This window comes from Oncorhynchus mykiss, chromosome 13 (assembly GCF_013265735.2).
Source record: "Oncorhynchus mykiss isolate Arlee chromosome 13, USDA_OmykA_1.1, whole genome shotgun sequence".
NCBI classification, from domain to species: Eukaryota; Metazoa; Chordata; class Actinopteri; order Salmoniformes; family Salmonidae; genus Oncorhynchus; species Oncorhynchus mykiss.
The window spans coordinates 60,903,997-61,048,175 of NC_048577.1; the positions used below are offsets into that span (position 1 = coordinate 60,903,997).

General features: G+C 44.3%; 2 protein-coding genes across 4 annotated transcripts; one reads left to right on the top strand and one right to left on the bottom strand.

The window, feature by feature from the left end:
- Nucleotides 1-21,446: 21,446 nt before the first annotated feature.
- LOC110514624 (ubiquitin carboxyl-terminal hydrolase 22-like) lies at nucleotides 21,447-99,349 on the top strand. Of its 2 annotated transcripts, XM_036941792.1 has the most exons (14): nucleotides 21,447-21,916; nucleotides 23,111-23,143; nucleotides 63,321-63,453; nucleotides 66,983-67,096; nucleotides 70,287-70,388; nucleotides 73,125-73,291; nucleotides 75,939-76,098; nucleotides 76,919-77,024; nucleotides 82,010-82,168; nucleotides 85,289-85,415; nucleotides 86,696-86,787; nucleotides 89,404-89,466; nucleotides 94,631-94,780; nucleotides 96,129-99,349. In XM_036941792.1, exons 1-14 carry the CDS (start codon nucleotides 21,797-21,799, stop codon nucleotides 96,169-96,171), a joined length of 1,569 nt encoding a protein of 522 aa, XP_036797687.1. In that variant the 5' UTR covers nucleotides 21,447-21,796; the 3' UTR covers nucleotides 96,172-99,349. The 2 variants fall into 2 exon arrangements, with proteins under 2 accessions (XP_036797687.1, XP_036797688.1); XM_036941793.1 differs by lacking the exon at nucleotides 23,111-23,143.
- A 3,480-nt stretch (nucleotides 99,350-102,829) lies between these two features.
- LOC110538808 (somatostatin receptor type 2-like) lies at nucleotides 102,830-122,255 on the bottom strand. Of its 2 annotated transcripts, none has more exons than XM_036941795.1 (3): nucleotides 121,604-122,255; nucleotides 110,435-111,206; nucleotides 102,830-106,384 (listed from the first exon to the last, which is right to left on the bottom strand). In XM_036941795.1, exons 2-3 carry the CDS (start codon nucleotides 111,143-111,145, stop codon nucleotides 105,974-105,976), a joined length of 1,122 nt encoding a protein of 373 aa, XP_036797690.1. In that variant the 5' UTR covers nucleotides 111,146-111,206; nucleotides 121,604-122,255; the 3' UTR covers nucleotides 102,830-105,973. The 2 variants fall into 2 exon arrangements, with proteins under 2 accessions (XP_036797690.1, XP_036797689.1); XM_036941794.1 differs by lacking the exon at nucleotides 121,604-122,255 and adding an exon at nucleotides 121,237-121,594.
- Nucleotides 122,256-144,179: the final 21,924 nt, after the last annotated feature.

The window sequence follows — 144,179 nt, forward strand, 5'->3', positions numbered from 1 at the left end:
GTATCCACATACTGTCCATAATGTCTATACATCCAATATATATTAATTCTCCGGACCTTTATCGTTCTATTATTTTAATTTTTTCTTTAACTTTTTAGATTTGTGTGAATTGTTGCGCATCATTCGGTATTACTGCACTGTTGGAGCTAGGAACACAAGCATTTCGCTACACCCGCAATAACATCTGCTAAATATGTGTATGTGTATGTGTATTAGCTCTCCTCTCTTTTCTCTGCCCTCCCTCTCTTCTCTCCTCTTGTGTTTCATCCTCTCCTTTCTTCCTCTAGTTTTATCCTCTCTTCTGGTCTCTCCTCACATCTAATTTCTTCTCCTAGAAAATGACTCACCTTGCCTAGCTCACTCTTGTGCGTCAGACTGAAACTTGGTGCATTTTGCATGCAGATGGTATAATCCCCTCTGTGTTAGTTTATAGGGTGGGGGGTGGAAACACACACACACACACATGTACACATACACACACAGGGCTGTGTTTGGGTCCAGATTGTCTGCATATTCAGTTGGGTGTATGACAGCAGTGCTGGCAGGCACCAGAAATAGAATTCCTATGGGGCCTTCACAACCCCAAACTACATCAGTATCATGTCACAGTGGTCCTTGTAGGGACTTGGACCTGCCGGATCCACCATATGGTGACTGAGGTACTACGAGTCCAATAGAATAGTGCAATATATCCACCCAAACATGAGTGGATTATGTGCTGTCAAGGCAGAATTTAAAAAGTGAAGTGATGGTGTGACAGACGGAGTCAGGCGCCATAAGGGCCAGCCATGCCAGATCTCAGTTATGGACATTGTGCTGAATATATCACTATCTATCCAGAGAAGGCATTGCAGAGGAGGAACATGTCAGATTTGCATTGTTGACTTCATTTCTGGCTCTGACCAGCTATTCCCCTGGCTGTGACCGTGATGACCCCTCATCCGTTCAGACCAACAAGGCTTCTTCCAGTGAAACCATGCGAACTGCTTCAACAACTCCCTGATCCATGATCCCTTCACTCAACTTTCTGAACTCTTTTGTTGTTAAATGTGCTGTTGTATACTTCAATTCAGCATTTAAAATACAACTAAACTGAACTTATTGGTTGCTAATATTGCACCGTAATCTGTCAACATTCTTTTTTCTCATTCTTTTTTCCAAAAACATCTATAGCCATCTGTGCCATGCGAAGACACACTATATGGACACACACTGGTTGAATCAATGTTGTTTCCACGTCATTTCAATATAATTATGATGAACCAACGTTGAATAGACGTTGAATTGACATCTGTGCCCAGTGGGTAACCATGTAGTGGTAAAAAATAGATGATTGCCATTATAGCTGATTGCCGTTATAGCTGATTGCCGTTATATCTGATTGCCGTTATAGCTGATTGCCGTTATAGATGATTGCCGTTATAGATGATTGCCGTTATAGATGATTGCCGTTATAGCTGATTGCCGTTATAGATGATTGCCGTTATAGATGATTGCCGTTATAGCTGATTGCCGTTATAGATGATTGCCGTTATAGATGATTGCCGTTATAGATGATTGCCGTTATAGATGATTTCCATTATAGATGATTGCCGTTATAGATGATTGCCGTTATAGATGATTGCCATTATAGATGATTGCCGTTATAGCTGATTGCCGTTATAGCTGATTGCCGTTATAGATGATTGCCATTATAGCTGATTGCCGTTATAGATGATTGCCGTTATAGATGATTACCATTATAGATGATTGCCGTTATAGCTGATTGCCGTTATAGCTGATTACCGTTATAGCTGATTGCCGTTATAGATGATTGCCGTTATAGATGATTGCCGTTATAGATGATTGCCGTTATAGCTGATTGCCGTTATAGATGATTGCCGTTATAGATGATTGCCGTTATAGCTGATTGCCGTTATAGATGATTGCCGTTATAGATGATTGCCATTATAGCTGATTGCCGTTATAGCTGATTGCCGTTATAGATGATTGCCGTTATAGATGATTGCCGTTATAGATGATTTCCATTATAGATGATTGCCGTTATAGCTGATTACCGTTATAGCTGATTGCCGTTATAGATGATTGCCGTTATAGATGATTGCCGTTATAGATGATTGCCGTTATAGATGATTGCCATTATAGATGATTGCCGTTATAGCTGATTGCCGTTATAGCTGATTGCCGTTATAGATGATTGCCGTTATAGATGATTGCCATTATAGCTGATTGCCGTTATAGCTGATTGCCGTTATAGCTGATTGCCGTTCGCAATGAATAAAGTAATGCTACCTATATTTTCTATGCATTTTTTTCACGATAGGTGGGTTAACACTAGCGCAGAATATATCAGTGTGTGTTAACGTTGTGTATGTGTGTTTACCCTCCACCCTTGACTAACCCTCAACTTCACTGTCTTTTGATTCTATATCAATCCCTCCCATAAGAGAAATGTTCATCAGGTTTCATTTACAAACCCTCATTTCATCGTCATTTATAAAGCCTTCTTTGAATCTGTTTCAATTGTATCATTGTATTTTCTGTCCTAGTATCTTTGACGTGTCATTCAGAGAAAAGAGCTGATATATATCATTCAGAGAAAGCCTGTTCTCTGTTAGGATGAGCTTATTTGCTCCGGCATGAGAGGTTGAGCTTATTTGCTCTGGCATGAGAGGTTATGTTTCTGTCTTAATAGAATCAATCTGCATCTCTACGGCGCTACATTTCGATGTAGTGGCAGGTAGCCTAGTGGTTAAGAGTGTTGGGCCAGTAAACGAAAGGTTGCTGGTTAGAATGTCCAAGCCAACTAGGTGAAAAATCTGTCGATGTGCCCTTGAGCAAGACAATTAATCCTAATTGCTCCTGGAAGTCGCTCTGGATAAGAGCATCTGCTAAATGCCTAATATGTATGTAGCTAACATAGCGAGGCTCATAACGAGCTAACAACCAGAACATTAGTATTGAAGACATTCTTTCCTGCTGTGGATAATGTATTGTTCCACCAGAGGCTGTTTCGTGGAACACCATATAATAGATTCCTCAGCAAAGATGTCACATTTCCTTTTTGCTTCACAGTTTATGAAGTTACAGAATTGTATTCTTAGTGAGTAAATTGAGTTAGTCATGGCTGCCATGTTTTGTAATAATGTGATATTGATACATTAATACACATTTGGCTTATTGGGGTTTTCTACTCTCTGCCTTTGTAAAAACCAGACATTTGCCATATTTAACACCCATCCCATTCGGCACAGACGTCAGTTCAACGTCTAGTTGACCCATTTTTGTCCAGTGGGATGCTTCTGTTTGGTTCAGGACCAAGACAGAGATCAGGCCAGAGGGTGGGGGGGTCCTCTCTCCCCTACCGCCCACCCCCACCTACATGCAGATCCTCCAGGTTCCTTCCCAAACACCCATTCCCACGCCCTGCATGTGCCTCCACACCCCCAGGCTCTGAGCCTTGTGTCTGGGACTGAACTCCTGAGCTCCCCTCAGACCCCTGGCCCTCCAGACAGCTGCCTGTCTGAATAAGGGAGGATGGAGGACAGGAAAGGAACCGCAGCCAGCTGCTATTTGCTGGGGCTTATGGTCAAGTTGGCCCTGTTCAGAGAAAGGGGTGTCTTGAAGTGTGCCATGCCATAGCCTGGTGGGCTAAAATGTTGGGGGGGAAATGTGTGTCCTCGCAGTGTTTCACATTCAGAAAATACTGATTTCTATAAATGTATAGAGTAGCATAGAAGGTACAAGGAATAGTTTATGTCATCATTCTCTTTGTATAAGATAATTATTTATCTTTATGTAAGCCTGAAGCTGCCCATACTGTGACGAATGGCTTCCATGGTAGTCTGAGTGGACAAAGGGCAGGGTCATGCTAATGGGAGTTTAGCTATAAGGATCGGACCCTTTTTTTCAATTTCACCTAAAATGACATACCCAAATCCAACTGCCTGTAGCTCAGGACCTGAAGCAAGGATATTCATATTCTTGATACCATTTGAAAGGAAAAACTTTGAAATTTGTGAAATTAAAATTTTGTTTTATTTATTTATTTATTTATTTCACCTTTATTTAACCAGGTAGGCTAGTTGAGAACAAGTTCTCATTTACAACTGCGACCTGGCCAAGATAAAGCATAGCAGTGTGAACAGACAACAACACAGAGTTACACATGGAGTAAACAATAAACAAGTCAATAACACAGTAGAAAGAAAAAAATAGTCTATATACATTGTGTGCAAAAGGCATGAGGAGGTAGGCGGAAAATTACAATTTTGCAGATCACTGGAGTGATAAATGATCAGATGGTCATGTGCAGGTAGAGATACTGGTGTGCAAAAGAGCAGAAAAGTAAATAAATATAAACAGTATGGGGATGAGGTAGGTAAATTGGGTGGGCTATTTACCGATGGACTATGTACAGCTGCAGCGATCGGTTAGATTAATGTAGCACATGTAACACATTAGATCTGGTAAAGATAATACAAAGAAAAAACATGCGCTTTTTTTGTACCATCTTTGAAATGCAAGAGAAAGGCCATAATGTATTAATCCAGCTCAGTCGCAATTTAGATTTTGGCCACTAGATGGCAGCAGTGCATGTGCAAAGTTTTAGACTGATCCAATGTACCATTGCATTTCTTTTAAAAATGTTGTATCAAGACTGTTCAAATTTGCCTAATTGGTTTATTAATAACTTTAAGTTCATAAATGTGCACTCTCCTCAAACAATAGCAATGTTTTCTTTCACTGTAATAGCTACTGTAAATTGGACAGTGCAGTTAGATTAACAATAATTTAAGCTTTCTGCGAATATCAGATATGTCTATGTCCTGAGAAATATTCTTGTTACTTACAACCTCATGCTAATCACATTAGCCTATGTAAGTTGGGATGGAAGAGAGGGAGGAGGGATGAACCTAATGGCTGAGAGAATGGAGGGATGAATCTGATGGCTGAGTGAATGGAGGGATGAACCTGATGGCTGAGAGAATGGAGGGATGAACCTGATGAGTGAGAGAATGGAGAGATGAACCTGATTGTTGAGAGAATTGAGGAATGAACCTGATGAGTGAGAGAATGGAGGAATGAACCTGATGGCTGAGAGAATGGAGGGATGAACCTGATGCCTGAGAGAATGGAGGGATGAATCTGATGCCTGAGAGAATGAAGGGATGAAGGTTGAGAGGAGGGATGAACCTGATGGCTGAGAGAATGGAGGGATGAACCTGATGGCTGAGAGAATGGAGGAATGGAGAGAGGGGGAGGGATGTACCTGATGGCTGAGAGAATGGAGGGATGAACCTGATGGCTGAGAGAATGGAGGAATGGAAGAGGGGGAGGAGGATGTACCTGATGGCTGAGAGAATGGAGGGATGAACCTGATGGCTGAGAGAATGGAGGGATGAGGATGAGAGGAAGGATGAACCTGATGGCTGAGAGAATGGAGGGATGAACCTGATGAGTGAGAGAATGGAGGGATGAACCTGATGTTGAGAGAATTGAGGGATGAACCTGATGAGTGAGAGAATGGAGGGATGAACCTGATTGTTGAGAGAATTGAGGGATGAACCTGATGAGTGAGAGAATGGAGGGATGAACCTGATGGCTGAGAGAATAGAGGGATGAACCTGATGGCTGGGAGAATGGAGGGATGAATCTGATGCTGAGAGAATGGAGGGATGGAGGTTGAGAGGAGGGATGAACCTGATGGCTGAGAGAATGGAGGGATGAATCTGATGGCTGGAGAATGGAGGGATGAATCTGATGCTGAGAGAATGGAGGGATGGAGGTTGAGAGGAGGGATGAACCTGATGGCTGAGAGAATGGAGGGATGGAGGTGAGAGGAGGGATGAACCTGATGGCTGAGAGAATAGAGGGATGAACCTGATGGCTGGGAGAATGGAGGGATGGACGGTGGTGAGAGTAAAATCCCTTAAACCATTTCTGATTCACACAAAAATATTAAAAACGTCAAATTGTGGCTTAACTTAAGTTGTAATAATATATCAACAGTTACCTGTAAATGACTGCAGTGTTTATGGTTCAGCAATACAAAGGCCTCGCAGCTACCTCAGACTCTGATATCTGTAAACAGAGAAAAACTCAAGCCTCACAGTACTTCAGCTTCTATCCAAACAGATTCTGCTGAAATCGGTCTGACTCTGACGTCACAATGTGACACACTTCGAAGAATACACCTCTAGTCAGATCGCCCAAGGTTGGAAGCTACCCTACTACTACACTCACGTTAGGAAACAAAGCTGGCCAACACAGCTGGTTAGTAAAGTGGCCTTCTCTATAGGCTGCCTGGCCTGCCTTCTACAGCGGGTCCAGAATGGACAAAATAGATTCACTGTTGATTTCATTTTAAGCAAATGTGTGCTGGACAACACACACCCATGATTATTTTCTCCATTCACAGTCTACCAGCTAGGAAGTTTCTCCAGCAAACTTAATGCACACAGCTGAAGAAGCACACAGCTGTAGAAAAAAGGCTTTCCTTGTAGCTGTGAGTCCATTACTAACAAGCTGTGTTGGCCAGATTCCTTTCCAAACGTGAGTGTTGCAGTAGGGTACTTTCCAGACTTGGCTGGACACTCTGAATTTAGAGGCATATTGTATTGTAGCTGCAGTACTGGGCAGCTTGGGTTTTTCTCTGTTTTCACAGATGTCAGAGCCTGAGGTAGAGGCTATGTAGTTATTGAAAACAATGGTCAAGAGGATAAGTGTGTGCGCGCACACGCCTGCTTATAGAGTGAAGTAAGAGAAAACAAACATACCATCTGTCATAAAGCATGGAATGTGAGATCCAAGTGCTCTTATTTAACAGAAGGAGTCAAAAGTCACGACAAGTCTAAGCTGATTGTTCGTACAGTTGCTTCATCATTTGATTTGCAATATTAACTACAAATTGGACACTATTTGTCTGTGTCCTAGAAAAACATTGATGTCGATTTAGATTTGTAGTTTTTTTTTTACATGGTATCATTGATGTAATGGTAACAAGGAAATCCAGTCCTGTTGAATTGAACTGCCTGGATCTGTTACAGAGGACTGGAGTTATTTCACCATCAACTTCCTCTGTTGACTGAAAATCTAGTTTTAGTAGAGAAGACAGCTGACAGTCGAAGAGGAAGGAAATATACTTTTTACAAAGAAGAACAACAATCGATTGTTAGAAAGTGCATACTTCCAACCTCATGGTTACAGAACCAAGGTTGCCACATCTGCATTCACTGTATACAAACATCCTACGGCCTAACAGGAGAATATCAGAACTATGGAGAACCCAGACTCATCCCAGAGGCCACTGACCCAGTGGTTTCCATCTCATGTCACTAAACAACATTCCCAATGGACATCCCCATCACTAGTATTCTGGGAATAGTGATCCATGGGAGGTTTTGGTGACCTTGCTTTCCTCCGCCCCAAGCCAGACCTGGGTTCAAATACTATTTGAAATAATTTCAAATACTTTATCTGGGCTTAATTGAGCTTGTCTGGCACAATGGAACCAATAGAATAATCTCAAAACTGCAAACCCCACTCATCTGGCACTCCAGACAGACAAGAGCAAACGCTAAAAGTATTTGAACAATTTCAAATAGTATTTAAACCGAGGTTTGGTTCTTTCCAGTGTCTCTGAGCCCCTCTGCTACACTCCCTAAGTGGGTTGACTCTCTCTGGCTCCCGCCTCCCCGATGACGTACTTGTGCAGCTTGGGCTGACATTTGATGCGTCATCACTGTGGGTCTCATGCTGTTCCCCGGGTAGGACTATATAATTGTCCAGCTATCTGGGTTGGATCTCATTTTAGCACGGTTCATTTAAAGTAAAGGAATCTCACCTTTTCTACACAGGGTGGGTAGGCCTATGTGATTGAAGCTGATGCTGATTGAAGATCTGAAATCTCTTCCGGCTAAGTAACCTTTCCTATTGGCGAATTTACAAGATACGCACAAGGACTCCCAGCTCTGCTTTGCACAGCCAAAGGGCGACAGCTATTCCCCAACGTCGAGGGTTTTTTCCGCTTTACAAAACCTTGAACAACTTGTACACAGAAATATAAGTCACTATCCTCTGTGAGAAAAAAAGATTTCCCTTGGAATAGAACTTTGATCAAACTAATTTGACAGGGCCCCCACGGGTATTGTCCACTCTCTGAGTGCGTGCACCCTTTATAAACATCGGTAGACACGGTAAACATTCATTCTGTCATCCCTCATCGAATCAACAACACAATCTGAGTCACGGGCCTTGTGGTTGGTCACCTGACGAAGTCCCTTACGGAGGAAAATGGATTATGTTTGTTGTTCATGGAGTCTTATCCCCTGTGCAGCCCCCATATACACATGGCCCTCCTGGAGCAGTCTGTCTGCCCTGCATCCTCACCATCAGTCTGACTCATCTCCTCCTGCCTCCACACACCGGCCCACAAAATCACAACTAGGCATGGTTATGCACCAAACAGAAGGAAACAGACTGAAACAGTGAGGGACTTGTCCAATAAGAAACACACATTTTTATTTTAAGCTGCAAAACATTAAAAAAAAAAAAAAAAATCTGTTGACACCCTGACACAAGCCAGGACAGGTCCATGTGAATGTAATATTTGAGTTGAGCAGGGCTTTGATTGGGTAATCTGCTATTTCAGAGGGCACCATTCTAGAGTTGCTGTAATTCAGCCTTTTATGAAAGGTGTGACTACTACACTATCCAGATGGTACTGTGGCCTCTAAGTTGACTTACTTAGGCCTACTTACCACCCACAAGGTGTTGTGTCACCTATCATCTGAATCATTGTACTCAGCCTACTAAAATGACAACACACAAGCTGCACATATTTCCTGTGGGTAAAACAATGGATGTCTCTTTGTAAAGGGTGTTAGAATGTCAGGGAAAGATCTCTACAAATAAAATGGATCATTATCATGTTATTACATATAATGAACAACATACGATGGATCAACAAAATATTTTGGGGTATTTTGTGGCATGAAATGAATGTTTCCTACAAAATAACAAGGCTCCGTAGACCTGGGCTTTAGCTTGGAAAAGTGCCGCTTTGAAGTGTGCCAATCTCCTATCAATCCAGGTACCACCCTGCCTGTGATATAGCTTCAACCTATCAGAGAAACTAGTTAACATATAAAATCAGGGTGACTGCTCAATGCTCTTTGCCTCTTTGCACAAAGCCATGATGGCGCAGACTCGAGACCACAGCAAAGGTTTAAAATTAGTCTGTCTGATTGATCTGCCGCTAGTTCCTGGGTATTTTGTCTATCCCCACCATGGCTATGGCTTTCCAAGGCTATGGTGGTGCCATTCAGTTCTCTCAAGCACTCTCCACTGTTGCTTAACATGATTGACATTGTGAATAGAGTATATACTTGGCATTGCCTGAAATCCCCATTCTATTCCCTCCATTTCCTCTATTTCGTAGAACCACTCTAAGTACACATATAACATCCTGTTATGCACGTGGACTTCCTGCTTCAAGAGCTAACCCCAGGGAAGAGAATAATGTCAATGTTAAAATACAGCAGATTAAATGTGGTTATGAACGGGTTGTACGCTCACTTGAATGATATGCTCAGTGATAGACCTGGCTTCAAAATGTATCTGTGCTTGACTGAGCTTGCCTGGTGTAATGGAACTAATCAGAAGAGTGGCAAAATTGTTAATCCCGTCCATTTTTGGGGCTCCCAAGTGGTGTATTGGTCTAAGGCACTGCATCTCAGTGCTAGAAGCGTCACTACTGACCCTGGTTTGATTCCAGACTGTATCACAACCAGACGTGATTGGGAGTCCCATAGGGTGGCGCACAATTGGCCCAGCATCGTCCGGGTTAGGGTTTGGCCAGGGTAGACCGTCATTGTAAATAAGAATTTGTTCTTAATTGACTTGCCTTGTTAAATAAAGGTTAAATACATGTTTTTTAAATAAAATAAAATCACTCCAGACGGTTTAGGGCAAACACTCAAACAAACACACTGCTCAATGACAATGCTAGACTTTCCAGTCAATCCATTTGTAGATTTGGGGTAGTATTACCAAAGACATAATACCTCAGCCATCTGTATTTTATCATGGGTAAACCTGTTGTTGGTTACAAGCTGCTCTGTGTTGCTATTACTGCATCACTGCTAGTGTTATTGTTGTGAGGATGAGAGGCAGGCTGAGGGAACCAACAATGTTCTAGTCACTGACTGTTCAGATTAATCAATTAGGCCCCAGACGATGGGAGAAAAGGAAGGCTGTTCATAGGATAAGCAGGTTGTTTCTGTGGATGTGCCAATTGTGCTTGTGTGTGTATGTGTGCGCGTGTATGTGTGTGGCGTGTGAAAATGTTCCAGGACAGATGACAGGTATGTACTAATGGGTTCTCAGGGTTCTGACTGCTCTCTTTCATCTTTATAAACAAACCATACAAACACAGGTCACGAGGATTTGTGATTCCCCCTCCCTCCATGACTGTCTATTCTTCTCACCACCAAGATGAGCCGACAGCTCCTAGGCAACTTTGCAGTACTTGTGCAAAGAGTTTCTAGTATTATTACCTACAGCGAAAATAACTTTAGGACATTGGATTGGCAGTCATTCAACAGAAATTTGACCAGAAATTTGACTTCCCTGAACTGGATGCTTTGTTTGGACTCCCCCATTTAAAAACATTGACACCGGAAAAGAGGGAGGAGAGGTGGGGCTCTAGTTATGCTCAGGCAGCAAGCAAATCATCCACCACTTCTGAGTATATTACTCGCTGAGGTTCAGTCCCTGGACAATAAAGTTGATGAGCTCAGGTCGAGGATCTCCTTTCAAAGATACATAAGGGAGTGTAAATTACTCTGTTTTACGGAATCAGGGCTCTCTCTGGATATATTGTCCAGAGGGGTTCTCCACTCATCACGCGGACAGGACAGGAAAAAAATAACTTTCTGCAAAAAACAGACGTGGAGGGGTAAGTCTGAGTTGGAAGGATATGCCTGTGGTGGAGGGTATGTCTGTGGTGGAGGGGTATGCCTGTGGTGGAGGGGTATGTGGTGGAGGGATGTCTGTGGTGGAGGGGGATGTCTGTGGTGGAGGGGTATGCCTGTGGTGGAGGGGTATGTGGTGGAGGGATGTCTGTGGTGGAGGGGGATGTCTGTGGTGGAGGGGGATGTCTGCGGTGGAGGGGTATGTCTGCGGTGGAGGGGTATGTCTGTGGTGGAGGGGTATGTCTGTGGTGGAGGGGTATGTCTGTGGTGGAGGGGTATGTCTGTGGTGGAGGGGTATGTCTGCGGTGGAGGGGTATGTCTGTGGTGGAGGGGTATGTCTGTGGTGGAGGGGTATGTCTGTGGTGGAGGGGTATGTCTGTGGTGGAGGGGTATGTCTGAGGTGGAGGGATATGTCTGAGGTGGAGGGATATGTCTGAGGTGGAGGGATATGTCTGAGGTAACTCTAATGAACTTATCCTCTGCAGCAGAGGTAACTCTGGGTCTTAATTTCCTGTGGTGGTCCTCATGAGAGACAGTTCCATCATAGCACTTGATGTTTTTTTTTTGCAACTTCACCTGAAGAAACTTTCAAAGTTCTTGACCTTTTCCGCATTGACTGACCTTCACGTCTTAAAGTAATGATGGACTGTCATTTGCTTATTTGAGATATTCTTGCCTTTTTACCAAATAGGGCTATCTTCTGTATACCACTTCATTTGTTTAACACTTTTTTTGGTTACCACATGATTCCATATGTTATATTATAGTTTTGATGTCTTCACTATTATTCTACAATGAACTGTACATGCCCCCGAACAGATGGTGGTGGAGGTAGGCAACAACAACTCCGCCACGCTGATCCTCAACACGGCGGCCTCAAAAGGTGCATGCTCAGCCCCCTCCTGTACTCCTTGCTCACCTGTGACTGTCCTGGTACGGCAACTGCACCACCCACAACCGCAGGACTTTCCAAAAGATAGTGCGGTCAGCATAATGCATCATCGGGGGCACACTGCCTGCCCTGCAGGACATCTACAGCACCCGGTGTCACAGGAAGGCCAAGAAGATCATCAGGGATCTCGGCCTGTTCAGCCCGCTACCATCTAGAAGGTGACGACAGTACAGGTGCATCAAAGCTGGGACCAAGAGACTGATAAACAGCTTCCATCTCCAGGCCATCAGACTGTTAAATAGTCATCCTTAGCTGGGCCTCCGCCCAGTCCCCCGCCCTGAACATTAGATACTGTCACTAGACGGCTACCACCTGTACTCTACCATGCACCTTAGAGGACTGCTGCCCTGTGTACTAAGCCATTGAACGCTGGTCATTTTAATGTTTACACACCTTTTTTATCCACTTTATATGTATATACTGTATTCTAATCATGGTTCATCCTACATAACTACTGCTGGACATACGTTTCATTCACATACTGTCTATACACACCATTCACATACTGTCCATACTGTCTATACACACACCATTCACATACTGTCTATACCGTCTATACACACACCATTCACATACTGTCTATACTGTCTAAACACACTATTCACATACTGTCTAAACACACTATTCACATACTGTCTATACACACCATTCACATACTGTCTATACACACCATTCACATACTGTCTATACCGTCTATACACACCATTCACATACTGTCTATACTGTCTATACACACCATTCACATACTGTCCATACTGTCTATACACACACCATTCACATACTGTCTATACCGTCTATACACACCATTCACATACTGTCTATACTGTCTAAACACACTATTCACATACTGTCTAAACACACTATTCACATACTGTCTATACACACCATTCACATACTGTCTATACACACCATTCACATACTGTCTATACACACCATTCACATACTGTCTATACACACCATTCACATACTGTCTATACACACCATTCACATACTGTCTATACACACCATTCACATACTGTCTACACACACACCATTCACATACTGTCTAGTACCGTCTATACACACCATTCACATACTGTCTATACTGTCTATACACACCATTCACATACTGTCCATACTGTCTATACACACCATTCACATACTGTCTATACTGTCTATAAACACCATTCACATACTGCCCATACTGTCTATACACACCATTCACATACTGTCCACTGTCTATACACACCATTCACATACTGTCCATACCGTCTATACACACCATTCACATACTGCCCATACTGTCTATACACACCATTCACATACTGTCCATACTGTCTATACACACCATTCACATACTGTCTATACTGTCTATACACACCATTCACATACTGCCCATACTGTCTATACACACCATTCACATACTGTCCACTGTCTATACACACCATTCACATACTGTCCATACTGTCTATACACACCATTCACATACTGCCCATACTGTCTATACACACCATTCACATACTGTCCATACTGTCTATACACACCATTCACATACTGTCCATACTGTCTATACACACCATTCACATACTGTCTATACACACCATTCACATACTGTCTATACACACCATTCACATACTGTCTACACACACCATTCACATACTGTCTATACCGTCTGTACACACCATTCACATACTGTCTATACACACCATTCACATACTATCAATACTGTCCTATACACACCATTCACATACTGTCTATACTGTCTATACACACCATTCACATACTGTCCATACTGTCTATATGTGTATTTCAATTATGTATTCTCAACATGGCTCATTCTAATATTTCTACTACTGTACATTGCATTTTAGTTACACTGTTTATACACACTGTATATTTATTTAAATACTGGGTTATTGATATATCTCACTCTAATGTATTTACTGCTGTACATATCATTGTGGGTATATATTGTGTAAATTCAACGGGTGTATACGTATAGATTGCATTTGGATTACTGTTACAGTGCTATCTGTTAATTGGATAGGTTCTGAAATGTCCTGATTTCTTGTTGTTTTTATATATTCATATTTGTGTACTAGTTTGACATTTAACTACATTGTTAGAAGCTAGCAATAAAGCATTTCGCTGCACATACTATAACATCTGCACAAGCTATAACGGTGCACGTGACCAATCAACATTGATTTGTTTGGTTTTGACCAATGCTGCTCAGCTGAATCTTACTCACTACAGATATTAGTCCCCGTACACACTCAGGTTGAACAACTGATGTACATACAACTCATTTGACACAATGGTTGTGATACAACTGATATTGTTGAGATAGGATAGCTTGTCTGCACTAAGATGTTTACACAACCATTGTGAAGTCTCTCTACAAGGCTTGTGTTGTACATTCAGTTGTGGATCCTGAGTGTGTGTAGGACCTATAGACAGAAAACTACAACTTACTCCTACTCACAAAAACTGAGGAAAGCTCAAATTTACTCCTACTCACAAAACTGAGGAAAGCTCCAATTTAAGGAAAGTTGAATCTTACTCACTACAGATAGGAAAGTTGAATCTTACTCACTACAGATAGGAAAGTTGAATCTTACTCACTACAGATAGGAAAGTTGAATCTTACTCAGTACAGATAGGAAAGTTGAATCTTACTCACTACAGATAGGAAAAGTTGAATCTTACTCACTACAGATAGGAAAGTTGAATCTTACTCACTACAGATAGGAAAGTTGAATCTTACTCACTACAGATAGGAAAGCTAGCCTGAGTGCCCATCTGTTTGTGCCAACATGCCAAGTCGTTTTCCCCTCATCATGCCAAACAATGACTGCATTGGAGTTGGCAAGAGCACAAACAGATCTGGCACCAGGCTACAGAAAAGCTTGAGCTAAATCGGTCTCACTAAACAGAGGAAAGTCTACACTGTTCCCCCACAGCATCACATCAAAAGCAAACAGATGACAATCAGAGAACAGCACAGAGTGAGCTCAGATGGACCCACAGAGAGAGGGAGAGAGGAGAGGGAGAGAGAGGCAATTAAGATGTTTAATAACAACATATTCCGTTATAGAAGACAGAACATCCAGATCTCATGATGACGAAGGAAAAGACTCAGCTCATAACATTATCAAATTTTGCAAACCTTGTACAAACCTAGTACATGGTACATTCACTCTCTCCTGTCTTCATTCAATGTGATGGAACGATCACGTGGATAGAACCCACCCCAGGAAGCAAATGTTAGACAACTTATACACTCAGTCTGAGCTGTATTATTTGTGAATGATAATGAATGACGAAGCAAAGCAGGAATCATTTTTGTATTGTATTTAACTAGGCAAGTCAGTTAAGAACAAATTCTTATTTACAATAACGGCCTACCCCTAACCCAAACCCAAACGACACTGGACCAATTGTGCGCTCTGGTCTAAAGTAGTGCACTGTATAGGGAAACAGGGCCCCATAGGGCTCTGGTCTAAAGTAGTGCACTGTATAGGGAACAGGGCCCCATAGGGCTCTGGTCTAAAGTAGTGCACTGTATAGGGATTAGGGTGCCATTTAGGAAATGTTGGGCATGCGTATATCCAACGTATTATAGAGTGACATCAAGATAAGACAGAAATAGACATAAAGCATTTCAACTTGTAGTTGAATTATACAGAACAAAGACATTCAGAAGAATTTATTGTAAAAGTTTATCTTAGACTTAGGACTTTGTCCAGAGATTGTGGCCACTCTGAGGTTTACCTATTTAACTAATGTATAAAGTCATTCATTCAGATCATTTAAGTCTGGATTGACATTTACAATTAACGTTTGACTTGAACAGTTGTATCGCTGTTTTACACAACATCTCTGGTTTTGTTTGTCAATGACTAAAGTGAAAAAAGTGATGATAACAGGAAGAGGGGAAGACGTGAGTGGTGACGGGCGGCAGGTAGCCTAGTGGTTAAGTGTTGGACCAGCAACCTAAAAGTTGAGGATAAACAGGAAGAGGGGAAGACGTGAGTGGTGACGGGCGGCAGGTAGCCTAGTGGTTAAGTGTTGGACCAGCAACCTAAAAGTTGAGGATAAACAGGAAGAGGGGAAGACGTGAGTGGTGACGGGCGGCAGGTAGCCTAGTGGTTAAGTGTTGGACCAGCAACCTAAAAGTTGAGGATAAACAGGAAGAGGGGAAGACGTGAGTGGTGACGGGCAGCAGGTAGCCTAGTGGTTAAGTGTTGGACCAGCAACCTAAAAGTTGAGGATAAACAGGAAGAGGGGAAGACGTGAGTGGTGACGGGCGGCAGGTAGCCTAGTGGTTAAGTGTTAGACCAGCAACCTAAAAGTTGAGGATAAACAGGAAGAGGGGAAGACGTGAGTGGTGACGGGCGGCAGGTAGCCTAGTGGTTAAGTGTTGGACCAGCAACCTAAAAGTTGAGGATAAACAGGAAGAGGGGAAGACGTGAGTGGTGACGGGCGGCAGGTAGCCTAGTGGTTAAGTGTTGGACCAGCAACCTAAAAGTTGAGGATAAACAGGAAGAGGGGAAGACGTGAGTGGTGACGGGCGGCAGGTAGCCTAGTGGTTAAGTTTTTACCAGCAACCTAAAAGTTGAGGATAAACAGGAAGAGGGGAAGACGTGAGTGGTGACGGGCAGCAGGTAGCCTAGTGGTTAAGTGTTGGACCAGCAACCTAAAAGTTGAGGATAAACAGGAAGAGGGGAAGACGTGAGTGGTGACGGGCGGCAGGTAGCCTAGTGGTTAAGTGTTGGACCAGCAACCTAAAAGTTGAGGATAAACAGGAAGAGGGGAAGACGTGAGTGGTGACGGGCGGCAGGTAGCCTAGTGGTTAAGTGTTGGACCAGCAACCTAAAAGTTGAGGATAAACAGGAAGAGGGGAAGACGTGAGTGGTGACGGGCGGCAGGTAGCCTAGTGGTTAAGTGTTGGACCAGCAACCTAAAAGTTGCTGGTTTGAGTCCCCGAGCCGACTAGTTGAAACATCTGTTGATGTGCCCTTGAGCAAGGCACTTAACCCTAATTGCTTCTGTAAGTAGCTCTGGATAAGAGCATCTGCTAAACGATGTAAAAAACTAGACAAATGTGTGTTGATGTACAGTAAGTCTTTAGTAGGTGGATTTAATCCATGCCTGGTATACAGGGCATCTGTATATTGACCTCTGTATACAGGGCATCTGTATATTGACCTCTGTATACAGGGCAGAGGGAATCTGGAACAGATCTTTGTGTTAACTACTGCAGTAACACTAAAACGTTTCCTGTATCATTATGTAATACTGCTAATGGAAATACAGCCACTCAATGGCAGAACAAAACCCTACTGCTGGCCTAGTTAATTAGTATACACCATAGACATGCCTAGTGGAGCAGCTGATGTAAACCACTTAATCCAACCGATTCATCAGAAATAAGAGGAGATTAATTAGGGGGAAATGGCAGGTGTGTAAAGAGAGAAAAATGTTTACTCCATAGCGGCTGCTTTCTTTTGACAACTGCAATTCAACCAAACTTGGATCAGGTAATCATTCACCAACACAAAGCTATCTCTGACATTAAGTAGCAATATAAACAAAGCCATTTCAGATATCATGTCTTTAAATTGCTTGATTAAAAACATTCAGTAGGACTAATTTACTAAGTAAAGCGTTGTTTTCCGTCCGTTATTATTAATGCCCTGTCCACAGTGGCCATCTTTAAGAACGGTAGCCATTGAAGCGTAATCAGAAACTAAAAGTTCTGGACAAGGGTCTATTAACTGTAACCTAATGACTTACTGAAAGGCGTTGTTTTCACAGATCGGAAGTAGTATCCACAGTTCAGCAATCTTACTGTATGCTGTTGTGCAGCAACTCACTGCCTTCCTGAAGACAAACAATGTATACGAAATGCTTCAGTCTGGTTTTAGACCCCATCAGAGCACTGAGACTGCACTTGTGAAGGTGGTAAATGACCTTTTCATGGCGTCAGACTGAGGCTCTGCATCTGTCCTCATGCTCCTAGACCTTAGTGCTGCTTTTGATACCATCGATCACCACATTCTTTTGGAGAGATTGGAAACTCAAATTGGTCTACATGGACAAGTTCTGGCCTGGTTTAGATCTTATCTGTCGGAAAGATATCAGTTTGTCTCTGTGAATGATTTCTCCTCTGACAAATCAACAGTAAATTTCGGTCTTCCTTAATTAAGGTTACATTTTAGGACCACTATTGTTCTCACTATATATTTTACCTCTTGGGGATGTCATTAGAAAACATAATGTTAACTTTCACTGCTATGTGGATGCCACACAGCTGTACATTTCAATGAAACATGGTGAAGCTCCAAAATTGCCCTCCCTAGAAGCCTGTGTTTCAGACATAAGGAAGTGAATGGCTGCAAACTTTCTACTTTTAAACTCGGACAAAACAGAGATGCTTGTTCTAGGTCCTAAGAAATAAAGAGATCTTCTGTTGAATCTGACAATTAATCTTGATGGTTGTACAGTCGTCTCAAATAAAACTGTGAAGGACCTCTGCGTTACTGTGGACCCTGATCTCTCTTTTGACGAACATATCAAGACTATTTCAAAGACAGCTTTTTTTCCATCTATGTAACATTGCAAAAATCAGAAACTTTTTGTCCAAAATGATGCAGAAAAATGTATCCATGCTTTTGTTACTTCAAGGTTAGACTACTGCAATGCTCTACTTTCCAGCTACCCGGATAAAGCACTAAATAAACTTCAGTTAGTGCTAAATACGGCTGCTAGAATCCTGACTAGAACCCAAACATTTTATCATATTACTCCAGTGCTAGCCTCCCTACACTGGCTTCCTGTTAGCAAGGGCTGATTTCAAGGTTTTACTGCTAACCTACAAAGCATTACATGGGCTTGCTCCTACCTATCTTTCCGTTTTGGTCCTGCCGTACATACCTACGGTCACAAGACGCAGGCCTCCACTTGAGTGGGTTGATTCGCTGACATGGTCTTCCTGTCTGGGTTGGCGCCCCCCCTTGGGTTGTGCCGCAACGGAGATCTTTGTGGGCTATACTCGGCCTTGTCTCAGGATGGTAAGTTGGAGGTTGAAGTGGTGTGGGGACTGTGCTTTGGAAAAGTGGGTCGGGTTATATCCTGCCTGTTTGGCCCTGTCCAGGGGTGTCATCGGATGGGGCCACAGTGTCTCCTGACTCCTCCTGTCTCAGCCTCCAGTATTTATGCTGCAGTAGTTTATGTGTCTGGGGGTTAGGGTCAGTCTGTTATATCTGGAGTATTTATCCTGTCTTATCCGGTGTCCTGTGTGAATTTAAGTATGCTCTCTCTTTCTTTCTTTCTCTCTCTCTGAGGACCTGATCCCTAGGACGATGCCTCAGGACTACCTGGCATGATGACTCCTTGCTGTCCCCTGTCCACCTGGCAGTGCTGCTGCTCCTGTTTCAACTGTTCTGCCTGCGGCTATGGAACCCTGACCTGTTCACCGGACGTGCTATCTGTCCCAGACCTGCTGTTTTCAACTCTCTAGAGACAGCAGGAGTGGTAGAGATACTCTCAAGGATTGACTATGAAAAGCCAACTTACATTTACTCCTGAGGTGCTGGCTTGTTGCACCCTCGACAACTACTATGATTACTATTATTTGACCATGGTGGTCATTTATGAACATTTGAACATCTTGGCCATGTTCTGTTATAATCTCCACCCGGCACAGCCAGAAGAGGACTGGCCACCCCTCATAGCCTGGTTCCTCTCTAGGTTTCTTCCTAGGTTTTTGCCTTTCTAGGGAGTTTTTCCTAGCCACCGTGCTTCTACACCTGCATTGCTTGCTGTTTGGGGTTTTAGGCTGGGTTTCTGTACAGCACTTTGATATATCAGCTGATGTAAGAAGGGCTATATAAATAAATTTGATTTGACCACATTGCTCAAACAAACCTAGTGGACAGATTTCTTCATCCATGGCCTTCATTGTAAAGCAATGCCTCACTCTTGTGGCATCTGAGCACAAATGCACCATCACGATGAACCCAAAGCCTTTGCAGTCAAGTCTGTTATATTATCTCACTGTTTAGACAAGTAAATAAGGTAGATGTTTATGGTTACAATTTTGTTTATTTATTTATTTTACTCCCTTTTCTCCCCAATTTTGTGATATCCAATTGGTAGTTACATTCTTGTCTCGTCGCTGTAACTCCCGTGCGGACTCGGGAGAAGCGAAGGTCGAGAGCCATGCGTCCTCCGAAACACGATCCCCCGGCTTCATAGCTCCTGGCTCGATGCCCACTCTAGCCCATATATATATATATAAAACATAGGATTATTACATATTTGACTGCACTGGGCATATTTCAGCAAATTGTTGGAAAATATGACAGCTCTTTTTTTCTGTCTCAGTAAATTTCTAAAATTAGGTAATGTAAATGAATATGTGAACTATAATAGCCTAATAAGTTGTAAAATATTAATGACAATTGATCATCAATCGTTATTTAGCCTGTAAATAATTTGTATTCCCCCAAAAGAGTTTAGACATCCCTCTATTAAAGAAGGCCAATATTCAGATTGAAGAACCACTTGGGTGTTTCCATTACGTGGATCATAGCACGTACAACGGGTTTTCGTTCGAACACCAGTGTGAACAGCTTACCTCAACCGTCCTGAACAAGTGACCTGCTTTGCAACACACGTGACCGCCGTCCCATGACAATGTTCCAAGGGGTTGAGCCATCCTGAATGCACCTTTTTGATGGCTCCATCCGCGACCTTCCACGTAACTTTGGAGTGAGTTTAAACTACGTTCTTATTAACGCTTGTTACTCTTAGGTGTACTACTTTTCATGGTTTCATTAAATAATGTTGGTGTTTTGAATTGTCTTATTTTAACAGTGTAGGCTTCCTTTAGTGTTTCAGCAAATTCTATTTCTTTAATTTTCATTGAATGAGGGGAGGGCATCGCACTGCGACAGCACAGGCAGACAGGTGAGGGCGGTACTTCGTGCTGTCAATTAAATGACAACTCTGACACAACCAGAAAGTGACATAGATGTCAATGTGCAATATAATTTCTAACCAGTAGATGTCAGCATTTTATAGATAATGCAGTAAGTGGCAGCCTCTGTTCACAGATTCTGAAATAGATTTGCACACAAAATAATCCAACTGGTGCAGAATAAGTGCATTATTGTCTGGCCATGTGATTCAGTACATAATAAAAATGAATTGATATTATACATTTTCATCGTATGAGGGCCTCTAACTAGTACAGAGGCAGCCGGGCGACCGCTGTAGTCCAGTTGAAAGGGCAGTACTTGGTTTTGTCAATTAAATAAAACTATTTTTTATTTTTTTTACAATTTGACAAAACCAATAAGCGACCCAGGTTTGATTTAATCTCAGCCTATTGGTTATTTTAGACCAGTGAGTCCGCCTACTTTATGAAAGGACATATTTTTTCACCAATCAGAATCCTATTCTTACTGCAAAGGGGCGTGACTTTAACGGGAAACAACGCACCAGCGCACTCTTCAGCCAACATGAAGTCACCTCTCTCTGTATCCGCTAATCATGTTTCGCTTTGGGCGGGCTCGACGCGCAACATACCATTAGAAAAACACATCCTGAGTGGAAGTGTTTGACATGAGGATAAAGGCAACTGTCAGTCTGAGACGTCAATAGATTCACGAAGACGGATAACTGTACAAAAATGTCAACAAAGGACGTATTTGTCAGATGCCGAATCTGATTTTGGGTATTGTCGCGGCTGTCCATTTCCAAACGGAAACCACAGCTAGCTTCTGTACTGGACAGCAAGCACCCGCTAGCTAGTTAGCTTATTCTCGATTCCAGGACACGTCTCTTCATTTAAAATACAAAACTGAATGTTGTTTCAGTCATGAGTCCAGCCGGGTGCTCACATGTGAACGCTTATAAGGTGGACAATTGGAGGCAAAACCTACGAGTCATATATCAATGCTTTGTTTGGAGCGGGAGTGCTGAAGCCAGGAGACGAAAGGTAAAACAGGAATGCCATTGAGAAACTGAAGCACAAACGGCATATAACTACGCACAGACAGAAGGGCTAACGTTATGCATAAACGCCCCACACAGTTTCAAGCACACACATGTACACCCACGTAACGTTACACTGTTTGAGTGTGGTGGTTTAATGCAGACACATTGCGCCAGCTAACACACCACAGCTCGTTCGTTGTGACTGGAAACGCAGGTAGCATAAAGTTACCCCATCATCATGCTACCTGGGAATATTCAAGGCGCATCAATCTCATCATAGAGACTACATTGCATCAATCAGTCATTAGATCATGTCTGACACAGCAGAACTAACGTTATCCTACAATAGCTAGCTAACACCAGTCTAGACTTGATCATCACTGCCAGTTAAATTAGCTTGATACGGTGTGCTACTGCAGGGAAATAAACGCCAACAATGAATGATAACGCGAGAAACTCACTCTCCTCCTGAGCAAAACGAATCGTGTTTAGATAACTAGTATATAGCTAGCGTAGGTTGTGCGCTAGTTGACATCTAGCCTGGTGTTGCTGGTTGGTTAGCTAACGTTACCAAGAATCTAGCTCATCAGCAAATACAATTTTATTGGAGGGTATCAACTGAGCTTTTACTGTAGCTTGCTATTGAATCCCTTTCTTAAAATGATGCAATATATTTGCATGCCAACGTGACTGTCCTTACGTTACATCATTTATTTATGTGAATGTGGTTGGCTGTTTTGACCAGATCCACCTATTGTCACTAGCAACACCACAGTTGTGCATTGTTCAGTGAAGCATGCTCCCTCCCACTCCTCATTCAGGCCAGCAAAGCGCAAGCCCCGCACACTGAACCATTTCGTTCGACCATCTGCTCTCACCCCCCCCTCCCAAATTACTTGCCGTATAACTTATAAATTAGGTTCTTGGCATTTCAATTCAGTCAGTGTCTCAAAATATCCCGACCCTATAGGTTACTGATAGCAATGATCCCCCCCCCCCCCCCCCCCATTTTAGCAAATATTAGTCTAGCTAGCCTAAATTGTCAACCTTTTGTTTTTGCTTTTCGGTCCTGTTTGTTGTTAGTGTCCTGTACTGAATGAATGGTTTGATTGCTTTTGACTACAACCTGTGTGTTTGTTTTCCACTGGCAGTCACAACACACATTACATGTTTTATTTCGTTGTTGTTGAACTAGGTGCTTCAGAATGATGTGAGATGGACAGCATTGGTGAGTCGACAAACTTCTCCTTCCTCCTTGCACTAACATTAGTAGAGTAGGTACTGTAAACCAAATGCTGGCTTGCTTTCTCCCCTTTTTACTTTCTCACACACGTCCTTCATACTCGTGCTATGGCCATTCATTACCCAGGACTGAGTTAGGAAAACCCTGCTGCAGATGGATAGTAGTGGAGGCTGGTGGGAAGAGCTATAGGATGGGCTCATTGTCATGGCTGGAATGGTACCAAACACATGGTAACATGTTTGACTCTGTTCAATTGATTCCATTCCAGCAAACACAATGAGCCCGTCCTCCTAAAGCTCCCCCACCAGCCTCCTCTGACCGAAATGCTATCATCTATCTGGATGGTTGATAGCCTAGCGCATTGTCCTGCAACAATTGATGTGTTTCTAACTGCTAAAGCTTTAGCTCAACTACTATATTTGATGAGACACGATGAGTACTGTACGATGACAGACACAGGTCTGTCTCTAGAACAAACAGCTGTCGCCAGAGGGTCGATGACCCTTTGTTTGTACAGCGCTACAGCAGTTCACTAGAACTTGATGGTTGTTAACACACTCCGTTCAGGCTCTCCCTCCCTCTCCCTCTTCCGTCCAGGCTCTCCCTCCCTTCCCTCTTCCGTCCAGGCTCTCCCTCCCCTCCCTCTTCCGTCCAGGCTCTCCCTCCCCTCCCTCTTCCGTCCAGGCTCTCTCTCCCTCCCCTCCCTCTTCCGTCCAGGCTCTCTCTCCCTCCCCTCCCTCTTCCGTCCAGGCTCTCTCTCCCTCCCCTCCCTCTTCCGTCCAGGCTCTCTCTCCCTCCCCTCCCTCTTCCGTCCAGGCTCTCTCTCCCTCCCTTCCCTCTTCCGTCCAGGCTCTCTCTCCCTCCCCTCCCTCTTCCGTCCAGGCTCTCTCTCCCTCCCCTCCCTCTTCCGTCCAGGCTCTCCCTCCCCTCCCTCTTCCGTCCAGGCTCTCCCTCCCCTCCCTCTTCCGTCCAGGCTCTCCCTCCCCTCCCTCTTCCGTCCAGGCTCTCCCTCCCCTCCCTCTTCCGTCCAGGCTCTCTCTCCCCTCCCTCTTCCGTCCAGGCTCTCCCTCCCCTCCCTCTTCCGTCCAGGCTCTCCCTCCCCTCCCTCTTCCGTCCAGGCTCTCCCTCCCCTCCCTCTTCCGTCCAGGCTCTCCCTCCCCTCCCTCTTCCGTCCAGGCTCTCCCTCCCCTCCCTCTTCCGTCCAGGCTCTCCCTCCCCTCCCTCTTCCGTCCAGGCTCTCCCTCCCCTCCCTCTTCCGTCCAGGCTCTCCCTCCCCTCCCTCTTCCGTCCAGGCTCTCCCTCCCCTCCCTCTTCCGTCCAGGCTCTCCCTCCCCTCCCTCTTCCGTCCAGGCTCTCCCTCCCCTCCCTCTTCCGTCCAGGCTCTCCCTCCCCTCCCTCTTCCGTCCAGGCTCTCCCTCCCCTCCCTCTTCCGTCCAGGCTCTCTCTCCCCTCCCTCTTCCGTCCAGGCTCTCTCTCTCTCTCTCTCTCTCCCCCCCTCTCTCTCTTGTCCAGGCTCTCCCTCCCTCCCTCCCTCCCTCCCTCTCTTGTCCATGCTCTCCCTCCCTCCCTCCCTCCCTCCCTCCCTCCAGGCTCTCCCTCCCTCCATGCTCTCCCTCCCTCCCTCCTCTCCTGTATAGTAGTACATCATCATGATGAACTTTTCTTTTTGCCCCTCAGTCTCAGAGCCCTCTCTTTTCAAATTAATTAACCGAGCACATCCTCTGAAGCCTCACTGTGTGCACACTGCTCACAGCTACGATCGACACTCCCAGAGGTAACCACCAGTAACCACAACTCTGCAGCTAGCTCCCTAAAGCCCCAGGAGGAGCATGTTGAAATGGGATTGCTGCGCCTGGGCCGGCTGGGTGTTTAGGGCCCCACTTGGTCCCAGATGCAGCATATTTGAATCTCTGTGTGTGTTTCATCCCCAAGAGCTCTGCTAAGTCAAAGCTCTCTCTATTCAAGGCAGGTAATCAGCATCATTAGATGTTTAAATGGAGACTATGGACGTTTAGCTTATTTCTTTACCAGGGTCCTGTTCACTAGGGAATGTTACAAAATGTTTTGTAACGGGAAAATGAAAAAGCTTTTCTTATTGGACAAGTTCTGATAGTACTTCTTTGTTTCACTCCGTTTTGTGCCTATTGAACACCACAGGAGGTTGGTGGCACCTTCATTGGGGAGGACAGGCTCATTGTAATGACTGGAGCAGAATAGGTGGAATGGTATCTAATACTTCAAACCGTTTTTGATGTGTTTGATGCCATTCCATTGGCTCCGTTCCAGCCATTATTATGAGCCGTCCTCCACTCAACCCTGATAGGTAGTTGTGGACTTTTTTATGTTGTCTCGATGTCCTTATTATTGAGCCCCAGTGAGGGTCTGCTGGCTTCTCTGTGGGTATGAAAGAGGCTATTAGCTTTTGGCACTCACTCCCAGTCGCTACTGAGTTTGCCCAGAGCATCAATCAGGTCAACTCAGTTATTGTGTTTTTGTGTGCAGACAGTTACAGGAATTCACATTCATTATCGGAATGAAGTCGCCTTTCTCCGCAGTCTTGGGTTCAAATACGATTTGAAATCTTTCAAATACTTTGAGCGTTTGCGCTAGCCTGCCTAGAGTGCCAAATAGACTGGGTTTAACTTGTTGGGACAATTCTATTGGTACGTTAAGCCAGGCAAGCTCAATCAAGCAGAGAGTCTTTTGAAATGATTTCTATCAAATAGTATTTGAACCCAGGTTTGTGGAGTACACTGTTCCCCATTTGTCAGCACTGCTTTTCCCCAACCAAACACTAGTGACTGTTTCTGTTTCATCATCATGATTCGTGGAACTATGTAGCCGCCTGTTGTGCAAACAGGACAAAGCAACAAAGGTAGGCAAATGTGTCGGTGACCTGAGGGTGTAAAGGTCCCTCACCTTCAGAGCTGGAACCTGAATGTGGGCGCTGGGTTTAAGGTCAAATCCACCACCTTTTTTACTCTTACCTCTGTCTGTAAAGGCTGAATATCTTCAAGGCAAAGTTATATTTAATGAAGTCATTCACAGGAACTTCCTTTTACCATATGGCTCGGCATACGTCATATTTTCCAGCTTTTTCGGCCTGGATAGTTGCCCAGTTATGTTCTTTCTTCTTTGTACTTTGTTGTGGATCCCTCAAGTCTCTCTCTCACTCGTAGCCCAGCCCCAATCTCTTTGGTCTGTGTCCAGGTCTGTCAGCAGTAATGTTGCCTCCAGTATACAGGGAGGATATTTCCTGACCAGGTTGTAGGACAAAGAGACCACTATAACTTCCCTCATACTGTGGGTCTTTAATGTGTAGGTAACATGCCACTCAGTCTAATGAGTAATAGGGTGGCTGTTATAACAGTGAGAAGGTCACTGACATTGTGTCCCTGGTCTTGGTATTGTGAATAGATACCTCCTGCCTTGAAACTCACATCAGCAGATGAGAAATCACACAATTGTAAACCATCTCAGTACCTACACAAACATCCATTGCTCTCCGTCTATCTGTGTAGAAGTTGAAGATGCAGTAGGCTACACTACAGTATTGCAGGAGACGACCCTCAGTCTGTGCAACTGAAAAATATAGCTACATTAACGAATAGTAACCTCCAGTGAGAGTACTCTTATAAGCACCTCCTGCCTTAGTTCCCACCATATTTTATTTTTAAAGCACCTCCACAGTCACATCTATCTTCATCATTTATTTAATTTCTACCTCCCCAGTTCTATGGGCTGTCTCTTGTCCAAAATGGCTGTCTGTTTGGGATGGCTAGAGTTGGAGGGAATGGGAGCAGGCCTAGTTACCAGACCTAGTCAATGGCTGTCTGTTTGGGATGGCTAGAGTTGGAGGGAATGGGAGCAGGCCTAGTTACCAGGCCTAGTTACCAGGCCTAGTCAATGGCTGTCATCTGTTTCTCAGTGGAAGCTCTCCATCCAAGAGCATGAAGGTAAAGTAGCGCTGCTCGTTGTGGGATCCAGAAGCTCTGCTGTTAAAGGGTTTCCTCCACTGTGTGGATCCAGCAGCCGTAACGTTATGAGGCTGTTCATTCCTAGAACATTTCATCAATGTTTTACACTAATGGTTTTACCAGTAATGTGGTTATCGGCAGATGGTTTGTCCTGTCACTCACTGTCCAGGCAGTCAGTCGGTGCCCTCAGCCTCTCTGCTCTGTTCACCCAGCTTCTAACAGCCTGCTGAGCACGACACCCCCCCGAGGCGACAGCCTGAGGGCTGGTGGATTCTAAGCCATCTTCACTGCACACAGTCATGGGCATATGAATTGTGTAGCCTATTTCTGCCGTTTTGCTGCCCCCGTAGGAACCGTGAAGCGTAGGCTACTTCCCTTGAAAAAAAGCTGTGCAGTGAACATTATTTTTCTAGCCTGAGATATTAGCCGGGCTGGCTGACAACATCACGAAAATGATGCACGCGCATCGATGGGTCTGAAGGCCGTGTGACGTTACGATTCTGAACGGTCACATGGCAACGATGACAAAAAGCTGCAATGTGGGGATTCATCGGTGACTCGTTTTCTCTTGTTCTTGTTACCATGTCTTGTTTTGACTGTCACGTCTATGCTAATATGGCAAAATTTGCTAGCTAGCTAACAGCAATTGTGCCACAATGTATTTATGTTTTCGATAAACATTGGAGACTAAATATAGTTTACACGTTGTCAACAATCTATGCCAAAGCATGTGTTCTAGTGGCCATCATCAGGGTTGGTCCCGGTCGCTCCCTGGATGGAAGTGGTGTTGGAGGGCCAGTAGGAGGCATGCTTTCCCCTGGTCTAACAATAAAATGTATATTCCGATGCCCCAGGGTAGTGATTGGGGACATTGCCCTGTGTAGGTAGCTGTCTGTCGGATGGGACATTAAACGGGTGTCCTGACTCTGTGGTCACTAAAGATCCCATGGCACTTATTGTAAGAGTAGTGGTGTCAACCCCCGTGTCCTGTCTAAATTCACAATCTGGCCTTCATACCATCATGTCCACCTAATCATCCCCAGATTCCAATTGGCTCATTCACCCCTAACCCCTCCCCTGTAACTATTCCCCAGGTCATTGCTGTAAATGAGAACGTGTTCTCAGTGAATTTACCTGGTAAAATAACGGGGGGAAAAAACAAGAGTTATTCAGATAGCGGTATATTATATAGTGCCAATGTGTGTTATCTGATCAACCCGCCATAGCTTACAGCTATAGTTCTACAATCTCCACTGTCCACACTCCACCATGACAAACGATAGCCCTAACAACAGGTGAAGGCTACTACTTATCTCCCCTATCTGTCTCGTGCAGCAGTTGTAGCTCGGGGGTTTGTGTCTGTCTGGGATTAGGACTGGGACAAGCCTTTTTTTTCCTGTTAAACAGCTGTCTAACACCTGTTTCAAGGTACATCTGGCTTGCCTGCTGAGCCCGACTGGCTGCTTAACACACACACACACACACACACACACACACACACACACACACACACACACACACACACACACAGGCTGGGATTACTGATGCAGAATGACTGGGAGATGGATGGAGGCAGTGAAGGCAGGAGAAACGAATCTCCAGCTGCTCAGGTTAGGCTTGGGAAGTACACCGGGGTATTTTGGGCGGCAGGGTAGCCTAGCGGTTAGAGGCAGGGTAGCCTAGCGGTTAGAGGCAGGGTAGCCTAGCGGTTAGAGGCAGGGTAGCCTAGCGGTTAGAGGCAGGGTAGCCTAGCGGTTAGAGGCAGGGTAGCCTAGCGGTTAGAGGCAGGGTAGCCTAGCGGTTAGAGGCAGGGTAGCCTAGCGGTTAGCGCGTTGGACAAGTAACCGGAAGGTGGCTAGATCGAATCCCCGAGCTGACAAGGTAAAAATCTGTTCTGCCTCTGAAGCCACTTTTCCTAGGCCGTCATTGAAAATAAGAATTTGTTCTTAACTGACGTGGCTAGTTAAAGGTTAAATAAATAAATAAAATATTCGGAAATAGCTCAGGATGCTTTTTCATTACTGTCAATATTGTTAACTATTTCATTTGAAGTTTATTTATTACATTTGAATATTTAATACTTTTTTAAGAATCTATGTTTCTGCAGTCAATTCGTTAGGAGATAAAGATGGCCTTCTTCATTTTACCGGTCACATTATTTTTCATTATGAAGTTTGTGTGTCTGTCTGTTTTGTGTCAACGTTAGCATAGGCAGGTGAAAGGAGAACCATCACTGAGGAAAGGAATCCGCTGTCTCTACCTCTGCACCAGAAACTTGTTTTCCTCCTTATGGTTGGCCTCGACCGTGTTGACGCTAACACATAGTGGCCGTGTTTGCTGCTTGCAGAGATGCTTAGCAGCACCAGGACATTGGGGGACGTTGTCATTCAGAGCAGGAAAGGGAACATATGTGCGCTCTTGAGTGATAGTGGCTTTGTATTCACTTGGTCTCTGTCTGTCTCTGTCTCTGTCTCTCTCGTCTGTCTGTCTCTCTTTCTCTGTCTGTCCCTGTCTGTCTCTTTCTCTGTGAGATCGGTCATCCTCAAGCTACCGCCAGCTAAAATCAATTCCCCCTCAATACATGACTGAATCTTTCACATAACCTCTGTCACCTGCCCTGCATACAGGCTCAACAGCTATGTCCCAAATGGCACCCTATGCCCTATGTTGTGCACTGTTTTTCCAGGGATAATATGGCTCTGGTTAAACATTAGCACACTATGTAGTGTATATGGTGAAGGAAACACCACCAGTATAGGCTATAGTTAGATTTGTATGAATGGTGTCGTAAAAATAAAATCACCTCTTTTCAGGTGAATGTAAAACTTTTTAAATGAATAGATTTGGTGGACAGTTTAAGTATTTTGACCCCCACAGTTCATTGGAAGTGGAAGTGTAAACTGTATAAAGCTGTACAAGTATCTTGGTGGCATAGAGAAAATGTTGCTGTTGTAAAGCAACTTTTCTGCAATTGTACACACTTTACCCTTGAGCTTAGAGAAAATGTCCTGCAGTTATATGCATGTTGCCATGGCTATTGTTGCTCTGCTCAAACATTATAACAAAATTAATGGGCATCTGCCCTCGATTCTCCCTGACTTTCTAGCTTTTATTTGATTGTTTGTTCTCAAATATGGTGTTATTTAAAAAAGAAATATATATATATATATATGCTGAACAAAAATATAAACGTAACATGTAAAGTGTTGGACCCATGTTTCATGAGCTGAAATAAAAGATCCCAGAAATGTTCCATACAGTGGTTGCTCAACTAAAAGTTTGGAGGTTATGCTGCGGGACTTTGAGGTAATTTGTGGTTTAGTACGGTACCCTGCGTCACTGCTCCAGACCTGCGCAAGAGGGAGTTAGAGCACTGATTATGCTTACTGGAAAATACTCTTTCAAAATTAATGGAAGAGGCAATGATATTTTTATTTTCTCTGTTTGGGTATTGGTTAGACTACAATTAGGCTGTGTTAATGTTAGAATTATTTTGTTCTTAATGCAGTACTGTAGCCTACTCCCGACCAGTCACGTTGTACAGCGCCAATATGGGCTATTAGCAGGACAATAGATAATTTGTGCAAGGCAGTTGATCAGCATTAAAAACTTTGGATGCGGCTTCCCGAGTGGCACTGCATCGCTATGCAAACTGCATTGCTACAGATGCTGGTTCAATACCCATGCCGGCCGTGACTGGGAGACCCATGAGGCGACAGTGGGCTTTTGGTTTCTCTCCCTCTAAAAACATAAATAAATAATTCTATATAACAAACTGGCTTTATTTATTTATTAGTAAGAATGTCTCACCCCGTGTTCAAGAATAGCCTACACGCGTGTGGTCAACTATTTCAGCACCGTTTCGCATTGTTCTGAGACAAGCATGGGGACTGGTCTGGATAAATCAATGAGATTTTTTATATTCACTGGGTATTGGTTAGACTACAATTGGGGTGTGGAAATGTTATGCTCTTAGTACTGTAGCCTACTCCTGACCGTCAGGTTGTACAGTGTCATATTTTCCTAACGGAAACCCTGAGTTTTTTTGGGAATAGAAACACCATAATATTAATCAAATTAATTCTGCAAAATGTAATTTAAATAAATCTTGTGTAAGAACATATACTATGTTCTTAAACAAGAAGGTTTCAAATTCTCTAGTACAGCCAATATTGAAGACTATCAAATGCTTCTCAAAAAGGCCCTCTGGTGGTCAAACTAGCACTAATTAACATTAATGGCAAGAATGGCTGACAATTATATAACGTGCCATAGAAAATCTGCGGCAGCACACAAGGGTGTGTGCAGTATGACGCAACTTTTACAGGAAGAACCACTGTACACACACACACACTGCTTATTTCTCTCAAACTTGGTGTACAAATTTGTTTACAACCCTGTTAGTGAGTATTTCTCCTTTGCCAAGATACTCCATCCACCTGACAGGTGTGGCATATCAAGAAGCTGATTAACTTCTTATGGCTGCAATCCCTTAACGGGAGCGATATGTCAACAGCCAGTCAAAGTGTAGGGTGCCATTTTCAAAACATCAAAAATCTAAATTAACATTCCTCAAACATACATGAATTTCATACCATTGTAAAGCTATTCTTGTTGTTAACCTCACCCGTGTCCGATTTCAAATATGCTTTACAGCAAAAGCACCACAAACGATTGTTAGGTCACCACATATAGCCACAGAAACACAGCCATTTTTCCCCCCCAGCCAAAGAGAGGAGTTTCAATAAGCTGAAATATAGATAAAATTTATCACTAACCTTTGATGATCTTCATCAGATGACACTAATAGGACTTCATGTTACACAATACATGTATGTTTTGTTTAAGGTTCATATAAAATATGAGTTTACATTGGTGCGTTACATTCACTAGTTCCAAAAACATCCAGTGATTTTGCATAGCCACATCATTCAACAGAAATACTCATCATAAATGTAGTTATACAAGTTATACACAGATTTATAGATATACCTCTCCTTAATGCAACCGCTGTGTCTGATTTAAAAAAAACTTTACGGAATAAGCCAGCCATGCAAGAATCAGAAACATTTGTCACAATAGCCGCCATATTGACGTCAACATAAACAAGAAATTACATGATCAATATTCCCTTTGATGATCTACATCAGAAAGCACTCCAGGAATCCCAGGTCCACAATAAATGTTTGTTTTGTTCGAAAATGTCCGTTATTTATGTCCAAATAACTTATTTTGTTAGTGCGTTTGACATACATATCCAAACGCTCATTCTGGTCAGCGTTACATCGGACAAAAACTTCAAAAAGTTATATACAGGTCGAAGAAACATTTCAAACTATGTACAGAATCAATCATTAGGATGTTTTTAACATATACCTTCAATAAAGTTCCAACCGGACTATTCCTTCTTGTCTTCATGAGCCATGGAACGCAAGTGACTACCATGAGGAATAAGCATGATCAGAAAATGGCTGACTGATTCTGCGATCATTCACTCCCACAACACCATAGAAGTCTAATTTCTATTGATGGTTGACATCTAGTGGAACCCCTAGGCAGTGCAACATCATTCATATCTCAAGTGGATTTCATTGGGGACTCTGGTGAATACATACAAAGCTCAGATTTCTCTTGCCATATGCTTGCCATATGAGTTCTGTTATACTCACAGACATCATTCAAACAGTTTTAGAAACTTTAGAGTGTTTTCTATCCAATACCAATAATAATATACATATATTAGCAACTGAGACTGAGGAGTAGGCCGTTTACTTTGGGCAACTTATTCATCCAAGCTTCTCAATACTGCCACCCAGCCATAAGAAGTTAAACAGCATGATCATTACACAGGTGCTGGGGGCAATAAAAGGCTACTCTAAAATGTGCAGTTTTGTCACGCCACAAATGTCTCAAGTTATGAGGTAGTGTGTAATTGTCATGCTGACTGCAGCAATGTCCACCAGAGCTGTTGCCAGAGAATTTAATGTTCATTTCACTACCATAAGCAGCATCCAATGTTTTCGAGAATTTGGCAGTACGTCCAACCAGCCTCACAACCGCAGACCACGTGTAACCACACTAGCCCAGGACCTCCACATCTGTCTTTTTCATCTGTGGGATCATCTGAGACCAGCCACCCGGACATCTGATGAAACTGTTTGCACAACAGAATAATTCTGCACAAACTGTCAGAAACCATCACAGTGAAGCTCATCTGTGTGCTCCTCGTCATCACCAGGGTCTTGACCTGACAGCAGTTCGGTGTCGTAACCGACTTTAGTGGGCAAATGTTCACCTTCGATGGCCACTGGGGAAGTGTGCACTTCATGAATGAATCCTGGTTTCAACTGTACCAGGCAAATGGCGTCGTGTTGGCGAGCTGTTGGCTGATGCCAACGTTGTGACCAGAGTGCCCCATGGTGGTGGTGGGGTTATGGTATGGGAAGGCATAAAGCACTGGACAACAAACACAATTGCATTTTATCAATGGCAATTTGAATGCACAGAGATACCGTGACGAGATTCTGAGGCCCCTTGTCCTGCCATTCATCTGCCGCCATCACCTCATGTTTCAGCATGATAATGCACAGCCCCATGTTGCAAGGATCTGTACAGAATTCCTAGAAGCAGAAAATGTCCCAGATCTTCCATGGCCTTCATACTCACCAGACATGTCACCGATTGAGAATGTTTGAGATGCTCTGGATCGAAAGGTACGACGGCGTGTTCCAGTTCCCGCCAATATCCAGCAACTTGGCACACCTATTAAAGAGGAGTGGGACAACATTCCACAGGTCACCCTTCATGAGGCAAATGGTGGTCACACCAGATACTGACATGTTTTCTGATCCATGCCCTTACCTTTTTTTGAAGGTATGTGACCAACTGATGCATATCTGCATTCCCAGTTATGTGAAACCCATAGATTAGTGCTTAATTCTTTTATTTCAATTGAGATTTCCTTATGAACTGAAACTCAGTAAAATCTTTGGAAATTGTTGCACTTACAGTGTAGTTCATTTTTTTGTTGTTGCATGCTCTACCTGTTTTTTTCCCCATTCCCCAAATTACCACTACAGATAAAAACCCTGTAATTATCTCCATATTAAAGGAATAGTTTGAGATTTTGGCAATGAAGCCATTTATCTGTTTCCCCAGAGGCGGATGAACAGGAACGGCTATGGATACTGTGATCACTAGTGTCCTCTTAGTAAACAGACACTGTACCACTGTTCCCAGTCTGTTAGATCCCAGTGTCATCATATGGAGCCTCAGAAAGAATCAGGCACACTATATGGCTCGTGGACAGAACATTTTAAAGCCAGTTAACTTCTTGTGGATCAGTGGGATGCTAGCATCCCATTTCGACAACTTCCGGTGAAATTGCAGAGCGCCAAATTCAAATTAATTCATTATTAATTTGCCCTCGCCTGCCATTTCAGTTCTGTTATATTCACAGACATTAATTTAACAGTTTTAGAAACTTTAGAGTGCTTTCTATCCAAATCTAATAATTATATGCATATCCTAGCTTCTGGGCCTGAGTAGCAGGCAGTTTACTTTGGGCACGCTTTTCATCTGGACGTCAAAATACCGCCCTCTATCCCAAAGAAGTTAAGCTATGCATAAAATACTGGCCATTAGGGGAAGAAGAGCGGGAATTAACAAAAAGACGGAGCACTTCCGTCCTTGGTTTTGATAATGAGAGCTAAATGACAAGGGCCTAGCGGTTAGAGCACTGGGCCAGTAACCGAAAGGTTGCTGGTTCGAATACCCGACCCAACAAGGTGAAACATAGATTTGCACTTGAGCAAGGCACTTAACCCTAATTTACTCCAGGGGTTTTGACCTACTATGGCCTACACTGTAAAATAACACTTCACTGTACCTATCCGGTGTATGTGACGATATATATATATTTTTTATAATTCTACCTGGTCGATCTCTGTTTCTATCCATTCTTTCTCTGATTCTTCTGTGTCCTCTCTCGCACTCTTCTCTCTTTAGGCCTATTTCTCTCTCTACATCCCCATCTCTCTCTTGCTTATCCCCATCTCTCTCGCCCCGTCCCCATCTCTCTCGCCCCGTCCCCATCTCTCTTGCTTATCCCCATCTCTCCCATCTCTTCCATCTCTCCCATCTCTCCCATCTCTCCCCGTCTCTCCCCATCTCTCCCATCTCTCCCATCTCTCTCGCCCCGTCCCCATCTCTCCCATCTCTCCCATCTCTCCCATCTCTCTCTCCCCGTCTTTCCCATCTCTCCCATCTCTCCCCGTCTCTCCTTTCTTTCTTTAGCCGGGGCGTTTGATTGGCAATTCTGTCAGTTAGTGGCCCGGTTTGGATTGGCCCATGCCATGGTGCCTTCTGGCAGAATTATACTGTGGTTGGATGGCTTTGTACCGTACTAACCCTAATGTATTTCCTTGTATTACTAAATTGTTAAAAGCTCTTCCACTTTTAGTTGGCTAAAGAAGGAACTAGGTGCTCTCCAGTTTTTCTAGTTTCTTCTGTCTTCTGTAGTTCCTTACTCTTTCTGTTCACTCTTTGGGACTGTGTTTTTGGTTTTTAGTGTGTATACGCATCTGTGTGCCACAGTGTGTGTCTACATGCATGTTTGTTTGCGTATATATGCCACAGCCCAAAGTGTGTGTTTTGCGTGTGTGCATCAGACTGTTAAGTAATGTTTTCTCTCTTAATTAATTGAAGGTTGTTTTCCAGAAGATTGCTGCATCTAACTGCATCAGTCTGGAAGTAATTCTACCACTTAAACAGTTACTGGTAAAGTAAATGAAGAGAGTGAAGGAGGAAACCTGTCAACTAGCATATTGTGGAAGCCTGCCCCTGCTTTCAGAGGTTGGCTGTCTGGCTCTTTGCTGTTCCTCACCCACCTATGGAAGGATTTATAATTGATAGTTTATGAATGGCTAATGAAGGTCAGGAGGAGGCTGAGATGGGACTGAATATTCATGAAGGTCGTGGATAGGGCTGGCACGATACTTAGGTGCTGATGCTATATGTATTGCGATTCTCACAATTGTCACGATTCTATATTTATTGATTTGATGTTCCGAACATATTGCTCACTATGTCTGCTGCAAAGAGATGAGGCATGAGAAAATGAGTTCTGATCAGTCAGGGAAATAATAGCTCTGAAAACATGTTGGTTTACCATTTAAAAAGAAGATGGAGAACAAGCTATAGGATGAAATACAGTGCAGTTTTGGCGCCAGTCTAGTGCTAGCTAACGCTACCAAGCAATTCATTTTTTTAACCTCTCTGGTACAAGTGGGAAGCTAGCGTCCCACCTTGACAACAGCCAGTGAAATTGCAAGGCGCCAAATTCAAAACAACAGAAATCCCATAATTAAAATTCCTCAAACATACAAGTATTATCCACCATTTTAAAGAAACTTCTTGTAAATCCAACCACAGTGTCCGATTTCAAGTTACTGCGAAAGCACACCATGCGATTATGTTAAGTCAGCACCTCGTCACAGAAAACCATACAGCCATTTTTCCAGCCAAAGAGAGGAGTCACAAAACGCAGAAATAGAGAGAAAATTAATCACTAACCTTTGATGGCACTTATTGGACTTCATGTTACACAATACATGTATGTTTTATTCGATAAAGTTCATATTTATATCCAAAAATCTCAGTTTACATTGACGCGTTATGTTCAGAAATGCATTGTCTCAAACAAACATCCGGTGAAAGTGCAGAGAGCCACATCAAGTTACAGAAATAGTCATCATAAACATTGATAAACGATACAAGTGTTAAACATACGAATAAAGAAACTTCTCCTTAATGCAACCGCTGTGTCAGATTTCAAAAAGGCTTTACGGCGAAAGCACACTTTGCGATTGTTAGGTCTGCACCTAGCCACAGAAACTCATACAGCCATTTTCCAGCCAAGGAGAGTGTCACAAAAGTTAGAAATATAATTAAAATTAATCACTTACATTTGATGATCTTCATCTGGTGGCACTCCCAAGTCTCCATGTTAGACAATAAATGTTCATTTTGTTCGATAATGTCCCTCTTTATGACCAAATACCTCCTTTTTGTTCACGCGTTTTGTTCAGTAATCCGAATGCTGAAGGCGCGTGCACTAAGTCCAAACGAAAAGTTTTTAAAAAGTACAATAAAAGTTAGTAGAAACATGCCAAACAAAGTTTAAAATCAATCTGGTTGTTTTTGTCATAAATAATCAATATTTAAACCGGACAAAAGCTTCGTCAATAGGAAAGGGGAAACAAAGGCGCGTTCCCGATCAGGCGCATGGCTGATGAATGGAAATTTCCACTGGCCACTGATTGAAAGTGCTGTATCTCCCTCCATTTTTCAGAGTAAAAGCCTGAACCAATGCCTAAAGACTGGCCACATGTAGAGGAAGCCACAGAGCTCGTGAACTGGGTCCTAAGTCTTTGTATGATGAATAGGCTTTCAATGGAAAAACAGCCTTTCAAAATAATAGTACTTCCTGGTTGGATTTTCCTCGGGTTTTCGCCTGCCATATCAGTTCTGTTATACTCACAGACATTATTTTAACAGTTTTGGAAACTTTAGAGTGTTTTCTATCCAAATCTACTATTATATGCACATCCCATGTTCTGGGCCTGAGTAGCAGGCAGTTTAATTTTGGGAGTTTAATTTTGGCACGCTTTTCATCCAAAATTCCGAATGCTGCCCCCTACCCTAGTGAAGTTAAAGTACATATCAATACTTCGTCAAAGTATCTGTATGATATTGTCTAAAATACATATCACAATAGTAACTTTATTGATTTGTGATATTTCCCCATCACTGGTCATGATTATTTATGTTCCCATGTATCTTGATCTAAATAGAGTGTGAAAACAAGGCCCATTTCAATGATATTTATCAGGGGGGTCATGTTCATTGGACACCAAACGGAAGAAAACAGGCAAGGCGGGACTACCTGGACGAGACCAATAAGAAATGCATATTTTTGTTTCCTTTTGCAAAATGTTATTGAATGTTTTACGTTGTGTGCCGTAATGAACATGGCCCTGTTACAACGACTTAGCTATCAGCAGATAGGCCAGATACGCCTAGAAACAGTGCAACACTGAAACATTTCCACTTTAGGGAATCTTCCTGAAATGTTAACCCACAGCCAATAACCTGAGATGAGTGGAAATGACAGACGGCATGATGAAAGACAAGAAAGGGGGCATAATGACAGTGTTTCAGTCTCTGCAGCTTTCAAGAAGTCAGTGGTTCCTTTGATTTTAGGAGAAAGGGTTGCGACGACGAGCGAAAGGCAGCAGAGCCCGACTAACTGTTTTTGATTGAATAAATGATCAGAGGAACAGTTTCCCCCCTCACCCACCCCATACTTGTCTTGCTCTTTTATGAAAAATAAAGTAAGAGAGGGAGAGAGAAAGCAGTTGTGGCCTGTGGAGAACAGGATGAAGGACTGAGTGAATGTATTTCTGTCAAGATGACACATTAATTTCCTCTCGTCTCCCATACTTTCTTCTCTTATTTGTTCCCTCTCTTCCACTCAGATCCCTCCGTCTATGATGGGTCCCCACCACATCTCATTCACTCTTCTTCCACACCACCCCGCCCAAACGGAGTCCAGGCAGATTATCTGTGTGGGTTGTTGTGAACTGACAGGCTTAGTTTCTGGCCGCTACCCAAGCCTTCCCTCCCTCTCTCTCCCCTCACACCATACCTCCCAGACCCAGCCACCCTCCCCTCCTAGGCAAAGAGCTGTCTGATGGGGCATAGCTTTCTGTCAGCATGTCTGCGGCTGGCTGGCTGGCTGGCTAAGGCCATCCATCTTCACACAGATCAAGATCCCCTCCCACAGGCCCCTCTAACCATCCTCACCCAGCCTGTCTTCCAGGCTTGTCTTTAGCCTGTTCTAGATATGTACTGTCCTGTAGCCTGACATTCTGCTGCTTCTAGCTGTATCGTGCTGTCCTGTCAGATTTGTGTGCAGGACTACACCTTGCTCTGTAAATGTACTCTGTGTGAGTGTGCGTTTCTCTATCGCCTCTGGGCTGGTGTATCACCTCAGTGCTTTATAGGCGAGGGCATCACTGGTCAAGTGGATAAGACACTGCACACACACACTAGACCCAGCCAGCACCTGGTTGTAACCCAAAATGCCAGTCTCCTGTCCCGTGAACCTTGTCCGTGCATCTTTCAAGAGGTACCAGGCTCCCTTTTGTTGATGCTCTACTGAAGCTACGTTTAAACTGTCCAATTAAACAGACTAGTTCCCCTGCCCATCCCTTTCCCTCTCACTTCGTCTGTCTGTGTCTGTCTGACTTGGAGTAGTGTGTGTCGAGGCATCCGTCTTTGCTTCTCTGTCTGGCCCATGTTCTCTCTTCTCTCTCTCTCGCTCTCTCTGCTGACCAGAGGCAGAGTCTTGAATCTGCCCACCATATCACAAAGCATCCTGGGATATTACCCAGCCAATCAGCTGGCTCTGAGCCAGCCAGTGCCTCCATCTGGCTAATGACCTGTCAATCACTGGGCGGGGACAGGCCCAAAACTCTCCCATCCATCACTTTTACTGTGGACACTTACTCCCCATTGTTCCATCACACGACACGTAGGCAGGCAACCTTTTAGTTCCTGGATTCATGAACTTTATTGCTTTAAAAGCAATTTGGTGTCATCATATGTCACTCTTCTGATCTACTGAGCTACGGATGGTGGATTATTTTACATGTCCTCAGAGACCTCATCTGGGCTTCAGGCCTTCTGATTGGTGCCTTGGGGATTCTACCGAGGAGGTTCTGTTCTCTGATTGGCTTGGTGGTTCTAATCCGAGGGACCACTCTCACACTCTGCTGGGCATCTGTTGGCTCAGAGGCATGACAGATGACCATGCAGTCCTTCCTTTGTTCGTCTAGGCAGGGCCATTCACCATCTGTAGTACACACACGCACACACAGGATTAATGTGCCCTCTGTGTTAGCTGGTAAAGAGTCGGGAATAGGCAGGGGAAAGCCCATCAAAGCAGACCAGAGCCCAAACCTACATTTATCCTGTGTGTGTGTGAGAGAGGAGAAAAACCCTCCAGTGCTCTGTGTACACGCCGAGAGAAACACGGCTGCACTAATAACAACCATCAACCATGACTAGAGACCGAGAGAGGCTAGATAGTGCAGGGGCAGTAGTAGACAGACAGTATGTATAGGTGTGTGTATTATGGAGAGGCTAGTTAGCTAGACCATGATAGACCTAATCTGTGTGTTAGCTTGTTAGGCCTATGCGTGTGGAGGGATGCAGTGCATGATCTAGGCCTATTCTAGTGAGTTTCTGTGCTCTTCTGTGTGTGAGTGAGAGAGAGGTACACCATGCCTGTACACCAGTAGTATGTGTGTCTGGGTAATGATCATGATGGTGTTGGCTGCCTCTCGGAAGCTTTGCCCTCTGATCTATGATCTGGGCTCTACACCACTGATCTGGTTCATAGAGAGCACAACATGATGTCTATCCTCCACAGCTCTCTAAGGCAGAGTTACACCAGTGTGTGAAGCATGGCAATAAAACATAAATAACGAAGGACTGGGTAGTGTCTCTAGCAACCAAACGATGAGAGAGTATACATTTGATTATACCGGTAAATGTGTGCTATCATATTGTTTTATTTGGCAACTGTGGTAAATGTGTGCTATCATATTGTTTTCTTTGGCAGCTGGTATATGTGTGCTATCATATTGTTTTCTTTGGCAACTGGTATATGTGTGCTATCATATTGTTTTATTTGGCAACTGGTATATGTGTGCTATCATATTGTTTTATTTGGCAACTGGTAAATGTGTGCTATCATATTGTTTTATTTGGCAACTGTGGTAAATGTGTGCTATCATATTGTTTTCTTTGGGAACTGGTATATGTGTGCTATCATATTGTTTTCTTTGGCAACTGTGGTATAAGCAGGATAACGGCCTCCGTTCTGTACATTACCTTGGAAAAAAATGTACTCCGCAAAGGTACTTTGCTCCGCATGGCTGCCCTGCGTCGTCCCTTATTTTCAAGGTAATGTACAGAATGTCAGTGTTTATCCCTTACCTAACTCTTTTTTTTATATAAACAATCTACACAAAATCCTCTGTCAAAGTGGAAATGTATTTTTGTTTTTAATTTTAAGAATCATACAAATTAAACCAATAAAATGTAGTGGCATCAGTATTCAGCTCCCTGAGTCCATGCATGTTAGATTCAACTTTAGTGTTTCGCTTTAAACCCCTGGGCTGTGCAATATTTGACTATTATTTTCATAATTCTTCAAGCTCTGTCAAGATGTTAGGGATCATGGGTAGACGGCAATGTTCAAGTCTTGCTATAGTATTTCAAGCAGATTGAAGTCAACTGTAAATTGGCCACTCCGGAACATTCACTGTCTTCTTGGTAATCAACTCCAGTGTATATGTGACCTTGTGTTTTAGGTTATTGCCCTGCTGAAAGGTGAATTCCTCTACCAGTGTCTGGTGTAAAGCAGACTGAGGCAGGTTTCCCTCTAGGATTTTGCTTGTGTTTATCCCTATCCCATTTCTTTTTATCCTGAAAAACGTCCCAGTATTTGTCGATGTCAAGCATACCTACAGTTGAAGTCGGAAGTTTACCTATACCTTAGCCAACTACATTTAAACTCAGTTTTTCACAATTCCTGACATTTAATCCTGGTAAAAATTCCCTGTTTTAGGTCAGTTAGGATCGCCACTTTATTTTAAGAATGTGAAATGTCAGAATAAAAGTAGAGAAATATTTATTGCAGCTTTTATTTCTTTCATCACATTCCCAGTGGGTCAGAAGTTTACATTCACTCAAATAGTATTTGTTGGCATTGCCTTTAAATTGTTTAACTTGGGTCAAACGTTTCAGGTAGCCTTCCACAAGCTTCCCACAATAAGTTGGGTGAATTTTGGCCCATTCCTCCTGACAGCTGATGTAACTCAGTCAGGTTTGTAGGCCTCCTTGCTCGCACACACTTTTTCAGTTCTGCCCACACATTTTCTATGGAATTGAGGTCAGGGCTTTGTGATGGCCACTCCAATACCTTGACTTTGTTGTCCTTAACCTGTTGCGACGAGCAATCCCGTATCCGGGAGCGTAATTATAGCCTCAAGCTCATTACCATAATGACTAACTATTCATGAAAATCGCAAATGAAATTTAAAAAATATATTGGCTCACAAGCTTAGCCTTTTGTTAACAACACTGTCATCTCAGATTTTCAACCATAGCTACACAAGCATTTGTGTAAGAGTATTGATAGCTAGCATAGCATTAAGCCTAGCATTCAGCAGGCAACATTTTCACAAAAATAAGAAAAGCATTCAAATAAAATAATTTACCTTTGAAGAACTTCGGATGTTTTCAATGAGGAGACTCTCAGTTAGATAGCAAATGTTCAGTTTTTCCTGAAATATTTTTTGTGCAGGAGAAATCGGTCCGTTTGGGGCGTCACGTTTGGCTACCAAAAAAAAAACGAAAATTCAGTTATCCAAACGCCAAACTTTTTTCCAAATGAACTCCATAATATCGACTGAAACATGGCAAACGTTGTTTAGAACCAATCCTCAAGGTGTTTTTCACACATATCTCTTCAATGATGCACACTTCCAGGAACGATACTTCGCTGTCTGTATCGCATGGGGTTTTTCCAAAAAGATTACTTGTGTTCATCACGTTTGGCTAAGAAAAACCCCTGAAAATTCAGTCATTACAACGCAAACTTTTTTCCAAATTAACTCCAAAATATCGACAGAAACATGGCAAACGTTGTTTAGAATCAATCCTCAAGGTGTTTTTCACATATCTATTCGATGATAAATCACTCGTGGCAGTTTTGTTTCTCTGTTCAAAATGGAAAAATGCACGCACCTGGAGATTACGCAATAGTTTCGACGGAGGACACCGAGCGGACACCTGGTAAATGTAGTCTCTTATGGTCAATTTTCCAATGATATGCCTACAAATACGTCACAATGCTGCAAACACCTTGGGGAAACGACAGAAAGTGTAGGCTCATTCCTTGCGCATTCACAGCCATATAAGGAGACATTGGAACACAGCGCATTCGAAATCTGGCTCACTTCCTGTATGAAATTTCATCTTGGTTTCGCCTGTAGCATTAGTTCTGTGGCACTCACAGACAATATCTTTGCAGTTTTGGAAACGTCAGAGTGTTTTCTTTCCAAAGCTTTCTTTCCAAAGCAATATCTTGTTTAAAACGGGAACGTTTTTCATCCAAAAATGAAATACTGCCCCCAGAGGTTCAAGAGGTTAAGCCATTTTGCCACAACTTTGGAAGTATGCTTGGGGTCATTGTCCATTTGGAAGACCCATTTGCGACCAAGCTTTAACTTCCTGACTGATGTCTTGAGATGTTGCGTCAATATATCCACATAATTTTCCTTCCTCATGAAGCCATCTATTTTGAGAAGTGCACCAGTCCCTCCTGCAGCAAAGCACCCCCACAACATGATGCTGCCACCCCCGTGCCTCACGGTTGGGATGGTGTTCTTAGGCTTGCAAGCCTCCCCCTTTTTCCTCCAAACATAACAATGGTCATTATGGCCAAAACGTTCTATTTTTGTTTCATAGACCAGAAGACATTTTTCCAAAAAGTACAATCTTTGTCCCCATGTGCAGTTGCAAACCATATTTTGGCTTTTTTCTGGCGGTTTTGGAGCAGTGGCTTCTTCCTTGCTGAGCGGCCTTTCAGGTTATGTCGATATAGGACTCGTTTTACTGTGGATATAGATACTTTTCCACCTGTTTCCTCCAGCATCTTCACAAAGTCCTTTGCCGTTGTTCTGTGATTGATTTACACTTTTCGCACCAAAGTACGTTCATCTCTAGGAGAACGAACGCGTCTCCTTCCTGAGCGGTATGACGGCTGCGTGGTCCCATGGTGTTTATACTTGCGTACTATTGTTTGTACAGATGAACGTGGTAACTTCAGGTGTTTGGAAATTGCTCCCAAGGATGAACCAGACTTGTGGAGGTCTACAAATGTTTTTTCTGATGTCTCTCTTTTGATTTTCCCATGATGTCAAGCAAAGAGGCACTGAGTTTGAAGGTAGTACTTGAAATACATCCACAGGTACACGTCCAATTGACTCAAATTATGTCAATTATCCTATCAGAAGCTTCTAAAGCCATGACATCATTTTCTGGAGTTTTCCAAGCTGTTGAAAGGCACAGTCAACTTAGTGCATGTACACTTCTGACTCACTGGAATTGTGATTAAGTGATTTAATCTGTCTGTAAACAATTGTTGGACAAATTACTTATGTCATGCACAAAGTAGATGTCCTAACCGACTTGCCACAACTATAGTTTGTTAACAAGACATTTGTGGAGTGTTTGAAAATCGAGTTTTAGTGACTCAAACTTAAGTGTATGTAAAACCTGACTTAAACTGTATACCACGATGCAGCCACCCCCATGCTTGACAATAAGGAGGCAGATCATCTCCTCAGTGATGTCTTGTTGGCTTTGCATTTAGCCCAAAAATTATATTCATTTGCCATGTTTTTTGCAGTATTGCATACAGTATGCATGTTTTGTTATTATTTAGTACATTTGTGTTCTTTTCACGGTGATTTAGGTCATTATTGTGTTGATCCATCCTCAGTTTTCTCCCATCACAGCCATTGAACGCTGTTTTAAAATCCTCAATGGCTTCACTTATTTTTATTTTACCAAGTCAGTTAAGAACAACAGATTTTTACCTTGTCAGCTCGGGGATTTGATCTTGCAACCTTCCGGTTACTAGTCCAACGCTCTAACCGCTAGGCTACCTGCCGGTGGTAACATCCCTGAGCGGTTTCATTCCTGTCCTGCAGCTCAGTTCAGAAGGACAAGTGTATCTTTGAGATGTCTGGGTGTTTTAATACATAATGTAGGGCATCATTCTTAACTAGACCAGGGATGGGACCCTTGTGTAGGAACTCAGTCAAGACCTCCACTTACTGTTCAGAGTTAGAATAGAATCATACACAAGGTGACCTTTCTGAATGTGGCTCTGCATCAGTTTTCCTCTTGATAAGTCGGTCACTGTCAGCTGAGTTTTTCACACTTTGACATAAGAGTATTGTGTGTGTTGTTGTTGACAAAACATGACAAATCTATTTTAGTCCCACTTTGTAACACAATACAATGTGAAGAAATACAAGGGGTCTGAATACTGAATATACACCCTTCATCACACACACACATGTACACACATGCATACACACATCACGTCTGAACAGCAGCATAACATCACCAAACACCATTTGATCATGGTAGCATCAAAGCAGCTTGTCTCCATGCTCAGCTCAGCTCTGTGATGCTGCTGCTGCTAAGAGAGAACACGCTGCATCGCGTGGGTACTCGCACCATTCTGTTTCATGTCTCTCCTGCTTCCACAGGGTGAGGTTGGCTGGAAGGTGTGTCTACATGGGGCCTGTTAAAGGTGTGTGGCAGGTTCAGACAGCAGAGGAACTGGACGGTAGTAGGGGTGTAGTACAGTGTAATGGTAGAGATGGTTAGTCTATGCCACACGTCTTCGGCGATGCTTCTCTGTCTCGTGCTGCTCAGTGAGCCTGGGGCCGACAGGCTAGGCGTTAGTCAGTCAAGGGGAAAGTAGAGCGAGGGAGGGGAGACGTCACCTGACACAGCCCTGGCTTGAACCCTCAGGGGGTCAGTCAGAACAGCACTGGAGCATCAGCATCCACCCCCTCTTCCTCCTCAACCTCACCACTATTAAATATAGAAACCGAGAGGAGAGGACAAGAGAGTAAATGTCTGTAAGGCTGTGCGTGTCAGGGAGTCTATTTATGATGGTGTGTGTGTACGTGCACGCCCGTGTGTGTGTCCATCTCCGGCAGAGCGGCTTATTGCATGTGAAACAGTGTGTGGTGAGTCACTGCTCTCATGGTCTGCTTCTACCCCCCTGTTCACTAGCTGTGGGCCCTGCTGCTCTCCCACAGTCTCTCCCCTTGCCCCGCCTGTCTCCCCTTGCCCCGCCTGTCTCCCCTTGCCCCGCCTGTCTCCCCTTGCCCCGCCTGTCTCCCCTTGCCCCGCCTGTCTCCCCTTGCCCCGCCTGTCTCCCCTTTCCCCACCTGTCTCTCTCACCCTTGCCCTGCCTATCTCTCTCACCCTTGCCCCGCCTATCTCTCTCACCCTTGCCCTGCCTGTCTCCCCTTGCCCCGCCTGTCTCTCTCACCCTTGCCCCGCCTATCTCTCACCCTTGCCCCGCCTGTCTCCCCTTGCCCCGCCTGTCTCCCCTTGCCCCGCCTGTCTCCCCTTGCCCCGCCTGTCTCCCCTTGCCCCGCCTGTCTCTCTCACCCTTGCCCCGCCTATCTCTCTCACCCTTGCCCCGCCTGTCTCCCCTTGCCCCGCCTGTCTCCCCTTGCCCCGCCTGTCTCCCCTTTCCCCACCTGTCTCTCTCACCCTTGCCCCGCCTGTCTCTCTCACCCTTGCCCCGCCTGTCTCGCCCCAACAAACAGTCTCCCTTCCTTTGCCTCGCCTGTCCCCCCCACTACCAACAGTCTCTCTTCCTTTGCCTCGCCTCTCTCCCCCTGCCCCGCCTGTCTCCCCCTCTCCCAACAGTCTCTCTTCCTTTGCCCCGCCTGTCTCCCCCTCTCCCAACAGTCTCTCTCCCCCTGCCCCGCCTGTCTCCCCCTGCCCCGCCTGTCTCCCCCTGCCCCGCCTGTCTCCCCCTGCCTCGCCTGTCTCCCCACTCCCAACAGTTTCTCTTCCTTTGCCGATCTAATAGGACATTAAAAGCCTCAGGAAGTTGAAGGGAGGGTTACTGCTGACACTGAGGAATAGTACAGGGTCTGGCTGGCAGGCTGCATGGGAACGAGTGTGTGTGGGGGGGTAGGAATGGATTTTTACCCAGGGAAGAGGGCCTTAGGGTTGGGGTGCAGGGGGGTGCGGTTGCAACGTTGAGTGGTAGCTGTTTTGACTGGAGCTCTGGTGCAATGCAGAAAGTTAGGAGGGGTGCAGGAAGGCATCAACAGCAGCATCTCTCTTGAAGAGCTGAGGGGGAGGGTCTGGAGCAGAGAGCTAATGATAATGAGGTGTAGGAGGGACTGTCTTTAGAGCACTAGCCTGCCTTGTCTGTCTAATTATGATCACAATCACACTTCCTGCATCCTTCCTCTCTCTCTTTCTCCTTTCTTTTTCTCTCATCTTTCTGCTTCTTTCTCGCTCTCTCGTTCATATAAGCCTACATCTAACGTCTGCCTTTCAGCCTCATTCTACTCTCCATCTCTTGCTCTGAACCCTGTTCCTGGAGAGTTACAGTCCAGTAGGTTAACTCCAACCCTGTTCCTGGAGAGTTACAGTCCAGTAAATTTTAACATCCGAATCCAACATGGCGTCGTGTTGGATTCATTGTCCTGTCGTGTGAAAAAATATTTTCTAAAGTATTTCTATTTACTTCGGATCTGGAATCCCTCAACTGAAGCTAGCCAGCTAACTACCTACCAGCTATCAGTCAGCAAATCATTGCTAGCGGTCATCAGCTAATCTTTAGCTTGGAAATCTCTCGCCAGTTCGAACAACGTGATTCAAACCAGAGCATAACGGACCTATTTCTAAATCTAAATGCATGCTATTCAACCGATCACTGTCCACACCTGCTCGCCCGTCCAGCATCACTACTCTGGACGGCTCTGACTTAGAATACGTGGACAACTACAAATAGCTGGGTTAGACTGTAAACTCTCCTTCCAGACTCACATTAAGCATCTCCAATCCAAAATTAAATCTAGAATCGGCTTCCTATATCGCACAAAGCATCTTTCACTCATGCTGCCAAACATACCCTCGTAAAACGGACCATCCTGCCGATCCTCGACTTCGGCGATGTCATCTTTAAAATAGCCTCCAACACTCTACTCAACAAACTGGATGCAGTCTATCACTGCCATCTGTTTTGTCACCAAAGCCCCATACACTACCCACCATTGCGACCTGTACGCTCTCGTTGGTTGGCCCTCGCTTCATACTCGTCGCCAAACCCACTGGCTTCAGGTTATCTACAAGTCTCTGCTAGGTAAAGCCCCGCCTTATCTCAGCTCACTGGTCACCATAGCAGCACCCACTCTTAGCATGCACTCCAGCAGGTATATCTCACCCCCAAAGCCAATTCCTCCTTTGGTCGTCTTTCCTTCCAGTTCTCTGCTGCCAATGACTGCAACGAACTGCAAAATCTCTGAAGCTGGAGACTCACATCTCCCTCACTAGCTTTAAGCACCAGCTGTCAGAGCAGCTCACAGATCACTGCACCTGTACATAGCCCATCTGTAAACAGCCCATCTATCTACCTTCCTCATCCCCATACTGTATTTATTTATTTATCTTGCTCCTTTGCACCCCAGTATCTCTACTTGCACATTCATCTTCTGCACATCTACCATTCCAGTGTTTAATTGCTATATTGTAATTACTTCGCCACCATGGCCCATTTATTGCCTTAACTCCCTTATCTTACCTCATTTGCACTCACTGTATATAGACTTTTTGTTTTCTTTTGTTCTACTGTATTATTGACTGTTTTGTTTATTCCATGTGTAACTCTGTGTTGTTGAATGTGTCAAATTGCTATGCTTTATCGTGGCCAGGTCGCAGTTGTAAATGAGAACTTGTTCTCAACTAGCATACCTGGTTAAATAAAGGTGTTCTCAACTAGCCTACCTGGTTAAATAAAGGTGTTCTCAACTGGCCTACCTGGTTAAATAAAGGTGTTCTCAACTGGCCTACCTGGTTAAATAAAGGTGAAATAAAAATACTTTAAAAAACTCCAACCCTGTTCCTGGAGAGTTACAGTCCTGTAGGTTTTAACTCCAACCCTGTTCCTGGAGAGTTACAGTCCAGTAGGTTTTAACTCCAACCCTGTTCCTGGAGAGTTACAGTCCAGTAGGTTTTAACTCCAACCCTGTTCCTGGAGAGTTACAGTCCAGTAGGTTTTAACTCCAGCCCTGTTCCTGGAGAGTTACAGTCCAGTAGGTTTTAACTCCAACCCTGTTCCTGTAGAGTTACAGTCCAGTAGGTTTTCACTGAAATTCTAATCTAGCACACCTGATTCAAATAATTAGCTGGTTGATAAACTGAATCAAGTTGGATGTATAACCTACAGGGTTGTAGCTCTCCAGGAACAAGGTTGGAGTTAACCTACAGGAGGATAGCTCTCCAGGAACATGGTTGGAGTTGACCTACAGGAGGATAGGTCTCCAGGAACATGGTTGGAGTTGACCTACAGGAGGATAGCTCTCCAGGAACATGGTTGGAGTTGACCTACAGGAGGATAGGTCTCCAGGAACATGGTTGGCGTTAAAACCTACAGGAGGATAGCTCTCCAGATACAGGGTTGGCATTAACCTACAGGAGGATAGCTCTCCAGGAACATGGTTGGAGTTGACCTACAGGAGGATAGCTCTCCAGGAACATGGTTGGCGTTAAAACCTACAGGAGGATAGCTCTCCAGATACAGGGTTGGCATTAACCTACAGGAGGATAGCTCTCCAGATACAGGGTTGGCGTTAACCTACAGGAGGATAGCTCTCCAGGAACATGGTTGGAGTTGACCTACAGGAGGATAGCTCTCCAGGAACATGGTTGGCGTTAACCTACAGGAGGATAGCTCTCCGGGAACAGGGTTGGCGTTAACCTACAGGAGGGTAGCTCTCCGGGAACATGGTTGGAGTTGACCTACAGGAGGATAGCTCTCCAGGAACATGGTTGGAGTTGACCTACAGGAGGATAGCTCTCCAGGAACATGGTTGGCGTTAAAACCTACAGGAGGATAGGTCTCCGGGAACAGGGTTGGCGTTAACCTACAGGAGGATAGCTCTCCGGGAACAGGGTTGGCGTTAACCTACAGGAGGGTAGCTCTCCGGGAACATGGTTGGAGTTGACCTACAGGAGGATAGCTCTCCAGGAACATGGTTGGAGTTGACCTACAGGAGGATAGCTCTCCAGGAACATGGTTGGAGTTGACCTACAGGAGGATAGCTCTCCAGGAACATGGTTGGAGTTGACCTACAGGAGGATAGCTCTCCAGGAACATGGTTGGAGTTGACCTACAGGAGGATAGGTCTCCAGGAACATGGTTGGAGTTGACCTACAGGAGGATAGCTCTCCAGGAACATGGTTGGAGTTGACCTACAGGAGGATAGCTCTCCAGGAACATGGTTGGAGTTGACCTACAGGAGGATAGCTCTCCAGGAACATGGTTGGAGTTGACCTACAGGAGGATAGGTCTCCAGGAACATGGTTGGAGTTGACCTACAGGAGGATAGCTCTCCAGGAACATGGTTGGCGTTAAAACCTACAGGAGGATAGCTCTCCAGGAACATGGTTGGAGTTGACCTACAGGAGGATAGCTCTCCGGGAACAGGGTTGGCGTTAACCTACAGGAGGGTAGCTCTCCGGGAACATGGTTGGAGTTGACCTACAGGAGGATAGCTCTCCAGGAACATGGTTGGCGTTAAAACCTACAGGAGGATAGCTCTCCGGGAACAGGGTTGGCATTAACCTACAGGAGGATAGGTCTCCAGATACAGGGTTGGCATTAACCTACAGGAGGATAGGTCTCCAGGAACATGGATGGCGTTAAAACCTACAGGAGGATAGCTCTCCAGGAACATGGTTGGAGTTGACCTACAGGAGGATAGCTCTCCGGGAACAGGGTTGGCGTTAACCTACAGGAGGGTAGCTCTCCGGGAACATGGTTGGAGTTGACCTACAGGAGGATAGCTCTCCAGGAACATGGTTGGCGTTAAAACCTACAGGAGGATAGCTCTCCGGGAACAGGGTTGGCATTAACCTACAGGAGGATAGGTCTCCAGATACAGGGTTGGCATTAACCTACAGGAGGATAGGTCTCCAGGAACATGGTTGGCGTTAACCTACAGGAGGATAGCTCTCCGGGAACATGGTTGGCGTTAACCTACAGGAGGATAGCTCTCCGGGAACATGGTTGGCGTTAACCTACAGGAGGATAGCTCTCCGGGAACAGGGTTGGCGTTAACCATACATTAGGGTAGCTCTCCAGGAACAAGGTTGGAGGGCCCTGACTAGCCTGTCTGTGTTATCAGGCTCCAGTCTGAATGTGATTCTCCTTCGCCTGTCACTAATAGACCCCGCCCCCCTCCAATTGATCCCATTATCCCAGTGTGATAAGCCCCGCCCACTCCAGACTGAATGAAAACAGAGCTTAGTGTATGTGGCCCTGAATGTCCAGTTTACTGCACCATCATCAATCCTCCCCGGGCTCCTAAGGCCGTGCAACAACATAGATGTGTGTGTGTCCTATTTCAGTGATATGATGATATAACTGCAATCTTATATCACCACTGTGGCAGTCATAACTGTGTAGGTGGACAATAGCCTCGTCTTCTCTCACAGTGTATCTGGTCCTTCTATGATGAATGTTTAGTGGCTGCAGCCTGCCGGCAGCATTACTCTGGGCTCTGTGGAGATGACATGGTAGGAAAATCAGACATTTCCCTGACACTCCCCCTGCTGGCCAGAACTGCACGCTGCAGCTCTTTCACCATGGTTAGGAGAGGGAACACAAGGAATCAGTCACTGTGAGAAACAGACTCATGACTCAGAGACAGGCCACAATGTAATGTCAATGCATTTACTGCCTTTCTATCTGTCTGCCAATGTGGCATTGAGGAGGCAGCTTGTTTCCCCTGCTAGAACGTAGTCATTTAGCGGTCTAGCTATGGCTCCCCACCTCACACAAATTGGAGCCGTTGTTGGTTTTGCTTGAATGTTGTTTGCATCACTGGATGTTGCTTCACAATGCTTTGCTCCCTCACAAGTAAGAACATATATCTTTGGGAAACACTGACTCCAGTGACAGGCAGATCACTGGGTGCCAGGGCTGGAGTTAAAACCTACTGGACTGTAACTCTCCAGGAACAGGGTTGGAGTTAAAACCTACTGGACTGTAACTCTACAGGAACAGGGCTGGAGTTAAAACCTACTGGACTGTAACTCTCCAGGAACAGGGCTGGAGTTAAAACCTACTGGACTGTAACTCTCCAGGAACAGGGCTGGAGTTAAAACCTACTGGACTGTAACTCTCCAGGAACAGGGCTGGAGTTAAAACCTACTGGACTGTAACTCTCCAGGAACAGGGCTGGAGTTAAAACCTACTGGACTGTAACTCTCCAGGAACAGGGCTGGAGTTAAAACCTACTGGACTGTAACTCTCCAGGAACAGGGCTGGAGTTAAAACCTACTGGACTGTAACTCTCCAGGAACAGGGCTGGAGTTAAAACCTACGGGACTGTAACTCTCCAGGAACAGGGTTGGAGATAAAACCTACAGCACTGTAACTCTCCAGGAACAGGATTGGAGTTAAAACCTACTGGACTGTAACTCTCCAGGAACAGGATTGGAGTTAAAACCTACTGGACTGTAACTCTCCAGGAACAGGGTTGGAGTTAAAACCTACTGGACTGTAACTCTCCAGGAACAGGATTGGAGTTAAAACCTACAGGACTGTAACTCTCCAGGAACAGGGTTGGAGTTAACCTACTGGACTGTAACTCTCCAGGAACAGGGTTGGAGTTAAAATCTACTGGACTGTAACTCTCCAGGAACAGGGCTGGAGTTAAAACCTACGGGACTGTAACTCTCCAGGAACAGGGTTGGAGTTAAAACCTACTGGACTGTAACTCTCCAGGAACAGGGTTGGAGTTAAAACCTACTGGACTGTAACTCTCCAGGAACAGGGCTGGAGTTAAAACCTACTGGACTGTAACTCTCCAGGAACAGGGTTGGAGTTAAAACCTACTGGACTGTAACTCTCCAGGAACAGGGATGGAGTTAAAACCTACTGGACTGTAACTCTCCAGGAACAGGGCTGGAGTTAAAACCTACTGGACTGTAACTCTCCAGGAACAGGGCTGGAGTTAAAACCTACTGGACTGTAACTCTACAGGAACAGGGTTGGAGTTAAAACCTACTGGACTGTAACTATCCAGGAACAGGGTTGGAGTTAAAACCTACTGGACTGTAACTCTCCAGGAACAGGGTTGGAGTCTGTGTTTCATAGTGATATAATGTGGAGGAAGTGAAACTGAGAACGACTGGATCTTTTATGACCCCTTTACAATGGTTCTCCATGCTGTCGTAATGGTGTCGGGTTGTTTTATTGTGTTGCTGTTCGTCAGGTGACTGTAGCCTACCTTTTGTGTGGTGTTCTTTGCTCTTGGCCTAATACCTTGGTGTGTGTGTGTGTGTGTGTCAGTGAGCGTCATGTCAGTGGTTACTGTGTTCTTACTATCTCTTACTCACATTTCTAGAAACATGGTTGAAATGGACACTAAACTGCAGATAGTCTTTAATGTTTCTCCTGCTCTATTCCACCTTTCTTTCCTCCCCCTCTCCCTCCCTCTGCCCAGCAGGTGACGTAGTGACGCCTGTTTCCTGATGGCTTTTATTAGAGCTCTTTTTCTCACCTCTCCTTTCTGTCGCTCTGTCTTTGACTCTCTCCTCTCTCCCCCTCATCTCGCCTCTGTCCATCTTTCCTCTCTCTCCCACTCTCTCTGCTGTCTCTCATTTCTCCATCCCTCTCTCCATCTCTCCCACTCTCTCTGCTGTCTCTCTCTCATTTCTCCATCCCTCCTTTCTCTCCATCCCTCATTTCTCTCCATCTCTCCTTTCTCTCCATCTCTCCTTTCTCTCCATCCCTCCTTTCTCTCCATCCCCCCTTTCTCTCCATCCCCCCTTTCTCTCCATCTCTCCTTTCTCTCCATCTCTCCTTTCTCTCCATCCCTCCTTTCTCTCCATCTCTCCTTTCTCTCCATCCCTCCTTTCTCTCCATCCCTCTCCTGTATTCATCACTACAACACAGTACAGAGCTCCTCCATATGGTTGTTTTGTCAGTCCCATCAGCTTCAGGCAGGGCTATAGGACTGTCTTCAGTCAGAGCAGCAGCAGGGCTATAGGACTGTCTTCAGTCAGAGCAGCATCAGGGCTATAGGACTGTCTTTGGTCATCAGGGCAATGGGACTGTCTTCAGTCAGAGCAGCATCAGGGCTATGGGACTGTCTTTGGTCATCAGTGCAGCATCAGGACTATGGGACTGTCTTCGGTCATCAGTGCAGCATCAGGGCTATGGGACTGTCTTCGGTCATCAGAGCAGCATCAGGGCTATGGGACTGTCTTCGGTCATCAGAGCAGCATCAGGGCTATGGGACTGTCTTCGGTCATCAGAGCAGCATCAGGGCTATAGGACTGTTTTCAGTCAGAGCAGCAGCAGGGCTATAGGACTGTCTTCAGTCAGAGCAGCATCAGGGCTATAGGACTGTCTTCAGTCAGAGCAGCATCAGGGCTATAGGACTGTCTTCAGTCAGAGCAGCATCAGGGCTATAGGACTGTCTTCAGTCATAGCAGCATCAGGGCTATGGGACTGTCTTCAGTCAGAGCAGCATCAGGGCTATGGGACTGTCTTTGGTCATCAGGGCAATGGGACTGTCTTCAGTCAGAGCAGCATCAGGGCTATGGGACTGTCTTTGGTCATCAGTGCAGCATCAGGGCTATGGGACTGTCTTCGGTCATCAGAGCAGCATCAGGGCTATGGGACTGTCTTCGGTCATCAGAGGAGCATCAGGGCTATGGGACTGTCTTCGGTCATCAGAGCAGCATCAGGGCTATAGGACTGTCTTCGGTCATCAGAGGAGCATCAGGGCTATGGGACTGTCTTCGGTCATCAGAGCAGCATCAGGGCTATGGGACTGTCTTCGGTCATCAGAGCAGCATCAGGGCTATGGGACTGTCTTTGGTCATCAGTGCAGCATCAGGGCTATGGGACTGTCTTCGGTCATCAGAGCAGCATCAGGGCTATGGGACTGTCTTTGGTCATCAGTGCAGCATCAGGGCTATGGGACTGTCTTCGGTCATCAGAGCAGAATCAGGGCTATGGGACTGTCTTTGGTCATCAGTGCAGCATCAGGGCTATGGGACTGTCTTCGGTCATCAGAGCAGCATCAGGGCTATGGGACTGTCTTCGGTCATCAGAGCAGCATCAGGGCTATGGGACTGTCTTCGGTCATCAGAGCAGCATCAGGGCTATGGGACTGTCTTTGGTCATCAGAGCAGCATCAGGGCTATGGGACTGTCTTCGGTCATCAGAGCAGCATCAGGGCTATGGGACTGTCTTCGGTCATCAGAGCAGAATCAGGGCTATGGGACTGTCTTCGGTCATCAGAGCAGAATCAGGGCTATGGGACTGTCTTCGGTCATCAGAGCAGAATCAGGGCTATGGGACTGTCTTCGGTCATCAGAGCAGAATCAGGGCTATGGGACTGTCTTCAGTCATCAGAGCAGAATCAGGGCTATGGGACTGTCTTCGGTCATCAGAGCAGAATCAGGGCTATGGGACTGTCTTCGGTCATCAGAGCAGAATCAGGGCTATGGGACTGTCTTCGGTCATCAGAGCAGAATCAGGGCTATGGGACTGTCTTCGGTCATCAGAGCAGTATCAGGGCTATGGGACTGTGTTCGGTCATCAGAGCAGAATAAGGGCTATGGGACTGTATTTGGTCATCAGAGCAGCATCAGGGCTATGGGACTGTCTTCAGTCAGAGCAGAATCAGGGCTATGGGACTGTCTTCAGTCAGAGCAGCATCAGGGCTATGGGACTGTCTTCAGTCATCAGGGCAGAATCAGGGCTATGGGACTGTCTTCGGTCATCAGAGCAGCATCAGGGATGTGTCTCGTATGTCTGGCTCCTCTCTCTGTCCTTCCTCAGTTGATGCCTTTCTCTCCCCTTTTCTCTTTCCCTCCCATGTTTTCTCTCTGCTGCTAGAGAAAACTCTAGAATATTTATTCGTACATCTCTACTCTAACACGTCTCCGTCTCTCTCTCCGTCTCCGTCGGTCTCTCTCTCCTCTCTCTCTCCTTTCTCCCTCTCTCCCTGTCTCTCTCTCCGTCTCTCTCTCCGTCTCCGTTGGTCTCTCTCTCCTCTCTCTCTCCTTTCTCCCTCTCTCGCTCTCCCTGTCTCTCCCTGTCTCTCTCTCCGTCTCCCTCTCCGTCTCCGTCGGTCTCTCTCTCCTCTCTCTCTCCGTCTCTCTCTCCCTGTCTCTCTCTCTCTCTCTCTCTCTCCGCCTCTCTCTCCTTTCTCCTCTCTCTCTCTCTCTCTCTCTCTCTCTCTCTCCGCCTCTCTCTTTGTCTCTGTCTGTGTCGCTCGCTAGCTCTCACTCACTCACACATTCACTTACACACACACAACGCCCCCTCACTTCACCACGTCCCCCTCCTCTCCCTGTGGCCTCAGGCCCTGCAGAGCTCAGTGTGGCAGGTCCACTAAAGACCAGGCATTCTAATGGTTCTATAAATCCCTCTCTCTGAGGCACTGCGTCACACTCACACACTCCAGCTGCTGTCAGTGTGTCAAAGATGCTTTCTCTCACCATGCATGAATCCAATCAGGAGCATGGAGCATGGTGTGCTGTGTGGACAAGCAGAATGTCTGCTTTTATATATCTGACCACATGGGGTTTCTCAAAAGGCCCAACCATCACTACTCTGTCTGCCTTCATCTTAGGGCTGTTACGGTGACTGTATTACCGTCATGACCACAGTCAAATTACACATAAACGTTTAGTTATGGTAACTAGGCTTTTCCAAAGCTTCTCTCTGATGAGTAGTAGCCTACCAAACTTGCTATCTGCCAGTCGCTAGTGGCCTGGTACCTAGCGTTCTGTTGTCCCTCTAATCACTCTGACATAAATGTAATCCAGAATCAAATCAAACACATCAAATCAAACATGAGCTCATGAGAACCCATGAGCTCATGTTGCACAACGTTTCTATAGGCTGTTCAAATGACGTGAGAACAGAGTTTTGATGGCCTGTTAAAAAGAGGATCCATTCAGCTTTCTATAGGCTGTTCAAATGACGTGAGAACAGAGTTTTGATGGCCTGTTAAAAAGAGGATCCATTCAGCTTTCTATAGGCTGTTCAAATGACGTGAGAACAGAGTTTTGATGGCCTGTTAAAAAGAGGATCCATTCAGCTTTCTATAGGCTGTTCAAATGACGTGAGAACAGAGTTTTGATGGCCTGTTAAAAAGAGGATCCATTCAGCTTTCTATAGGCTGTTCAAATGACGTGAGAACAGAGTTTTGATGGCCTGTTAAAAAGAGGATCCATTCAGCTTTCTATAGGCTGTTCAAATGACGTGAGAACAGAGTTTTGATGGCCTGTTAAAAAGAGGATCCATTCAGCTTTCTATAGGCTGTTCAAATGACGTGAGAACAGAGTTTTGATGGCCTGTTAAAAAGAGGATCCATTCAGCTTTCTATAGGCTGTTCAAATGACGTGAGAACAGAGTTTTGATGGCCTGTTAAAAAGAGGATCCATTCAGCTTTCTATAGGCTGTTCAAATGACGTGAGAACAGAGTTTTGATGGCCTGTTAAAAAGAGGATCCATTCAGCTTTCTATAGGCTGTTCAAATGACGTGAGAACAGAGTTTTGATGGCCTGTTAAAAAGAGGATCCATTCAGCTTTCTATAGGCTGTTCAAATGACGTGAGAACAGAGTTTTGATGGCCTGTTAAAAAGAGGATCCATTCAGCTTTCTATAGGCTGTTCAAATGACGTGAGAACAGAGTTTTGATGGCCTGTTAAAAAGAGGATCCATTCAGCTTTCTATAGGCTGTTCAAATGACGTGAGAACAGAGTTTTGATGGCCTGTTAAAAAGAGGATCCATTCAGCTTTCTATAGGCTGTTCAAATGACGTGAGAACAGAGTTTTGATGGCCTGTTAAAAAGAGGATCCATTCAGCTTTCTATAGGCTGTTCAAATGACGTGAGAACAGAGTTTTGATGGCCTGTTAAAAAGAGGATCCATTCAGCTTTCTATAGGCTGTTCAAATGACGTGAGAACAGAGTTTTGATGGCCTGTTAAAAAGAGGATCCATTCAGCTTTCTATAGGCTGTTCAAATGACGTGAGAACAGAGTTTTGATGGCCTGTTAAAAAGAGGATCCATTCAGCTTTCTATAGGCTGTTCAAATGACGTGAGAACAGAGTTTTGATGGCCTGTTAAAAAGAGGATCCATTCAGCTTTCTATAGGCTGTTCAAATGACGTGAGAACAGAGTTTTGATGGCCTGTTAAAAAGAGGATCCATTCAGCTTTCTATAGGCTGTTCAAATGACGTGAGAACAGAGTTTTGATGGCCTGTTAAAAAGAGGATCCATTCAGCTTTCTATAGGCTGTTCAAATGACGTGAGAACAGAGTTTTGATGGCCTGTTAAAAAGAGGATCCATTCAGCTTTCTATAGGCTGTTCAAATGACGTGAGAACAGAGTTTTGATGGCCTGTTAAAAAGAGGATCCATTCAGCTTTCTATAGGCTGTTCAAATGACGTGAGAACAGAGTTTTGATGGCCTGTTAAAAAGAGGATCCATTCAGCTTTCTATAGGCTGTTCAAATGACGTGAGAACAGAGTTTTGATGGCCTGTTAAAAAGAGGATCCATTCAGCTTTCTATAGGCTGTTCAAATGACGTGAGAACAGAGTTTTGATGGCCTGTTAAAAAGAGGATCCATTCAGCTTTCTATAGGCTGTTCAAATGACGTGAGAACAGAGTTTTGATGGCCTGTTAAAAAGAGGATCCATTCAGCTTTCTATAGGCTGTTCAAATGACGTGAGAACAGAGTTTTGATGGCCTGTTAAAAAGAGGATCCATTCAGCTTTCTATAGGCTGTTCAAATGACGTGAGAACAGAGTTTTGATGGCCTGTTAAAAAGAGGATCCATTCAGCTTTCTATAGGCTGTTCAAATGACGTGAGAACAGAGTTTTGATGGCCTGTTAAAAAGAGGATCCATTCAGCTTTCTATAGGCTGTTCAAATGACGTGAGAACAGAGTTTTGATGGCCTGTTAAAAAGAGGATCCATTCAGCTTTCTATAGGCTGTTCAAATGACGTGAGAACAGAGTTTTGATGGCCTGTTAAAAAGAGGATCCATTCAGCTTTCTATAGGCTGTTCAAATGACGTGAGAACAGAGTTTTGATGGCCTGTTAAAAAGAGGATCCATTCAGCTTTCTATAGGCTGTTCAAATGACGTGAGAACAGAGTTTTGATGGCCTGTTAAAAAGAGGATCCATTCAGCTTTCTATAGGCTGTTCAAATGACGTGAGAACAGAGTTTTGATGGCCTGTTAAAAAGAGGATCCATTCAGCTTTCTATAGGCTGTTCAAATGACGTGAGAACAGAGTTTTGATGGCCTGTTAAAAAGAGGATCCATTCAGCTTTCTATAGGCTGTTCAAATGACGTGAGAACAGAGTTTTGATGGCCTGTTAAAAAGAGGATCCATTCAGCTTTCTATAGGCTGTTCAAATGACGTGAGAACAGAGTTTTGATGGCCTGTTAAAAAGAGGATCCATTCAGCTTTCTATAGGCTGTTCAAATGACGTGAGAACAGAGTTTTGATGGCCTGTTAAAAAGAGGATCCATTCAGCTTTCTATAGGCTGTTCAAATGACGTGAGAACAGAGTTTTGATGGCCTGTTAAAAAGAGGATCCATTCAGCTTTCTATAGGCTGTTCAAATGACGTGAGAACAGAGTTTTGATGGCCTGTTAAAAAGAGGATCCATTCAGCTTTCTATAGGCTGTTCAAATGACGTGAGAACAGAGTTTTGATGGCCTGTTAAAAAGAGGATCCATTCAGCTTTCTATAGGCTGTTCAAATGACGTGAGAACAGAGTTTTGATGGCCTGTTAAAAAGAGGATCCATTCAGCTTTCTATAGGCTGTTCAAATGACGTGAGAACAGAGTTTTGATGGCCTGTTAAAAAGAGGATCCATTCAGCTTTCTATAGGCTGTTCAAATGACGTGAGAACAGAGTTTTGATGGCCTGTTAAAAAGAGGATCCATTCAGCTTTCTATAGGCTGTTCAAATGACGTGAGAACAGAGTTTTGATGGCCTGTTAAAAAGAGGATCCATTCAGCTTTCTATAGGCTGTTCAAATGACGTGAGAACAGAGTTTTGATGGCCTGTTAAAAAGAGGATCCATTCAGCTTTCTATAGGCTGTTCAAATGACGTGAGAACAGAGTTTTGATGGCCTGTTAAAAAGAGGATCCATTCAGCTTTCTATAGGCTGTTCAAATGACGTGAGAACAGAGTTTTGATGGCCTGTTAAAAAGAGGATCCATTCAGCTTTCTATAGGCTGTTCAAATGACGTGAGAACAGAGTTTTGATGGCCTGTTAAAAAGAGGATCCATTCAGCTTTCTATAGGCTGTTCAAATGACGTGAGAACAGAGTTTTGATGGCCTGTTAAAAAGAGGATCCATTCAGCTTTCTATAGGCCTACTGTTATTTATTCATCAACTGTCCTAATATTAAGCACAGCGTTTTACTACAGGAGCCACCTACCTGGCTGGCTCAAAAACAACCGCTATTTAAGAGCGTACAGTGACATGTACCCCCCCCCACCCCTTTACAACTGGTGGATCCCACCAGGCATATATAGGCACCGCGTGAGTTTCAACTTTGGGGAAGCTAATTTCCACCATAAAAATGCACCCTTATAATAAAGCATTCCATGAATCATCACATGTGCAAATGTATGTACGATAATCTACTATTCGTAATGTGATGAGTAGATTGGATAGTAATTTAAGCTCATAAAATAGGTAAACTAGTGTATGGATAAAGAGTGTTCAGTGCATGACTGAGCCGGTACAGGGTAGAGTAGACCTAGTGTATGGATAAAGAGTGTTCAGTGCATGACTGAGCCGGTACAGGGTAGAGTAGACCTAGTGTATGGATAAAGAGTGTTCAGTGCATGACTGAGCCGGTACAGGGTAGAGTAGACCTAGTGTATGGATAAAGAGTGTTCAGTGCATGACTGAGCCGGTACAGGGTAGAGTAGACCTAGTGTATGGATAAAGAGTGTTCAGTGCATGACTGAGCCCGTACAGGGTAGAGTAGACCTAGTGTATGGATAAAGAGTGTTCAGTGCATGACTGAGCCCGTACAGGGTAGAGTAGACCTAGTGTATGGATAAAGAGTGTTCAGTGCATGACTGAGCCGGTACAGGGTAGAGTAGACCTAGTGTATGGATAAAGAGTGTTCAGTGCATGACTGAGCCGGTACAGGGTAGAGTAGACCTAGTGTATGGATAAAGAGTGTTCAGTGCATGACTGAGCCCGTACAGGGTAGAGTAGACCTAGTGTATGGATAAAGAGTGTTCAGTGCATGACTGAGCCCGTACAGGGTAGAGTAGACCTAGTGTATGGATAAAGAGTGTTCAGTGCATGACTGAGCCGGTACAGGGTAGAGTAGACCTAGTGTATGGATAAAGAGTGTTCAGTGCATGACTGAGTCCGTACAGGGTAGAGTAGACCTAGTGTATGGATAAAGAGTGTTCAGTGCATGACTGAGCCGGTACAGGGTAGAGTAGAACTAGTGTATGGATAAAGAGTGTTCAGTGCATGACTGAGCCCGTACAGGGTAGAGTAGACCTAGTGTATGGATAAAGAGTGTTCAGTGCATGACTGAGTCCGTACGGGGTAGAGTAGACCTAGTGTATGGATAAAGAGTGTTCAGTGCATGACTGAGCCCGTACAGGGTAGAGTAGACCTAGTGTATGGATAAAGAGTGTTCAGTGCATGACTGAGCCCGTACAGGGTAGAGTAGACCTAGTGTATGGATAAAGAGTGTTCAGTGCATGACTGAGCCCGTACAGGGTAGAGTAGACCTAGTGTATGGATAAAGAGTGTTCAGTGCATGACTGAGCCCGTATAGGGTAGAGTAGACCTAGTGTATGGATAAAGAGTGTTCAGTGCATGACTGAGCCAGTACAGGGTAGAGTAGAACTAGTGTATGGATAAAGAGTGTTCAGTGCATGACTGAGCCCGTACAGGGTAGAGTAGACCTAGTGTATGGATAAAGAGTGTTCAGTGCATGACTGAGCCGGTACAGGGTAGAGTAGACCTAGTGTATGGATAAAGAGTGTTCAGTGCATGACTGGGCCCGTATAGGGTAGAGTAGACCTAGTGTATGGATAAAGAGTGTTCAGTGCATGACTGAGCCAGTACAGGGTAGAGTAGACCTAGTGTATGGATAAAGAGTGTTCAGTGCATGACTGAGCCCGTACAGGGTAGAGTAGAACTAGTGTATGGATAAAGAGTGTTCAGTGCATGACTGAGCCAGTACAGGGTAGAGTAGACCTAGTGTATGGATAAAGAGTGTTCAGTGCATGACTGGGCCCGTATAGGGTAGAGTAGACCTAGACTATCAGATACACTTCTTCATTCTTTGCATGAGAAAAATGTGGCCTTTTCATAAACACATTCATTTCTACTACACTTTATATGACTGGAGACGCTAGCAGAATCTTTTTTAATATGTTGAATTCCAAGGTAGCCCACTCTGCTGACAGACACAGATCAATAAAACCAACGTTGTTCATATAACAGGTTACCAGAAGGGGAGACACAAGGACAATATGACGTCCATCTAAACTGGAGGAGGACATTATTGTCCAAAAACAAACTTTTTAAGTAACACTGAACCTCCCCCTAATGACAATGAAAATACATTAGTATTGTAATTGTCTTCTCTCTACAGCAATAACCATTTGCTTTCTGAACAATGTTTTCCTGTGATTGTATTTTGAAATATTACAATATGCCTGGCTTGGCCTCTACTTTTCACAGACAGTCACAACCAAACATTAATCTGCCCAAATTGCACGTGCTGCCTTTCCTTCCGACTGACTGTAGGCAATATATTTTAAATGTTTTTTTTTAAAAATAAGCTAATGATCCTCTGACGCCAAATCATGCTATAGTTGCTAATTTTGAAGTATGACATGTATTTCTGTATAGAAAGTATTAGGCTCAATGGGCTATATAATATTGGCAATTCAATTGACTTTAAGGAAAGCTTCCCCCAAGCCTTATGGACACGCCACCTATGTTTGAATATGAAAAACCTAACCACACGTAACATCCATTTTCTATTTGAGTGCAGGCTACGATGACATCTTTTTCTTCAATGCTCAGATATCAATGTATATTCCTTTTTAATTCTGACTCTCTCTCAACCCCTTCTCTCTCTCTCCATCCCCTCCCTTTCCTCTCCCCTCTCTCGTCACCTTCCCTTCCATCCTTCTATCGCCCCTCTTTGTCTCTCTCGCCCCCTGCAGGCCAAATCATGTATCTGTCACATGTGCGGCGCCCACCTGAACCGGCTCCACTCCTGTCTCTCCTGCGTCTTCTTCGGCTGCTTCACCAAGAAACACATCCACGAGCACGCCAAAAACAAACGACACAATCTAGGTAAAATGTGCACGTGCTAGCTTATGTCCATTATCTCTCCCCCCCCACACACACACACACACACACAAAGACACAGGCAGATTCAGGCCTCTCTCTGCCTGAGAGAACTGTCCTCTTCAGAGACATTGAGCAGAACCCGTCCTTCTCCGTAGCATTAACGTTCTACGGGGAGCCAGTACTTAGTCTCAGGCAGACAAATGTCATTCTCTAAGCCTGTCTGTTCCCCTGTCAGCTCTGTGGGAGGGCTAGACATGTTTAATCCTCAACCACATAGAGTATGAATGACCCTGTGATTCTTACATGGTAATTATCCAAGTCTAAGTCTCCTATTTAGTGCACTACACTTGACCGGGGTCCACAGGGCTCTGGTAAGAAGTAGTGCACTGTGAAGGAAACGGGGTGCCGTTTGGGACGCTGGCGTAGAAATATCACAGATCCATTGGAATTTCCATTTGATTATATTTCTATGTAATTATGGGTCTATATACAGTACAGATAAGTAAAAGGATGTAATTGCCGGGCTGTGATATTGTCTGAGGAGAATGGTGACAGATGAATGAGAGGGTGGTAATGCTAAGGTAATCTGTTAGGGTGTGATAGAGGTTAATGGTTCTTCTGGGGGGGGGGGTCACAGTAAGGTTTTGATCTATACACACACACTGAGTCGTGTGTCGGTCGTTCAGTGGGGTGTCACAGTAAGGTTTTGATCTATACACACACACACACACACACACTGAGCCGTGTCGGTCGTTCAGTGGGGTGTCACAGTAAGGTTTTGATCTATACACACACACGCACACACACACACACACACACTGAGCCTTGTCAGTTGTTCAGTGGGGTGTTACAGTAAGGTTTTGATCTAAACACACACGCTGACACCCACCCACACACACACACACACAAATACACTGAGCCGTGTCGGTCGCTCCTGTCATCATCACGCCCTACCCCAGCCCCCCAGACTCCCACCACAGTGTTAATTAGGTCAGGGCTTTCCACAGTAGCACACTCTCACTCACTGTGCATTGTACCATTAATCAAATGAACCCCTGACTCCCAGCTGTTCCTCTGGATTCCTTCACTTCCTTCATCCTCCTCCTCCTCTGTGTGTCTGCCAGATTTATTTTTAACTTCCTCTGTGGTGTTGTACACAGAACTCTCTCTCCTTTTCTCTGGTTCCATGGTTACCACATCAGTCAAGGCCTTTCTCAGTGCATGCCTGTTGCCATTGGACACAGAGATGATGAGCTTCTTCTAGCTCTCTCCTCTTATGGACACACACACACACACAACGCCCCATTTACATTTTCTGTATAATTGTTTAGGCCTATCCATCAATTGTCCCTTTTCACTCTCCTGGATCCTCCTAGTTCCGAGACAAACCTATTAGTATCCAAAATGTGCAGGGGTTCTATTTGGCTGTCCATGAGTTGCATGTTTCCTCACAATATTGTTTTGAACGTTTGTTTTGGACTGATGCCCGGCTGAGCATTCTTCTCAACGCGCCGATGAAGTGCATTACAGTGGCTTGGAAATACTATGACATTTAATAGGAGGCAAATAATCAGTAAAATAACCTTTTCGTCATCATTTAGATGTTGCCAGAATGAATTTAGACGCAGTATAACGTTAGCTAGCTAAGATTGAGGGGAGGCCACCGGATTTTAGCTGGCTAATGTTTTCATTGCTAGTTATTTTTTACACGCTTTTCTAGCTAATTTATTTTTATTCAACCTTTATTTAACTTGGCAAGTCAGTTAAGAATATATTCTTATTTAAATGACGGCCTACCGGCGAACAGTGGGTTAACTGTCTTGTTCAGGGGCAGAACGACAGATGTTTACCTTGTCAGCTCGGGGATTCGATCCAGCAATCCAGTTACTGGCCCAACGCTCTAACCACTAGGCTACCTGCTGGTTACTGGGTCAACGCTCTAACCACTAGACTACCTGCTGGTTACTGGCCCAACGCTCTAACCACTAGGCTACCTGCTGGTTACTGGCCCAACTCTCTAACCACTAGGCTACCTGCTGGTTACTGGCCTAACGCTCTAACCACTAGGCTACCTGCTGGTTACTGGCCCAACGCTCTAACCACTAGGCTACCTGCTGGTTACTGGCCCAACGCTCTAACCACAAGGCTACCTGCTGGTTACTGGCCCAACGCTCTAACCACTAGGCTACCTGCTGGTTACTGGCCCAACGCTCTAACCACTAGGCTACCTGCTGGTTACTGGGTCAACGCTCTAACCACTAGACTACCTGCTGGTTACTGGCCCAACGCTCTAACCACTAGGCTACCTGCTGGTTACTGGCCCAACCCTCTAACCACTAGGCTACCTGCTGGTTACTGGCCCAACGCTCTAACCACTAGGCTACCTGCTGGTTACTGGCCCAACTCTCTAACCACTAGGCTACCTGCTGGTTACTGGCCCAACGCTCTAACCACTAGGCTACCTGCTGGTTACTGGCCCAACGCTCTAACCACTAGGCTACCTGCTGGTTACTGGCCCAACGCTCTAACCACAAGGCTACCTGCTGGTTACTGGCCCAACGCTCTAACCACTAGGCTACCTGCTGGTTACTGGCCCAACGCTCTAACCACTAGGCTACCTGCTGGTTACTGGCCCAACGCTCTAACCACTAGGCTACCTGCTGGTTACTGGCCCAACGCTCTAACCACTAGGCTACCTGCTGGTTACTGGCCCAACGCTCTAACCACTAGGCTACCTGCTGGTTACTGGCCCAACGCTCTAACCACTAGGCTACCTGCTGGTTACTGGCCCAACGCTCTAACCACTAGGCTACCTGCTGGTTACTGGCCCAACGCTCTAACCACTAGGCTACCTGCCACCACTAGGCTACCTGCCGCCCCTAATGACAACGTTGCCATCTGGTTAAAGTAATTTTGACGACATGATAATGCTGGCAAAGTAGTTTCCTACTAAATATTTGACTACTTTAGCAATGTCATCGTATTTCCAGGCACTATAGTGTAATTTAGATGGAATAGTAGTTAACCCCAGTCTTTCTGAGCGGACGCTATCACGACTTTATGGCACCACTATGGCACCACTTTATGGCACCACTATGGCGCCCGCCAGCAGAGGGCTTGAGAACGTTCATAACAGTGGCATGATGCTTAGTGACAGAGGTGCAACCTAGGAATAAATAGGTTGTCACGGCAACAGAAGAACCCAGGTATTGTTACCATGGTGTTGGAGAACATAGGCTAGTGGAAAGAGCAGGGGAGGTAGATGTGATGGACACACAGTCCCACAAAAAAAAACATACTCTGTGACACACACACACCTTCCCTACGTGATAGTTCTCTAATTCTCCAATGCAAGCAGCAATGACATGGCACGACACAAGGCTCAAGTCAATAGAGGAGTGGAACACACAGAAAGTGCTTGTCGTCACGCTGGCCACATCAATGATGAGGTTAGACGTGCAACAAGCTGTTGTTCTGTAGGAAATATCTAGTTCTAATGGTTTTGTATTCCTTCTTTCTCTCTCCCTTCCAGCAATAGACTTATTATATGGTGGAATATATTGTTTTGTGTGCCAAGACTACATATACGACAAAGAGATGGAACAGATTGCCAAAGAAGAACAGAGGAAAGCCTGGAAATTGCAAGGTACAGTGTTGCTGGTCTCCAGCAGCTCAGACAACGCTACTTTTCTGTGTCTGTTTTATCTCCCTCCCCCAGTCAATAATTGATTTATTCCTTCATGTATTTTAACCTTTATTTATTTATCCACTTTCTGATCCAGATCACAATGTGTGGAGCTATGATAAACTGCATCCAGTGATTTTAAAGTAGTGGCAGCTGCATTCACACACACTATATATACAATACAAAAGTATCTGGACACCCCTTCAAATTAGTGCATTCGGCTATTTCAGTCACACCCGTTGCTGACAGGTGTTTAAAATCGAGCACACAGCCATGCAATCTCCATAGACAAACATTGGCAGTAGAATGGCCTTACTTAAGAGCTCAGTGACTTTCACCATAATAGGATGCCACCTTTCCAATAATTAGTTTGTCACGTTTCTGCCCTGCTAGAGTTGCCCTGGTCAACTGTAAGTGCTGTTATTGTGAAGTGGAAACGTCTAGGAGCAACACTGGCTCAGCCGCGAAGTGGTAAGCCACGCAAGCTCACAGAACGGGACCGCTGAGTGCAAAAGCGTGTAGTGCGTAAAAATCGTCTGGTTGCAACCCTCACTACCGAGTTCCAAACTGCCTCTGGAAGCAACGTTAGGACAACTGTTCGTCGGGAGTTTCATGAAATGGGTTTCCATGGCTGAGCAGCCTCACACAAGCCTAAGATCACCATACGCAATGCCAAGCATTGGCTTCACCATCTGGAAGTCTGACGGACAAATCTAGGTTTGGTGGATGCAAGGAGAATGCTACCTACCCAAATGCGTAGTGCCAACTATAACGTTTGGTGGAGGAGGAATGATGGTCTATGGCTGTTTTTCATGGTTCGGGCTAGGCCCCTTAGTTCCAGTGAAGGGAAATCTTAATGCTACAGTATACAATTACATTCTTGACGATTCTGTGCTTCCAACTTTGTGTCAAGAGTTTGGGGAAGGCCTTTTCCTGATTCAGCATGACAATGCCCCCGTGCACAAAGCGGGGTCCATACAGAAATAGTTTGTTGAGATCAGTGTGGAAGAACTTGACTGGCCTGCACAGAGCCCTGACCTCAAGGCCATCGAACACCTTTGGGATAAATTGAAACGGCGACTGCGAGCCAAGCCTTAATCGCCCAACATCAGTGCGTGACCTCACTAATGCTCTTGTGGCTGAATGGAAGCAAGTCCCAGCAGAAAGCCTTCCCAGAAGAGTGGAGGCTGTTATAGCAGCAAAGGGGTGACCAACTCCATAGTAATGCCCATGATTTTGGAATGAGATGTTCAACGAGCAGGTGTCCGTATACTTTTGGTCATGTATTGGTACAATTATTTGTTTAAATGATTTTAACAAATTGGACCATGGCAGGTATATAGCCTTTACATGGTACATATTAACAGGAATGCTATTAGCGATCAGCATTATCACCTGTAGCCCAACTGATGCAGCGTAGTGACTATAAATACATAGGCTGAAGCATGGGGTTGGCGATCTGCGTTTTCCCTATTGGGCTAATCGTTAGCTAGATCCCAAATGTAATCTTTTATCTAGTTAGGATCCTATTGGTGAATGAAACAAAGTGAATATAATGTAGCCTACCTGTTAGGGTAACGGGGGGTAAACCGCCATCTTGTGTGACACTGCCTGTACCTCTCACAGAAACCACTTCATGTCACCATGAAACGGTCATTACATTTGAAGAAATGATTGTGAGGTAGGGTGGTGTTTTATCCCAAGTTAGATGATCCGTGTTACATTTAACCCCACTCTCCTCTATGCACTCGCAGCAAATTGAGGAGCGCTAACATTCTTAATCATAGTATTGCTAAAAACGCTGGGTTTAAAAAGATCCATTTCGCACATATTTAAGAGTTGAGAAATAAATAAAGTTAGGAATGGAAAGCTGGGATCCTCTGGGGCGGCAGGTAGTGGTTAGGCCGTTGGACTAGTAACCGAAAAGTTGCTGGATCAAATCCCCGAGCTGACAATGTAAAAGTCTGTCGTTCTGCCCCTGAACAGGCAGTTAACCCACTGTTCCTAGGCCGTCATTGAAAATAAGAATTTGTTCTTAACTGACTTGCCGAGTTAAACAAATTAAATAAACAAAGCCATCAACTGCTGTTTTCCCTGCGATTTCAAGACTTGGTCATTGACTGCTTGTCACACTACATGTTTCCCTCTCAATGTCACTCAACTTGAATGTGCCTCGAGAGTAATATTTCTCTGGCATAGAGCATGCAACAACAAGCCGACTAGGTAACTAGATAAATCTGACTATCCCAGAGTAGAATATGTTTTCTATTCATTACTAGTTTTGTTTGCAGAGGAAAAGTAAATGTGGGCTGTTTTAGCATCATCAAAGTCGCCCTTAGCAGAAATATTGTTTTTTCATGATCCATATTTTTGGGTCGTGGCATCAATGATTTTGTCGTGGCACAGCAACCACCTATAAATGACTGCAGTGGAAATACTGGCACGCTGTCATCAGCATAAAAGTGTAGCTTCCAGTTGTTCACTCAGGAAGCAGTATGGTTAATATACAATGTGAGTAGTACTTCTGGACCTGGAATGAAGCCCTGAGGTATAGCTGAGGCCACTGGACTTTCCTTCGGTTCAGGTTGGAAAATAACTCTTCATGCTCCACAGATTTAATTGATCTTTGTACCAATGTTTTGGTCTCAATAGACCATTGTTTCCCCACTGGTGGCCCTTGGGTAGTAAAAACAATTACTGTGAAAACACCAGCAAATCAGCTCCAACTGATTTTAATTTTTTTAAATCTGTTTCCAAAATATTCCAACTCATAATAGACACATGATCGTATACAAATGTTCAAGGTTTGAAATTATTGTTTTAGTCAAATATTCTATCTGTTTGGGCAGTTTGGGGGGGTCAGTCTGCAGTCTCCATTATTTTTGTTCATTATGTTCTGGCCCCAACCATTCGCTCAAGAAAAAATTGTCCCACGGGCCAAATCTAGTTAATAATCCCTGCAATAGATCTCCATCATAGCCTGGTCCCAGATCTATTTGCCAACTCTTATGGTCACCGGTGTGACAATTACCATAGGAGTTGGCAGGACAGCACAAACAGATCTGAGACCAGGCTACCTTTATCAAGGATCAGGATGAAGATATGGATGGTTTCGTCAATGTGTCAACGATGTCTCTGTCTTTGTGACCAGGTGTAGGGGAGAAATATTCGACGTGGGAGCCTACGAAGCGAGAGCTGGAGTTATTACGGCACAATCCAAAGCGAAGGAAAATCACTACAAACTGCACCATTGGTGAGATATAGGCTGGTCCGCTCTCCGCACAACCTTATGAAGTGCTAGTAGCAGGGTCGATTTCATCACCCAGGCGTGTGTGTGTCTGTGGTGGTGTCTGTGTAGTCCAGGTGTCTGTGGTGGTGTCTGTGTAGTCCAGGTGTCTGTGGTGGTGTCTGTATAGTCCAGGTGTCTGTGGTGTTGTCTGTGTAGTCCAGGTGTCTGTGGTGTTGTCTGTATAGTCCAGGTGTCTGTGGTGGTGTCTGTATAGTCCAGGTGTCTGTGTCTGTGTAGTCCAGGTGTCTGTGGTGTTGTCTGTATAGTCCAGGTGTCTGTGGTGTTGTCTGTATAGTCCAGGTGTCTGTGGTGGTGTCTGTATAGTCCAGGTGTCTGTGTCTGTGTAGTCCAGGTGTCTGTGGTGTTGTCTGTAAAGTCCAGGTGTCTCTGGTGGTGTCTGTATAGTCCAGGTGTTTGTGGTGTTGTCTGTATAGTCCAGGTGTCTGTGGTGGTGTCTGTATAGTCCAGGTGTCTGTGGTGGTGTCTGTATAGTCCAGGTGTCTGTGTCTGTGTAGTCCAGGTGTCTGTGGTGTTGTCTGTAAAGTCCAGGTGTCTGTGGTGTTGTCTGTAAAGTCCAGGTGTCTGTGGTGGTGTCTGTATAGTCCAGGTGTCTGTGGCTGTGTCTGTGTAGTCCAGGTGTCTGGTGTTGTCTGTGTAGTCCAGGTGTCTGTGTCTGTGTAGTCCAGGTGTCTGTGGCTGTGTCTGTGTAGTCCAGGTGTCTGGTGTTGTCTGTGTAGTCCAGGTGTCTGTGTCTGTGTAGTCCAGGTGTCTGTGTCTGTGTAGTCCAGGTGTCTGTGTAGTCCAGGTGTCTGTGTCTGTGTAGTCCAGGTGTCTGTGGCTGTGTCTGTGTAGTCCAGGTGTCTGTGGCTGTGTCTGTGTAGTCCAGGTGTCTGTGGTGTTGTCTGTAAAGTCCAGGTGTCTGTGGTGTTGTCTGTGTAGTCCAGGTGTCTGTGGTGTTGTCTGTATAGTCCAGGTGTCTGTGGTGTTGTCTGTATAGTCCAGGTGTCTCTGGTGTTGTCTGTATAGTCCAGGTGTCTCTGGTGTTGTCTGTATAGTCCAGGGTAACTTATGTGTTTATGTTGGGCTATAGAGGAGTAATGAACACCACAGGGCAGCAGGCAGAAGCCCAGAGAGGGAGAGAGAGAGAGAGAGAGAATGCACTGTTCCTTCTTCAATGACAAGTGCACACAACAAGGATGGTCTCTTCTCTCTTTCTCTCAGACGCTCTCTGTTTCTCAAACTCAACTCAACTCAAACTCTTTGTAGATTCAAACTTACTTACGCCTCTGTTTCAATCTCTTTTCCTCTCTGCAGTTATCTCGCTTGATTGTGTAGAGTTCATTCAGTCTTCCTACTTTGTTCTCTTCCCCCCTCTCACTGTAATGAAACACTCGTAGAGAGGCCAGCCCAGCTTTCTCGGGGTGTGTGGAGTGGGTCGAGTCTGGAGAGTTTAACCCCCAGCCGAGAGCTCTATTCCTGGGCCAAACAGGCTGGACCAGTCCCAGGGCTCCACACTGGGCCTCACCTGATCTGTTCACACAGGCCTTTGTGGTGGACCACAGCTTTTATCTGCACTAGCCCAAACCATGGCTGGATTACGCTAGCCCAAACCATGGCTGTATTACGCTAGCCCAAACCATGGCTGATTACGCTAGCCCAAACCATGGCTGATTACGCTAGCCCAAACCATGGCTGATTACGCTAGCCCAAACCATGGCTGGATTACGCTAGCCCAAACCATGGCTGATTACGCTAGCCCAAACCATGGCTGATTACGCTAGCCCAAACCATGGCTGGATTACGCTAGCCCAAACCATGGCTGATTACGCTAGCCCAAACCATGGCTGATTACGCTAGCCCAAACCATGGCTGGATTACGCTAGCCCAAATCATGGCTGATTACGCTAGCCCAAACCATGGCTGATTACGCTAGCCCAAACCATGGCTGATTACGCTAGCGAAATTTAGCACATTTACAAAACTGTTTATTACTTGTCTTTGTCCCTGTCAAATAAAGTAAATTAATGTCAGAGCGTAATGTCCTCCTCTCTGTTACAGGAGATGTGAATGTTAGAGCTTAATGTCCTCCTCTCTGTTACAGGAGATGTGAATGTCAGAGCGTAATGTCCTCTCTGTTACAGGAGATGTGAATGTTAGAGCGTAATGTCCTCCTCTCTGTTACAGGAGATGTGAATGTTAGAGCGTAATGTCCTCCTCTCTGTTACAGGAGATGTGAATGTTAGAGCGTAATGTCCTCTCTGTTACAGGAGATGTGAATGTTAGAGCGTAATGTCCTCCTCTCTGTTACAGGAGATGTGAATGTTAGAGCGTAATGTCTTATCTGTTACAGAAGATGTGAATGTTAGAGCGTAATGTCCTCCTCTCTGTTACAGGAGATGTGAATGTTAGAGCGTAATGTCCTCCTCTCTGTTACAGGAGATGTGAATGTTAGAGCTTAATGTCCTCCTCACTGTTACAGGAGATGTGAATGTTAGAGCATAATGTCCTCCTCTCTGTTACAGGAGATGTGAATGTCCTCCTCTCTGTTACAGGAGATGTGAATGTTAGAGCGTAATGTCCTCATCTCTGTTACAGGAGATGTGACTGTTAGAGCTGTGCTTCTCTTGAATGTTTGTCCTGAAGATGGGCCTACTTTTTCACATTCCCCCTCTCTCTCTAAACCCCCCCGTCTCCCGTCAGGTTTACGAGGGTTGATCAACCTGGGCAACACGTGCTTCATGAACTGCATCGTCCAGGCCCTCACCCACACCCCCCTGCTGCGCGACTTCTTCCTGTCCGACAGGCACAAGTGTGAGATGCAGTCCAACTCCTGTCTGGTGTGTGAGATGTCACAGCTCTTTCAGGAGGTAAGGCCGGAGCTGGGGGGATAGGGTGGCAATCTGCTCAATTCCGTAAAAAATTCCCAAATTCCCAGGTTTTTCAGAAATGTTTGTTGTTGGAGAATCCCAGTTCCCGGAATCAGGAAGGAATAATCAGGGAGGGAGTCCTCCAACAGGGATTTCTGGGAAAGACTGGAATGTTGCAACACTAGGTCGGTCAAATGCAGTCTTCTAGGGGTTTGGGAGGCCAAAGGAAAACATATGAGACAGAATTACAACCAGTCAGACATAGAAATGGAATGACTAACCACATCAAAACAGAATGTTCTCCCAGACTAACAGACTGACTGCAAAGGGAGTCACTGACTGGATCACTGCGTTGTGGAGCTGGAAGGAAACCACTATGTCTGAGAGAAATGAACAGAGTTCAACCAGAATGCCCTGTTGTATTATACAGCTACAGTATTTGGCATTTTGTTTAAACTCAACTCACCAGTCTGTGTGAGGGTGGGGGGATGGTCTGTCTCCATACTTATCTCTAAATGCTAGGCTCCTTACCAATCGTTCACAGTTCTGAATGTGTTTAGTACAGTCAGTTGGTTAGATTACATCTACTAAACTCAATGCTCCCTGATCATTATAGAACTGGTGCTCAGGTGTCTCCTCACACCCCCCCACTCTCTGGTGTGTGTATACACTGAGTGTACAGAATGTTAGACCTGCTCTTTCCATGACATAGTCAAGGTTTAAACATCCTTCTTTACACTGTCTCCTCCCCTTCAGCTACACTGATTGAAGTGGATTTAACAAGTGACATCAGTAAGGGCTCATAGACCGACCAAGTGAATCCAGGGGAAAGCTATGTCAGTGGTTCCCAACTCCACTCCTCCACCACCCCAACAGTACACACTTCTGGTGTAGCCCCAGATAAACAAACACCTGGTTCAACTCCTTGAGGGCCTGATGATGAGTTGACAAGTTGAATCAGGTGTTCAGATGTGACCGTGAATGGTGAATGAACTGGTGTCTAGAGTAGACCAAGGAGAAAAGTGAAAAGCATACCCTTGGAGAATATTTGTCATGTTGCAATGGGAACTAGAATAAAAGTTTCAGAACAAACTTTGTGCTTGCTGAGAACTATTCAGCTAGAGAGCATATCCTTGTTCTTGTCCCTAAGAGCCAGACGCTCACACACACTTCTCTTCCCTCTCTCCCAATCACATTGTTCATTCCTGCTCCACGCGTTCCTCTTTCCCTTTGAACCTGGAGCATGCAGCACCATTATCAGTACCAGGAAAGAGGGGCTGTTCCTCTGACTTTGTACCCACACATAGCTCCTCTCAGCCAGGGAGGAGTTGGTCTTTGATCAGCTCCTCCCTGTCTTCCTTTTTATAGACTCTTTGGTTTGTCAGACTGCTTCAAGCTGCAGCGGAGGACCAAAGAGCCTGTAAGATACAAGATATAAGCTTGTTAGTGCGTGCGTGATTTCCTCAAATCTCAATCAGGCCTCAGAAGGAGAGTCAGGAGATTAAAGGTGTGTGTGTGTGTGCCGTAATAGGCAGGGCTTGGTTGTGCATTCAAGCAGAGCACTCCTTTCATTATGGTGTTCTCTACATCTCACACCCTGACCTAGACTGTCAGTCATCCAATCCCCATAGCAACCTGGAGATTCAGCAGTCTGGTTTGACCCACCCTCTCTGGAAGCTCAGTAACTAGCATTCACTAACAAATAATAGCATTTGATGTTCTTTTCTACTTAGAAGATCAAGCAAAATGATTGCCTGAGCATCTTCTGAACTTCCCAATACCTTTCTGATGCATTTCAGTCACTTCAAACCATACTTCCTTCAGTTAGAAATACATTCAGAGTACTGTAAACGGATTTGTAATAGACCGTCATAGTACTGTAAACGGATTTGTAATAGACTGTCATAGTACTGTAAACGGATTTGTAATAGACCGTCATAGTACTGTAAATGGATTTGTAATAGACCGTCATAGTACTGTAAATGGATTTGTAATAGACCGTCATAGTACTGTAAACGGATTTGTAAAAGACTGTCATAGTACTGTAAACGGATTTGTAATAGACCGTCATAGTACTGTAAACGGATTTGTAATAGATCGTCATAGTACTGTAAATGGATTTGTAATAGACCGTCATAGTACTGTAAATTGATCTGTAATAGACTGTCATAGTACTGTAAATTGATCTGTAATAGACTGTCATAGTACTGTAAACGGATTTGTAATAGACCGTCATAGTACTGTAAACTGATTTGTAATAGACTGTCATAGTACTGTAAACGGATTTGTAATAGACCGTCATAGTACTGTAAACTGATTTGTAATAGACTGTCATAGTACTGTAAACTGATTTGTAATAGACCGTCATAGTACTGTAAACTGATCTGTAATAGACCGTCATAGTACTGTAAACGGATTTGTAATAGACTGTCAAAGCTCCGAATAAAAAAGTAAACATTGTCCATTGACTACAACACATGAAATGTTTTAAATATCAAAATGGGGTCACGGGCCCAGAAAGGTTTGAAACCCTGTGCTAAGGTCTCAGCTGTACAAAGAAGATACAAGTTGAGTCTAGGTACATTTAACAACATGGCTGCCAGATATTAAATCCCTGTTCTCCCCATTTCCTACTTTCTCTCCACAGTTCTACTCGGGCCACCGTTGGCCCCACATTCCCTTCCGGCTGCTGCACCTGGTGTGGACTCACGCACGTCACTTAGCGGGCTACGAGCAACAGGATGCCCACGAGTTCCTCATCGCAGCGCTGGACGTGCTGCACCGCCACTGTAAAGGAGACACCGCCCGTAAGTATCGCTGTCCTGACTTATTAATTAAATACTGTGGGAAAGTTTCACTTAACTTACTGATAAATACACAATAGTACTGTGTTATTGTTAAAGAGAAGTGACACTGAGGTTGAGCTATATTGTATCTCTTCAGTGTAACTGAACAGAGATGTTCTGATTCTTCTAGCGGAATAGAGACCAAAGTGGGTTTCATCAAGACAAAATGGATGATAAATGTATGAGATCTACACTGTAATCGTCTGGTTAAAAAGGGAATAATCTGTTCCCCTACAGTTCAAATAGGTTATAAGAGAGAACCGATTTGTCACGTCTGTCTGCCTGCATAAATTCTGCATGCTCTGAATCCTCAGTCGTGTCAATTAAAACTCCACTTTAGCCGAGGAGACACGTCTGTGTCAAATCTACCCATAATGCAGTGTGTTGTCCGCACTCAGCACCAGTGGAAATGTACTGAAGGGGAAGATTGAAGGGAAGTGACAATGCCACGCACCGAAGGGACCGAGAGGATTGTGGGGTGGAATGATAATGTGCCCCACTGCACCGCCATGACACAGAGGGAGGGACCTGGCAGTAAGGAGGCCTCTGATTCGCCAGAATTGTAGAGGGAGTTTAGAGGTGCTAGACAGGCTTCACTGCAGTGGGGAGAGAGCGAGGGGTGGGGGGTGTGACAGAGAGTGGGGGGACAGAGTGGGAGGGGGTGACAGACAGTGAGAAGGGGGGGGAGGCGAGAGAGTGAAAGAGTCCTTTAAAAGTGCAAAGGTGTCCACTGTGTTGATGTGTACTCGCTCTCCATCTGTCTCTGTGTTCTGTTACCTAGGAGACGACAACGGGAAGAAGGCCAACAATCCAAACCACTGTAGCTGCATCATTGACCAAATTTTCACTGGCGGACTCCAATCAGACGTCACCTGTCAAGTCTGCCAGTAAGTGTGTGCCTCATTCCGTGTTCCTTCCACTAGCCAACATCCCCCATGTTTAAAATCTGGGTGTGGGGGGGGGGGGGGGGGGGGGGTGTGAGAGAGTGTGGAAGAAAGTGAAGGTTGTATGTGTCAAGACTGGTAAAATACTCACGTTTGACATTTTGACATCCTCTCAAAGGACTTCCTACATTGCCAAGAGGCAAGAACTCCCTTCCTCTGCTTTCACCTCCCATCCTCCTTCTCCCTCTTCTCCTCTGCATCCTCCTCCATCTTACCCCCTCCTCCCTCACCCTTCTCCCTCTGATCTCAGCTACCTCCCTCCATCCCAACACTACCCTGATTTATCAGTCTGGAGTGACCCTTTTCTAACCTGCTCTCATCTTTACCAGTCTCCCAACACTGCCCCTTCACTGCACTCCTCTCATATTTAAGTCATGTCCTCCCCTCCTGGTGAAGCTGCTGTTGAGAGGAGGTTCTCTAGATGCTGGGCTGTCCTGTTACACAGAGCTCACTGTACTCTAGGGCACTCAACTGCACTCTACACAGTGCAACACAGCTATCCGGGCTCAGCCACACCTGGCCACACACAACACAGAAGCTAGTTCCAGAATAGCTGGCCGTAGGGCTAGCTCCAGAATACCTGTCCGTAGGGCTAGCTCCAGAATACCTGGCCGTAGGGATAGCTCCAGAATACCTGGCTGTAGGGCTAGCTCCAGAATACCTGTCCGTAGGGCTAGCTCCAGAATACCTGGTCGTAGGGATTGCTCCAGAATACCTGGCCGTAGGGATAGCTCCAGAATACCTGGCCGTAGGGCTAGCTCCAGAATACCTGGCTGTAGGGCTAGCTCCAGAATACCTGCCCATAGGGCTAGCTCCAGAATACCTGGTCGTAGGGATTGCTCCAGAATACCTGGCCGTAGGGATAGCTCCAGAATACCTGGCCGTAGGGCTAGCTCCAGAATACCTGGCCGTAGGGCTAGCTCCAGAATACCTGGCTAGGGCTAGCTCCAGAATACCTGGCCGTAGGGACAGCTCCAGAATACCTGGCTGTAGGGCTAGCTCCAGAATACCTGTCCGTAGGGCTAGCTCCAGAATACCTGGCTGTAGGGATAGCTCCAGAATACCTGGCTGTAAGGCTAGCTCCAGAATACCTGTCTGTAAGGCTAGCTCCAGAATACCTGTCTGTAAGGCTAGCTCCAGAATACCTGTCCGTAGGGCTAGCTCCAGAATACCTGGCTGTAGGGCTAGCTCCAGAATACCTGGTCGTAGGGATAGCTCCAGAATACCTGGCTGTAGGGATAGCTCCAGAATACCTGGCTGTAGGGATAGCTCCAGAATACCTGTCCGTAGGGATAGCTCCAGAATACCTGTCCGTAGGGCTAGCTCCAGAATACCTGGCTGTAGGGCTAGCTCCAGAATACCTGGCCGTAGGGATAGCTCCAGAATACCTGTCCGTAGGGCTAGCTCCAGAATGTTTTTGTTTTTATTTTACCTTTATTTAACGAGGCAAGTCAGTTAAGAACAAATTCTTATTTACAATGACGGCCTAGGAACAGTGGGTTTAACTGCCTTGTTCAGGGTCAGAATGACAGATTCGATCTTGCAACCTTTCTGTTTCTAGCCCAACACCCTAACCACTAGGCTACCTGTCGTATACCAGGAGACTGTAAGGTTAGCTCTTTAGCTACAGTACTTCTTCACTATGTCTTGTAGCTTGTGCTCAAGGCTTGGCTCCATTATACTTAGAATAATCTCTAGAATAATCTCTGTTTTACCTCACTCACTCCAGAACTACATGATTAGATATACCTATAAAAAGGCTAACTTCACAAACCACAATCAGACCCTCCGATGGTGGTAATAGCCCCCTACTGGACGGAGACGGTGGTAATATCCCCCTACTGGACGGAGACGGTGGTAATAGCCCCCTACTGGACGGAGACGGTGGTAATAGCCCCCTACTGGACAGAGACGGTGGTAATATCCCCCTACTGGACGGAGACGGTGGTAATATCCCCCTACTGGACGGAGACGGTGGTAATATCCCCCTACTGGACGGAGACGGTGGTAATATCCCCCTACTGGACGGAGACGGTGGTAATATCCCCCTACTGGACGGAGACGGTGGTAATAGCCCCCTACTGGACGGAGACGGTGGTAATAGCCCCCTACTGGACGGAGACGGTGGTAATAGCCCCCTACTGGACGGAGACGGTGGTAATAGCCCCCTACTGGACGGAGACGGTGGTAATAAGCCCCTACTGGACGGAGACGGTGATAATAGCCCCCTAACTGGACGGAGACGGTGGTAATAGCCCCCTACTGGACGGAGACGGTGGTAATAGCCCCCTACTGGACGGAGACGGTGGTAATAGCCCCCTACTGGACGGAGACGGTGGTAATAACCCCCTACTGGACGGAGACGGTGGTAATAGCCCCCTACTGGACGGAGACGGTGGTAATATCCCCCTACTGGACGGAGACGGTGGTAATAGCCCCCTACTGGACGGAGACGGTGGTAATAACCCCCTACTGGACGGAGACGGTGGTAATATCCCCCTACTGGACGGAGACGGTGGTAATATCCCCCTACTGGACGGAGACGGTGGTAATATCCCCCTACTGGACGGAGACGGTGGTAATATCCCCCTACTGGACGGAGACGGTGGTAATATCCCCCTACTGGACGGAGACGGTGGTAATATCCCCCTACTGGACGGAGACGGTGGTAATATCCCCCTACTGGACGGAGACGGTGGTAATATCCCCCTACTGGACGGAGACGGTGGTAATAGCCCCCTACTGGACGGAGACGGTGGTAATAGCCCCCTACTGGACGGAGACGGTGGTAATAGCCCCCTACTGGACGGAGACGGTGGTAATATCCCCCTACTGGACGGAGACGGTGGTAATAGCCCCCTACTGGACGGAGACGGTGGTAATATCCCCCTACTGGACGGAGACGGTGGTAATATCCCCCTACTGGACGGAGATGGTGGTAATATCCCCCTACTGGACGGAGATGGTGATTATAGCCCCCTACTGGACGGAGACGGTGGTAATATCCCCCTACTGGACGGAGACGGTGGTAATATCCCCCTACTGGACGGAGACGGTGGTAATATCCCCCTACTGGACGGAGACGGTGGTAATATCCCCCTACTGGACGGAGACGGTGGTAATAGCCCCCTACTGGACGGAGACGGTGGTAATATCCCCCTACTGGACGGAGACGGTGGTAATATCCCCCTACTGGACGGAGACGGTGGTAATATCCCCCTACTGGACGGAGACGGTGGTAATATCCCCCTACTGGACGGAGACGGTGGTAATAGCCCCCTACTGGACGGAGACGGTGGTAATATCCCCCTACTGGACGGAGATGGTGGTAATAGCCCCCTAACTGGACGGAGACGGTGGTAATATCCCCCTACTGGACGGAGACGGTGGTAATATCCCCCTACTGGACGGAGACGGTGGTAATATCCCCCTACTGGACGGAGACGGTGGTAATAGCCCCCTACTGGACGGAGACGGTGGTAATATCCCCCTACTGGACGGAGATGGTGATTATAGCCCCCTACTGGACGGAGACGGTGGTAATATCCCCCTACTGGACGGAGACGGTGGTAATATCCCCCTACTGGACGGAGATGGTGGTAATAGCCCCCTACTGGACGGAGACGGTGGTAATATCCCCCTACTGGACGGAGACGGTGGTAATAGCCCCCTACTGGACGGAGACGGTGGTAATATCCCCCTACTGGACGGAGATGGTGGTAATAGCCCCCTAACTGGACGGAGACGGTGGTAATATACCCCTACTGGACGGAGACGGTGGTAATAGCCCCCTACTGGACGGAGACGGTGGTAATATCCCCCTACTGGACGGAGACGGTGGTAATAGCCCCCTACTGGACGGAGACGGTGGTAATAGCCCCCTAACTGGACGGAGACGGTGGTAATAGCCCCCTACTGGACGGAGACGGTGGTAATAGCCCCCTAACTGGACGGAGACGGTGGTAATAGCCCCCTACTGGACGGAGACGGTGGTAATAGCCCCCTAACTGGACGGAGACGGTGGTAATAGCCCCCTACTTGACGGAGACGGTGGTAATAGCCCCCTACTGGATGGAGACGGTGGTAATAGCCCCCTACTGGACGGAGACGGTGGTAATATCCCCCTACTGGACGGAGACGGTGGTAATAGCCCCCTACTGGACGGAGACGGTGGTAATAGCCCCCTACTGGACGGAGACAGTGGTAATATCCCCCTACTGGACGGAGACGGTGGTAATATCCCCCTACTGGACGGAGACGGTGGTAATAGCCCCCTACTGGACGGAGACGGTGGTAATATCCCCCTACTGGACGGAGACGGTGGTAATAGCCCCCTACTGGACGGAGACGGTGGTAATATCCCCCTACTGGACGGAGACGGTGGTAATAGCCCCCTAACTGGACGGAGACGGTGGTAATAGCCCCCTACTGGACGGAGACGGTGGTAATAGCCCCCTACTGGACGGAGACGGTGGTAATAGCCCCCTACTGGACGGAGACGGTGGTAATAGCCCCACAATAACTAATCAACACTTGTATTCCCTTTCTCTCTCTCTGTGTGTGTGTGTGTGTGTGTGTGTGTGTGTGTGTGTGTGCCACCTATATATTCTCTGCTCCTCAGCTAAAACTACATTCATTCTCAAAGCATAGCGTTACAAATACCTAACATGTAAAACCACCTATCTTTATATCACTCGATTGAATTGCAAACTGGTGAGCTTGGCTGAACCGAATGTATGTACACACACACACACACACACACACACACACACACACACACACACACAGTGTGGATAAAAGCTTATGCACCATGACCATTTATCACCCTTTCCCCATGACTACTAACAACACACACCAGTCTTTATTACCTCCATAACTCACCCATACACACATGATGTATCTCATTGGCTGTCTCCCCTCCCCTCTAGCGGTGTGTCCACCACGATAGACCCATTCTGGGACATCAGTCTGGACCTGCCGGGCTCGTCCACTCCCTTCTGGCCCCTTAGCCCCGGGGGAGACGGCTCAACGGTCAACGGAGATAGCCATCTTTCAGGGGCCACCACGCTCACAGACTGTCTACGCAGGTAGAGCACACGAAACGACTGTCCGTCCCCAGGTCTTTCACCATGTCTGTCCCTCTCTCCTCTTCATATGGGCCACCATCTCTCACAATGTCACTTTAAGGGGCTTTATTGGCTTGGGAAACGCATGTTTACATTGCCAAGGAAAGTGAAATGGATTATAAACAATAAAGCATTTACTGTAAACATTACACTTACAAAAGTGTCAAAATAATTAAGACATTTCAAATTATATCTCTGTATACAATGGTGTTTGTTCTTCACTGGTTGCCCTTCTCTTGTGGCAACAGGTCACACATCTTGCTGCTGTGATGGCACATTGTGGTATTTCACCCAGTAGATATGAGAGTTTATTAAAATTTGATTTGTTTTTTAAATTGTCTGTCTGTAATTGAATGAATGTCAATTTGCTCTTTATCTTCCATCTCCTCTGTTACCTGTCCTCACTTCCTCTCTCTTCCTCTTCCTCTTGTACTTCATCACCAGTCACAGCCTGGTTGCTGCAGCATGGCTCTTAAAGGCACAGACAGGGCTGATTCTGAGGGGTGAACACATTGTTACAGTATACACACTTGGGGTCTGTTCCAATAGCCACACCTAGCATAGCACTGGGAATCAAGCAATGTGTTGGGCACGCATTCTTAGTGGAATGCTAGTGTGGAGGTTGGATTGTTTTTGTTTATTCAGGTCTCCGTTTAGCGTTTGCCAAGTAGCAGCTCTTCTTCCTGGGGTCCTTGTCTTGGGAACATGTGCTGCAGTGTGTGAAGTCTTTCTCTCTGGCTGATGGCCAGTATCAGTCCTCAGTCACATCGTTGACCATCAGTGTTGGCCTCCCCCCTACAGAAAACGGTTGGCTTCACTGTTCCATCCACAGGCGTGGTCTGGTCACTGCTTAGCATTATAGTGCAGCCTCTGGCAGTGTAACCATGGAAACTGACCTGTTGTGTATCACTACAAACACATTCTGTTGTCTTTTTATACGCTGAGTGGACAAAACATTAGGAACACCTGCTCTCTCCATGCCTTAGACTGACCGGGTGAATCCGGGGAGTAGGAGGTAGGTGCCAGGCGTACCGGTTTGTGTCAAGAACTGCAACGCTGCTGGGTTTTTCACTTTCAACAGTTTCCTGTGTGGATGAAGAATGGTCCTCCACCCAAAGGACATCTAGCCAACTTGAGACAACAATGGGAAGCATTGGAGTCAACATGGGCCAGCATCCCTTTTGACACCTTGTAGTCCATACCCTGCGGAATTGAGGCTGTTCTCAGGGGGTGCAGCTTAATATTAGGAAGGTGTTCCTAATGTTATGTACACTCAGTGTGTTTCTACTTTATCTGTCTCTGTACCCTCTGTATGTATTATCTTCCCTCTTTCTCTCTTCCTCCACCCCTTTCTCACCCTTCCTTCTCTCTCTCCTCATATTCTCTCGCTCTCCTCATATTCTCTCGCTCTCTTCATGCTCTCTCTCCTCATGCTCTCTCTCCTCATGCTCTCTCTCTCTCCTCATGCTCTCTCTCTCTCCTCATGCTCTCTCTCTCTCCTCATGCTCTCTCTCTCCTCATGCTCTCTCTCTCTCCTCATATTCTCTCGCTCTCCTCATATTCTCTCGCTCTCTTCATGCTCTCTCTCCTCATGCTCTCTCTCTCCTCATGCTCTCTCTCTCTCCTCATTCTCTCGCTCTCTTCATGCTCTCTCTCCTCATGCTCTCTCTCTCCTCATGCTCTCTCTCTCTCCTCATGCTCTCTCTCTCCTCATGCTCTCTCTCTCTCCTCATGCTCTCTCTCTCTCCTCATGCTCTCTCTCTCTCCTCATGCTCTCTCTCGCGCTCCTCATACTCTCTCTCCTCATACTCTCTCTCCTCGTGCTCTCGTGCTCTCTCTCCTCGTGCTCTCTCTCCTCGTGCTCTCTCTCCTCGTGCTCTCTCTCCTCGTGCTCTCTCTCCTCGTGCTCTCTCTCCTCGTGCTCTCTCTCCTCGTGCTCTCTCTCCTCGTGCTCTCTCTCCTCGTGCTCTCTCCTCGTGCTCTCTCCTCGTGCTCTCTCCTCGTGCTCTCTCCCCGCTCTCTCTCTCCTCGTACTCTCTCCCCGCGCTCTCTCGCTCTCTTCTCATGCTCTCTCCCCATGCTCTGTCACTCTCATGCTTTCTCTCCCCATGCTCTCCTCATGCTCTCTCGCTCTCATGCTCTCTCGCGCTCATGCTCTCTCGCGCTCATTCTCTCTCCTCATGCTCTCTCTCGCGCTCCTCATACTCTCTCTTGCGCTCTCTCTCCTTGTGCTCTCTCTCCTCGTGCTCTCTCTCCTCGTGCTCTCTCTCCTCGTGCTCTCTCTCCTCGTGCTCTCTCTCCTCGTGCTCTCTCTCCTCGTGCTCTCTCTCCTCGTGCTCTCTCCTCGTGCTCTCTCCTCGTGCTCTCTCCTCATGCTCTCTCCCCGCTCTCTCTCTCCTCGTACTCTCTCCCCGCGCTCTCTCGCTCTCTTCTCATGCTCTCTCCCCATGCTCTGTCACTCTCATGCTTTCTCTCCCCATGCTCTCCTCATGCTCTCTCGTTCTCATGCTCTCTCGTTCTCATGCTCTCTCGCGCTCATGCTCTCTCGCGCTCATTCTCTCTCCTCATGCTCTCTCTCGCGCTCCTCATACTCTCTCTTGCTCTCTCCTCGTGCTCTCTCTCCTCGTGCTCTCTCTCCTCGTGCTCTCTCTCCTCGTGCTCTCTCTCCTCGTGCTCTCTCCTCGTGCTCTCTCCTCGTGCTCTCTCCTCGTGCTCTCTCCTCGTGCTCTCTCCCCGCTCTCTCTCTCCTCGTACTCTCTCCCCGCGCTCTCTCGCTCTCTTCTCATGCTCTCTCCCCATGCTCTGTCACTCTCATGCTTTCTCTCCCCATGCTCTCCTCATGCTCTCTCGCGCTCATGCTCTCTCGCGCTCATGCTCTCTCGCGCTCATGCTCTCTCGCGCTCATGCTCTCTCGCTCTCATGCTCTCTCGCTCTCCTCATGCTCTCCCGCTCGCTCTCCTCATACTCTCGCGCTCGCTCGCCTCATGCTCTCTCGTTCTCTCTCTCTCCTCAAGATCTCTCGTTCTCTCTCCCCCTCTCTCTCCTGTCTTTCTCTTAATATTCCACTCCCTCTTTCTGCAGGTTCACTCGGCCTGAGCATCTAGGAAGCAGTGCCAAAATCAAATGTGGCGGTTGCCATAGTTACCAGGAGTCCACCAAACAGCTGACGATGAAGAAGCTCCCCATCGTGGCGTGTTTCCATCTCAAAGTGAGTCTCTCTCTGCTCCTCTCTGCTCCCAGCCAATCACAAGAGGACCACTAAGGACAATCTATTGAAATACAATATAAGAACTTATCATATAATAATGAAGTATAATAATATATAATAAATATATTGAAATATATGAATATAAGAAAATATCATTTTACATTTTTCATTCTCACTGTATACTTATACTTTCCATTATAACTACTGGTAGAAGGCTTTGTGTGTGGAAAGATTTGCCTTCCATTACTGTCACTACACACACACACAGAGAGTCACACACATACAGCCTTCTACACGTTTTATTTATGGAGTATGGGGGAGCCATACATAAGCTTTTTAAAATATTCCTAGGACTATGCTGAACGTGGGAATCTCTCTTCTCTTCAGACTGATCCATCTTTTACCATCAGGGCTCTAGTCTGACAGAGCTCTCTACTTCTCACACGTAATCCCTCCCTTCAGAATGACAAGAAGATCAGGGAGGAGTCTAAATAATGTCTCTCTCTCTCTTCCCTCCCCCTCTGCTCTCCTTCTACCCCTCTCCCTCTTCCCCCTCTTCTCTCTTTTCCCCCTTCTCTCTCTTTTCCCCCTTCTCTCTTTTCCCCCTTCGTTCTCTTTTCCCCCTTCTCTCTCTTTTCCCCCTTCTCTCTCTTTTCCCCCTTCGCTCTCTTTTCCCCCTTCTCTCTCTTTTCCCCCTCTCTCCTTTCTGCCCCCTCTTCTCTCTCTTTTCCCCCTTCTCTCTCTCTTCCCCTTCTCTCTATTTTCCCTCTTCTCTCTCTTTTCCCCCTCTCTTCCCCCTTCTCTCTCTTCCCCATCTCTCATTTCTGCCCCCTCTTCTCTCTCTTTTCCCCCTTCTCTCTCGTTCCCCCCTCTTTTCCCCCTTCTCTCTTTTCCCCCTCTCTCCTTTCTACCCCCTCTTCTCTCTCTTTTCCCCCTTCTCTCTCGTTTCCCCCTCTTTTCCCCCTTCTCTCTCTTTTCCCCCTCTCTCCTTTCTGCCCCCTCTTCTCTCTCTTTTCCCCCTTCTCTCTCTTTTCCCCCTTCTCTCTCTTTTCCCCTTCTCGCTTTCCCTCCTCCCCTCTCCCCCTCTCTTTCCTCTTTTTCCTCTTCTCTTCCTTCTCTCCCTCTCCCCTCTTCTCTTCTTTCTCTCCCTCCTCTCCCCCTCTTCTTTCTCTCCCTCTTCTTTCTCTCCCTCTTCCCCTCTCTTCTTTCTCTCCCTCTTCCCCTCTCTTCTTTCTCTCCCCCTCTCTTCTCTTCTCTCCCTCCTACCTCCTGGGGTGTAGCGGTTTGAACACTCTGCCAAACTGAGGAGGAAGATCACCACCTACGTCTCCTTCCCTCTAGAGCTGGACATGACACCTTTCATAGCTTCCAGGTGAGGTCTCACACACACACACACACACACACACACACACACACACACTGCAGATCTAAGCTCTGGTTTGGAAATAGAAAGCCCTCACTCCTCGTGCTCCCGCACTATAAAATAATGATGAGTGTATGAACGCTGTGTGTTCTCCATCCTCCACCTTCCTACTGCCTGTCGTATACCCTGCCTTCCTACTGCCTGTCGTATACCCTGCCTTCCTACTGCCTATCGTATACCCTGCCTTCCTACTGTCTATTGTATACCCTACCTTCCTACTGTCTATTGTATACCCCGCCTTCCTACTGTCTGTCGTATACCCTGCCTTCCTACTGCCTGTCGTATACCCTGCCTTCCTACTGTCTATTGTATACCCTACCTTCCTACTGTCTATTGTATACCCTACCTTCCTACTGTCTATTGTATACCCCGCCTTCCTACTGTCTATCATATACCCTACCTTCCTACTGCCTGTCGTATACCCTGCCTTCCTACTGCCTGTCGTATACCCTGCCTTCCTACTGTCTATTGTATACCCTACCTTCCTACTGTCTATCATATACCCTACCTTCCTACTGTCTATTGTATACCCTACCTTCCTACTGCCTGTCGTATACCCCGCCTTCCTACTGTCTATCATATACCCTACCTTCCTACTGCCTGTCGTATACCCTGCCTTCCTACTGTCTATTGTATACCCTACCTTCCTACTGTCTATCATATACCCTACCTTCCTACTGCCTGTCATATACCCTACCTTCCTACTGCCTGTCGTATACCCTGCCTTCCTACTGTCTGTCGTATACCCTGCCTTCCTACTGCCTGTCGTATACCCTGCCTTCCTACTGTCTATCGTATACCCCGCCTTCCTACTGTCTATTGTATACCCCGCCTTCCTACTGCCTGTCGTATACCCCGCCTTCCTACTGCCTGTCGTATACCCTGCCTTCCTACTGTCTATCGTATACCCTGCCTTCCTACTGCCTGTCGTATACCCTGCCTTCCTACTGTCTATTGTATACCCCGCCTTCCTACTGTCTATTGTATTCCCCGCCTTCCTACTGCCTGTCGTATACCCCGCCTTCCTACTGCCTGTCGTATACCCTGCCTTCCTACTGTCTATCGTATACCCTGCCTTCCTACTGTCTGTCGTATACCCCGGCTTCCTACTGTCTATCGTATACCCCGCCTTCCTACTGTCTATTGTATACCCCGCCTTCCTACTGCCTGTCGTATACCCCGCCTTCCTACTGCCTGTCGTATACCCTGCCTTCCTACTGCCTGTCGTATACCCCGCCTTCCTACTGCCTGTCGTATACCCTGCCTTCCTACTGCCTGTCGTATACCCTGCCTTCCTACTGCCTGTCGTATACCCTGCCTTCCTACTGCCTGTCGTATACCCTGCCTTCCTACTGCCTGTCGTATACCCCGCCTTCCTACTGTCTATTGTATACCCCGCCTTCCTACTGCCTGTCGTATACCCCGCCTTCCTACTGCCTGTCGTATACCCTGCCTTCCTACTGCCTGTCGTATACCCCGCCTTCCTACTGCCTGTCGTATACCCTGCCTTCCTACTGCCTGTCGTATACCCTGCCTTCCTACTGCCTGTCGTATACCCCGCCTTCCTACTGCCTGTCGTATACCCTGCCTTCCTACTGCCTGTCGTATACCCTGCCTTCCTACTGCCTGTCGTATACCCCGCCTTCCTACTGCCTGTCGTATACCCTGCCTTCCTACTGCCTGTCGTATACCCTGCCTTCCTACTGTCTATCGTATACCCTGCCTTCCTACTGTCTGTCGTATACCCCGCCTTCCTACTGTCTATCGTATACCCCGCCTTCCTACTGTCTATTGTATACCCCGCCTTCCTACTGCCTGTCGTATACCCCGCCTTCCTACTGCCTGTTGTATACCCTGCCTTCCTACTGCCTGTCGTATACCCCGCCTTCCTACTGCCTGTCGTATACCCTGCCTTCCTACTGTCTGCCTGTTCGTCATTGAACCATGCTTTGATCATGCGTCTCTGGCTGTAGTGAACGGCAGAGAAATAGGAGAGTGTAGGAGGCTCTCCTGTCTGTCTGCTTATTATGCAGGACACCCCTGCCACCTAGTGGATGTGTGGGACACATGTCATCCTCTGGGGTTCTTTGTACTTTCAATAGTTTATAACTGGAGAAATGTCTTGACCCCAAAATCAATCGATCAATCAATCCAAGACACAGTATTATGTCTGAATACTCATGACAGAATTCTAGTATGTGGTAACACTTTCCTTCATAACACTGTCAAACGTGACATAACAGATTGTAGTAACAGTCACTCTTGAACTAACACTCCTACTACCACTGACTTTGTTGAGGAAACAGGAGCTCACTATGACTGACTGATATGTGTGTTTCTCACCCAGCTACCTTAAGATGAAAAGACTTTACGTCACAGGGGATAAGAGCATCAGCTTAATGACTACTATACAAATGTAACCTTCACTGTGACACTGTCATTTGAATGACTGTTATGTAACCTGGATGTTTCAAGTCAACTGTAACCATGTATGTTGGATGATGTTCTTCTCACTGTCCCGTGTCATTTGATATGAGCATGTGACGGTGTCTCTGTCCTCTACAGTAAGGAGAGCAGGATGAATGGCCAGTATCAACAGACAGTAGAAGTATTAAACAACGACAATAAGTAAGTATATCGGGGTTTATTCTGTTATGGTAAACAACGTATCACCAGTAAACAGCACCAGATCTGGCTTCAAGTAAGGTTGACATGTTGTTTAAACATTTGATCTGTCTGGGCTTGATTGAGCTTGTCTTGCACAATGGAACCAAGAAAATAGTTGAAAAAGTGCAAACATGGCCCACCTAGCACTCCAGACGAGCTAAAAGAAACGCTGAAAGGATTTCACATTTCCACTAGTATTTGAAGCCTGGTCTGAATAACACCTTATTCTAATGTTGATGGGGTATCCATGTATGCAGTTTGTAATTTATTTGAGAACGGAAGCACAGAAAAAAAGCTAGATTCATCTCATAATTGTTTCCATTCTAGAGCAACAGCGAATGCTAACGGCGTGGAGCTTCCTAGTCCGACTCCCAAATGAAATCAATGTAAACACTATTAAATGTAGCTCCATTGTTCTCCTCCATGGAGGTTACACTGGCATGCGTTATCCCAGACATTTACCAGGGTTAAATGACTCCATGTTATACACTACCATGTCTAGTTGGTACTTTGACTGGGGTACTAAGGACAAGAGTGTTCATCACCATGGTCCCTGTGACTGTTTTGATGGATTGGATGAAGGCCCATTGACTGTCCCTCTGACTCGTTGTCATGGTCAGAGAAATGGATGTGTAAACTAAGAGGAATAGGTGAAGCCAGAATAATCAGGTGAAGTCAATATATACCACCAGCTGTGTTATAAAGTACTTTAAGTCAACCTCGCTTCCTTCTCCACTGTCTGTGTGTGTTGTGGTGGACCAGGTAGTCTCTGTTTAACTGTCCACTGTCTCTGTGTGTGTGTGTGTGTGTTGTGGTGGACCAGGTAGTGTCTGTTTAACTGTCCACTGTCTCTGTGTGTGTGTTGTGGTGGACCAGGTAGTTTCTGTTTAACTGTCCACTGTCTCTGTGTGTGTGTGTGTGTGTGTGTTGTGGTGGACCAGGTAGTCTCTGTTTAGCTGTCCACTGTCTCTGTGTGTGTGTTGTGGTGGACCAGGTAGTCTCTGTTTAACTGTCCACTGTCTCTGTGTGTGTGTGTGTTGTGGTGGACCAGGTAGTGTCTGTTTAACTGTCCACTGTCTCTGTGTGTGTGTTGTGGTGGACCAGGTAGTCTCTGTTTAACTGTCCACTGTCTCTGTGTGTGTGTGTGTGTGTGTGTGTGTGTGTGTGTGTGTGTGTGTGTTGTGGTGGACCAGGTAGTCTCTGTTTAGCTGTCCACTGTCTCTGTGTGTGTGTTGTGGTGGACCAGGTAGTCTCTGTTTAACTGTCCACTGTCTCTGTGTGTGTGTTGTGGTGGACCAGGTAGTCTCTGTTTAACTGTCCACTGTCTCTGTGTGTATGTGTGTGTGTTGTGGTGGACCAGGTAGTCTCTGTTGAACTGTCCACTGTCTGTATGTGTGTGTTGTGGTGGACCAGGTAGTCTCTGTTTAACTGTCCACTGTCTCTGTGTGTGTGTGTTGTGGTGGACCAAGTAGTCTCTGTTTAACTGTCCACTGTCTCTGTGTGTGTGTTGTGGTGGACCAGGTAGTCTCTGTTTAACTGTCCACTGTCTCTGTGTGTGTGTTGTTGTGGTGGACCAGGTGGTCTCTGTTTAGCTGTCCACTGTCTCTGTGTGTGTGTTGTGGTGGACCAGGTAGTCTCTGTTTAGCTGTCCACTGTCTCTGTGTGTGTGTGTTGTGGTGGACCAGGTAGTCTCTGTTTAGCTGTCCACTGTCTCTGTGTGTGTGTTGTGGTGGACCAGGTAGTCTCTGTTTAACTGTCCACTGTCTCTGTGTGTGTTGTGGTGGACCAGGTAGTCTCTGTTTAACTGTCCACTGTCTCTGTGTGTGTGTTGTGGTGGACCAGGTATTCTCTGTTTAACTGTCCACTGTCTCTGTGTGTGTGTGTTGTGGTGGACCAGGTATTCTCTGTTTAACTGTCCACTGTCTGTGTGTGTGTGTTGTGGTGGACCAGGTATTCTCTGTTTAACTGTCCACTGTCTCTGTGTGTGTTGTGGTGGACCAGGTAGTCTCTGTTTAACTGTCCACTGTCTCTGTGTGTGTGTGTGTGTGTTGTGGTGGACCAGGTATTCTCTGTTTAACTGTCCACTGTCTCTGTGTGTGTTGTGGTGGACCAGGTAGTCTCTGTTTAACTGTCCACTGTCTCTGTGTGTGTGTGTGTTGTAGAGGTCGACCCATTATGATTTTTCAACGCCAATACCGATTATTGGAGGACCAAAAAAAGCTGATACCGATTAATCGGCCAATTAAAAATATATATTTTTTTTATTTGTAATAATGACAATTACTACATTACTGAATGAACACTTATTTTAACTTAATATAATACATCAATAAAATCAATTTAGCCTCAAATAAATAATGAAACATGTTCAATTTGGTTTAAATAATGCAAAAACACAGTGTTGTAAGGAAAAGTGTAATATGTGCCATGTAAGAAAGCTAACGTTTCAGTTCCTTGCTCAGAACATGAGAACATATGAAAGCTGGTGGTTCTTTTTAACATGAGACTTCAATATTCCCAGGTAAGAAGTCTTAGGTTGTAGTTATTATAGGATTTATAGGACTATTTCTCTCTATACCATTTGTATTTCATATACCTCTGACTATTGGATGTTCTTATAGGCACTTTAGTATTGCCAGTGTACCAGTATAGCTTCCGTCCCTCTCCTCGCTCCTACCTGGGCTCGAACCAGGAACACAACGACAACAGCCACCCTCGAAGCAGTGTTACCCATGCAGAGCAAGTGGAACAACTACTCCTAAGTCTCAGAGCGAGTGACGTTTGAAACGCTATTAGCGCGCACCTCGCTAACTAGCTAGCCATTTCACATCGGTTACACCAGCCTAATCTCGGGAGTTGATAGGCTTGAAGTCAAGTCAAGCTCAATGCTTGAGGCACAGCGACGAGCTGCTGTCAAACGCACTAAAGTGCTGTTTGAATGAATGAGCCTGCTGCTGCCTACCACGGCTCAGTCAAACTGCTCTATCAAATCATGGACCTAATTGTAATATAATAACACACAGAAATACGACCCTTAGGTCATTAATATCGAATCCAGAACTATCATCTCGAAAACAAAACATTTATTCTTTCAGTGAAATACGGAACCGTTACGTATTTTATCTAATGGGTGGCATCCATCAGTCTAAATATTCCTGTTACATTGCACAACCTTCAATGTTATGTCATAATTACGTAACATTCTGGCAAATTAGTTCGCAATGAGCCAGGCGGCCCAAACTGTTGCATATACCCTGACTCTGTGTGCAATGAATGCAAGAGAAGTGACACAATTACACCTGGTTAATATTGCCTGCTAACCTGGATTTCTTTTAGTTAAATATGCAGTTTTAAAAATATATACTTCTGTGTATTGATTTTAAGAAAGGCATTGATGTTTATGGTTAGGTACAGTCGTGCAACGATTTTGCTTTTTTCGCAAATGCGCTTTTGTTAAATCATCCCCCGTTTGGCGAAGTTGGCTGTCTTTGTTAGGAAGAAATAGTCTTCACACAGTTCGTAACGAGCCAGGCGGCCCAAACTGCTGCATATACCCTGACTCTGTTGCAAGAGAAGTGACATCATTTTCCCTAGTTAAAAGAAATTAATGTTAGCAGGCAATATTAACTAAATATGCAGGTTTAAAAATATATACTTGTGTATTGATTTTAAGAAAGGCATTGGTGTTTATGGTTAGGTACACGTTGGAGCAACGACAGTCCTTTTTCGTGAATGCGCACTGCATCGATTATATGCAACGCAGGACACGCTAGATAAACTAGTAATATCAACCATGTGTAGTTAACTAGTGATTAGGATTGATTGATTAATTGTTTTTTATAAGATAAGTTTAATGCTAGCTAGCAACTTACCTTGGCTTACTGCATTCGCATAACAGGCAGGCTCCTCGTGGAGTGCAATGTAATCAGGTTAGAGCGTCAGGTTGCAAGATCGAATCCCCGAGCTGACAAGGTACACATCTGTTGTTCTGCCCCTGAACAAGGCAGTTAACCCACCGTTCCTAGGCCGTCATTGAAAATAAGAATGTGTTCTTAACTGACTTGCCGAGTTAAATAAAGATTAAATAAAGGTGTAAAAAAAAAAAAAAAAAAGATTTCCGAAAGATAATTAATCGGTCGACCTCTAGTGTGTTGTGGTGGTCCAGGTATTCTCTGTTTTAACTCTCCACTGTCCCTGTGTGTGTGTGTTGTGTTGTGGTGGACCAGGTATTCTCTGTTTTAACTCTCCACTGTCCCTGTGTGTGTGTGTTGTGTTGTGATGGAGCAGGTATTCTCTGTTTAACTGTGTGTTGTGGTGGAGCAGGTATTCTCTGTTTAACTGTGTGTTGTGATGGAGCAGGTATTCTCTGTTTAACTGTCTGTCTGTGTGTTGTGGTGGAACAGGTATTCTCTGTTTAACTGTGTGTTGTGATGGAGCAGGTATTCTCTGTTTAACTGTCTGTGTGTTGTGGTGGAGCATGTATTCTCTGTTTAACTGTGTGTTGTGGTGGAGCAGGTATTCTCTGTTTAACTGTGTGTTGTGGTGGAGCAGGTATTCTCTGTTTAACTGTGTGTTGTGATGGAGCAGGTATTCTCTGTTTAACTCTCTGTCTGTGTGTTGTGGTGGAGCAGGTATTCTCTGTTTAACTGTGTGTTGTGGTGGAGCAGGTATTCTCTGTTTAACTGTGTGTTGTGATGGAGCAGGTATTCTCTGTTTAACTCTGTCTGTGTGTTGTGGTGGAACAGGTATTCTCTGTTTAACTGTGTGTTGTGGTGGAGCAGGTATTCTCTGTTTAACTGTGTGTTGTGATGGAGCAGGTATTCTCTGTTTAACTCTCTGTCTGTGTGTTGTGGTGGAACAGATATTCTCTGTTTAACTGTGTGTTGTGGTGGAGCAGGTATTCTCTGTTTAACTGTGTGTTGTGGTGGAGCAGGTATTCTCTGTTTAACTGTGTGTTGTGGTGGAGCAGGTATTCTCTGTTTAACTGTGTGTTGTGGTGGAGCAGGTATTCTCTGTTTAACTGTCTGTGTGTTGTGGTGGAGCAGGTATTCTCTGTTTAACTGTCTGTGTGTTGTGGTGGAGCAGGTATTCTCTGTTTAACTGTCTGTGTGTTGTGGTGGAGCAGGTATTCTCTGTTTGCGGTGGTGAACCACCAGGGCACCCTGGAGAGTGGTCACTACACCAGCTTCATCCGCCAACACAAGGACCAGTGGTTCAAGTGTGACGACGCCATCATTACGAAGGCCAGCATCAAGGACGTGTTGGACAGTGAAGGGTGGGTTATCAGACACCAGACTCCACGGTCATTTTCTTTAGAAAACAGACTGAAAGGAACGACTGGAGCAGGGAGGGACTACCAATAGAAAAACACTACTAAAATATTTTGACTGTGTTCAGTTGGGTACACTGTAGCAAAACGTTTTTTCAGAGGAAAACAAGAGGTTGTGTTATTGAACAAGTTCAGGTAGTACCTCCAGGTTACAATCCATTTCCAAATGTTTTATCCCCACTGAACATAACCCTGAGGATCCATTGCAGTCAAGTTTTCTCTCAGTTGATTTGGATGTGGAATTTCTGTGTGATTGCAGTTCAATACCCGCATCATGTTCAGAACTACCTGTACAACTACTGCTACTACCTGAATGTGTCCAATATGAACACAGATGTCCATTTGTTGTTGCAAAATGTTTTGTGTGCCCGACTGAACACAATGTTAGATTGGCGTCAATTTAGATTTAATTGACCCCAACTCTAGAGGTCGATTCCATCCATACATATTCTTAGTGTTAACAACCCTGAACAACCCCACACAAACTAACCACATTTAAGTTAACTATTTTCCTGTACCATTACTACTAATCATATTTAAGTCAAATAGTGCTTTCCCTCTTCTGCTACTAATACTGCTACTAACACTGCTGCCAATACTGCTACTTCTACTAATACTGCCAATGCTACTACTGCTAATGCTACTAATACTATTACTAATACTACTGCTACTAATACTGATACTACTGCTTCTAATACTGCTGCTGCTGCTATTGCTACTACTACTGCTGCTACTTCTATTACTGCTTCTGTTGCTACTACTAACTAATACTGCTATTAATACTGCTACTAATACTACTGCTACTATTACTAAAACTGCTGCTGCTAGTACTACTTACTACTACAGCTACTACTACTACTAATCACATTTAATCAAACTATTTCCCTTTACTACTAATACTATTACTACTACTGCTGCTGCTAGTACTACTTACTACTACTGCTACTACTAATCACATTTAAGTCTAATAGCACTTTCCCTGTACTACTACTGCTAATAATCACGTTTAATCTAACTATTTCCCTTTACTACTGCTACTACTAATACTATTAGTACTGCTAATCACATGCTAATACTACTCCTGCTACTAATACTACTACTACTACTACTACTACTACTACTACTACTACTGCTACTACTAATCACATTTAAGTCTAATAGCTATTTCCCTCTACTACTACTAATAATAATCACATTTAATCTAACTATTTCCCTTTACTACTGCTGCTACTACTACTACTATGTCTACTACTAATCACATGTAAGTCTAATAGCTCTTTTCCTTTCCCCTCAGGTATCTGCTGTTCTATCACAAGCAGTTCCTGGAGTATGAGTAGCCTTACCTTGTAGACCGCTGGCTCTGCGGAGAACCAACCAATGACTGTGGAACAGAGGACGATAAAACACGAACACACAAACCTACCTGAAACTCTGACTATACCAGTTACTACTACCCCCCCTGACAGGGGTGACAGTCTAACATAAACAATGACTAATAGTGAAAAATCATGCAAAACTTGTTCAAAAACAGCACTGAGCTCCCGGCATCTACTTGACACAACTGAATGGAGAAAGAGAATGAGGAAAAGTGGAGTGGTGTGGGTGGGAAGGAGCCCTCCCTCTCTCTCCCTCACTCCGCCCCTTTTCTGACGTTGGGGCGGAGCCTTGTCGAGAGTGATTGACAGTTCTGTGGAGAGGAAGTAGGAGGGAAGAGGGCACAGTGGGACTCAAACCCCCAAAACTACAGTATTGAATTGTGAATTATTGTTTCATGGTGCTCTCGTTTCCACTGAAAAGCATTTACCATACAGTCACGATGGGAGGAGACTGTCCAACGTCTTCATATGCATACACAACTAAATGTCACGATGGGAGGAGACTGTCCAACGTCTTCATATGCATACACAACTAAATGTCACGATGGGAGGAGACTGTCCAACGTCTTCATATGCATACACAACTAAATGCAAAAAATATATATACTTCAACAGCAAAACAAAGTATGGTATTATTTAAAATAAAATAGCAAACAAGATCTAGTTATGATTCTTATCATTTGAATTTAGTTCTGGAATATGCTGTATGATCCTCGAGTACATCTATTTTTTTAAAGAGGAAAAGTGAGAGAACTGAGAGCACGAGACGCCATCCTTGCTAGTTTCCTGGTAAACAGCCAAACATGAAAAATGGACTTGGATCAAACTGAACGTACCCATGTTCAAACTATTTTTTTGTTGATTATTTTCTTGTTTCATTTTGGTTGAGGGCAAGGGAATATCTATTTTTTTATTTAGCGACTCGTTCATTGAAATTCTTTGTGTACCATTTCTTTCCAGTGTCCACGTTAATCTCATCGTTCTGTTTTGTTGCGGTGCAGTAATGTCCCTTCCTTGCTGTCATGGTACCTTCAGAAGACGTTATTTCGATGTAGTATTCTTTATCGTGGAAAGTGTTGTTGGCTATATAATGATGGTGGTGATTTAAATTGGCTCACTTTTGGCTGTTGACATTTTTGAGCTATAGGTTTCTATAGGTTTCTTGTGGCATTATGAAGTAGAGGCAATTCTCTGTAGCTTGGTCCCAGATCTGTTTGTGCTGTCTTGCTAAAACTCTTATAGTAGCTGGTAAGCCATCACAAACAGATCTGGGACCAGGCCATGGCTATCAGACTGCTGTGGGTCTTTTTAGAAGACCTCTGCAACACAGTAGGGTGGATACCTGGGGCAAATCGCTTGCTATTCCCCATATACTGCAGAGACAAATGTAGTTCTCTAGGGAATAGTGGGCCATTTCAAACACAGACCTCTAGAGTCTGTCAACTAAAGCGATGTGCTAACGTAAGCCTACTGCAACACAGCTGTGCAGGTCTAGGGCAAAACTGAAATGGCTCACTATTCCCTATATAGTGCACTACTTTTTAATTCTGTCCAATAGTTGTGCACTACATAGGGAATAGTGTGCCATTTTGGGCGCATGTCCGTCTCTGTCTTAATGACGCCTTGGGCAATAATACCTCGACGCCTACACCTCTTCTGTTACAAGACTCCGTTGACTGATTTGTGTACTGTTGTTTGGGGGGGGTAAATGGCGATGATGAAGGATTGCACGTACACGGTGGCGCTGTCTGTTTGCTGCACACTCTCCAGCTTTTGAATCCATCAGTGTTCTCTTAATATCCACAACAACAACCACATGTGGCTTGTTCAGACCAAGGTTGTGTTCATTAGGCACCAAATAGAGAACTCACAAACGGGGAGGGACTGCTTGGGCTTGTCCAATGAGAAACGCTAATTTAAATGTTCCGTGGCAAAACGTTTTAAAACGTTATCCATTGCGTGCCCTGATGTGCACGACCCAATGTGACTTGTGGTAGGTTGCCTCTGCAGTGCAGTAACACAGTGCTCTATCCTATCAGTATGCTGTCTGAATTCTGAGTCTAAAAAGAAAGAACACAAATGTGTTGTTGGGTAATTTATGTTTGAATATCACTGTGTATGTAAAGTTTTAAAAAAGAAATGTGGGAAAATGTATACCACATTGATACCGCAACACTTTGGGTCTGGTCCAGCTGCTCGGGAAACAAACAAACAATACAAATAAATCAAACATATCTATCCTCTGGTCTGGTACAGATAGTCCATTACTGAACCCTGAGCCAGAACAGAGAAATCACACGTTTAAATGGTCGCACCACCAAGGCTTCCGATGAGAAGAGCGCCACCCAGAGGTCATTCAGGAACGCAGCCCTAACGTGTAAGAAGGTGAGAGGAGAGACATTGTCCGTTTCAGTGATTTTAAACTCAACAAAACTCACGCGGTCCTTTTTTTCTCTTTAATTAGAACATACTCTGTCTCCATTGCCTGATTTCTTCCGTTTCAAATCTATTCCATCTTTTCTCTAGTGTAGTGTGCAGTTTTGTGGTGTTGAATGACAACATTTGGATAGAAATGCATTTAGTAGAAATGAATGTCCGATAGAATGAATAGCTGACATCATTTCCTATTCTATCTTTAAAGCTCAGTGTTTCCCGTCACTGAATACATCCCTGTAGGTAAACCACCAACACAGAGACAGAAGATGGAGAACTGCCTGCCACAGATGTGGATACTAGTTTCCCTGAAGCCCTCTATAGTGTAGTTTGGGGCAGCAGGGAGCCTAGTGGTTAGAGATCCTCCGTGAGCACAGCTGTGTACGTCATCCATTTCGTATGTTACGTTACGAATGTGTTTGTGCTTAAGATCCCGTTCAAGCTCTTTTAATGCATGATGCTTACTAACTTGTTTCTCTTGCTGTGTCATTCTGTTTCCCTGAAGCCCTCCATAGTAGTTAGACTCGTTCCAATAGATCCTAGTGGAGTCCATAACCTCATGGTGGTTTTAGGAAATGTCAGTTTAGATGGCATATTATGCCTTACCTCATTCTCAGGTCCTGCAGCCTAATCATTGACCACTCCCACTGTTTGGGTCTACAGTCGTAGCCCAAGGTTTTGAGAATAACACAAATATTAATTTTCACAAAGTCTGCTGCCTCAGTGTCTTTTGTTTGTCAGATGTTACATTTCATAAGTGTCAAAGGCATTTATTGACAATTACATGAAGTTGTAATTATTTTTCAAGACCTCTGCAATCCACCCTGGCATGCTGTCAATTCACTTCTGGGCCACATCCTGACTGATGGCAGCCCATTCTTGCATAATCAATGCTTGGAGTATGACAGCATTTGTGGGTTTTTGTTTGTCCACCCGCCTCTTGAGGATTGACCACAAGTTCTCAATGGGATTAAGTTCTGGGTAGTTTTGTGGCCATGCACCCAACATATAGATGTTTTGTTCCCCGAGCCACTTAGTTATCACTTTTGCCTTATGGCAAGGTGCTCCATCATGCTGGAAAAGGCATTGTTCGTCACCAAACTGTTCCTGGATGGTTGGGAGAAGTTGCTCTCGGAGGATGTGTTGGTACCATTCTTTATTCATGGCTGTGTTCTTAGGCAAAATTGTGAGTGAGCCCACTCCCTTGGCTGAGAAGCAACCCCACACATGAATGGTCTCGTCATGCCAACAGTAAAGCATGCTGCTACAGGACTGATGGTAGCGCTCACCTTGTCTTCTCCGGACAAGCTTTTTTCCAGATGCCCCAAACAATCGTGAAGGGGATTCATCAGAGAAAATGACTTTAGCCCAGTCCTCAGCAGTCCAATCCCTGTACCTTTTGCAGAATATCAGTCTGTCCCTGATGTTTTTCCTGGAGAGAAGTGGCTTCTTTGCTGCCCTTCTTGACACCAGGCCATCCTCCAAAAGTCTTCTCCTCACTGTGCATGCAGATGCACTCACACCTGCCTGCTGCCACTCCTGAGCAAGCTCTGTACTGGTGGTGCCCCTATCCCACAGCTGAATCAACTTTAGGAGATGGTCCTGACATTTGCTGGACTTCCTTGGGCGCCCTGAAGCCGCCTTCACAACAATTGAACCGCTCTCCTTGAAGTTCTTGATGATCCGATAAATGGTTGATTTAGGTGCAATCTTACTGGCAGCAATATCTGCAAAATCGCCTGTGAAGCCCTTTTTGTGCAAAGCAATGACGACGGCACGTGTTTCCTTGCAGGAAACCATGGTTGACAGAGGAAGAACAATGATTCCAAGCTCCACCCTCCTTTTGAAGCTTCCATTCTGTTATTCGAACTCAATCAGCAGAGTGATCTCCAGCCTTGTCCTCGTCAACACTCACACCTGTGTTAACGAGAGAATCACTGACATGATGTCAGCTGGTCCTTTTGTGGCAGGACTGAAATGCAGTGGAAATGTTTTTAGGGGATTCAGTTAATTTGCATGACAAAGAGGGACTTTGCAATGAATTGAAATTAATTTGACCACTCTTCATAACATTCTGGAGTATATGCAAATTGCCATCATACAAGCTGAGGCAGCAGACTTTGAAAATTAATATTTGTGTCATTCTCAAACTTTTGGCCACGACTGTATGTTTCCACTGTTTAGGTGAGGTTTTCACTGTTTGGGTGGTGATTGGCTGAGGCTGCTCAATGTGGTCTCACAGGTATAGTACAACATGACTACAATAGTTCTATAGTAATAAATGGGACACCATTCACCTTGCCCGGAAATCCTTTTAATGTATGTCTATAGACTGCATATTGCAAGAGTAGAGATTTGACTGCACTTCTACTGCTGTAGCTAGCTATACTGTCAGTGCTACTGGGGCAATTTTAGTTTGGAGGAAGGCTGTTGCTAACCTACAATCTTTGGTTCAGGACTTCAGGATGCCATGTGGGGATGAGAGAGATGGTTGTTTGCTGTGCTCCTGCATGGATACTGGATGGACTGGTGTGGAACTAAAGTCACTTGATGGATTACTTTTGTGTACATTGTCCATTGAGTTGTTTTTTTTAGTCCAAGACAAGTGTGTGAAGGAAACCGCCCCTAGACTTTCCAGTAGTTACTGTTTCCCTATCATTATTAGATGATGGAAGACAGGAGTACAGTCCTTGGTAAGGTATGGAATTATCTGGTTATGTCTGCTGGGGGGAGGACCGGCTCGTGGTAATGAGTGGGGCGGAATCAGTGGAATGGTGTCACATCAAACACATGGTTTCAGTGTGTATGATGCCATTCCATTTGCTCCGTTCCGGCCATTTATTATGAGCCGTCCTCCCCTCAGCAGCCTCCACTGTCGATTCAGAAATCACAGGCTTGAGTAGGAAAAGACACCATGGAGAATCTAGTCACTGTTTCATGTAGTAGTGTATTTTCACCACAGAGGGGCAGTGTTTCACTGAATGCTCCTGGGCCCTGATAGGGACGTGACGTGACTAAATGTATTCTGTTATTGTATTTTGGGATTATTAATCAATTCTCGAATATCTCACATTTATTAAAGTCAGGATTTAGGTTTACTGTGTACATCATTGTGATGGACAATGTGGTAAAGAGATCAACTCTCGAGCTTTTCATGAAGAAGCACACGCACACATGCAACTGCAATACTTTTATGAGCAAACAAAGGAACAATATTTCTAAGCAACAGCAATAATATTAACAATGCTAAATATTTTGTACAAAAACATTACATAATGGCAGAATGGACTCGGAGAGAGAGAATGCCCCTGAGCAATACTAATTCCTTGTACAGAGGCAAACAAATTAAACCATTCAGCAACAGACTCTAGTTGAGAAGAGTGGAGTGGATAGGAGCATGTCCTAGTGTGGACAGGGGCATGTCCTAGTGTGGACAGGGGCATGTCCTAGTGTGGACAGGGGCATGTCCTAGTGTGGACAGGGGCATGTCCTAGTGTGGACAGGGGCATGTCCTAGTGTGGACAGGGGCATGTCCTAGTGTGGACAGGGGCATGTCCTAGTGTGGACAGGGGCATGTCCTAGTGTGGACAGGGGCATGTCCTAGTGTGGACAGGGGCATGTCCTAGTGTGGACAGGAGCATGTCCTAGTGTGGACAGGGGCATGTCCTAGTGTGGACAGGGGCATGTCCTAGTGTGGACAGGGGCATGTCCTAGTGTGGACAGGGGCATGTCCTAGTGTGGACAGGGGCATGTCCTAGTGTGGACAGGGGCATGTCCTAGTGTGGTCACCGTAAGATAATCAACCATCATCATCCATAGCAGCCAGCAACTTCTATCTACTGAGAATAATATGAGTAATGGACACATGGTGAATGGAGGCTATAGAGTTGCCCTTTATATCACAATAACCATGTTGGCTAGCTATTTGCAACGGTTCTACAACAACCTGAAACTTTGTATAGCTAATAACATATCAATTTACAGCACTTGTAGGATGTGTAGTCATGGTCCCCATTCTGTAAGGTCTACAGACAATGTAGCCAAGCCAGGGTGCCATGGTTGGATGAAAATGTGCTGCTATCCTAACATATTACCCACTGCAGGTTGTAAACGAACAACAGCATGTAATATTGTAATCTCAAATGAAGTCTAATAAGCATGAGAAATGTAAAAGAAAAAAAAAGGCCATGGTCAGATGTTTTATTAGTCAAAAAAGCTCTGAAAAGGTTTTTCACGAAGCAAAGATACAGCCGGCCACTCATAATGGAGGTTGAAGCCAGATTATGGAGCCTGAGCTCTCCTTCACACGTAACAGTATTGGGAACCACTGCTCTGTCAATTGCAAATCAAATGTGATGGTATTCAAAATGTAAAGACACATCCAATATAAACTATTGTATCATAGGAGGCTGCTGAGAGGAGAACGGCTCATAATCATGGTTGGAGCAGAACAAATGGAATGGCGTCAATGGCACCTGGAGACAATGGCACTTTGGGTCAGGTGAACCTTTATGGAAGAGGAGAAGGCTTTGTACTGACTGTTCTAGCTAGATCTACAGTATAGTACACACTACCATATAGGCATAGATCGATCCACAGGTTATACCTCTGAGATTTAGGGAGTGATGATGACGGGGAGTAGAATGAACACTGCTGCAACCCCGTAGGGGTACAATGTTTTCTAGCCCTTCTCAAATTCACATCGCTCAGACTGGAGGCCTCAGCGTGACCTCTGACCTCCCAAAGCGAGGGCACACTGGGAACGGAGGTCAATTCAACGTCTATTCCACGTTGAAATGACGTGGAAACAATGTTGATTGAACTAGTGTGTGCCCAGTGGTAATGCTCCATATGCCAGTGTGCCAGAGCTGACCTGTCAGGCAGTGTGGGATAGGTTGGTGATTGTCCTGCCCTGGGCCTGCATGGGTGGCCTGGGATGAGTAGACTTGACCTCTCAGAAATAGTAGGGGTATGTGGGTGATTGTCCTGCCCTAGGCCTGGGTAGCCTGTGATGAGCTCAGCATCTCAAACACAACATGACTCGGCAAGCCTGAAGACCAGCTATAAAATGTGGGTCAGATGCAGGTCAAACAGCTGCCAAACTAAAGGTAACTATTTCAAATAATGAACCCACGATGCGATAGAGATTTATCGGTGTTTGTAGCATGACCTGCAGTGTTTCTGACGACTGCCATTTTGAATTGTAACTGATCAGACTGTGGATTTGTTCTTTGGGCTTTGAAGAAATGATGCTGGATGGAGAAACAGATTAGCGCTGCTTAATTTACAGCAAAGAAGACCACTACAGTATTCAATACCTGCTGAAGCAAAGACTGGTCTTTCCTGGACATTATTCTGTAACTGCAACATAACAGCAATAGCAACAATTTATGAAGGAGGTGAAACGTGACAAGGGATGGTTTCAAATAGGACTGGACAATAGGATTGAAAAAATGCATTGTCTTCGCTATCTAAACTATCAAACAGTTCTATTCAGCTTGGACGAAAAATTAATTAAATGATTCTCAACCACGACATGACAATGTTGACTTGACAATTACAGCACACATTGGAGTCTATACAGTCTAGCAGCAGTTTGGTTAGTGATTAGCCTTGGTCGATGCCATGCTAATACCGTCAATATAACAAAATGTCAGCATTCATCTCTGTAGTAGGACTCTGCACCCTTACTGGTCATGTGATCTGACCAAGAAACACTGGGCTAGAATTATAATTTGGGCCCTGAGTTTTTCCTGGTGAGGTCACCTGGTACCCATATTGGGTACAATATCTACTCATTCTACACTTCTACTAATCATGGCCTTGGACTAAATGCTGTATCAAATAAAACACTGTGTACAGTACACACACACACACACACGTGTACACTCACTCTCTCACACACACACAGAGAGAGAAACTGTTCAATTACATAGTAAGGGTGCATTCATAGTTATCGGGGGACTTCATACAGTCATCATGTGATTCCAACTCTGTAACTGTTCAGCTGTGCGCTGTAGGTCCATGACTCACTGATGAATATTTGTCCACAGCAAATATGTCTTTCTGAGGTTAAAAAAACCCACTAAGGTCAACCATAATGTTAAACCGACTTTACGGAGTCCATATTTGGACAGTATAAGTCTCAGCAGGACTTGTGCCAGCAAATTAACAATGTGGGATATCATGTGTTTTTATGTCATTTCAAAGTAGTCCCAGTATCTCTACTGTTCCTCCTCTCTCTGTAGTAAGTCATTAGATAAGTCATTAGTGATCCAGAGGTGATGCGGCCTGCTGCTCACTGTTGTGTTAAGTAATACAGTATCTAAGAATAGAGGCATGTTACTAATTCCACATTCTGCCCACCATTTTGGACACAATCTTTGTAAACAGACAATATGCACACAGTGAGTCTGCTATAGTCCTAGTCTCACTTTGGCATACTTCCTACGTCCTAGTCTGCTATTTATCTTGGCTACAGGACAATGTGACAAAGACCGATTGAGGTGGTGGTTCACCCTGCTAGTGTAAACGTCTGTGCAGGGAATCCTTGTTCTCCATGGTTAAGTCTCGTCTGCTGTCAATCAGTAACCGTAGGTAACAGTCTGGGACATGTCAAAGTGCTCTGCAGCGGAAAACGCATCTTTCTTATTAGACCATTTCAGGTAGCACTTCCCGGTTTCAGTCCCTTTTCTTCCGTTTGGGGCCTAATGAACACAACCCTGTTCTGGTCCTCACATGATCCTGTCACTGTCCACCAGCGTCAATACACTCAGTACACATCTTCAGCTTTCCACCCAAACACCGGAGAGCAGTCACAACTACAGTTTGTATTCTCTCCTTTATGAAGATATCACAATGTATGGGTTTTTACGACCAGGAAAACCCAATGTCATGTCATTGTATGTCTTTTGAGAAAGTAAAGAGAGAGTTGGTAAACAGAGATATGAGACATAAAGAACATGATAACAGCCGTTGAGGAGCAGACACCATGAGGGCTTAGTTCCTTTGGCATTTTTTTCATCTCGTCCACAGGGAGAAGAAAATGCTTACAAAATATCACACCATGAGATCAACTACAATCACTCTCCCTATGTGAGCTGTTCATAGGGCATGATAACAGGTCAGGATGACCGATTCCACCTGCAGAAACACCTGTGTGTGTGTGTGTGTGTGTGTGTGTGTGTGTGTGTGTGTGTGTGTGTGTGTGCGCGTTTTGTTAGTTTATTTGTTTGTGTGTGATGAGCTTGTGAGGTTGAGGGAGAGTTGATGTGAAATCAAAGATGTCTGTATAGATCACACATAAGGGATGCATTAGAATTAACAAGCATCAAATGCTGGTCTGCAGGTCTCCATTGAGCAGCGTGCTTTGAGTCTCCGTGGGGTCATTCATCATGCGCGACTTGTCCTGCTTGCTGTCGCTGCGCTCAATCACATCCAGCCCGCCCACCTTCTTCCGACACAGAACGTTCTGGAAGCTCTTCTTGAAGTTCTCCGACAGGAACGCGTAAAGGATGGGGTTGGCACACGAGTTAGCGTAACCCAGGACCACCACGAAGGCAAAGGTGCTTCTCAGGAAGGGCGTGGTGGAGATGGTTCCTGTCACCGACGTCACATTGAAGACATAGAAGGGCAGCCAGCAGAAGACGAACACGGCAACCACGATGGACACCATACGGGTCACCTTCCTCTCCGAGCGCTTCCTCTTAGTGGACCCGACACGGATCCCTGACGACTTCACCTAAAAAATGATAGATTTGATTTGTATAGCCATCTTTAAAAAAAAACAATATTAGAAGACCTGACACAGATCCCTGAGGACTTCACTTTAATAGTAGTAATAATTATAGATTTTATCTGTATAGCCCACTTTAAAATATAGGTAAATATAGCTACATTTCAAAGCACTTCACCGCACAGGCAAAAACAAAGGAAGAAAAGGATAGATTAAAGTAGACATACTGCGCTACCATTACAACATACGATAGATAGGTCACAACAATTTAGTCAGGATGAAATAAAAATAGAAGTAGAGAAAGACGGCAGTAGTCATGGCAGTAGTCAGTCTCATCTATGTAGGTCCGCCTTGGTCTCAGGAGGTGACACTGATTATGTCCTAATATGGACACCGTAGTGGTGGCAGAACGATGTAAAACAAGTACGACCTTAATGATGATGGTGAGGTAACACAGGCAGGTGACCATGAGACTGACCTTGATGATGATGATGAAGGTAACACAGGCAGGTGACCATGAGACTGACCTTGATGATGATAAGGTAACACAGGCAGATGACCATGAGACTGACCTTGATGATGATGAGAAGGTAACACAGGCAGGTGACCATGAGACTGACCTTGATGATGATGATAAGGTAACACAGGCAGATGACCATGAGACTGACCTTGATGATGATGAGAAGGTAACACAGGCAGATGACCATGAGACTGACCTTGATGATGATGATGAGAAGGTAACACAGGCAGGTGACCATGAGACTGACCTTGATGATGATGATGAAGGTAACACAGGCAGGTGACCATGAGACTGACCTTGATGATGATGATGAGAAGGTAACACAGGCAGGTGACCATGAGACTGACCTTGATGATGATGATGAAGGTAACACAGGCAGGTGACCATGAGACTGACCTTGATGATGATGATGAGAAGGTAACACAGGCAGATGACCATGAGACTGACCTTGATGATGATGATGAAGGTAACACAGGCAGGTGACCATGAGACTGACCTTGATGATGATGATGAGAAGGTAACACAGGCAGGTGACCATGAGACTGACCTTGATGATGATGAGAAGGTAACACAGGCAGGTGACCATGAGACTGACCTTGATGATGATGATAAGGTAACACAGGCAGATGACCATGAGACTGACCTTGATGATGATGATGAGAAGGTAACACAGGCAGGTGACCATGAGACTGACCTTGATGATGATGATGAGAAGGTAACACAGGCAGGTGACCATGAGACTGACCTTGATGATGATGATGAGAAGGTAACACAGGCAGGTGACCATGAGACTGACCTTGATGATGATGATGAGAAGGTAACACAGGCAGATGACCATGAGACTGACCTTGATGATGATGATGAGAAGGTAACACAGGCAGATGACCATGAGACTGACCTTGATGATGATGAAGGTAACACAGGCAGGTGACCATGAGACTGACCTTGATGATGATGATGAGAAGGTAACACAGGCAGGTGACCATGAGACTGACCTTGATGATGAGAAGGTAACACAGGCAGGTGACCATGAGACTGACCTTGATGATGATGATGAGAAGGTAACACAGGCAGGTGACCATGAGACTGACCTTGATGATGATGAGAAGGTAACACAGGCAGGTGACCATGAGACTGACCTTGATGATGATGATAAGGTAACACAGGCAGATGACCATGAGACTGACCTTGATGATGATGAGAAGGTAACACAGGCAGATGACCATGAGACTGACCTTGATGATGATGAGAAGGTAACACAGGCAGATGACCATGAGACTGACCTTGATGATGATGAGAAGGTAACACAGGCAGGTGACCATGAGACTGACCTTGATGATGATGATGAAGGTAACAGGCAGATGACCATGAGACTGACCTTGATGATGATGAGAAGGTAACACAGGCAGATGACCATGAGACTGACCTTGATGATGATAAGGTAACACAGGCAGATGACCATGAGACTGACCTTGATGATGATGATGATAAGGTAACACAGGCAGGTGACCATGAGACTGACCTTGATGATGAGAAGGTAACACAGGCAGGTGACCATGAGACTGACCTTGATGATGATGAGAAGGTAACACAGGCAGATTACCATGAGACTGACCTTGATGATGATGAGAAGGTAACACAGGCAGGTGACCATGAGACTGACCTTGATGATGATGAAAAGGTAATACAGGCAGGTGACCATGAGACTGACCTTGATGATGATGAGAAGGTAACACAGGCAGATGACCATGAGACTGACCTTGATGATGATGAAGGTAACACAGGCAGATGACCATGAGACTGACCTTGATGATGATGAGAAGGTAACACAGGCAGGTGACCATGAGACCGACCTTGATGATGATGAGAAGGTAACACAGGCAGATGACCATGAGACTGACCTTGATGATGATGAGAAGGTAACACAGGCAGATGACCATGAGACTGACCTTGATGATGATGAGAAGGTAACACAGGCAGATGACCATGAGACTGACCTTGATGATGATGAGAAGGTAACACAGGCAGATGACCATGAGACTGACCTTGATGATGATGAAGGTAACACAGGCAGATGACCATGAGACTGACCTTGATGATGATGATGAGAAGGTAACACAGGCAGGTGACCATGAGACTGACCTTGATGATGATGATAAGGTAACACAGGCAGGTGACCATGAGACTGACCTTGATGATGAGAAGGTAACACAGGCAGGTGACCATGAGACTGACCTTGATGATGAGAAGGTAACACAGGCAGGTGACCATGAGACTGACCTTGATGATGATGATGAGAAGGTAACACAGGCAGGTGACCATGAGACTGACCTTGATGATGAGAAGGTAACACAGGCAGGTGACCATGAGACTGACCTTGATGATGATGATGAGAAGGTAACACAGGCAGGTGACCATGAGACTGACCTTGATGATGAGAAGGTAACACAGGCAGATGACCATGAGACTGACCTTGATGATGATGATGAGAAGGTAACACAGGCAGATGACCATGAGACTGACCTTGATGATGATGATGAGAAGGTAACACAGGCAGGTGACCATGAGACTGACCTTGATGATGAGAAGGTAACACAGGCAGGTGACCATGAGACTGACCTTGATGATGATGATGAGAAGGTAACACAGGCAGGTGACCATGAGACTGACCTTGATGATGATGAAGGTAACACAGGCAGATGACCATGAGACTGACCTTGATGATGATGATGAGAAGGTAACACAGGCAGGTGACCATGAGACTGACCTTGATGATGATGAGAAGGTAACACAGGCAGGTGACCATGAGACTGACCTTGATGATGATGAGAAGGTAACACAGGCAGATGACCATGAGACTGACCTTGATGATGATGAGAAGGTAACACAGGCAGGTGACCATGAGACTGACCTTAATGATGATGAGAAGGTAACACAGGCAGATGACCATGAGACTGACCTTGATGATGATGATAAGGTAACACAGGCAGGTGACCATGAGACTGACCTTGATGATGATGAGAAGGTAACACAGGCAGGTGACCATGAGACTGACCTTAATGATGATGAGAAGGTAACACAGGCAGATGACCATGAGACTGACCTTGATGATGATGAGAAGGTAACACAGGCAGATGACCATGAGACTGACCTTGATGATGATGATAAGGTAACACAGGCAGGTGACCATGAGACTGACCTTGATGATGATGATGAAGGTAACACAGGCAGATGACCATGAGACTGACCTTGATGATGATGAGAAGGTAACACAGGCAGATGACCATGAGCCTGACCTTGATGATGATGAGAAGGTAACACAGGCAGATGACCATGAGACTGACCTTGATGATGATGAGAAGGTAACACAGGCAGATGACCATGAGACTGACCTTGATGATGATGAGAAGGTAACACAGGCAGATGACCATGAGCCTGACCTTGATGATGATGAGAAGGTAACACAGGCAGATGACCATGAGACTGACCTTGATGATGATGAGAAGGTAACACAGGCAGGTGACCATGAGACTGACCTTGATGATGATGAGAAGGTAACACAGGCAGATGACCATGAGCGGGAGGAAGAAACCCAGGACGAAGGTGTAGAACATGAAGGCGGTGTAGTAGGCCTCCTCAGGCTCCGGCCACACGATGGTACAGAAGCAACTGTTGTGCTTGGTGATTAAACCGCTGTAGATTATGATAGGCAGGTTGACCAGGAGTGACACCCCCCACACCGCCAGGTTGATGGTCTTGGCCATACGTGGCTTGCGCCACTTGGTGGACCGGATGGGGTGCACAACGGCCAGGTAGCGGTCGATGCTCATGACCATAAGGCAGAAGATGGAGGTGAACTGGTTGAGTGAGTCCACGGTCATGACCACGCGACACAGCACCGCACCGAACGGCCAGTGGACCAGCGCCAGCTGAATGGCGATGAACGGTAACCCCAACATGAACAGAACATCTGCGACTGCCAAATTCATGATGTAAATATTAGTGACCGTCTTCATCTTGGCGTAGCGCAGGATGACGTAGATCACAAGGGCGTTGCCACAGAGACCGATACCACACACCAGGAAGTAGAGGAAGGTGATGACCATGGTGCTGGTCTGGTTGAACGTGTTGTCGCCCGTATAGGTACCATTGGGTTCCGTTGACTCGTTGCCCAGAATAAAGCTGTCGTACATCAGGGGTTCTTCGGTTAGGTTGGGGAGCGAGGAGGGGAACACCCAGGAGTCCATGGTGGCACTGGTTCCTCAATGTCTCTCAGATATCCAAGGAACTCGGACTATGACATCCCACCTGCATGGATGGAAGAAAATAACAGAATCAATGTGGTGCCTCTCAGAATCAATGTGGCCTCTCGCTCTCTCTGTCTCTGTCTCAGTCTCTTTCTCTAGGGAACAAACATTTTTGAAAGGCCTCACAAAATATAACAGCACACAGTTACGAAATATAAATGTACATTTACTCTCTGTTCCCCTCCCCCCTCAGATTTTCATTGTTTCTAATCTTACTTTCTTTTGTCCCTAATGAACCTCAAAGAACATTGCAGTTCTTGTTTTTCTAAGTTGAGGTTACTTGGGGTAAATTGTTTTGGATTTCCAAGTCCCTCTGTTTAGCACCCTTTTTGTCCAAGCTCAGCTTTAACACGTTTGATAATATTAGCTTATTATATTAGCAATAACTAGAGGTGGGAAAAGTACCCAATTGTCATACTTGAGTAAAAGTAAAGATTCTTTAATAGAAAATGACTCAAGTGAAAGTCACCCAATGAAATATTACTTGAGTTAAAGTCTAAAAGTATTTGGTTATAAATATACTTGCGTAGGAAGAGTAAATGTAATTGCTCAAATATACTTAACTTATACTTTTATTTCAAATTCCTTATATTATTAAACAGGCATCATTTTCTTTTTTTTCTGGATAACCAGGGTCACACTCCAAGACAGACATCATTTACAAACAAAGCATGTGTGTTTAGTGAGTCTGCCAGATCAGGGGCAGTAGGGATGACCAGGGATGTTCTTTTGATGAGTGTGGGAATTGTTCTATCCTGCTAAGCATTCAAAATGCAATGAGTACTTTTGGGTTTCATGGAGTAAAAAGTACATTATTTTCTTTAGGAATGTAGTTAAGTAAAAGTAGTCAAAAATATAAATAGTCAAGTACAGATACCTTAAAGAACTACTTAAGTAGTACTTTAAAGTAGTTTTACTTGAGTACTTTACACCACTGAGTATAACAATATGAAGACTATTATGACTGTCTACAAATGCTTAAGTGTAGACTGTAGCATAACTAAAAGTGATTGTCTTTCCAGACAATGCAGGTAATTCTGCCCCCCTCAGCTCCGAGGACGGCACATGCTGTTGACTTAATTGATTATGATGTTAATGAGTGTGCCACGCTTGTGCTGTTGCAATAAAACTATGCTCATCACAGACTACTGTAATAATGACCTGTCTCAAACCAGGAAGAGATGAGATGGCTTTTGAAACCACACAGGCAGGCTGACCTGGTTTAAATACTATTTGAAATTATTTCAAATACTTTACCTGGGCTTGATTGAGCTTGCCTGGCGTAATGGAACCAATGAAATAGTCCCAGAACTGTAAACCCCACACCTCTGGCACTCCAGACAGACTCAATCAAACACTCAAAGAACACATACTATTTGAACCCAGGTCTGGCACACAGGGCAGCTTGCTCTCCCCTACCTCCAATGCATTGGGTATGTATTTACTAATGTCCTTATGTAACTTGGTAACCACTGCGTAACCTGTGTTACAATCACACTTCAGACCATTGGTTCCTGGGGCCTCATTTGTAAGCCCTGCATACATAAATAATCGTTGACAGTATGGGCAGGCTACAGTATTGACGTGCAATAGGAGCGCGACATCATTACCTATTTAATCTCAGAGCCTATACCAAGGCTGGACATACAGTATAAACCCAATAATCTGTTGATAAACTAAATATTGAACAACAATTTGTCATTTGCATGCAGTGGCCAAATGGCAATAGTTCCACATTATACAGGAAATACGGGACGTTATTGTCACTATAAAAGGTGAATGGAGGCGTCTTCCAGGCAGAGTTTTAATGCTCGTTCAGGCGCACACAGTTTTATGACAGGCCTGATATATAACGGGAAACATGCAATGTATGGCTTGTGCCACGTTTATACATCTCAATATTATTGTAAGTGCACAGACTTTTCAGAAATGGCATATGCAGAAATTGAGTGTGAAATTTACATAACATTATAAATGAGGACCCTGGCCCTGGAGGTGTCTGTTGAGAGAGAGACTCTTGGTTGGCTGGTTCAGCTGCAGCCTCTGTCTACAGTCAGCCTGTGGTAATCAGTAAGCCCCATGATCTGGGGCGGCAGGGTAGCCTAGTGTTTAGAGCGTTGGGCTAGTAACCGGAAGGCTGCAAGTTCAAATCCCCGAGCTGACAAGGTACAAATCTGTCGTTCTGCCCCTGACCAGGCAGTCTGGCAAACTGACTGTTCCTAGGCCGTCATTGAAAATAAGAATTTGTTCTTAACTGACTTGCCTAGTTAAATAAAAATAAATAAAAAATAAAATAAAAAAATCTTTGAAAATTGATCTATATCCTGTCCACGAATGCATAGGCATCATGCTCCATTAAAGCCCATTAACCGAGGGCACATGTCCCCTGATTTGGATCCCATTTGGGATAAAATATACAGTGCCTTCAGAAAGTATTCAAACCCTTTGACTTTTTCCACATTTTGTTATGTTACAGCCTGAATATAAAATTGATTAAATGTAGGTTTCTTTTTACAAATGAAAGCTCAAATGTCTTGAGTCAATAAGTATTCAACCCGTTTGTTAGGGCAAAAAAGCAGGCATTGAATATCCCTTTGAGCATGGTGACGTCATGAATTACACTTTGGAGGGTGCATCTATACACCCAGTCACTACAAAGATACAGGCGTCCATCCTAACTCTGTTGCCAGAGAGGAAGAAACCGCTCAGGGATTTCACCATGAGGCCAATCGTGACTTTAAAACAGTTACAGAGTTTAATGGCTGTGATAGGAGAAAACTGAGGATGGATCAACAACATTGTATTTACCAACATAACACATCACTGAGCATCACTTCATATTTTCAAGCATGGTGGTGGCTGCATCATGTAATGGGTATGCTTGTCATCGGCAAGGACTAGGGAGTTTTTTTAGGATAAAAATATTCAGAATAGAGCTAAGCACAGGCAAAATTCTAGTGGAAAACCTACAGGCCAAATATACACTGCCGTTGCCTATCAAAATGACATTGAATGTTCCTGAGTGGTCTAGTTACAGTTTAGACTTGAATTGGCTTGAAAATCTATGGCAAGACTTGGAAATGGCTGTCTAGCAAGGATCAACTACCAACTTCACAGAACTTGAAGAATTTAAAAAAGAATAATGTGCAAATGTTGAACAATCCAGGTGTGCAAAGCTCTTAGAGACTTACCCAGAAAGACACAGCTGCAATTCCTTCCAGAGGTAATTCTAACATGTATTGACTCAGGTGGTTTAATACTTATCTAATCAAGATATATATATTACTGTATTATTTTATATATATATATGTATATATAGTGCCTTGCGAAAGTATTCGGCCCCCTTGAACTTTGCGACCTTTTGCCACATTTCAGGCTTCAAACATAAAGATATAAAACTGTATTTTTTTGTGAAGAATCAACAACAAGTGGGACACAATCATGAAGTGGAACGACATTTATTGGATATTTCAAACTTTTTTAACAAATCAAAAACTGAAAAATTGAGCGTGCAAAATTATTCAGCCCCCTTAAGTTAATACTTTGTAGCGCCACCTTTTGCTGCGATTACAGCTGTAAGTCGCTTGGGGTGTGTCTCTATCAGTTTTGCACATTGAGAGACTGACATTTTTTCCCATTCCTCCTTGCAAAACAGCTCGAGCTCAGTGAGGTTGGATGGAGAGCATTTGTGAACAGCAGTTTTCAGTTCTTTCCACAGATTCTCGATTGGATTCAGGTCTGGACTTTGACTTGGCCATTCTAACACCTGGATATGTTTATTTTTGAACCATTCCATTGTAGATTTTGCTTTATGTTTTGGATCATTGTCTTGTTGGAAGACAAATCTCCGTCCCAGTCTCAGGTCTTTTGCAGACTCCATCAGGTTTTCTTCCAGAATGGTCCTGTATTTGGCTCCATCCATCTTCCCATCAATTTTAACCATCTTCCCTGTCCCTGCTGAAGAAAGGCAGGCCCAAACCATGATGCTGCCACCACCATGTTTGACAGTGGGTATGGTGTGTTCAGCTGTGTTGCTTTTACGCCAAACGTAACGTTTTGCATTGTTGCCAAAAAGTTCAATTTTGGTTTCATCTGACCAGAGCACCTTCTTCCACATGTTTGGTGTGTCTCCCAAGTGGCTTGTGGCAAACTTTAAACAACACTTTTTATGGATATCTTTAAGAAATGGCTTTCTTCTTGCCACTTTTCCATAAAGGCCAGATTTGTGCAATATACGACTGATTGTTGTCCTATGGACAGAGTCTCCCACCTCAGCTGTAGATCTCTGCAGTTCATCCAGAGTGATCATGGGCCTCTTGGCTGCATCTCTGATCAGTCTTCTCCTTGTATGAGCTGAAAGTTTAGAGGGACGGCCAGGTTTTGGTAGATTTGCAGTGGTCTGATACTCCTTCCATTTCAATATTATCGCTTGCACAGTGCTCCTTGGGATGTTTAAAGCTTGGGAAATCTTTTTGTATCCAAATCCGGCTTTAAACTTCTTCACAACAGTATCTCGGACCTGCCTGGTGTGTTCCTTGTTCTTCATGATGCTCTCTGCGCTTTTAACGGACCTCTGAGACTATCACAGTGCAGGTGCATTTATACGGAGACTTGATTACACACAGGTGGATTGTATTTATCATCATTAGTCATTTAGGTCAACATTGGATCATTCAGAGATCCTCACTGAACTTCTGGAGAGAGTTTGCTGCACTGAAAGTAAAGGGGCTGAATAATTTTGCATGCCCAATTTTTCAGTTTTTGATTTGTTAAAAAAGTTTGAAATATCCAATAAATGTCGTTCCACTTCATGATTGTGTCCCACTTGTTGTTGATTCTTCACAAAAAAATAAAGTTTTATATCTTTATGTTTGAAGCCTGAAATGTGGCAAAAGGTCGCAAAGTTCAAGGGGGCCGAATACTTTCGCAAGGCACTGTATATATATATATTTTTTTACAAATGTTGGAATTGTTCTTCCACTTTGACATTACAGAGTATCTTTTGTAGATCATTGACAATAAATGACAATTTAATCCATTTGAATCCCACTTTGTAACAATAAAAGTCAAGGGGTTTGAATACTTTCCCGAAGGCACTGTACAATTCATTGTTTCACAGAGAATACGTTGAAATATATTGAATATGGCCATCACTGCCCACACAAAAGCATTAGTGAGGGACTTGAGTCATGACATCTCTGTAGGAGGGCCCAGCTGTTTATGCACTCAGTCATTGGTTTCACAGCATGTTGGGTACTTCTTTTACCATTCAGCCTTAAAGGCCCTTATCAAGTGTAATCACACAGCAGATTAAAAGTTGCAACAGTAGGGCCCTGGTGTGTATGGAGAGCTTCCCTTGGAATTCTCTCTCCTTTTAATTACAAAATGGAACAGCTTCAGTTCTGCCTTTTATCACAAGTCTGAGTACAGGGTTACAGTTCATTTATGTTGTCATGTCTGCTAGTCTAGCTCACTGCAACACACACATATGCACATACACACACACACACACACACACACATTTTTATATATGTTTTTTATTTCACATTTATTTAACCAGGTAGGCCAGTTGAGAAAAAGTTATCATTTACAACTGCGACCAGGTCAAGATAAAGCAAAGCAGTTCGACACATACAACAACACAGAGTTACACATGGAATAAACAAACATACAGTCAATAATATAAAAATCTATATACAGCATGTGTAAATTAGGTAGGTTAAGAGAGATAAGGCAATAAATAGGCCATGGTGAAAAAGTAAATACAATATAATTAAACACTGGAATGGTAGGATGTGCAGAAGATGAGTGTGCAAGCAGTGATACTGGGGAGCAAAGGAGCAAGATAAATAAACAAATACAGTATGGGGAGGAAGTAGATTGGATGGCCTATTTACAGATGAGCTATGTGCAGTGATCTGTGAGCTGCTCTGGCAGCTGGTTCTTAAAGCTAGTGAGGGAGGTAAGAGTCTCCAGCTTCAGAGATTTTTGCAGTTCGTTCCAGTCATTGGCACACACACACGTATGCATGGACACAGACACACATACACGTACGTATACACACATACACGTACGTATACACACACACACACACACACACACACGCACACACACACATAGCATAGGGAAGTCATACAGTCAACTCTCCAGTCACAGCCCCCTTCCTGAGAACTGCTTGTCCTTCACTTGATACTAGACTATAGTCTTCCCTCAGTGAATAACAACCCAAAGGTTACTCCTCTACACTGTTATAGAAAACGTGTATTTATTAGGGGGTGGGAATGAATGCAAATTAGTATGTAAATGATTCCCGCCTATGTAATTGAAAGAAAGGAAGGACTGCGGCACCAAAATCAGTGAGCCGTGACAGAGTCAAATTAGAGTGCAGTTCGGTGTCAGCACGTAGTGGGAAGGATGCCCCCTGCCAACCTGAGATAATATCAACATCATAACATGTTTCATTATGCCAATTTGTCAATGCACCTCCTGCACAGTGAAAGCTGCCTCGGAGGCGTCTGAGATATGGGTATTGTTGTGTTAAATAAGCAACACCAGATACGAGGGAGGGGTATTTGGGATGTTGAAAACAAAACAGTAAAACAGATGATGACATTGCCTGGGCCACGTGTCCATGTGTTCGTCCCAAATAGAACCCTATTCCCTCCCTTTGTGCTGCACTACTTTGACCAGGGCCCATAGTGTCCACTGCCCATAGGGTGTCCACTGCCCATAGAGTGGCATTTGGGGCGCAGCCCGTGGGCTCCATTCTATCAGGTCCACGCTAGCTGACACCCACATAGCAGTTGTTTGGCAGTGTCAGAGGTGGAATTGCATTAAAGCTGTCAAATCCACAAGTGGCTCCCGGCATTATACCTAAAGCATTATCCCTAAAGCATTATCCCTAAAGCATTATCCCTAAAACATTGTGCCTGAAGCATTATCCCTAAAGCATTATCCCTAAAGCATTATACCTAAAGCATTATACATACAGCATTATACCTAAAGCATTATCCCTAAAGCATTATACATAAAGCAGTATACCTAAAACATTATCCCTAAAGCATTATCCCTACAGCATTATACATTCAGCATTATCCCTAAAGCATTATCCCTAAAGCATTATACCTAAAGCATTATACCTAAAGCATTACCCCTAAAGCATTATCCCCAAAGCATTATCCCTAAAGCATTATCCTTAAAGCATTATACCTAAAGCGTTATCCCTAAAGCATTATACCTGAAGCATTATACATAAAGCATTATCCCTAAAGCATTATCCCTGAAGCATTATACCTAAAGCGACAGTCGCATTAGAAGAAATCCAGCCTTGTAAGAAAACCTGGATTAGGCTGATAGAAATCCTCATTATTTTGTTTATTGAAAAGCTATCTCGTCACTTACTGTGCCAGAGACAAAGAGAGTAGCCCAACAACTGAAACGGTTGCTATCAATGCATTAAATTCACAACACTACTAATAATACACTGAAGCATTTCGCTACACTTGCAATAACATCTGCTAGATATGCGTATGTGACAAATAAACATTTTTATTTGATTTGTACAAAACATTAGGAACAGCTGCTCTTTCCATGACATCGACTGACCAGGTGAAGCCAGGTGAAAGCTATGATCACTTATTGATGTCACTTGTTAAATCCACTTCAATCAGTGTAGATGAAGGGGAGGGGACAGGTTAAAGAAGGATTTTTAAGCCTGTGTCAAGAACTGCAATACTGCTCGTTTTTTCACACTCAACTGACACAACTGTGGGAAGCATTGGAGTCAGCATGGGCCAGCATCCGGGTGGAATGCTTTCAACACCTCAAAGAGTGCCCCACCAAATTGAGGCTGTTCTGAGGGCAAAGGGGGGGTGCAACTCAATATTAGCACGGTGTTCCTAATGTTTTGTACACTCAGTGTAATTACCTGTTATATCCCGAATGGGACCCTATTACCTACATAGTGCACCACTTTTGACCAAGACCCATAGGAAATAGGGTGCCATTTCAGATGCATGATGCAACATGTTTGCTCCATGTTTAGATGTACATTTTGGACTTGTTGAAATGAAGTTGGTGGGTTGACGTTGGCTCCTGAACTATGAATAGATGCACTGTACAGTATGTATTGCATGCAACATTGAGCAATTCGTCAACAAGTGGTTCAGTCTCAGTAGTCTGGATCTAAGCCTAGTGGTAGAATTGAAATATATAATGAAATAGAATAAAATGAAATAGAATAGAATATAGAGAAGAATAGACTAGAAGAGCTCCTGTGGGTTGTTTAGAAACCTGGTTCATTGTTCTGCCAGATTACTTCCCTCTGTCTTCTCAGGCACTGCCTCAATAGAATAGACAGCATGTGGGCTGATTGGCACCTGATAGAAAAAGAGGCTGAAATACGGGATGCAAATACAGCTGTCTGTCGGTCCCGAGCTCATTGGTGTGGAAAACTGAAGGGCCCAATCAAAACAATGTTGATAGTTCGCTAGTGGACTGGACCCATAAATTAGAGTCGTCCCCCCCAAAGTTGGACCCTTGTTGCATTCAGGGGAGCTCATGTCTCATTCAGGGGGCAGAGCCCATACCCCCCCCCCCCCCCCCCCTGTAATTCACACACTGCCAAGGACTGTAAAACTGTGACCTGATACGTCTCTGCTTGGCACTCAGCATTAAGGAGATAAGGAGGTATGAGATTTTGGGTAAGGCCCAGCCATAGACTAGCGTCCTGTCCATGAGGTTACTCAAGCTGCCTCATGCTACAGAAGCAGGAGATAGGCTCTTGCTCCAAGGCATTCTGGGTCAGCTCGCATAAACCAAGGCTGTCTTAATGCTTTACAGTGTATTGATTTAGAATATAATAAAATAGAATGTGTGGGCTGAACCTGCACTTGATAGATTGAAATCTTGTTCCGAAACATTACTCCTGTATCTCTTCAGGCTCAATGCTTTATATTGCTTTGGTTTAGAATATAATATAATAGATCTCTGTTCAGGCACCTGATAGATTCTCTGCCAGTTTACACCACTTTCTCTTCACTGGCTGGGTCAACGCTTTACATTGCTTTGGTTTAGAATGGACCACATGAGTGCTGTTCAGGCACTACCTGACAGATTTCTACCTTGTTCTGACAGTTTACTCTGCTCTGTCTTTTGAAGCACTGGATCCTTACATGTTATTCTTCTTATTATTATTATACATGTAATATTACCTTTATTTAATTTGGCAAATTTGGCAAATTAATTTGACAAATTCTTATTTACAATGACGGCCTAGGAACAGTGGGTAAACTGCCTTGTTTATGGGCAGAATGACAGATCTTTACCTTGTCAGCTCAGGGGATTTGATCTAGCAACCTTTCAGTTACTGGCCCAAACCTCTAACCACTAGGCTACCTGCCGCCCCTTATGTCGCATTCTAACTCAACGCACTGTAGAGCACTGGCACGATGCACCTGATAGATTGCCATCTTGTTCTGCCAGCTTACTCTGCTCTGTCTTTTCAGGCACACTGACTCTGTCACCAACGTTTAGCGCAGTGATTTAAAGGGCTGTGTGGGAAATCTGGAGTAGACGATAAGGAGCTACTCATCTGTTTGTTCTCGCAGCAACAGACCCTGTTGAGCCGATGATCAGAACATTCAAATCCACGTTTCCGATGTGATCACAGAGAGTGGTCAGGGATTGGAACCATCAAAATTGAAATACGCGCATCATGAAAGAGTTAATCCAATGACAGTTATCTGATAAAATAGTGTCATAAATCACAGTCTATGAATGTGACAATACATTTTAAAAACTAAGTAGAGTAAAGCGATAGTAGGATTTGAAGCTTAAATATTTAATCAACATTTCAATAACATCAACACACATGATTTCCCTTGTGTTTCTTTAACATGATGACTGAATAAGAATTATAGACTAGATAATTTTTTCATACACCTAAATTGACAGAAAATGTCAGTTGGAAAATTGTAAGACCCGATATAACATTGCTTTTAGATAATGACACATTTCTATATTTTCCTTACCTTTAAAATCGATTAAATATAATCCAACGTAAAACTTTATTCCGTTTATCTGAGTTCAATGGGTCTTCATTTCCCACCATGAAACATTCTCAAACACCTCTCCAATACGTTCAGCCGAAACGAGCTCTGCCATTTGAATTCACCTTCCAAAATAAACAACCTTTGATAATTTGCCATCATGCTGAAATAAGTTATAAAAAAGATCGAGATCATTGAAAATTTGTCTACGCAAGAAAATGAATAAATGTATGTGTCACGACTCTGTGCGTCTGGCTACATGGTAAGGTGCGCACAGAGAATGCCTTGAGTGAAAAGGGCCGGATAGAGTGGAGATGCGGAGCGCGCGCAGCTTGTATTAGCTACTCACAGCTTGTAATGACAGACACCGGGTAGACACCTCGTACAGGGCTGTTGCTGCTGCTTGCTACTGTTCTCCAGCCCGAAACACAGATGGAGTTACTGGTCCATTATTTCCCCGTTCCTTCTCCGTTTCCTCCCATTTAATAAAATAAAAGCATGCAGTAACCTCGTTGTCACCAGGCTATTACGTTAGGACTGAGCCAGCACACTACGAAAAGATGAAGGTGGTTAGTGAGCTGAAGCCTTGTTTACCTCCGGTCTTCATTTGAGTTGTGAGATTAAACATAATTATTGGAAATGTCATGATTTATTGATTATAGGCGTATATATCATCAAGTAATATATTGACCAAATGTATTGAAAATAATAGTCGTTATGTTAGCATAATTATTAGAGCTAAATTATGCCAGATACCTCTTGTATTTTTGCTGTGCAGCCTATGACAAACATACTGTTCATTCGAACTGGATTGTGAAAGTAGCCAACCAGTGGGGTAGAGGAGGGGACATTAGACACCACACCAGCCAGCGTCACACATAGTTTTGAGTGGACGAGAGCCAAGTTCTTCACACAGTTGCGTTTACCCTTCGGTTCATCGACAGCTTCCAATCGCAAAGAAAGACAAAACAACATGCAGCTGACAGACAACCGTCATCTTTGGCATAAAAAGATCGGCAAACACTGTTCTGTTCCGTCATGCTGACCTGTTGCACTCCCATGAGCATAGTTAGTTGTTGACCTGGGTTCAAATACTATTCGAAATCATTTAAAATACTCTAGGGCTTGATTAAGCTTGCCTGACACAAGTCCCCCAAAATTCAAAACTCTTGGAAGGCAGAAAAAAAGCCCCAAAAAGGTAAGTGTTAAAAATATTTGTAATAGTATTTGAACCCTGGTATGAAACTGTGTGGAACAATAATTATTGTGTAACAGATCAAACTACCATGTCCTTTCCTCTAATGTTTTGTGACCAGGGGGAAGAGTCAAAGTGAGTCCCAAATAGCACCCTATTCACATAGCCGCGGGAAGTAGGGTTGCTGCGGGTGCTGCGGGACCCCTGAAAAATCGGATATATATATATATATATTATGATAATTTTTTCCTCTCACAAAAGGCCTTTACTAGTTCTGTATTAGAGGATCAATATAGCTGTCTGTAGCGTTCTGACTTGCTGTAGCGTTCTGACTTACGTCATTCGTGCTGCTGGAACTCTTTGGACATGATCCTTGCCATCCTACAGAGTGTAAGCCAGTCAGCGGACATTCCGGAGGGGTTGTATCTGTGACACTGCAGATAAAAGCCATGGCTGTGTGTGTCAAACCGAATCCTGCCTCTTCTCCCCTCACCATTCACATTAGATAACCACAGACTTCTAAATTGCTGTTTTCCTTGAAATCCCCACCATACTTTCTTCCATTTAATTGACACACATTAGTTGAATCCATGTTGTTTTCACATAATTTAAATAAAGTTACAGTGGCAAGAAAAAGTATGTGAACCCTTTGGAATTACCTGGATTTCTGCATACATTGGTCATGCAATTTGATCTGATCGTCATCTTAGTCACAACAACAGACAAACACAGTCTGCTTAAACTAATAACACACAAACAATTATACGTTTTTATGTCTTTAGTGAACACACCATGTACACATTCACAGTGTAGGGTGGAAAAAGTATGTGAGCCCTTGCATTTACCCTCCTTTGGCAGCAATACACTCAAACAAATGTTTTCTGTAGTTGCGGATTAGACCTGAAAAACAGTCAGGAGGAATTTTGGACCATTCATCTTTACAAAACTGTTTCAGTTCAACAATATTCTTAACATGTCTGGTGAAAACCGCTCTCGAGGTCATGCCACAGCATCTGAAATCGGGTTGAGGTCAGGACTCTGACTGGGCCACTAGAAGATGTATTTTCTTCTGTTGAAGCCATTCTGTTGTTGATTTACTTCTGTGTTTTGGGTTGTTTTCCTGTTGCATCACCCAACTTCTGTTGAGCTTCAATTGGCAGACAGATAGCCTTAAATTCTCCTGTAAAATGTCTTGATAAACTTGGGAATTAATTTTTCCATCGATGATAGCAGCTGTCCAGGCCCTGAGGCAGCAAAGCAGCCCCGAACCATGATGCTCCCTCCACCATACTTTAAATCAAATCAAATCTAATTTTCGTACATCAGCTGATATCTCTAAGTGCTGTACAGAAACCCAGCCTAAAACCCCAAACAGCAAGAAATGCAGGTGTAGAAGCACGGTGGCTAGGAAAAACTCCCTAGAAAGGCCAAAACCTAGGAAGAAACCTAGACAGGAACCAGGCTATGAGGGGTGGCCAGTCCTCTTCTGGCTGTGCCGGGTGGAGATTATAACAGAACATGGCCAAGATGTTCAAATGTTCATAAATGACCAGCATGGTCAAATAATAATAATCACAGTAGTTGTCGAGGGTGCAGCAAGTCAGCACCTCAGGAGTAAATGTCAGTTGGCTTTTCATAGCTGATCAGTATCTCTACCGCTCCTGCTGTCTCTAAAGAGTTGAACAGGTCAGGATTCCATAGCCGCAGGCAGAACAGTTGAAACTGGAGCAGCAGCACGGCCAGGTGGACTGGGGACATCAAGGAGCCATCATGCCAGGTAGTCCTGAGGCATGGTCCTAGGGCTCAGGTCCTCCGAGAGAAAGAAAGAAAGAAAGAAAGAGAGCATACTTAAACTTTACAGTTGGGATGAGGTTTTGATGTTGGTGTGCTGTGCCTTTTTTCCCTCCACACATAGAGTCGCGAGTTCCTTCCAAACAACTCAATTTAGTTTAATCTGTCCACAGAATATTTTGCCAGAAGTGCTGTGGAACATCCAGGTGCTCTTTTGCAAACTTCAGATGTGCAACAATGTTTTTATTGGACAGCAGTGTTTAGTGTTTAATGTATCGTAGACTTGTCAACAGAGACGTTAGCATGTTCCAGAGATTTCTTTCTAGTCTTTAGCTGACACTCAAGGATTCTTCTTAACCTCATTGAGCATTCTGCGCTGTACTCTTGCAGTCATCTTGCAGGATGGCCACTCCTAGGGAGAGTGGCAACAGTGCTGAACTTTTTCCATTTATAGACAATTTGTCTTACCGTGGACTAATGCACTTCAAGGCTTTTAGAGATACCTTTGTAACCCTTTCCAGCTTAATGCAAGTCAACCATTCTTAATCTTAGGTCTTCTGAGATCTCTTTTGTTCGAGGCATGGTTCACTTCAGGCAAGGCTTCTTGTGAATAGCAAACTCACATTTTGTTACTGTTTTTTTATAGGGCAGGGCAGCTCTAACCAACATCTCCAATCTCGTCTCATTGATTGGACTCCAGGTTAGCTGACTCCTGACTCCAATTAGCTTTTGGAAAAGTCATTAGCCTAGGGGTTCACATACTTTTTCCAACCTACACTGTGAATGTTTAAACGATGTATTCAATACAGACAAGAAAAATACAATATTTTTTTTGTTATTAGTTTAAGCAGACTGTGTTCGTCTATTGTTGTGACTAAGATGAAGATCAGTTCCCATTTTCTGACTAATGTATGCAGAAATCCAGGTAATTCCAAAGGGTTCACATACTTTTTCTTGCCACTTATTGAACCAACGTGGTTTTGAAATGTGAAAATTGACGTCTGTGCCCAGAATCACTTGAATCACTTGGAGAATTGTCTTATTGCCTTTTAAAATAAATAGCTTATAGCTGAAATTAAATCCAATTGTCTGTCTGTTTCACATTTGGAGATAGTGTTTCCTGTTGTGATTGATATTCAGTGGGGTTGTAAGTCAGCCAGGACAAGGGCATCATCTGCTGAATGACTTGGCAACAAGCTGACTCTCTTTGCATCCCAAATGGCACTTTATTCCCTATTTAGTGCACTCCTTTTGACCAGGGCCTACAGGGAATAGGGTGCCTCTGTCTCTCTCTGACCATGTTGATCTGATTGATTTCACTTTTGCCATCTGGCCCTACAGCAGAGCTCTTTGTATTCACTGGATCACAAGATGAGGAGTGTCTGAGTGGGAATATGTCGTTTTTCTGCTGTTCCCTTCCTTCTTACAAAAGACGGACATAAGATGGACGAGAGTATGAGTGATAATGGTTCCTCTGTGTGTGTGTGTGTGTGTGTGTGTGTGTGTGTGTGTGTGTGTGTGTGTGTGTGTGTGTGTGTGTGTAATAGTGAATATGATGTTATTCTGCTGTTCTTTCCCTTCTTTCTCATAAACAAGGGGGATGAGAGAGACATGAGTCGGGGTAGTAATAACGCTTCCTCAGGGCTTCAATAAAAGGCTCTGTGGGTGAGGAGGAAGTGGAACTAATCTCAGTGTCTAAAAAGTTTATCTTCCACTGTTGCTTGTAGCCATAGAGTATCCACTTAACAGGGTGGTTTCTGGGAGCCCTGTTGAACCAAAAATGAGAAGAAAGTGCTTGCATATACAGAAATATACAAACTGCTCTAAAGAAGGGGAGAGTGGAAAAGAGGTGAGAGGAGTGTGCTGGTTTGTCGCGAGCATTGTGTTCAGTATGAAGTAGTGCTGTTCTAAATAGAATATATGGAAAAACCCCTAACACACACACACTAATACACACAGACACACTGGTCAGCATTGTCTCATCTCCCATGGAGCTGCTTAATAAATGCGGCATGGTTTGATGTTCCTAATGACACACTCCACTCAGCATATGAAAGGTTGAGGTCCACGCCCAGTGTGGTATTGAACTATTTGAGTCTCTTCCAGGTATTGTATAACACACCCTACACTCACACTAAGGGCCTTCCAGTACTGGGTCATGTTCATTATGCACCAAACGGAAGAAAATGGACTGAAACAGGGAGGGGACGACCTGGACTCGTCCAATAAAAATAAAAAAAATAATTTTGTTGTGTCCTATCTATCCAGGCACAGATTCTGTCTCACAGTTACACACTGACTGACTGCATCTCTGTAGGAACAGTGGCTCTCTCACAGGTACACACTGACTGACTGCATCTCTGTAGGAACAGTGGCTCTCTCACAGGTACACACTGACTGACCTCATCTCAATAGGAACAGAGGCTCTCTCACTGGTACACACTGACTGACTGCATCTCAGTAGTCTAAAATGTCTTCCTCTGCTCATCTCTTCTCCCTTTTTTGTACTGTGACTTGAAGGAAAAGGGGGTAAATCCCCTGTCAGCCCTGATATTGTCTTCCTCAGGCACAGAGAGAGTTCTACGGGTGCCCAGCACCTGCCCTTCCGCCCTCCTATGAGAAAAGTGCCCTTTCAGATTGGTGGTGTCTTTTTATTATTACATTTTTATTTCCCTTTAAGTCTATTCTCTCTCTCTCTCTTCTTACTGAAATGAGTCTGCCATCAAACTAGCTCAATTCTAATTAGTCTAACTTGGAAAATTCCCACTCCCCTCTTCTCTGCCACCACACGAGAGCATGCGAGGCACTCCGCCTGCAGGCAGAAGCTACCGACATAGAACGGAATTGTAGAAGTGGCTCCCTTTTGAGTTACATGTGTCATCTCACTGTCAGGGACAGGGAAGGCTTCAATTCTACTGTTTGTTAGGAGGCATAAGAGAAGATGTCAACAGCGGAATAAACTCCAATCACAGTTAAAGACTAGTTATATTTTTGAACAGCAGAGATAGCTAACTATCTGATTTCCATCCTTTAGATTCACTATGATCAGATGATAGCCTACCTCTCTTTGAGCCGTTGGCTATGAGCTCACTTACAGTGGGATGAGTGTGATTTTGCAGAAAATAAAGGCCTGTGTTTAAAAACAAAACATGTTGATATTTGGCTACAGGAGCATCAGATAATTAGCTATGAATGTAATACATTTAAGTCAACTTCTTTTTTTGACATGCCCTGCCCCCATTATTTCAGATCAGTACAGATGAATGAGAGGAGACAAGTAGAGGTAGCTATTCTAGAATGTTAAGATGCACCTAGGTTCTTCTAGATGATGTTTGAAAGAAATAGGGCTATATTCATTAGCCAAAGTGTTTTAAAGAATATGAGAGTTGCAGATTTGGACATTTAGAAGCAACTGATGTGGTATGCTAAATAGTGTTTATTGAACCAAATGTTAATATATGTGCCTCATGTGCATTGCTTTGAAGAAGTCTCTGTGGTACTAGAGTGCTGTAGTCTGTACAGTTCTGCTTTCATGCAGCATTCACAGCTGCAGCCCAATGGGGACCATAGAGTCGATACTAAACTCTGAGCCTGACCTAGTGTATCAGAGTAAAGTGCTATGGAGATGAGAGGAACGGAGATATGGGGGAAAGGAATGAAGAGACAGGGAGATGGGGAAGAGAAAGAGGGGAGAGGTAGGTAAGAGTGAGAGAACATACTCTTTTCCGTCCAGCTGCATTCTATAAACAACATGTGATATATGTGATATCTTTTGCGATGTCTTTTGCACCAGGCTGTGTGAAGCTAGCATCCAAGCCTGGTGTTAGTGCCCTAGCGGTAGCACATAAACAACATACAGTACATTTACATGATACTGTATCTTTAGCATCCAAGCCTGGTGTTAGTGCCCTAGCGGTAGCACATAAACAACATACAGTACATTTACATGATACTGTATCTTTAGCATCCAAGCCTGGTGTTATTGCCCTAGCGGTAGCACATAAACAACATACAGTACATTTACATGATACTGTATCTTTAGCATCCAAGCCTAGTGTTAGTGCCCTAGCGGTAGCGCATAAACAACATACAGTACATTTACATGATACTGTATCTTTAGCATCCAAGCCTAGTGTTAGTGCCCTAGCGGTAGCACATAAACAACATACAGTACATTTACATGATACTGTACCTTTAGCATCCAAGCCTAGTGTTAGTGCCCTAGCGGTAGCACATAAACAACATACAGTACATTTACATGATACTGTATCTTTAGCATCCAAGCCTGGTGTTAGTGCCCTAGCGGTAGCACATAAACAACATACAGTACATTTACATGATACTGTACCTTTAGCATCCAAGCCTGGTGTTAGTGCCCTAGCGGTAGCACATAAACAACATACAGTACATTTACATGATACTGTATCTTTAGCATCCAAGCCTGGTGTTAGTGCCCTAGCGGTAGCGCTTAAACAACATACAGTACATTTACATGATACTGTACCTTTAGCATCCAAGCCTGGTGTTAGTGCCCTAGCGGTAGCGCTTAAACAACATACAGTACATTTACATGATACTGTATCTTTAGCATCCAAGCCTAGTGTTAGTGCCCTAGCGGTAGCACATAAACAACATACAGTACATTTACATGATACTGTATCTTTAGCATCCAAGCCTGGTGTTAGTGCCCTAGCGGTAGCACATAAACAACATACAGTACATTTACATGATACTGTATCTTTAGCATCCAAGCCTGGTGTTAGTGCCCTAGCGGTAGCACATAAACAACATACAGTACATTTACATGATACTGTACCTTTAGCATCCAAGCCTAGTGTTAGTGCCCTAGCGGTAGCACATAAACAACATACAGTACATTTACATGATACTGTATCTTTAGCATCCAAGCCTAGTGTTAGTGCCCTAGCGGTAGCACATAAACAACATACAGTACATTTACATGATACTGTATCTTTAGCATCCAAGCCTAGTGTTAGTGCCCTAGCGGTAGCGCATAAACAACAAACAGTACATTTACATGATACTGTACCTTTAGCATCCAAGCCTAGTGTTAGTGCCCTAGCGGTAGCACATAAACAACATACAGTACATTTACATGATACTGTATCTTTAGCATCCAAGCCTGGTGTTAGTGCCCTAGCGGTAGCACATAAACAACATACAGTACATTTACATGATACTGTATCTTTAGCATCCAAGCCTAGTGTTAGTGCCCTAGCGGTAGCGCATAAACAACATACAGTACATTTACATGATACTGTATCTTTAGCATCCAAGCCTGGTGTTAGTGCCCTAGCGGTAGCACATAAACAACATACAGTACATTTACATGATACTGTACCTTTAGCATCCAAGCCTGGTGTTAGTGCCCTAGCGGTAGCACATAAACAACATACAGTACATTTACATGATACTGTATCTTTAGCATCCAAGCCTGGTGTTAGTGCCCTAGCGGTAGCACATAAACAACATACAGTACATTTACATGATACTGTATCTTTAGCATCCAAGCCTGGTGTTAGTGCCCTAGCGGTAGCACATAAACAACATACAGTACATTTACATGATACTGTACCTTTAGCATCCAAGCCTGGTGTTAGTGCCCTAGCGGTAGCACATAAACAACATACAGTACATTTACATGATACTGTATCTTTAGCATCCAAGCCTGGTGTTAGTGCCCTAGCGGTAGCACATAAACAACATACAGTACATTTACATGATACTGTATCTTTAGCATCCAAGCCTAGTGTTAGTGCCCTAGCGGTAGCACATAAACAACATACAGTACATTTACATGATACTGTATCTTTAGCATCCAAGCCTAGTGTTAGTGCCCTAGCGGTAGCGCATAAACAACATACAGTACATTTACATGATACTGTATCTTTAGCACCAGTCTCTAACCTATTGACTGCTGAACAATTAAGCAAATGACCCCTGGACTAATTACATTGACCCCCCCTCCATTTGTTTTGTACACTGCTGCTACTCGCTGTTTATTATCTATGCATAGTCACTTCACCCCCACCTACATACACAAATTACCTCTAACCTGTACCCCAGCACACTGACTGGGTACCGGTACCCACTGTATATATCCTCGTTATTGTTATGTTATTGTGTTACTTTTTCTTCTTTTATACATTAGTTTATTTGGTAAATGTTTTCTTAACTCTTCTTAAACTGCACTGTTGGTTAAGGGCTTGTAAGCAAGCACGGTAAGGTCTACACTTGTTTTGGTATTTGGTGAATGTGACAAATATATTTTATTGATTGGATTTTTATATTTAATTGTATTATTCCCCCTTCTGTTAGCATCCTAGCATTAGTATCCTAGCATTAGTATCCTAGCGTTAGCATCCTAGCATTAGTATCCTAGCATTAGTATCCTAGCGTTAGTATCCTAGCATTAGTATCCTAGCGTTAGTATCCTAGCGTTAGTATCCTAGCGTTAGTATCCTAGCGTTAGTATCCTAGCATTAGTATCCTAGCGTTAGTATCCTAGCGTTAGTATCCTAGCATTAGTATCCTAGCGTTAGTATCCTAGCGTTAGTATCCTAGCATTAGTATCCTAGCATTAGTATCCTAGCGTTAGCTCGACTAGGATTTGATGGCCACCCCAAGCCATTATAATAGATGGTGTCTAGGTGGCACACTGCCACGAGTCGGCCCTTTGTTATGTCTTATTAGTGTACGGCCAATTAGACAATCTGCTGGCAGGGAGGGGGGGGTATAGGCCTTTGCAGTGAGTGTAGACCACCCAGTGTTAGGCACGCAACAGACTACAGTAAATGGTATTGAGTGGAGGAATTCGCTGCTGAAAAGCTAACCCTGTTTACCTGGCATGGTGAGAGAGAGAGATATTGAGTGGAAGATGTTGGGTATCGTGGTGAACGGATCAGTTTCAATGGATTCTTTTATAATTTATTTGTATTTTTTACAAGATTTCCCAAATGATTGGCGTTCTACGCTGTATGAGTCATTTTTGCCCCGGTGTAGCTCCTCTGTCTCTTTGGACAGATCAGTCTCATCAGTACATCATTGTAAATAAGAGTTTGTTCTTAACTGACTTGCCTAGTTAAATAAACGTTAACATTTCTCCCTCAGGAGCAAATGGGATGGCATCAAATGCATGGAAAACATGTATTTGATACCATTCCACCCATTCCACTCCATCCATCACTATGAGCCTGTCCTCCCCAATTAAGGTGCCACCAACCTCCTGTGGTCTCAGTGGAACTTTATTTCTCACGTATGTCAATCTTCCTCAGAATATCCCAAATAAATTGGCTGAATTGAAAATGAAACATCTGCGCTAAACATTTGTGCTGATAGTTTTTAGAACACCAACAACCACATCTGAAACCAATCAATACAGGGAGGGGGTTGTTGATCAGCCAATCAGCAAACAGGCTGGGTTTAGAGCCCAAATGGGGGTGTTTGCAGAAAAGAGGCGCTGGCTGTGAAGTGTTAGGTGATGACTTTGATATGATTACAAGACTCATATATCACAGAGCCTCAAACCTCTCCCCATTATGCCATCTCTCTCTCACTTTCTCCCTAGCCCAGCAGATTCAAAGAGCTTCAAAACCAAGCATACTCAGCATGCGAAAATACTGAAAATCTGCAAAAATCATGTATGAATACTGTATCAACATTCATGTCAAAGTGAGACACGATAGTACATTCTTAGAAAAAGTGCTATCTAGAACCTAAAACAGTTTTTCAGCTGTCCCCATAGGAGAACCCTTTGAAGAACCGTTTTTGATTCCAGGTAGAATCCTTTTGGTTCCAGGTAGAAAGAAGCCTTTTGGGTTCCATGTAGAAACCTTTCCACAGAGGGTTCTACATGGAACCCAAAGGGGTTCTACCTGGAACCAAAAAGGGTTCTCCTATGGTGACAGCCGAATAACCCTTTTGGAACCCTTTTTTCTAAGACTGTACAACCATTAAATAGTCCTTTCAAAACCCTTCAGCCTGCTACTACCATGGCAACTAGTGACAATGTTTTGATAATCTCAGGTGGCGTGAGAAGGGCGTGAGATGAGGGAACAGGGCTGATTTTCTCAGGCAGTGTGAGATGTGATATAGATGGATAGATAGGATAGATGGATAGATAGGATAGATATAGGTCTGTAGCAGTTTGGGTCTAGAGTGCCACCCCCTTTGAAGAGGGGGATGACCTTGGCAGTTTTACAATCTTTGGGAATCTCAGACGATACAAAAGAGAGTTTGAACAGGCTAGTAATAGGGGTTGCAACAATTTCGGCAGATCATTTTAGAAAGAGAGGGTCCAGATTGTCTAGCCCGGCTGATTTTGTAGGGTTCCAGATATTGCAGCTCTTTCAGAGCATCAGCTATCTGGATTTGGGTAAAGGAGAAATGGTGGGGGCTTTGGCGGGTTGCTGTGGAGGGTGCCGGGCAGTTTGCTGGGGTAGGGGTAACCAGGTGGAAAGCATGGTCAGCCGTAGAGAAATGCTTTTTTGAAATTCTCAATTATAGTGGATTTATGGGTGGTGACAGTGTTTCATAGCCTCAGAGTAGTGGGCAGCTGGGAGGAGGTGCTCTTATTCTCCATGGACTTTACAGTGTCCCAGAACTTATTTGAGTTAGTACTACAGGATGCAAATTTCTGTTTTAAAAAGCTAGCCTTAGCTTTCCTAACTGCCTGTGTATATTTGTTCCTAACTTCCCTGAAAAGTTGCATATCACGGGGGCTATTCGATGCTAATGCAAAATGCCACAGGATGTTTTTGTGTTGGTCAAGGGCAGACAGGTCTGGAGTGAACCAAGGACTATATTTATTCCTAGTTCAACATTTTTTGAATGGGGCATGCTTATTTAATATGGTGAGGAAGGCACTTTTAAAGAATAGCCAGGAATCATCTACTGACAGGATGAGGTCAATGTCATTCCAGGATACCCCGGCCAGGTCGAATAGAAAGGCCTGCTCACAGAAGTGTTTTAGGGAGTGTTTGACAGTGATAAGGGGTGGTCGCAGACCCATTACAGATGCAGGCAATGAGGCAGTGAAGCTAGCAGTTAGCAGAGCGGGGCTAGCAAGTTAGCCTTTGGGTGTATGTCTGTTTTTTCCTCTTTGTGAGGTGGCGTTGATAGACCAGGCGTGGAATTAGTAGGGTTCCAAGTAGCTCTAGATAGCTAGCAGGCCTAGCAGGTTAGCAGAATGCGCCTTCAGCGGACGTCGCGCCTGAGGGTTCTGTTGGAATCCTCGGGCAGATTATGTAGGTATTCCAGTGTAGAGGATCGGCGGGGTTCCGTGCCCCGTACCGGCAGTATAAGGGGTCCGGATACTGTAGCCCAGGATTGGGCTTAGGTGGTAGCACGGGAGCCCTGTCCGGGCTAGCTTCAGGCTAATTGGTGCTTGCTCCGGGATGGAAACGCTAGCCAGGAGTGCTCACCCGGGATTGCGGTTAGCTAGTTGCGAAGATCCAGATGACAATGTTCAGAGTTTGAGGTAGGAATCCGGGGATATGGAGAGAAATAGGTCCGTTATGCTCTGGTTTGAGTCACGTTGTTCGAACTGGCGAGAGCTTTCCGAGCTAAAGGTTAGCTGATGACTGCTAGCAATGGTGTTACGACTTCCGCCGAAGTTGGCCCTTCTCCTTGTTCGGCGGTCGCCGTCACCGGCTTTCTAGTCACTGCCGATCCATTTTTCTGTTTCGTTTTGTTTTGTCTGATTACATACACACCTGTTTTACATTTCCTCATTACATTCCCTATTTAACCATCTGACATACATTTCTGTTCTGTCCATGATTGTTTATGTCGTTAGTGGTTGTGTTTGTGTTAGAGTTTTGTTGTATGTTCCATTTTAGAATTTTGCTTTATTCTTTGAGTAAACTCAGTTGGATTACTCCATACCTGTGTCCTGTGCCTGACTCCACTTTCACTCTACACCCAATCGCTGACAAATGATTTGCTGACTGATAGCTGGTAGGTAGTTAGCTGGCTAGCTTCAATTGAGGGATTCCAGATCTGAAGTAAATAGAAATACTTTAGAAAAAAGCAGATCCACATCACATTGGGTGAGGCGGGATGCAGGAGAGTATTTAGCAGTTGAGGTTTAGGAAAATATTTTTAAAAGATATGCGAAGAAAAATATGTAAAACGAGATATACAAAGGACACGACAGGACAAAGACAAAGATGTCTGATTGCTACGCCACCCTGGAAGAACTATTTCCACAGTATTAAAAAGAAAATGCATGTCAGCTATAGGTTTTTTCTTTTTACAGTATTGAGGGGAAAGTGTTCGCCAGTTATAAACTATTAGTCCTTTCCTTTCCACAGTATTATGAAGATGTATGTCAGATAAAGGCTTTAGGCCTACTCCAAATCAGCTAATCCAAAGATTATCTTCACTGTTTCTTTTCTGTTATCTGCTTTTGTATCTATTGTATTAACCTGGGGGAGAAATATCTTACACACTCTCATAGAAAGAGTCACAAAGTCCGTGTATAAACTTCAGCCCTCATTCCAGCCATCACTCAAACTGTATAAACTTCCATTTTATGCCTGGCTATCCATGCCTGGTTTATAGGAGGGCTGCTCTGACTCCATCCACATTTCAACACCCTTTGAACTCCTAACAGAGAAACTCAGAAATGGGATAAGAGAATACAATTGGTTCAATTGATGTTAGATCCTGATTGAGCACTTTGATGCAATGTCATGTGTCAGGCACTTTATAACTAAAATGCCACTATGAGCACAGTGTAATAGCTGGTCTTTACAGGCCCACACCATGATAGGACTTAAAGGTCAGTCTCTGATAGTCTGTCGCTACGAGTCAACAAATAGCCTGCTTCAGGCAAGCCATCGTGGAACCACAATTGTGTACTGTAAGTTGAGGTGAAACTTAAGATCTGAAAACCTGCTGCTTTATACACCTTTAAAAATACAATTATTACAATTCAATTGAAATTACAAAAGTCAAATAATTTTTTTTTTACAGCTGACATTTCAGCTGTATGTTCTTCATAAACAAAATGGCTCTAAGGGTGTTAAAAGTGCTGCGTGAAAAATCGTGAATGTTTGGGACAAACAATCCCACTTCTGACATCTATTCATTACAGGGACCTTTTCAGATGCAGAAATGTCTCTAATGGATGATGATTAGTCTTTGCCCTTCCTTGTCCTCTATGTTTGACGCACACTGTGGATTTTATTTATTTTATTTTATTTATTTATTTATTTAACCAGGTAGGACAGTTGAGAACAAGTTCTCATTTACAACTGCGACCTGGCCAAGATAAAGCAAAGCAGTGCGACAAAAACAACAACACAGAGTTACACATAAACAAACGTACAGTTAATAACACAATAGAATCATCTATGTGCAGTATGTGCAAATGTAAAATAGTAGGGAGATAGGCAATAAATAGGCCATAGAGGAGAAATAATTACATTTTAGCATTAACACTGGAGTGATAGACGTACATATGATGATGTGCAAGTAGAGATATTGGGGTGCAAAAGAGCAAGAAGGTAAGTAATAATATGGGGATGAGGTAGTCGGTTGTGCTATTTACAGATTGGCTGTGTACAGGTACAGTGATCAGTAAGCTGCTCTGACAGCTGATGCTTAAAGTTAGAGAGGGAGATATAAGACTCCAGCTTTAGTGATTTTTTAAGTTCTTTCCAGTCATTGGCAGCAGAGAAATGGAAGGAAATTAAATGAATGAAGTGTTGGCTTTGGAGGTGACCAGTGAATTATACCTGCTGGAGCGCATGCTATGGTTGGGTGTTGCTATGGTGACCAGTGAGCTGAGATAAGGTGGGGCTTTACCTAGCAAAGACTTAAAGATGACCTGGAGCCAGTGGGTTTGGCGACAAATATGTAGCGAGGGCCAACCAACGAGAGCATACAGGTCGAAGTGGTGGGAGGTATATGGGGCTTTGGTGACAAAATGGATGGCATAGATAGCATGTGATAGACTACATCCAGTTTGCTGAGTAGAGTATTGGAAGATATTTTGTAAATGACACCGCCGAAGTTGAGGATCGGCAGGATAGTCAGTTTTACGAGGGTATGTTTGGCAGCATGAGTGAAGGATGCTGTGTTGCGAAATAGGAAGCTGATTCTAGATTTAATGTGATGTGATGGTCAAACTCAGATTTGGCTTCTTTTGAAGTGCATCGTATCTTTTAACTTCAGCATTTGCTTTGGTGAGAAATTGCATTTAATTTAATTATTTCATAACAGTCCTGTTTTTACAATACACAATTCATACCCACTTTATTCCATATCCCCCAAAAATGGACACTTATTTTCAGAGTGGTTTGCCAAGAGAGAGAGAGACCGAGAGAGAGGAGACTAGACCACAGTGTATATTTCACTTTTGTTTATTATTTATTTATCTTGCTTTGCCATGTAAACATATGTTTCCCATGACAATAAAGCCCTTTGAATTGGGGGGAGAGAGCGAGAGAGAGAGAGAGAGAGAGAGAGAGAAAGAGAGAGAGAGAGAGGGAGCGAGAGAGAGCGAGAGAGAGCGAGAGAGAGCGAGAGAGAGCGAGAGAGAGAGAGAGAGAGGGAGAGAGAGGGAGAGAGTTTGGTTTAAAGTAACTCTCCAGAGTTTCCAGATTTCTATGAAATATTACAATATGAATAAAATAGTGTTCCTTCCTATTTTTTTCATTAATTAAGTATGTTAAATGTAGCTTTTCTATGTTGAAATGGTCTGGGTGTTCCCCAATGTTGTTGTCTTAGGTCTGTCTCTCTTGTTGTGATGTGTGTTTTGTTGTATATTTAGATATACATTTTTTTAAATCCCAGCCCCCGTCCCCGCAGGAGATCTTTTGCCTTTTGGTAGGCTGTCATTGTAAATAAGAATTTGATCTTAACTGACATGCCTAGTTAAATAAACATATTTTTTTTAAATAACAGAACAGCGTGGGCGTATACCAGTCATTAAAAATATTAATGCAAGTAGACCTCTGATTGGCCAGTTGATCCTCCTCTACACTGCTAATTGGTCAGCTCATCCTCCTCAGCATATGACATCATACCCAATGAGAAAATAGCAATTATTTTTGAAACGGTCTGTTTGAGATACAAGTTTGAGGTGGGGTTTTTAAAGTGTTTATTTCTCTAATTTATGCTTTGGACACAAATACAAGTATTGCATGATTCAACAACATTATTTGGGTATGAGTTAACAGAACACAAAATAAAAACTTTATTTAACTAGGCAAGCCAGTTAAGAACTAATTCTTATTTACAATGACGCCCTACCCTGGCCAAACCCTAACCCGGACGATGCTGGACCAATTGTGAGCTGCTCTATGGGACTCCCAATCGCGGCCGGTTGTGAAACAGCCTGGAATCAAACCAGGATCTGTAGTGACGCCTCTCTACTGAGATACAGTACCTTAGACCACTGCGCCACTCGGTATACACATGATTGCAGTACAATGAATCCCAATCAAAAAACAAGAGAAAAATGTAGACCTAAATTAAAGGAGGATATCGGAGAAAGAGAGGTCCAAAGAGCTGGGTGTATGAATGTCCTGGTGCTGGTTGTCTCTGTGAACTTTTGAAAGTGTGATTTTTACTGGACAGTTACTTAAAAGAATAACTTGTCTTTGGGTCAGATGACATCGCTCCTTGGCCCTCTCTCATATCTCTGGAGGGAGAATGTGAACTTTTGTTCTCTGACACTCCTTTCCATCATTGTCTCTTCTGGTCTGACGACACCTGCACCTGCACCTGCACCACTTATTTGGGTAGGATATTAATTTGATCCAGTTTGCTACAGCAGGAAAATAATCCTGCATCAACAGGAAAGGTGAATTGTTATGTGGATTATAATTAAAGGACATTTTTGTGGAGATTATCCATTTTCCGTAAAGGAAAATCAAGTCTGAAATTTCAAAGTAAAAATGACAAACTTCAGAAGCCGTTTTAAACCTCAAATACATTTTTTTTTATCCTGGAAAGTTCTCCTTCAACAGGGTGATCAAGTTAAGATCCTACATCTGAATTGAGGTAGTGTTTTGGTAGCGGGGTAAGGAGTGAGTGGCAAAAAAATAGCATTTTAGGAGGTTGTTACTTGGCAGGTCTCAGGAGGGAAGAATCAGTGACTGAATAATTAGTCTGGATATTAGCTAGTCAAATAATCCATAATGATAACCGTTCATTGACATTCACTGCATTGAATTTTTGTGAAACTTTGGCTCTATCTGAAATGGCACCCTATTTTAGCCAATCAGGATGGGTCCATACTTACGAAGTAACTCTGAGTTAATGCTCTAGTTGTTCCAAAAGGTTTAAGAATAGTAGCTTGTAGCTTTTCCCATAGGAAAACATGTCACACTTAGCTTAGCCACTTTGCTAACACAACCTGCTGACCAGCATGACACACAGAGTTCTATTTCCACTAATAGTAGGAGCGCACCTACCAATCAAAATTCTTAAAATATGTCAACTTGCCCAAAAGAAAGAGAATGTTGCTCTGTCACTAAAACTTCCATATTCAAGGTGTAGTTGACGAATATATTTGAATGCATACCTGACTAAATTCCAAGTTTTTGCTCATAAGTAACATGCATATTGGTTTTGTTTTATGGATTATACAGAGTGCACTTACTTTTCTGTTTGTCTTTCACTGTGCACTGTAAAAAAACATCCAAAAGGGACATTGTCTTGTCAAAAAGAAGTAAACCTGAAGAAGGCACTGCATTACTGAAACGTTAGTTAGGTTTACCCATTCAATTGTTGGGAGCATATACAGGTATAGCAGGTCATCTCCAACAGGTCCACCGCAAGCTACTAGTAACTCACAGAACACCTTTGAGTAGCTCACCACACACTTCTGAAAGTACATACAATTTTCCATCGGTAACTGTCATAAACAATGCAGATAAATGCTGAAAACAGTTCTCTGAATATGAAGATTTCCTCAGTGCAGGAGCAATATAGGGAGTAGAGAGCCTCTTGCTGGTCCAGCTAATTTTTTCAGTGTGTTACATTTTATAGAATCTTTTATTTTGCAGGCCATCTAATAATTTGGTTAGGTAAAACTGTATTTGGACTCACATTTCACAATCTGACATAATGGTAGGCAAAGTGTTAGGCTTTAAATTAGGGAAGTACACATATGTTTTGGTTTTAGGTCCACTTCTAAACATGAATGAAGGAAGAGCTGTTTTTGGGGGCCAAATGAACAGCTCTTTTAGGTGAACGGAGCCAAATGAACAGCTCTTTTAGGTGAACGGAGCCAAATGAACAGCTCTTTTAGGTGAACGGAGCCAAATGGACAGCTCTTTTAGGTGAACGGAGCCAAATGAACAGCTCTTTTAGGTGAACGGAGCCAAATGAACAGCTCTTTTAGGTGAACGGAGCCAAATGAACAGCTCTTTTAGGTGAACGGAGCTAAATTAACAGCTCTTTTAGGTGAACGGAGCCAAATGGACAGCTCTTTTAGGTGAACAGAGCCAAATGAACAGCTCTTTTAGGTGAACGGCGCCAAATGAACAGCTCTTTTAGGTGAACTGAGCCAAATGAACAGCTCTTTTAGGTGAACGGAGCCAAATGAACAGCTCTTTTAGGTGAACGGAGCCAAATGAACAGCTCTTTTAGGTGAACGGAGCCAAATGAACAGCTCTTTTAGGTGAACGGAGCCAAATGAACAGCTCTTTTAGGTGAACGGAGCCAAATTAACAGCTCTTTTAGGTGAACGGAGCCAACTGGACAGCTCTTTTAGGTGAACGGAGCCAAATTAACAGCTCTTTTAGGTGAACGGAGCCAAATGAACAGCTCGTTTAGGTGAACGGAGCCAAATGGACAGCTCTTTTAGGTGAACGGAGCCAAATGGACAGCTCTTTTAGGTGAACGGAGCCAAATGGACAGCTCTTTTAGGTGAACGGAGCCAAATTAACAGCTCTTTTAGGTGAACGGAGCCAGGTGCGTGTAATCTCCCGTTAGTATTGTTTTAAAACCAGCGCTAATACACTGCAGTGTGCCAAGTTCATCTTTGTTTATTATTTACTTTGATTATTTACTGTCGGCTGTATTGATATCCTGTTTTAGCCAATCAGGGCAAGTTTCTGCGTTGATAATTTCTATCCAGCTGTTCTGATATCCTGTTTTAGCCAATCAAGACGACCAGTCTCTGTGTTGATATTTTCTTTCCAGCTGTCATTGATTAGAGTGGGATAGGACAATAAAGGGGAAGTTTAGAGGACAGGCATCCAATAACAGCCTGATTACAGTGGTGTGATAATCAACTACCCTCTCATCCTGCTCCTAATTAAAATCAATGATGGTATTGATTATATCCACCCCTTGATAAATTGACAATCACATAGTCAACAGCACCGAAACGGCAGAGTAAGATTCCCATGTCAGCTATCCGCTAGCTGCTAGCGGAAACCATGCACATGGATTCTGTTGATGCTAACGATGTTCCTCAATGATGTTCCTCAGAGCAGCAAAAACTATAATAAAACATGATTTGGTGCGACATGGGTTTCCTCCATGTAATACCTAATGTTACATTGTGGGTTGTGGTGAAATACGAAATACCCTATTTTAAATTTGCCTTATAAATCAGTCATGTTTTTACTATTGAATGGTGCTACCCTGTAGCACTATGTGCCTGGCACCGTGGGTTGTGGTTTAGGGGAAATCTCATTCCCATACTGCAAGTTGTTATTACCTGCCTGCCTCTCTCTGTACCAGTGCTCTTGCCCTCTCCCGTCTTCTGTTGTCTTGAATCTGGTGTAGTGTAGTCAAGCAGAACTCCGGGTCTGCACTCCAAAAAGTCCCAAAAGCCCCCTTCAAGTGTCACTTCATGTGTCATAATTGTTTGCTGTGAAAACAGCCTGTTAAAATCCACCGCCACAACGGCCAAAAGGTGCTGACATTTCTATGGTGTTTTTGTGACTATAGGTTTCTTCAATATGACAGTATTATACATTTGACTGTTGAAAACTCAAACCTCTCTAAACGGTGCTCTACTTGGCTTTTCAGGGCACAAGCAGACAGACAGACTGATTAAGATGCTGGTCAATGGCAACCTTAAGAAGAAATAGTAATTTGCCTCCAACAGTAAACCCTTATTTCCTCTTTAACAGAGTGCAGAGTCCTTATCCTGAGCTCCAGGGATTTTCAGCCACAGAGGTTATTTAGGCTTCAATCCACTGGAGAAGAGGAAGAAGAGAAACTCAAAGTACTTTCACGGTCTAAATGTTTTCTGTATCCGCTGTCCTATCCTGTCAAATCGCAGTGTGATAAAGTTGATGGAATGGACGTTGTCTGACAATGCAGTTATTAATGATAACAAGTTAAAGTTGTCTGTTCCAACCTTTCATAGTTTCACAGTTCACCACACCCCTGTAATTTGAAACAATTTAGGTCCATTCCAGCTCTGAGAGGTAAAACAGTGTCTGATTGGCTGACAATAGCAATGATTGGGTATCTGTAAAGCACTTGTGACACTGCTAATGTAAAAAGGGCTTGATTGCTACAGCATTTTATGTTAAAGATATTGTTGTGTGAGAGACATGACAAATTGTGGATTATGCCTGTGGGCACTGACTGAAACTTGTAGGAAGTAGAATGAAAACACTTTGTCTGCATATCTGTGTGTCTATCTCTCTGTCTGCCTGTCTGCTTGTCTGCCTGTCTGTCTCCCTGTCTGTCTGTCAGCCTGACATATTTGGGACACACCACTGTGTCACATCAGGTCTCCACAGACCCATGAGAGACAGAGCAACACCTCTCTGACACAAAGAGTTATGACAGCAGCTCACACATGTCATCAGTGAAGTAGCATTGACATTTAAGTGACTTTGAGTGGCATTAAGTGTCTATGGTCCCATTATACTCTCATATACCATTTTCTTTATACATGTTGTGACTTTACTATCATTTAATATGATGACTGTTATTTATCCAAACAACTAACTATGTTTAATTGTTACCTGATTAAATTAATCAGGTAACAATTAACTCATTAAGATTTGAGGCACCACGAGAGCGGTTGTTTAAAGAGTTACCATCTCCCGAATTAAACCCTAAAGGTCTTTACCTATCACATCCATAAATCAGTCAACATATTAATCATAACCTCTTATCATATCATCATTCTGAACAGTTGTACCCTCCTGCTTCTGGTGGCTTTTTACACTATGACATGGAGAGGGAGTCAGAGAGAAAGAGACACTTATCGTTGACACATTTTAGAAACTATTCCCACAGTAATCATATACTTTCCACACGAACAGCCGCCCGTTCGGAGTAAGAAATCATGAATGTATTTATGTGTCAATGCCTTGGTTCGCTGTTGGGTCTTTTCGCGGGACACTTGTAAGGCTCTTATTGTCCAAAAGGGGTTGTTCACCTGTCTTTTCTATTGTTTCTCTCCTCTGCCTGTTGACTCTGCCTGAACAGAACTACAGAGTTTTTTCTACTTTCCATTCACTCCTGAAGCTTACTTGAAGATATGCTAGCCAGCTGTGTAGATGGTTCTTAGTGGTAATGAGAGTAGTATAATATGTTGGAGTAGAGAATGGTCCCACTTAAATTCACTTTTCTAGATACTTTTCTTAGGACAGCTAATCAGCCGTACCCGTGATTGTCCGAGAGGTGAGCTGTCTTCTACACCTCGTGTTGGTATTTAGGGTTCAAACCACTTTACATGCGCAGCTGCTAATCCTTTTATGCACTCTGGTTCGAAATGGACGGTTCCGTCAGGCTGACACACTCTCAGACCTCACTCTGGGAGTGGCTACTTACTATGCAAAGTTTACAGGAGACAAATTATATTATGGCTCCTAAAATCACATTCCTATCTTATCAAAAATATGTTTATTGTTTTTTCATATTTCATATACAACGTTAAGGACGGAGACTTCGTACATGTAGTGTATATACACTTTTCAAGTTACAGTATTTCCTTTTTAACAATTTTAAAGACATCACAAAATAAAAACCAATATGACATTAGTTTTCTATATTGCTCACCACTGACTATTCCCCACATTCTTATGTTAGAAATATTACTCCAGTAGTTAGAGTTCCGGCGGGAAAAGTCTGCTAACAAAGTACATTCCTTTGGATAATACTGGAGAGGGAGAGAGAGTCTTCTTCTCCTTTAATTTACAACAGGGCATGAGCTGTCAACCCGGCAGCAGCTCCCTCCTCCCCTCTTCTGTGGGTGACAGAGGGTCTGGTTACTGTATTCCATTGCCAAGCTAATCTGACCCATTCCGATCCTCAAAGGACAGTCATGACATATAGAATATCACTGACGGACTCTCTGACTATTTGACTATCTGATCTGATCTGACTATCTGACTGACTGACTAACTAACGGCCAATCTGACATACCAATTTACTATTTAACTGACTGACTATCTGACTGACAGACTAGTCATGACATAGAATATCACTGACTGACCTACTGACTGACTGACTGAATGGCTGACTATTTGACTGACTGACTATCTGACTTACCAATTTAATATTTAACTGACTGACTTTCTGACTCACTGACCGACTATTTAACATACTGACTATTTGACTGACTGACTATCTGAGTGACTGAGAGACTAACTGACTTACCAACTTAATATTTAACTGACTGACTATTTAAAAAAAAAAGTTGTACCTTTATTTAACTAGGCAAGTCAGTGTCACGTTCGTCGTAAGGATGAGACCAAGGTGTAGAAATACAAATTCACCTAGATAACCCACCCAAGTCACCATCACACCCCAACCAACACAGTTAAAAAACAGCTTACAGTCTGGGCATGACAGTCAGTTAAAACCTCGTACAGCTCCCCCCTACTTTGTGCAATTTCCGCCTGAAGACATACCCAAATCTAACAGCCTGTAGCTCAGGCACAGAACCAAGGATATGCATATTCTTGGTACCATTTCAAAGAAA

Bases quoted from the DNA above. Each gene is read 5' to 3' on its own strand.
- LOC110514624 (XM_036941792.1), top strand. From the start codon at position 21,797: ATGAGTCCAGCCGGGTGCTCACATGTGAACGCTTATAAGGTGGACAAT. The intron at 21,917-23,110 runs GTAAAACAGGAA...TTGTTGAACTAG, and splicing joins CTGAAGCCAGGAGACGAAAG to GTGCTTCAGAATGATGTGAG. The intron at 86,788-89,403 runs GTGAGGTCTCAC...TGTCCTCTACAG, and splicing joins ACACCTTTCATAGCTTCCAG to TAAGGAGAGCAGGATGAATG.
- LOC110538808 (XM_036941795.1), bottom strand. From the start codon at position 111,145: ATGGACTCCTGGGTGTTCCCCTCCTCGCTCCCCAACCTAACCGAAGAA. The intron at 106,385-110,434 runs GTCAGTCTCATG...ATCATTTTTTAG, and splicing joins ACCTTCTCATCATCATCAAG to GTGAAGTCGTCAGGGATCCG.